Source organism: Mytilus trossulus, chromosome 9 (assembly GCF_036588685.1).
Source record: "Mytilus trossulus isolate FHL-02 chromosome 9, PNRI_Mtr1.1.1.hap1, whole genome shotgun sequence".
NCBI classification, from domain to species: Eukaryota; Metazoa; Mollusca; class Bivalvia; order Mytilida; family Mytilidae; genus Mytilus; species Mytilus trossulus.
Genome location: NC_086381.1, coordinates 68,891,301 through 69,035,479, shown reverse-complemented (window position 1 = coordinate 69,035,479; position 144,179 = coordinate 68,891,301). Strand labels below are relative to the sequence as shown.

The window sequence follows — 144,179 nt, the reverse complement described above, 5'->3', positions numbered from 1 at the left end:
ATATCCCTCTAATAGACTAGCATTTAAATCACAGTTTTCGAAAATGGAAGCTAGGTCACCGTGAAACCTAGAACTAAAAAAATCGAAACAATATATCTTAAATATTTCAAATGCATGTACATAAAATAATATTAATCTCTAAAATTCACCATATTGTTCCTTTGATACTGTATATCCAGTGGCGGATCAAGACATTTTCTAAAGTGGGGAGTAGTAGCGAGAGTGGAGTTTTAGGCACCCCAAAAACGCGTGGCGGCTGTGGCGCACCCAAATATGGTGAAACCCCGCCTCCGGAAGTGACGTCACGGGTGAAAGGTCAATGATTCACGCCTAGGGACGCTGGAAGTCCTAATAAGGCCATGACGCTCGTAACCTATGTCTCATACCATGCCAGCTTACCAAATTTGGTGACGTGCCATGATTCATACCAGGAATGATTAGATCTTCAGGGACGCGAACCCTATGACTAAGGGACCGTGATGAATCACTAAGGATGGGATATATCCTTATTTGGTCATGTCATGTATTCACTTATCAAAATCCATCAAAATGTGTATACAACACTTAGTTTTCTGAGCTTCGCATCATTCACAAGTCAGTCCAGATGGAGAGCGCACGTTGTAACTTAGAGTTAGGAAACAAGAGATTTGTACAAGCTACTGAATGGAACGACGAAATTCGTATAGACGTGAGAGAGTGGGAGCTCAAGGACGAAAAGTTAATCCCAACGAAAAAGGGGATCAGCCTTCCACTGCACAGATGGAAGCTACTAGTGGACAATTTCGAGTTTTTGGACCAGGCCCTAGCGGAGAAGAGGGTGTACCAATCTCATCTGGGGGGCAATGTCTACGCATCCGTGCAGATCAAAAGCGTTTGCTTGGACCTTCGTCAACACTGGATATCCCCCAACAACACGGAAGTCGTCCCCACCAAGAAGGGAATTTGTCTACGGCCCGCAGAATACGAAAAGCTAAAAGACGTGGCGAGCGTGATTGGTGACTTCGTCCCGGAATTATGTTCCATCGTCCCTTGTCCATACAGTTCGGACCATCAAAACCAACTGGGATTTTTAACATGTTCAGAGTGCAATCCAAACCACTTCACAAAATGGTGAATGAAAGTGACAATGATAAGGAGATAGGATAACTATTTGTTTACGTTATATATATAATTATATATTGGTTTTATTAAATATGTCCATTTTGAATTCGATTTGCCCTGTTTCTTTCACGAATTCTCAAGAAGAATTTTTTTTACCGTTTGCATATTTTACAAAGGAGAATATGAATGGAAATTCAAGAAGTATTTTTTCCGATCTCATTCGGCTATAATATATTTTTAATTTAAATAGTCAGAAAAAGTACTTTTCGAATTTTCAATCATGTGTTTGACCTCAGATGACCTGATACACACGAAACCTCGGTGTGACTCATTACAAAAAAACTTTACATCAGCTCTTTATACGGTAAACAGACTTCCGCTATGACACACAGAATACCCTTAGTATGACTCATTGCAAGGAATTTTGCACCAGCTCCTTTCACTCATTTCGTCCATTTTATATTATCAAATGAAAATAAATGTATTATACTATTTTAACAAATGAAAATGCAGGTGACAATACCACAAGAGTACATATAAGCAGTAAATGATCAATATCTTCATTTTCACGATGGAGTTTCAATGCGATGTGTGTAACAAAACCTTTTCAAGACAATCCGACCTAAATAGACATAAATTATCCGTTCATGGATCTAGTTGCTTCTCCTGTGCTAAATGTGATAAAACTTTTAACAGAAAGGATGCTTTCCTACGACACCAGAACACCTGTTCATTAAAATGTAAATATTGCGAAACAAACTTTCAAAATAAAACAGACTTAGTCCTGCATGAACAATGTCAACACCAGGGCAATAATTTCAAATGCGGTGGGGCGGTGGTGGCGGTGGGGCGGCGGCGGTATTGTTCAAAACTTTATAAGAAGGGGAGAACACGGGCTTCATCTAATCATGGACGAGTTTTATTTATTCGTCAATAGCGGAGACTCGCTCGATCTCTTTCCCGAGAAAAGGGGAGGTCAGTTCTCAGTACGTTTACCTCGATCACACTTAACGAATGGAACGTGGGAGTGTGCCCTATTGGAAATGACGTTCGTGTCTACTTTCGAAATACCCACGCGCAGGGTCTACCTATGTTCCGACGTGGTAAGGGAAGAATCGTACGTCAGAGACACGTATCTACCACTACTTCAATCCGTAGCAGTACGACGGGACGAGACGATGGAAGTCGTCTTCGAGAGACCACTCTACCGCACGACGAGGAGAGGCGAGGTGACACTATTGGAAATCACCGTCAGAGACGATAGATTACGAGTGTGCCGATTCAAGGACGATCACGTGTTCTGCTTGCTGCATTTTAGAAAAAAAAGTTATAAGAGGATAGCGGATTCGATATCGAAGTATAAACATGGAATGTCCTACCTGTCATAGACTGTTTTCCAGGAGAGATTTTCATGTTGAGACATTATCGCAATCAGCATGGAAATGGGGATACGCCGCCCGTGCCTGCGGTGGAAGAGCAGCCGCCGCCGCCGCCGCCCGTGCCTGCGGTGGAAGAGCCGCCGCCGCCCGTGCCTGTGGTGGAAGAACAGCCGCCGCCGCCGCCGCCCGGCCCGTTCCTGTTTCGACACCCGTTTACCATGATCGTTTCGGGTCCGACGTCTTGCGGCAAGACGCATTTCGTGGCGAAAGTCCTCCGAGAAGCGGAAGCGATGTGCGAACCGGTGCCGCAGAGAATCGTCTGACTGTACAAGAGGTGGCAACCCCTCTACGACGTCGTACGAGACGGCGTGCACCCGCCGGTGGAGTTTGTGAGAGGCATCCCCGCCGACCTGGAGAGCGACGACTTCTTCGATCCGAGAGTGCGCAACGTGGTGGTCCTGGACGATCTGATGACCCTCGCCAGCAAAGACACCCGCATCAACGATCTCTTCACCGAAGGAAGTCACCATCGAAATCTTTCCGTGATCGCCATCTACCAGAACCTGTATTTTGGAAAGGACCCCACCCAGAGAAGAAACTGTCATTACATGGTCCTCTTTGACAATCCGATCGATCGACAGCCCGTGGCCACCCTGGCACGACAGATGTACCCGGGTCGATCCGAACATTTCCTGCGACAATTCGACGGGGCCACGAGAAGACGACACGGTTATCTCCTCGTCGACGTCAAACCGGAGACCCCCGAGACGGAGAGACTGCGAACGAACGTCCTGACGGGGGCGGGAGAGGAGGAGACAACCCAAAACGGAAGAAACGACCACGAACGATCTGATCGCCTGCGAAGAATGCGGACTGGTCTTTGTACACCGCCGCGGACTGGAGGAGCATGCGTGTCGCAGGTAGGAGGAGGAAAGGGTCTACAAGGAAAGGAGGCTCGACGGCAGCGAGGATACCTCCGAATACGACACGGACGAAGACGCACTTCCCATGAGCGACGCGGAACTAGAAGAAGCATTGGAAGGGTTACCGGTGGACGTACGTTGTGTCGAAGAGTTACCCGCAGACATCTCGCACCGACCGATGACCTATGTCGTCAACACGGATACCTGCGATGGACCGGGGAAGCATTGGGTGACGTTTCACTTTCCATCCACGGGACCGGCAGAATTCTTCGATTCACTCGGACGTTCTCCGGAGTATTACCATCGTCGCTTCAGGAACGTGCTCATCGCCAACGGACCTCAATACAGATTCAGTACGACTCAAGTGCAACCGGGATCATCCGATACGTGCGGACTCTATTGTGTACATTTCGTGAAGATGAGATATAGAAACATTAGCATGGAAGACATTGTGAAAGATTTTCCCCCCAGAGACTTGATGAGTAACGACGACAAACTGCTTGCATTGTACGAATGAATGTAATAAATATATATGAAACTGACATCTGCGTTGGTATTTTTTTTACTATTTGCCCCGAACACGATACGATTAATCGGTGATTGACGTTCACACCATGAAGAGTTGCCTCCCTTTTTTGTACCAGAGTTCTTCGATACGATCACGTGACCTTGCCTCGAACGTTGCATTGTCAATCCAAGAGATATATATATATATATATACAGAGTTGCTTCCTTTGTTTTTTACCAGAGTTAACGTTCCTCGATACGATCACGTGACCTGTTGTCCATATATGGACATGTGTTTTATTTAGATTTTTGAGTGAAAATAAGGTTTTTACCAAATTTGGTCATAATCGTGTATTTTATTTTGATTTTTGAGTGAAAATAAGTTTTTAACCAAATTTGGTCATGATTTCCATATATGGTCATAGGTTGTTTTGTCGATTTCCATATATGATCATGTATTTTATTTTGATTTTTGAGTGAAAATAAGTTTTTTACCAAATTTGGTCATGATTTCCATATATGGTCATAGGTTGTTTTGTCGATTTCCATATATGGTCGTGAATGTTTATTTCGAGTGAAAATACGGTTTTTACCAAATTTGGTCATAATTTCCATATATGGTCATAGGGTATTGTGGTCGTTTTCCATATATGGGATTCATCATATGGTGGTCCAAGAGTCGTAATCCGACATCAGGTGCTTCCGTTTTGATATATAGCCCTTCATACTAGAATTGGCAAAGATCTACGTGCGTTCTACTGTTCATATGACGCCAGCGCCTTAGCGCCTTGCGTTTTTGTGATTGCATAAAACATCATCACGAACAGAAAAAAATACTTCTTGAATTTTCATACGTATATCGTGGTATTGTCATGTAATGAGTCATGTCCTGATCTTGCATTCTGATGATTCATGGTCGCATGGTATGAGTCATAGGTTACGAGCGTCATGGCCTTATTAGGACTTCCAGCGTCCCTAGGCGTGAATCATTGACCTTTCACCCGTGACGTCACTTCCGAAGGCGGGGTTTGACCATATTTGGGTGCGCCACAGCCGCCACGCGTTTTTGGGGTGCCTAAAACTCCACTCTCCATACTACTGTGGGGGCCCTCTGACTGACCTAAGAGGGGGCTCGCTCCAGTTACGATTCAGTGATTCCCTATATAAGCAACCAATTTTTTTCTCAAACATTGAACTTCACAGGAAAAATAATCCCATTGCTGGGAAAAATCATTTAAAAAAGTATCAGTTCAATATGTAAAGCCATTATTATAGCATTTTTTCAACTAAAATAGAATTTTCAGCTAAATGATAGCATCAAAGGCATACACCTTGCTCACAGGCACTTGTCTCAGATTTTTTTTTCCTATATACCTTATTATAACAAGGTATATAGGAAAAAAAATTCTGAAACAAGTGCCTGTGACCTTGCTACTTAAAAGTAGCAAAAAGTGTTTTTTTTTTTTTTAATGTACATGTACTAAATAAAAGATATCATTTAAATCTATTTGTTTTAAGTTTTGAAAAACTACAAAATCCCAATTTGTGACTAAACCTTGCAAATTGAATTTTCTACTAAAAAAAGTGATTTAAAATTCACTTATTTCAGAAAGTCCCCTGCATGACTTAACATGGCAATTTTTGAGCTGCCATTTTATCACACCAAAACAGACAGATAAACAAAAAAATGACAATTGTAGGATACGTTTCTGTAAAATATGATAAAATCATGTGTTTAAATAAATGAATAATACCAAATACGGTAGATACACCAAAATTTAAAGCACATTTACAGGAGGGATATACACAATCATTGCTAAACTATACATTTCATACTCTATGCATTTATAAATAAATAGTGGTTTAAAAAAAGAAATATTGATGTGTATGACAGTACGACTATCATGCTTATTCCAAATTGATGGTAAATTCCATGTCAGCATTGTATTTTGGGAATTCCCAGGTAAATGCCATGTCTAAATACAGCTGCTTCATCTATACTATAGCTGTCTGTAAATATATTCTTCCAATCAAGGCAAACCCAGCTGGGTACGGTGTATAAAAATACACTGAATATCCTCCACCAGTATTTACATGCGTACAAGAAATCCGTTAAAAAGTAAACCCCTCATATCCCCCCTCATTAAATGCACCAAGAATTTCAGGGCTGTAATGTAGGTCATATATACACACCAAAATTGTACAAAAAACTTATGTCATGTTTCTGTATACCAAATTATCATGAAATTGAGCTGTTTCCTTCAACATATAAACAAATATGTAGAAATAATGTACATCGTTTTCATTAGATACCAGATACGACTAAACATGTAAACAACCCCTGAACTACAATGTTATACGGAATCGTCAATAATGTAAACCCCTATAATATACAATGTTGTATGGAATCGTCCACAGCATTCGCGAATACACGGTTTCCGCGTATGGTCGGACCATATGAGTATACGCATATGGTCATGACCATACGCGTATGGTTCAAATACTCACATGGTCCGGAACATATATACTAGTAGAATATTTGTTCTTACTACAAAAGGGTGTGGCTTATGTCCAAGGATTGCAAAATTTCTGAGAATATATCGCGCAGTCATTATTTGGATGCATCATTCGGTAGCCAAGTCTCGGGAGCCAAGTAGACATGTCGTTAAGAAGCACAACTGTGCTAGCTATATGTAGACTGACTGTGTATGTTAAGAATTCTATGTGCAAAAATTTAATAGAGTTACGTTCCTGCTAAACTGAAGTCTGTAGGTTTCAGCTCTGGAGTTCCCAGTGAAGACATATTTGTGTACTGTACAGAGGCGGATTTAGGGGGGGGGGGGGGGCAGGGGACCCGCCCCCCCCCCCTTTTTGGGAAAAAAATTGGTTGCTTATATAGGGAATCACTGAAGCGTGACCAGAGCGGGCCCCCTCTGAGGCCAGTTAGTGGGCCCCTACTTATGAAAATTTCTGGATCCGCCACTGCTGTATGTTTGCAAACACAGTTACATTTAAGATTTACAGCTACTAATAAAAATAAAACAAAAGGTGAAATCTGTAGTACATCTTGACACACACTCGTGTGCTTATACTTATTAAGCTATTTGCTTATAATAATGCCATAAAATATAGTCATTAGACACATGGGAAAAGTCGCACTACTTAAAAATCTACGCTGTTTAAGTAGACAGAGTTGCCTTTCATACATCTCTTGACACTTAATTCAACAATGCCAACTGAAAAAGTTACGATTTAAAGAAATAATGATGCACATCTTTATCAAACAAATAACATAACTAATAAATTTTAGCCATACATTTTCCCCTAAAAGACACAGTTCTAATAAGTTTACATTCATATAACCGACAGGGACTACCAAACAGGTCGTTTATGATAAAAAAAAAAATCATTTCTTCTATTTCTATTAAGTTCTTTGATCTTCTCTGCTGTATTTTCTAACTTTATTATACATGAAATAACACCTTAAGTGCATGTCTGAATATATAATGTAGTGTGCAACAAACAGAATGTGGGATAAACGCCAATGACTGAGACAGCAACCTAGTGTCAAAAAAAAGCAAACGACATGTGCACAGATTATCGCGTGAACAACTCTAAGCAACTCTAGGGTAAGGCCATGACCAAGCATAACAAATAAAATATTCTCATTGGTTTGACGTCATTCAAGAGTTTCTCGAGTTTAACCCTGGCTCGGTGAGGGTTGGAACCAGGGTACGAGGGGTTAACTCGAGTGGTTCATGTGAAATCGTTTTGTTGAAACCCGAGTAAGTAAAGTTAACTCGAAAGTTTCAAGTGAACTCGGCCATCAATAATTCAAACGACATAGAAAGTACTTAAATGCAATGTTTCCTCATATAAATCTGAAAAAGAAGAAAATATCCAAATTGCTTTAATAAAAAAAAAAGGTTTTTTTTAAGAACATATACACAACACTATGCAATTATTGGGGGAAGTATGGACACAACATTAAAGCTTGACACAGCTCTAAATTTGGATTGTGATTAAATAGTTGACACAGCATAGGTTTCTGGCACAGAATGAATGTGGTCTAAGAACTTAAAAAAAATGAAATGGACATTTAACTTTGATGTTCCAATATCCAAAATCTAAGATAAAGCATATCAAAAAACCCCAAGAATTTAATTTTTGATGAAATCAAATAAAATTCAATGTTTGACCATTCAGACCTCAATGAGGATTAACTTAGAGGGGCCCAAATATCAAAAATCTAAAATAAATACGTGGTAAGATTTAGAATATCAAAGAAAAAATATCCATGTATTCAATTTTTGTTGAAATCAAACAAAGTATAATTTGGACCCTAATTTGGACCAACTTCAAAACAGGGACCAAAATCAAAAATCTAAGTACATGTTCAGATTTGGCATATAAAAGAATTCCAAGAATTCAATATTGTTAATATCAAAAAAAAATGGGACTTAATGTAGACTAATTTGAAATCAGTACTAACAAGAATGTGTCCAACGTACACGGATGCCCCACTCGCGTTATCATTTTCCATGTTCAATGGACCGTGAAATTGGGTAAAAAATCTAATTTGACCTAAAAAAAATTAAGAAGGATCATATCATAAGGAACACGTGTACTAAGTTTCATGTTGATTGGACTTCAGCGGGGGACGAACGGACGGTCGAACATACAGAAGGACGCACAGACCAGAAAACATAATGCCCCTCTATCGTAGGTGGGGCATACAAATTAAGAATCCGGATCAAAACACTGTTAGATTCGGCAAATCAAAGAACAATTATTCAATATTTACCCAAACATTTAACAGTTAAATTTATGACCCTTTTGGCCCCTAATTTTTTAATTGTTGGTCAGAGGCGGATTTAGGGGGGGGGGGGCCAGGGGGCCCGGGCCCCCCCTTTTTGGGAAAAAAATTGGTTGCTTATATAGGAAATCACTGAAGCGTGACTGGAGAAGGCCCCCTCTTAGGTCAGTCAGTAGGCCCCCACTTATGAAAATTTCTAGATCCGCCACTGTTGGTACCTTGTGTTAAAAAAATTTATTTCTATTTACATATACTAAAGTTTTTTGTTCAAAAAGTTATCCGCCTTTGGACAACGCTGATGACGATATTATGGAAAGCCACATGGGACCCCCCGACTCCGTGCATGTTTTATATAGTACTTTCACGGCCGTGTAAGATTTATGGAAAGCCATACGGGACCCCCGACTCCGTGCTAGTTTTACAGTGTAATAATACAGTACTTGTACGGCCGTGTAAGATTACCAAATCCCGTGAATGTTTTTGCCGACTCCGCGAAAGTTTTGGACCGACTCCGTGAAAGTTGTTGACCGATTCCGCGAATGTTTTTTACCGACTCCGTGAAAGTTATGAACCGATTCCGTGAAAGTTGTTGACCGACTTCACGTTTTGGAACGACTCCGTGAAAGTTGTTGACCGATTCCGCGAATGTTTAATTCCGACTACCTTAAACTTATGAACCGATTCCGTGAAAGTTCTTGACAGACTCGTGAAAAATGTGAACTGACTTATTGAAATATTTTGTAAATTCCTTTTCGTTATTATGTCTGAATGGATTTTTAACATTCAATTCATTCAAGTACGTAACGATACATGCCAAAATGGAACATTGCAAGAATGCAGCCGGCTCTGGTTATTTTATAAACTACATTAGTTCTTGAAATGATGAAATGATAAAAAAACATTTAAATGAAGTGTACATGAGTGTTTGGATTACAGTCTTCATATACTTGTTTTCTTTAATTTTTTCGACTTTTTTTCTCTCTATCCTTTTCTATTCTTCATGATTTACCATCCCATTATTCGTTTTATTTTCTAGCACTCCACTATTCTCATTTCTTTTGTATCTGGCGCCAATTATTCTCATTTCTATATTATTTGCATATTATTCTCTATTTTGTAAACCGTATCCACACCCTCATACGGATATTATTGATATCCTGTTTTAAATTGTGATATGGGGAAAAAATATAATGCCTCAAAATGCTTGAATGGCTCGTCCTGTTAATATAATTCACGTGTAGATATCAACTTAATGAATTGTGATGTGGGAACAAACTTAAATATCATATGTTCCCTCAGCAATCACATGAATACAAATGACCAATTACATGTTAGATGTTTCCAAGACAACACCTATAATGTCATATGCATGGGACAGTTTCAAGAGTATGAATTTGTCTATCAATAACTACTAAGTTAAACAAAGTAGTATATTTGGCGAGTATAAAGATGTCTATGGAATTTTCTGTTATTAGATTTATGGAAGATGTGGTATGCGTGCCAATGAGACAACTCTCCATAGAAGTCACAATTTATAAAAGTAAACCATTATAGGTCAAGGTACGGTCTTCAACACGAAGCATTGGCTCACACCGAACAGCAAGCTATAAAGGGCCCCAAAAAATTACTAGTGTAAAACCATTCAAACGAGAAAACCAACGGTCTAATCTATATAAAAAAAAACGAGAAACGAGAAACACTTATAAGAACCACATCAACAAACGACAACAACTGAACATCAGATTCCTGACTAAGGACAGGTACAAAAAATTGCAGCGGGATTAAATGTTTTAATGGTACCAAACCTTCTCCCTTATCTGAAACAATAGTGTAACATCACAACATAGAAAGACACACTATAAAATATCAATTGGAATGGCTTAACTCAATCAAAAAACGTAGTAACACAATGAACATACACTGAATGAATAAATTTGATCTATGATACAATGTAAATACAAAGTTAATAAAAATATTAATATTAATAAAGTCAAAAACACTAAACAGACTCAAAGATCAGTAATACAAGATAAAACAAAATAGAGATTTTTGTCATGAAGTCTATTCTCATCTAAAAGGTTGGAGAGTATATATATATCCTTTGTTTGATATGCTCATCAAGGTGAGTGACACAGGCTCTTAAGAGGTTTTTTTTAACGCTATGCCAATATTCGATATTGACAAAAAGAATAACAACAATATTAAGACACTACATAAAAGCATAAAGACATATAAATTAACCTCATGAAGTAGAGGATGTTCTCAAGTGCTCCTGGTGGGTAACAAGATTCTGGTCAACACGTGAAGCGTCTGGTGCTACTTTCCGCTCATTGTCAGGGTTTATTCGCTATCTTTTTTTACTGTACGAGCGATATATGTATACCGCGAACCACAATGTGAACCTTTTTTGGGAGTGAGATCAGGATAAAGTTCGAATATCACGGCCCAAGCCGCGTGTAAATTTCCAACAAATCTATGGCTTCCATGAATTATTTCTTAAATAAAAACGTCGTATCAACTATCGGAAGACCTCTCGACCAATCATATTTCCTAATATGCAAATCATATAAGAATTATTACTGGTCTTTTCCCCCTTCCTAAGACAGTTTTACGCTTGAAGAAAGCAAGCTGGATAACGGCTCCTCACACTCGAATCAAGCTTAAGCAAGTCAAGTTTATAAATACATGTATAAGCCCATACCGCATAGTCATCTATAAAAGGCCCAGAAATGACAAATGTAAAACAATTCAAACGAGAAAACTAACGGCAGGCTAATTAATGTACAAAATAATTTACGAAAATTAAATATGTAACACAGCAACAAATGACAACCACTGAAGAACAGGCTCCCGACTTGGGACAGGCACATATACAGAATGTATATGTTCCATCTTCAGACATAAATTCATTTACTCTGGAACCTTTTTTAACATGTTTTTTTTAAATAATTGAGTTTTTATAAACAAATCTAGCGGAAATTGTCATAACTCATACTTAGGTTATATTTCCTATTTTATAACACTTATGTAGCAATGTTACATAATGTTTTCTTATTTACTAGAACCGATTTGTTAAATTTATTATGCACTTTCTCGTAGCTGAATCTGTGAATCAAGAATAACATAAAATAGTTAATTCTAGCTTTATTAAAATGGAATAATATACATGTACTTCCAAATTTAAATATCAATTATAATATGGGTTTTATTAATGGGCGATATCTTTTTTGCGCCTAAAATGAACTCATTTGCGCCACAACTTATTTACGCCACTTGCTACTTTTGCGCCACTCCAATTTAAAAATTATAGGTATCATTTGCGCCAAAAAAACAACATCTAATTGCGCCAATTTTCATGATGAATTTGTTTATTTTTACTTATATATATCAACTAAATAATTGACTTCTCTCCTCCTTCATCCATGCATAGGACCATCAATTTACCGCCTGGCAGAGTTATTTTAAAGTCATTTTAATACAAAAAATATGCTGATTCATCTTTGTTTGTTGCAACACCAAATATCATCAAGAATTTGTGAAATTCGGATTGATTTTTTGTTGAACTGGATGAAGTTTCCTTCTTTCTCTGTTTTATGTATAGTTGAAAGAAGGAGGTTAATATTTCAAATATTAATTATTGTAGAAGGTTGCTCAGATAACATACCAGTTGCTTTTTCGTTTGCATGCTTTTCTCAAAATCTGTCTTTCTAGTTTCTGAGTATTAGTTTCATGTAAATAATCTAAAAGCCTAGAACAACTCCAATATCTGTGTATCTCCATCTTATTTCTCTTACAAATGCCTGACGAAATTTATGTTCTTCGACAACGATGACAAGTTTTACTCTATCAGACTCGTATTTCTCGAATGATATATTATCAGACATCTTTACATGTGAAAAAATATTCTATTGATACCGAACAATTTATTTCTTGGTGACTTTTCTTAATTTTTATGAGATAGTATTAATGAGTAAAACCATTTACAGGATAAATCAACAGGAACATACTTTTAAAACCTTTGACATTATGTAGTTATATTTTCTAGTAGAAATATGAATATCTATATATGATATTTGTATCCTCAAAAGAAAAAAATGATAGACAGTTCTTTTTGTGAAAACTATAACAATTGCTAAACTTGTCTCCTGATTCTGCTACTAATTGTATGCATGCATTATAAAACAGCAAAAGAAAAAAGATAATCCGCACTATAAAAAAGAACATCTAATATATTGTATTCATGTGGAGCAAGTTATCAAAATTAGGGGCGGTACTGTCAATATAGTAACATAAAAAAATCCGCATATATTCTCGTTTTATACCGTTTACATAAACAAAGACCCCCCCCCCCCCCCCCCCCCAATAAATTTCCCTTCTAAATTATTTTAGATTTTAGATCAAATATTAAAAAACTATAAGAGGTAAGAATAAAATTGTCAAATACATATTAATACAATGACAAGTAGCGAAAAATACAAAATAATTATGCATTATATAATTATAATGGTTTTAATGATTCCATGGAGATCGCTAATGATATGTATGAAATGGACACAGTCGGCAATAAATTGTATTACACGGCCGCGACCATCACTAATTACTAACGTTTTAATCACATTAATTACTATAGAGTCGGCATCAATCTTACACGGCCGCGAATGTGCTATGTAATTAAATAAAGTTATCAAAGTCGGCATCAATCTTACACGGCCGCGAATGTGCTATGTAATTGAAAGAAAGTTATCAAAGTCGGCATCTATCTTGCACGGCCGAGTATGTCAACTGGCATTGCGTTTGGAGTGTTTGTTAAATAAGTCGGGCTATATCATTCGCGGAGTCGGTCAGGAACTTTCACGGAATCGGTCCAAAACTTTCACGGAGTCGGTCCAAAACATTCGCGGAATCGGAAAAAATATTCACGGGTTCGGTAATCTTACACGGCCGTGAAAGTACTATATAACACATGCACGGAGTCGGGGGGTCCCATGTGGCTTTCCATACGATATGATGCCAATAAAAGACAAACAAAAATTCGTATAAAAACAGCTTAATGTTTGTACCTGTCCTAAGTCAGGAATCTGAGGTACAGTAGTCGTTTGTTTATGTAATTTATACATGTATGTGTTTCTTGTTTCTCTGTTTTTTATATAGATAAGACCGGTGGTTTTCCCGCTTGAATGGTTCTACACTAGTAATTTTGGGGCCCTTTATATCTTGTTGTTCGGTGTGAGCCAAGGCTCCGTGTTGGAAGACCGTACATCGACCTAATTGGCGGTTCCAGGGGTTGGAACCCCACTTTTTGTGGCCGATCAATTCATTTGAATGGGGACATATAGTTGGGACCCCCTTTGTCCTGGGTTGGGAATCCCCTTTTTAAAATGGCTAGATTCGCCCTGGTCGTCTATAATGGTTTACTTTTATAATTTTTTATAATGATGGAGAGTTATCTCATTGGCACTCATACCACATCTTCCTATATATACACTGTATGTAAGCCAACTTTCAGCAAAAAATCACTGGGATCAAACCTGTATTATATGCCCTGAAGCTGACGTTTTCATAAACTAAACCATTAAAACTAACTAACGGATAAAAGTCAACAGACCATGACTGAGGTAGCAGAGCTAATTAATCTTCCAGGAAATGAGAAGTTCCAATGGAACTGTTTATCAAATATCATTGACCTAACACTAGTGTTTCCACATAAAATAACCTGATCACAAACTAATGCATTGTTGACAACCCCACAGAAATAGCACCTAGTCACTTCTTCAAGAAAGACAACAAGATGCTCAGGCTTAGCAAGGCGCAGCTTTATACAACCGCAGAGTTCGAACCCTGAACAGTTGGGGCAAGTATGGACACAACATTCAAGCTTGATACAGCTCTGAATTTGGATTGTGATTAAATAGTTGACACAACATAGGTTTTTGACACAGAATGAATGTGGTCTAAGAACTTAAACTTAACCAGATGCTCCACAGAGCGTAACTTGATACGACCACAGAGGTTTCTATTTACTCTAACTAAAGTTATAGTGCGAAAACCAATGTGTCTTCAGACAATCCTGACGCCAACGTCAAACCAATATATTACCGCAACAATTTTTTGGGGTTGTATAAAAAATCAAACATGCTTTTGATTAGTTCACAAAATTAAAGTATTTGAAATATTCCTTAGCAATAAAATCACTGCAAATTCAATCCAACCATTCACTTCTTAAGAAACATATCTCATAATCACTGTAAGCAGTGGCTGATCCAGGAGAGTTCTGGGGGTTGGAACTCTAATTTTCTTTGGAAAATTTGGTCAAACAATGCATTTGAATGGGTACATGTGGTTGGAACCCCCAGCCCCATTCCCCTTTTATTCTTGGTTGGGAACACCCCTTTAAAAATGGCTGGATCTGCCACTGTTAAAGTCATATGAAACGAGTGACTGGTAAAAAATAATGTTTATCCAATTCTTGAACCATGGCATGTATATATCATAAACTTATCTGTGCATGATTTTATCATTTTTTACGCAATTATATCCTATCATTATCATTTTTTTTCTCTCTGTTTGTTATGATTTAACAAATATGGTAGCTCATTAAATGCTGTGTTTTGACTCTGAAGTTTACCGATTGTCACCTTAAAGTAAACAATCAACAAAAAGCATGGATTTGAGCATGTGTTTACATGTACAATCAGATAACAGTTTATTTTAATGACAGATCCATAAGTATTGTGATCACCAGATTTTTACAAGAAGGTTCACGCTTAGGTCACTTTGCATACAGAAAATATGTCAGGGAATTGCTTCCTGGAAGCATGCAATTAAAAAAAAAGTAATCTTCTTCTAAAATTGGACAAATTAAAGAATTTTCTTCAGAAAAAAGTATTTCAGGTCTATAACACCAGTACTCTTGAAGGAGTATTCTTTCTAGTTACAGATTTTTTATTCCAGGGAAACCTTCACCAGAGACTTATTTTTGTTTTGATTGTTTTGTGCATAAGTTTAATAATGAAAACTATCCATTTCGGTATAAAAAAGCATATGCATCATTTTTTTTAATTTGAGGTTTCATATGACTTTAAGAATAAGATATTCAAATGATAAGTAGTATTCTGTCATCATTTATCCTTTAAAAGCATGCTTGCATGTCAAAAGATTTTTTGGCAATCTAGTATGCCTCATGTTCAGCTTGAGACTAAAAAAATTTGTAAGGGTTCCGCGGAACCCAGTGTCTCGCCTACTTTTGCTGTAAATCGCAGGCTCAACAAAATTTGAGGAAAAAAATCAATAAAAATATTCCTCTTGATACTATCTTTTGATTGTAAGAAGCTTCTGTCCATGTTTGGTAAAAATCTAGGATAGTTAATGAATCTAATAAATGTTTTGGAAACTTTAACTGCAGACTGTATGTAATGTTAACTGGAAGAAAAACTAAGTCCATTTAAAAGTAAAATACGGAAAAATGGATTAATTTTTTTACAAAATTTACTTCTGGATACTATCTTATGATCATCAATAAGCTTCTGTCCAAATTTGGTACAAAACCAGGATAGTTAAAGAAAGTTATTAAAATTTTTAAAATTTTAACCACAGAGTGAATGTAATGTTTCCCAGCAGAAAAACTAAGTCCATTTAAAAATAAAATACGGAAAAAATGGATTTATTTTTTTACAAAATTTACTTCTGGATACTATCTTATGATCATAAATAAGCTTCTGCCTAAGTTTGGTACAAACCCAGGATAGTTTGAGAAAGTTATTAAAATTTTAAAAACTTAAACCACAGACTGAATATAATGTTTCCCCGCAGAAAAAACTAAGTCCATTTATAAGTAAAATACGGAAAAAATGGAATTTTATTTTCACAAAATTTACTTCTGGATACTATCTTATAATCATAAACAAGCTTCTGTCCAAGTTTGGTAGAAATCCAGTACAGTTTAAGAAAGTTACTAAAATTTCAAAAACTTTAACCCCAGAGTGAATATTTGTGGACGCCGCCGACGCCGACGGAAAGTAGGATCGCTTAGTCTCGCTTTTTCGACTAAAGTCGAAGGCTCGACAATATAGAATGTAACACCTGTAGCGAGGTTTTAACACAAAAGTTAACGATAATATTTTTGAACAACACTTAACATTATCGTTAAATTATAACGACACGTTAACGACACTTTAAAGACATCGTTAGCCTAACAACACTTTTGAACAACTGGGCCCTGTATACAAAAGATAACCTCTTAAAAAAATAAACAAGTAATACATGTAAAAACAAAATCATTTAATCATGTTAACTGTCAAAGGAAAATAACTTGGAACACTAAAATGTCCTGATTTTAATGTATCCTTAAGGGGGCTCACAGATATAAATCCATTTTTTATAGAATAATCCAATTTCCCTACTTTTTTCTATTAATAAACTTTTTTCCAAACCTAAAAGAAAAAAAAAAGAAAAATATGGTGTCAACTTTCATTTAAGCTCACAATCTCCCTTCAAAAGAAGCATGCATTTTTGTTTAGATATATGTTTTCTGTTGAACTAGTAGGAAGAAAAAGGTAATATACTATAGAAATAAAAAAGAACTAAATTACAGAAACGCTTAAATCATACACTAGTTTACTTAAAGTACAGCTAATATGAAAAAATAAAAAAAAAAATATAGGTCACTGATAAGTTGAAAAGATATTTCAAATTAAATGCCAAAAAAATGCATTTTTTTCACCAAAGGGAGATAAAGTGGAGCTTTTGCAATGATATAAACATTTAAAAGTCATCTGGGTCCATAACGAATTGATTTTTTTGGTTGATCTGTGTGCCATATTATAAAGTAACAACTAATAGTGTTATAAATAAAATTTGTAATGAAAAAAAAATTGTTCAAATATTTGATTTTTGATGCTGATTTGTTTGTACCTGCGAGCCTCCTTAAATAAAAGCATTACACTTGAACAAGATAAAAATTATACATATTATACACATCCTATCAGAAAATAAGGAAATTCAGGCCCATGAAACTAGCCCAAACTTTAATATTTGAGTATTGAAGGTTAGCCAAATGCAATAACTGGAAATCTTCTTTTCTAATTGAGGGTAGATAACTCCATTTTTTTTAGTAACGTTTTGTTTAAACTTCTGACACATGTTTCTGTTACTGATACAATGACTACATAAATTAGTTAATTATTAAGGAATGGATATTTAGGGTGCCACCAAGGATATATTTTCACATTTAAGACCGGATCTAGAATCATAACAGTATCTTCAATGAACTTTCTGTTACCTACTGGAATGCCTTTTATATTAGTATCAAAAACTAACTTTAAACAATGGTATCTCATACCGCTACTTAACTTAAGATAGACATTACTTAAAACAAGTCCCATCACAGAAGGTACAGATAGGAAAGTCTGGCAAGTCACTTCTAAAACATAATAATCATTTTCTTGATTGAAATATAAATCTCTGTAGCCATTTTTTAAGTCAGTTGTTTCTTTAAAATATTTCAGTTTGTTAATTTCATATATTCTTTCTTTTTTGAATTTGAAATTAAAATTATACACATTTTTCACTTTTTCATGCCAAGTAAATAGGCATCTTTGGCCCACAAAAAAATGTGGTTCATCCTCAAAAGGCATTGTCCGTATGATCTTTGCTACAAAAGGAGGATAGATGAAGAACAGGGATCGTATAACTCTCTGTCGTAGTCCATTTATTCTCTCTAGGTTCTCTAGTCTTAAACATTCGGGAAGTTCACTTTTCTCAAAGTAAAATCTGAAATTACAATTTAAAGGGAATATGTACAATAGCATAATTGATATATCATAATTAAGAGTATTAAAACTTGACATATATTGTCTATATAAAAAGGCTCTCAATTTTATCCTAAGTGGATATATATGCGATCTAACATCGATTGATGAAAACATGTGCTGACCTCATCAAAAAACAATTGTAGAGTTTTTACCTGTTTATGGTAGCTTTTATTCTGCAATTATATGTAAACATGGCAAAGGTATTATCTTACATATTTTTCATCTGTTCAGCATTTACATCTGGAGTGTTGAGAACTTGAGATGTAAAATGAACCTCTTTTATCCCTGGTTTATATGCCGTTACTATGTTAGAACCTCACAGGTGGTTTATGTTATATTCTTTTTATTGTGATTTAACTCATTGGCCCCTAAGAGATTTCTGGAAAATCAGGCATTTTCGAAAATTTGCAATAATATGCAAATTATATGCAAATTAGCAGACTCTTGATGCTGTAACTGCTGCTCATCTATTAAACTATGTATTGAAATTTGGGGGTGGATGGCATGGGTGGGGGTGGGGTGGGAGGTGCAAGATTTTCTCGTGGGTTTGAACCCACCCCCACTGAAAAATGGTCATTTTCCCTCTATTTTCCAATTTTAAAACGACCTTGAGAGGTGAACATTAACCAGACTGTGTTTCTGTGTCATTCAAGTATTACCCTATAGTTACAGCAGTCCATGCATGCTAACTGGGAGTATATGGGACTTAAGTGTCTTGCTGGCGAATTATTATCGTCAAGTCAGGTCTGCCTAAATGTCCGTTTTTACAGATTTTTGACAAAACGGTGACCTAGATTTTACAGACTAGATTCCTTTTGGCCATATTATACCTCTTTGTGTTCCTATACCACCTATGCATGCATTTACGATAATAGTGTATACCTACAATGACTACCAGTTAAGTAGTGGCCATCAACAGATGCCCACCCCCACCTGATTTTGGCTACTTTTCACGTTTTTCCGATTTTGAACTCTTAAACGGCTTTCAAAGTGCCATATAATTTTATGAACAGACGTCTGACAAGAGGTAATGGACCATGAACTGCTTGGTTGAAGTCCCTGCTATCATGACAGTTCAAGTTGGGCAATTCAAAAAAGGTATGGAGGGTCATACGTGCCATCAAAGAATGGTTGTCGCCATGACGCCTATATGCGTCATTAGGGGTTAATGGGTTAATAGCCTATTTATTTATTTCTTTTCAATTAAAAGCTCGATATATTACATAGACATATTGTTGAAGATTGTTACATGATGTCTTTGGGCTATAACGTGGTTTTGGGTTGCTGTCTTAGTTATGTATACCCAACATTTATCATACAGACCAGGATATTGTACTAAAGAAGGTCAATACAGAGAAGCTTTTAGGACTTGCCTAATTTATAAAATATTATAATGAATTTAAAAAAATATGCCTTCCTATTGTATAAAATTGAGAAAGGAAATGGGGAATGTGTCAAAGCAACAACAACCCGACCAAAGAGCAGACAGCATTCGAAGGCCACAAATGGGCCCTCAAGTCAGCGAGAAACTCCTGCACCTGTAGGCGTCCTTCAGCTGGCCCCTTAAAAAATATGTATACTAGAACAATGATAATGGAAGTCATACTAAACTCCGAATTATACACAAGAAACTAAAATTAAATGTTTCCAGAACTGTACTGTATGCCCAACAGATCTGTGCAAACGTCAGAATCTGCTCTGGTAGTATTTGACATGACAAAGCTATTATTATGACATTATAAAAATATGCCTACCTATTGTATAAATGTTTCCAGAACTGTACTGTATGTACAACAGCATTTGATGCTCGACAGATCTGTGCAAATGTCAGAATCTGCTCTGGTAGTATTTGACATGACAAAGCTACCCATAAATCTATTGGAAATCTTATTCCTCCTGAGGAACTTTCTCTCTTTCGTCTTTGATATCTTTGTTCTACAAATGAATAAAGAAAATATATTGCATGAGTTCAGTTTGAATTAAAAACCTTGTAATCAATAACACAAATAATGATATTACAAGAATTTCCAAATGACATACATGAAGCTGATTTTAGTTTGTACTTATTGTAACAAGTGTCATTAGGATCAATCAAAATGGTTATTTGTATATAGCAATATGGAATACTAGTAAAAGAAATACCCTTAACATTAAATTAATTGATATCATGACTGAAAAGGCCAGGGATTCTATAACTAACCCTTGTCATGCAGGTGCCGTTATAAAACAGCGGTACCCAGACCACGCTTATTTGGCATCAATGGCACTCCATACATTTGGAGGTCATCGTAATGCCATCGAATTCCCAGTGTTTCCATGTTCACTCATTCTGACATTATTGATTGTCATGTTTCTCACTTTTAATATACATTTTGAGCACAAATACTAACTTAAAAAATTGAAATTGGACAAAATTGTTTATTCCTGCAGTGCTACAGGTAGCAATGATTTCCTCAAAACAAATTTATTAATTGAAGTATTGGTATAAATAAATAGAAATATGGACCAACTCAAGTACACCTTCTAGGTTGCGCATAAATTTAGTTAATCAGCACAAGGTGTTTTGGAACTTAAAGGTTGTTTATGACTTTTTGTAAACAATAGACAATCTATAGCTGATCATAGAAAAACAATTTAGTAAACTATTTTTCAAGTTTTATAACAAAAATCTCTGTATTAAAGTCTGTGGATTTTCAACAAAATTCTTGATTTTTTATTCACCAAATTCCCTTTTTCTATTAAATGTAATGAAACTATAAATATTTATGCTTTGCACTAAGTTTCACTTTAGTATATATGTACAAAATGGCCCATCTGTATTATGTATTATATTTGTTGTTTGGATACTAATGCAGTTTGAAAAGTTCAAAATTCACAGGCCACAGAAGGGATCATAAACCTCAACTTATCAACCCCAATATATTTTTTAGTTATGTCTGTTTTCTTTTTTAAAATCATTTTTCATTACATAGAATAAATGTCCTAATAATCAGAATTTGAATATATTCTATCTACTTCACTGTACCTTGATTCTGGTCAATGTCCTCTGGTATTTCAGATACTGTCTCACCTATTTCTAAATCATCAATGTCTTTGTCAAACCAGCTGACATCCTCCTTCTCAAGTTTAGTTTTGTCTATTGTGGTCATTTGCATATTTCTTACTGTAAAATATATAAACAAAAGATCCAATTCAAAAATATTTTCAAATGAATTTGTAAAATGAAAGCAGTAAAATATCGAAGTACATGTATAACTGGAATAAATAAGTCAGAAAATCAATTACATATAGAAAGTTGGAAATGTGAGCAATAACACCCTGCTAGTTTCAAGTATTCAGTTAAAGGAAGTTGAGGAGAAATGGATGTAAAAATGAATAGCACAATATAATATGATCATTGTCATATGAAGCTGGGTACTGTCTCAAAACACTATTTGAAGTTTCCAAAACAAATGCAACAGAATTTCACAAATGACAATTATGTGGAAGAATTTAAAAGTAAACAGAACCTTTTTTTCAGAGAGGCGAAATACATGTATACTAGAGGGACATTTAAACTCATAAAATGAAAAATAAACTGACAAAACCAGGGCAGAAAAGCAAATGACAAACAGTCTAAATACCCCAATGATGATTGTGGCCAAGTTTGATTTAATGTGGCCCAGTAGTTTCAGAGAAGAAGATTTTTGTAAAAGTTTATGGACAACAGACACCAAGTGTTGAGAAAAGCTCACTTGACCTTTCAGGTCAGGTGAGCTAAAAAGAAAGCATAAATTCATTTGACTTCTACACTCTACACAAACTGGTTGATGGAGTGATGTTTCTTTGCAATTTTACAAAGGAAGTCCGGGTACATTTATACAGCACTTTTAAATACTGCTGTACACTTAACATCAAATTTAGCAGATCCCAACAACTGTCTTTAATTTCTTGGGCGTATATTGAAGCTGCTGTCTAGAACTCTGCCAGATAAACCTTATACTAATCACTATTACAGCTTGTTTTCTCCAATATTGCCGCCAACAGGACTCTACATACACCATAAAGAAGTAGTCTAGTCTGTCTACGGCAAATAATGCATAAATCTAAACAAATTGCAACAGAAATGGTTTCAACAGTTTTATAATACCAAAGCATGACACAATCATATATTAAAAGTCTAGAAAAATCGTACGATCGGAAATCCCCATTTTGGACTAAAAACATTAATTTTAACCAAAAATCGATGAAAATTGTGAAAAAAATTAAAAAATCGGAATTTTAGCACTATGTTAGCCAAACAAATGTCAAAAACGATTTAAGATGACTAAAATAACTACAAAGAACATTTCCCAAGTAAAATTTACAATCCAGAGTTAGAACTTATTGGTAGAATTAACCCTTTTAATGATAAAATAACCAAAAAAATGCCAAAAAAATCGATATATTTGAGATTCATCTATGGCTGTTTTCAAACGTTTTATTTTGAAGGCAGCTTTAAAATAAAAACATTAAACACAATTATTCACAATTATTTGTGAATAGGAAAAAGAAAACAAACAGCAGTTTTAATGAAAATCTAATTATCTATCATCGAAATTAGCCTAAAATTTCCCCTCCCCCAAAATAAAAATGAAATAAATTTCTAAATAAAATGTATTAATGTTAGATTTGTTACAACATTCATTGAATTATTATTATAAATTGCCTAAACTGTTCAATAACTGATTACTTTGTTTTAACTTGGTTACTTTTGTTATCATCAAAAAGTATTAGAATGGTAAATACAGTTTCTGAAAAATTTATCTTTGAAAATATTTGATTTTGTTTTTATTTAACAAAAAAAGCAGACAATTTTGATATAAGTCTTCCTAATGTATGGTTAATTCTAATGCAACAACGTTTGTAACGTTCATTTTGATTGGATAACGTCATTTATTTACATGGCATCAATTGACAATTGAGGCTATGGGACTTACGCGCAAGCGCAGACGGCATATGACAGATTTTAAATACATGTTTTAACGATGTTTTCTGACAGTTTCATTAGAATGGAGATAACAATATTGTATTTTAAGCTCCGACGGCATCAATTGGGGATTTGTTGGTCGCAAATACCCGTTTACTGTCTCCGCTAACGCGTCGCCAGTAAACTTAATTTGCGACCATCAAATCCCCAATTGATGCCGTCGGAGCTTAAAATACAATACAGTTATCTCCTAAATGTCTCTGCAATGTACATGCATATTGATGCATTCACATATTGTCAAGTTCATCGGCTTCTGTAATGTTACTTGTATTGGAACAATTAATTCCCCGACATTCCCCAGCATGTGGGGAACAGTCTATTCCGTGTTTACGACATGAGCATCGTTTTGTGTCACAATTCAATTCGCAATTACATCGGATTATCCTAAGAAGCTTTTCGGGAGCCGGTGGTAGTAATGCTCTAATTGGAAGCAATTTATTGTCCTCAAGATGCCAACCCCAGTCCTTTGGATCTAATTTATCACCTTTCCCAATCCAAACTTGTGTTTGATGATACACTCTCATGCAATGTAGCTTAGCAGCGTCAGATGTTGGTGGGAGAGTGTGCACTTGTACATATATATTTCCAATGCAAACTTTAGAGGCAAATATTCTGTAACGCAGCATATCTAATGTTTCAACATCTTTTAACCCTCCATATATTGCAACAAATATTTGTTCTCCTGCTTTATGAATGCTCTCAACATTGGATCTCTGGCAAAAGACAGCTGCATGATCTTGTAGTTTAATGTTAGTACTTATTTTCTTGAAAACAGTGCCCTTGCCTTGACCAAAAATACGAGATGTTGTGTCGCATCCGCTAAAGGCGTGAATGAATGGCAAAATATTGCAAACAAGTGGTCCAATTTTTCTCCTTGTCTCTGTTATGTCCCAAATCTTTATTTTGTGAGTGTTTTGCTTGGCTTCTGATTTGAAGTAAATCTTGTTTATGGTATCTTTTGAATGATAAAAGAGCAGTATGAGTAAGTCAGTGTCCTCTCCTATGACGGTAGTTGTATGTTGTTTCTACTTCTCTATTGCTGTAAGCACAATCTTAAGATCAGCATCATCTTCTGCATGGATAACTTTAAGTTTTTCTCCAAGGGTATTGATAAAGTGTTGTTTCGGAATTTGAAAGTAATTCGTCTTTTTTTGTTTTGATTGGTGTGTCATTGTTAAAATTGACTTTTGGAGATAGGATTCCTTTAGTACGTCTGAAATGAGTTACGTCTTTTGTAGTTGGAACTAAACTAGATTATTATCAACTGATGCAATGTTGGCTGGAGTTGGATAGATAGACTTTGTGGTATCTACAGATCGGATGTCGCTTTTTATCAGTTTGGCAGCTGCTCTGATCAAAGCTCTCTTTTCGTCATCTGGATTTAAATTGCTTGGTCTCTGGTAATAGTCCTGAAGAATACAAGTCACGGTTTCACGTAGAGTTAACACTTTTTCTACCAGGTATGTCTGTAATAATGATTTCGTCTCCGAAATGTTGCTTCAATCTTTTCTTTAAATACATCTGACTATAAGCATTCCCATCACATATATCGTCCATTTTTTTAACAAGATCTGATATAGAATTCTGTTCGTCGTCATGATGTTTAAGGAAGTCGACTATTTTGTAGAAGCTGTCTTCTTGCAAAGCTGGTCTTCCTCTGTTGTTTTCAGGCTTTGCGTCTGGTGATATGGGAGAACGGAATACAGGAGTGTTTTTGCACGTGCGGAAGTTTACACTAAATGCCTGGTGATAAACAGCATCCGCTGCATGGAGGTCGCTTACGCTCTCCAGTCTTCCGCGAACCTCGGCTGTCCAACCATCATTCCGAAGATCACAAGCATCTTGTATGCGACTCTCAAAATCATCAGTTCGAACCTAAAATACATTTTTTGTCTTTTTTCTTGGAGTCTGTTGCTTCATTTCCTCAGAATAAACAATGATGTTTAAAATCAAAATGAAACTTTGATCGTAATTTTGGAGTATTTGTATTAATTTCTCTCAGAACAAGTTTTTCTTTTTTGTATTTCTTTATGTCATTTGGATTTGTATATGTTTTCCTGTAGAGTTGATAAACAAAATTACCCTCTAATGCGGACAAACAGTCTCCTCTTTCCTGGCTAGCTTTGATGATTCCAAGACAACCTTTTTGTCGCAATTTGATCAGTGTTGTTGGGTGGTCATCTTTTAGGCACACAATACATTTCTCCATAGTATAGATGTAGCTGAAAAGAAATAGTACACAAATTGCATTTTTTTTTCTGTCCATTTTTGTTAATTTGGCGTTCCATACTTTTTTATTTTCGTTAAGGACGAGCCTCACTACGTCCCTTTAAATTATTTTTATTGCTATATTTTGGACTTTATTAGTTTAAATTTAATTGATTTCATGTAAAGGTAGTTGATTTTATTTATTTTCTTTGAAATAAACAAAAATATAGTGATCTTTGTCGTTTGACCTGCGTCAAGAACTTTCGTATGCCTAATTCATCTCTTGACGCATTATCGATTATCTAATTACACGTAAAACATAAGTGTATGTTAAAAAAACACTTACCAGCATACTTTTAAAATAACATAAATTTATGTAAGCGATTCTTTCAGTGATATCAGCTTCTCAGTTGGTTTCTATAAATTCACATATGTAAGAGTCATCTCCCTTTGTCAATATGGCGGACCATTTCTGACATGAATCTGCAGGCACATCACCGATATTTTTATTTTCAATTTTCACCGATTTCCGACCGTACGATTTTGTTAGACTTTTTTAACGGTAATGTGCTATGATAATCTCATATGATATATAACAAATCTTTTCTGTTGCAATTTGTTAAGATTGATTCTGTAGACAGACTAGACTAAAGTATCAGACTTCCTTCAAAAATAAGGTATGATTGCCAATGAGAGAACTCTCCCTAAAAGATGAAGTGACAGAAACATTAATAACTATAGGTCACCATACGGCCTTCAACATTAAGCAAAGCCCATACTGCATAGCTACAATGTATTATAGGCTCCAAGTTGAATGTGGCAAATATAAAACAATTCATACGAGAAAACTAATGGCATGATTTATGTACAAAATAATGAAAAAAAACAAATATGTTACTCAGCAACAAACGACAACCACTGAATTACAGGGACCTGACATGGGCCAGGCACATACAGAATATTGATAGGTTAAACTTTTTTGAAAGCGCCAACTCTCCTATATTTGTATTAACCACAGACAGTGTTTAAATAGTTCACTTAAGAATTAACTATAACCAGATGCTCTGCAGGGCGTAGCTTTATACGACCGCAGAGGTTGAACCCTGAACGGTTGGGGCAAGTATGGACACAACATTCAAGCTGGATTCAGCTCTAAATTTGGATTGTGATTAAATAGTTGACACAGCATAGGTTTCTGACACAGAATGAATGTGTTCTAATGAACTAAAAAATTTTGTTTTCTCTTAGAGCAATTCACTATGCTGTTGAATATCAATCCTCTCAAAAAAATGTTTAAAGAAATTTTCATTTTATTTATGAAATTTCATTTCAAATGAGAAAATTGAACCCAATTTTTTTGATCAATTAAATTTCTAATGGAGTTTGCAACAATAACTACTCATTTAAATACATCATAAGATATTAAGATGTAAAAAAACTGCTTGTTATCACTGAATGGTAAAGATTATTTAATTTATCAGTTGGTAGTAAAAAGTGAATATACATTGTATATAACAAAGATTTGAGTTGATTCTGGACAAAGAAAGATAACTCCAATTAAAAAAAAATATTGCTATTTCACAATATTGTGCAATTAGATATTTCTTGCTTACTATTCTGGACAAAGAAAGATAACTCTAATTAAAAAAAATATTGCTATTTCACAATATTGTGCAATTAGATATTTCTTGCCATTGTGCAATACTGTGCAATTGAAAAGACTTGCTATTGCACAATACTTAATATAATATTAAAGATCCTGATTTGGACCAACTTGAAAACTGGGCCCATAATCAAAAATCTAAGTACATGTTTGGATTCAGCATATCAAAGAACCCCAAGATTTCATTTTTTGTTAAAATCAAACTAAGTTTAATTTTGGACCCTTTGGACTTTAATGTAGACCAATTTGAAAACAGGACCAAAAATGAAGAATCTACATACACAGTTAGATTTGGCATATCAAAGAACCCAATTTATTCAATTTTTAATGAAATCAAACAAAGTTTAATTTTGGACCCCGATTTGAACCAACTTGAAAACTGGGCCAATAATCAAGAATCTAAATACATTTTTAGATTCAGCATATCGAAGAACCCAACCGATTAATTTTTTGACAAAATCAAACTAAGTTTAATTTTGGACCCTTTGGACCTTAATGTAGACCAATTTGAAAATGGGACCAAAAATTAAGAATCTACATACACAGTTAGATTCCGCATATCAAAGAACCCCAATTATTCAATTCTTGATGGAATCAAACAAAGTTTAATTTTGGACCCTTTGGGCCCCTTTTTCCTAAACTGTTAGGACCAAAACTCCCAAAATCAATACCAACCTTCCTTTTATGGTCATAAACCTTGTGTTTAAATTTCATAGATTTCTATTTACCTATACTAAAGTTATGGTGCGAAAACCAAGAAAAATGATTATATGGGTCCCTTTTTGGCCCCTAATTCCTAAACTGTTGGGACCTAAACTCTCCAAATCAATACCAATCTTCCTTTTGTGGTCATAAACATTGTGTTTAAATTTCATTGATTTCTATTAACTTAAACTAAAGTTATTGTGCGAAAACCAAGAATAATGCTTATTTGTGCCCTTTTTTGGCCCCTAATTCCTAAACTGTTGAAACCAAAACTCCCAAAATCAATCCCAACCTTTTTTTTGTGGTCATAAACCTTGTGTCAAAATTTCATAGATTTCTATTAACTTAAACTAAAGTTATAGTGCGAAAACCAAGAAAATGCTTATTAGGGCCCTTTTTGGCCCCTAATTCCTAAAATGTTGGGACCAAAACTCCCAAAATCAATACCAACCTTCCTTTTGTGGTCATTAACCTTGTGTTAAAATTTCATAGATTTCTATTCACTTTTACTAAAGTTAGAGTGCGAAAACTAAAAGTATTCGGACGACGACAACGACGACGCAGACGACGACGCCAACGTGATAGCAATATACGACGAAAATTTTTTCAAAATTTGCGGTCGTATAAAAATGAGTAGAAAAAGGCTTATATCTCATGATCAACAAATGGATTCAGAAATACAAAACTTGACACAGAGTGGACTTATACTTTACCACAACAAAGACAGATCTGAGCAGTTACTAACAGCTAGTTCAAAAAAAAATTAAACAAGTGAGACTGCGAACTACTGCTTACTGATGATACCCCCGCCGCAAGTGGATGATATAAATAGTGTAAAAATATGCAAGTGTTCGGTAAACAGGAAGTTGTCAAGTGATCAATCTGAAAACGCATCACCCAGTATAGCTGACTTAGATAAACCTGAAACCAAATTTCAGAAATCCTTGTATTGTAGTTCCTGAGAAAAATGCAACGAAAAATATTCATGTGATGGACGGATGGACTGACCGAAGGACAGACAGAGGTAAAACAGTATACCCCCCCCCCTTTTTTTAAAGTGGGGGTATAAATATGCACCAAAGTCTATGAAAATTTGTATATGAGGCAAACAGGATTTTTCCCAATATTGCAAAAAATCAGCATCACATTTCTATCTAAAATGACAAAATCAATACTGTTACACTATTATTTCTTAGTTTACTATGTCATGTACAAATGTATGTATATAAATATTATCATTTGTTCATTTTTTCCATCATATATTTTTATAAGATAAGTTGATGAGTTACCTATAATTACAAACTACAACATACTATAAAAACAAATTGAACGCTACCAAAACGCTACCAAAACAATTCCCAATTGTCCCATATTTTAACTTTCAAATTGTCTCCCAAACATATTCCCGACTGTCCCACAAAATTTCTTTACTTTTTTACCTGTAATTTCAAAAAGTGGGACAATCGGGAAGACACCTCAAAAACTGGTGGTGATCTCAGGTATTGGAAGGGCTAATTACAACCTGCTTCACATGTGGCACGTGTCATATGATATTGCTCATGTTAGTACAAACCCAGTAACAAGTCTAGTTCATTTTTGACATTTATTCAAAGTACAACTTATGCAATAGTTATAATTATATGTACCGGTATAAATATAAAATCTGTTGTAAAACTTGCCTTCATTATGTATGGCATTTGCAGCACCTTTTGAAACTTTCAACTTTTGAGATTCTGCATCTGCATAATGTTTCAGTGTTATATCTGAAATATATAAATAATATTATGCAAATAATGTACAGGTACAAAAATGTATATACAAATCAAATGTGACTTAACATTCAAATGAGATTCTCATTCAAAAGACATAAACACACGACAAAGATACACAGAAATATTTTTTTCTTTAACTATATGGAACCTGTGATAAAAGTGAAAAAATTAACTCAACAAATTAAAAGAAGTTTTGGTACATATACAATGTATGTATGAGCATGATGCCATTGATGAGCAGATGATATCTTGTTCTTCATGTTCATGTCTTGAGCAGATGATATCTTACTCATTTCTTGGGCAGATGATATTTTATTCATTTCTTGAACAGATGATATCTTATTCATGTATTTTTGTATTGGTTATGAGCATGATGAGCAGATGATATCTTACTCATTTCTTGGGCAGATGATATCTCATTTATTTCTTGGACAGATGATATCTTATTCATGTATTTTTGTATTGGTTATGAGCATGATGAGCAGATGATATCTTACTCATTTCTTGGGCAGATGATATCTTATTTATTTCTTGGACAGATGATATCTTATTCATGTATTTTTGTATTGGTTATGAGCATGATAAGCAGATGATATCTTATTCATGTCTTGAGCAGATAATATCTTATTCATGTCTTGAGCAGATGATATCTTATTCATCATGTTCATATCATTTTGTATTGGTTATATATACATTATGAGCATGATGAGCAGATAATACTAATATCTTATTCATGTCATTTCAAGTGTTTACAAGCTAGTAGATTATAATCAGAACTAGATTTCAGTAACTCTTGAAGGGTAAAAAAAAAGAAACAATCAAATCAATATTTCACATTTTTTAGAGTTTTTTTATGCTTCCAGCTAATCTGAGAAATTAAACCCTTTTTCAACCAGTGAACCAGTCTGCACCAAAATCTTTTTCTAATTACTTATCCGAAGACCAATATTCTAAAATACTTTTCTGACAGTGTCTTAAACAAAGTGTTACAAAATCTAACTAGACAGAATAAGATTTTACTTTTCTGGGACATATATAAAGACTAGTATAATGGTTAATAGTGCAAACTACCATGACTACTTTTACTGTATGTTCTCATGTTGCACTGTCATGCCACTGTGGCATGTTTAATCATAGATGCATGGTTTTTTATTACTTTTAAAGGCTTTGAACTAGCTGTCAGTAACTGCTAAACTTTCAAATAAGTACTTAGTATGCAAGTACCCTTCAATGTCCACTCTGTTTTTCTATTTCTATTTGTATGATACTATTCATCTGATGAGTTAATATAAAAAGAGGATGTGGTATGATTGCCAATGAGACAACTGTCCACAAAAGACAAAATGTACAGTAACTGAAACTAACAACTATAGATCACCTTATCATGCTTATGGCCTTCAACAATGAGCAAAGCCCTTTTTCAACTGATTTTTACAGTTTGTTCTGATGTCATGTATGTGGGAATTTAAATTTTAGCAAACCAGTTTAACCCTGCACCATTCTTTATGAATCTTCCCTTTAAAGTCGAGAGCATGTTATCCATTGCTCTACAAATGTAACTGTTACTTGATTTTTAAAAATGTAGCTGTTAGTTTTCATTTTTGATTTTTTTCATACATGGTATATATATATTGTCTTGCTGGGGCTTTTTCATACTGTATTTATATGCATGTTACATTTGTACATTTTGTACATACAAAAATCTACATGTACATTTTTACATGTAGCTTCCTGACATGACTGAACTTCATGAGTTATACTTATACAAATGATGCATTGCAAGTAATTTTTATTTACCAATGTACAGATGCATATAATACATGTTTAAAACATAATGTACATTTGTATTTACATTTAATTCTTTAAATCAATGCAATTGTAAGATTTTAATTGTCACAATAAGTCTCAAGAAATGAATAAACTCCCTATTATCATGATTATCCTATAATCTTCAAAATTTTATTTTTACAGCCTAAGATCTGAATATCTAAGATACGTAACTTTACCTCTTAAATACATCTTGTACATTACACTGAAAACAGTAGAATCCGGGTCCGTACGCCCTAATTCACGTTCGCCCTAGTACCTGTTCGCCCTGATACCTGTTCGCCCAGGGTCCATTCGCCCTGATTTTTATTTTTTACTAATTGTTGTCCTGTGGCATAATTTTAAGTATGTGAATAAAATATGTTGAAGTTTGTTGAAAAAATCACCGAATATTGATATTGCCGCAATGAAATTTGAAAAAAATAGACAGGAAAGAAGTTTTGAGTAAATAAAAAGGCAGGATGAGGCACTTGCAAAAAAACAAGTCAGGACGACAATTGAGGTAAAAAAAAAGTCAGGATAAACTAAAAAAAAAAAAGACATGACCAAACAGAGTAAAAAATAAAAAGGCATGACAGAGATTACATAAAAAAAAAAATCATCCTAGCCCCACCCCCCCCCCCCCCCCCACCCCCCACCTAAAATTCAAATGGTAGCTCCATTAGCTGCTTACCGTAATATTAATTATTATTATATTGTACCTTGTTAATGCATGCAGATAAATAATCTGGACACAATGACACAATGATACAGTGTAGGTGTGCAATCAAAAATTGTTCATTACGGCTTTTTAAAAATAGTTCTTACAATCGGTTGCGAAATCACAACAAATCTTGCATAATTTTTGTAGCATTTTCTGGTGATATCGCAATCGACCAAATTGAGATTTACCTGACTGGGAACTTGTGTAGCATTTTTTCATGGACGAATGTTTGAATCTGGGCATATTTCTTCATAATATCAAAAACTTAACAATGTTTGATTCAGCAAAAGCTGAAATTAAAAACAATTATAAACAAAATACAAAATAAAGCAACCGGATGTTCCGGAGAACTTATAAAAAACAAGTTGGTAACGGAATGATTACGAAAAGTTTCGGAAAATGTTGTAATAAGTCTTTCCAATCAGTCCTTCATCTTTTACAACAAATGGAAGTTTTTAACGACCTTGACTGGCTATACAGCCCTTGTACGGTCGGTGAAAAATCTTTCTAATTAACGTTTCCATGTATATAATATAATGGTCCAATCCAAAACCAATGGATTATTTCATATGATTAAAAAATTCTTTTTGATGATAATTTAAGAACAAATGGAGGTAAATGAATATCAGACAAAATGAAGCTTTCGCAAAAGTTGAAGGTAATATGATTGCCAATGAGCCAACTCTCAACAAGAGACCAAAGAACACAGAATCAACAATACCATACGGCCATTCACCAACGAGCAAAGTCGATTAAGAGTTCTGTTCAATAAATGTGTTGATATGTACCGGACTCTTTAAGAATTTAATACTTACTTACATATATTTCCAAATTAGGATTCTGTTATCCCAACTTATTGTATTGTCTACCTTTGTCAGAACTGCGACAAAATTAATATAAATAAAACTCAGATGAGTGACCGGAACCGGCAAAATGGCAAATTTGCTATTTAGCCGTCACTGGCAAAATAGCCTGAAAAAAATGCTATTTTGCCGGCGTGACTAAATAAAACTGGTGTGATAAGTAGAGAATAAAATGGCTAAATAATAATTTGATATCTTTTTATAGACAATTTCAAGCAATAATGAATAAAAATGCAGTACAATAAAAATAAGATATTGAAGATACATTAAAAATGGAAATGGGGAATATATGTGTCAAAGAGACACCAACCCGACCATAGACCAGATAACAACAGAAGGTCACCAATAGGTCTTCAATGCAGCGAGAAACTCCTGCAACCGGAGATGTTCATAAATAAATAATGCATAACTTTATAATATTAATTAAAAGCATGGAAACATAATTGTATCATGATGATGCATTATTAACTATATTTTTTCGAAAATATTTATGAAAATGTTGATTTTCAAATCTGTGTAAAATCTATGGTTTAAATATATCCTGCCATCTGCTAAAAATAGTACTAAAGCTATGCCACACTATTGACAATATTATGTTGTTTGCTACGAATTTCAAATGGACACATGCTTTATCATTTGCAATTGTTACAAAACCAATTATTTGCCTTTGAAATTTGTTTTAGACTAGTGCAAAATAAATGTTGCCACTCCAAACACATTCCACTGGCTTCCTTTGAATCTACAACTTGTGTGCATATGTAGAGAGCCGTGGTGTAGTGGTTAGTGCATCGGACTACTAACACAAAGGTTCCTGGTTCGATTCCCGTTTGGGATGGAAATTTCAGGAACTCAATTGTCGGCTCTCCCTTGACACCATCTGCGAGTATGGTCTTGAGGAAACGATGATAGTCCGTCGGAAAGGGACGATAAATGGCTGACCCGTGTTAAGAGAGAACCACATCTCTTGCACGTTAAAGACACCCTTGTAGATTTCGAAAAAGAGTAGGCTAATGCCGCTACAAGGCAGCACTCGCACCCGCAAAGTGGCCATGATGAAAGGGATTAATAAAAGTTGCAAAACTTGTTTTCCAATCCACTGTAAATAAATATGTTTAAACTAAACATATGTAGATAGGATATTTTTCTTCTCTTTAAACACGCTCTAAATAGCTTCCGATGCGTCTTGTAGACAATACTTTTTATTACAATTGAGTCCAAACAAGAGGCAGTTAAAAGTTCAGGTCTTGTTTCAACTTGTTCCTCGGTCATTAAAATTTTGTTATTAACAGCATTTTTTGCTAAATAGCTTCCAAGAAACGATTCTAATATAAGGAACCCAATTTCTTTGCATCTTTTTATGGAATGGTAAACAATAGCTTGTTCGGGTACGTTGTTTTGGAAGACCAATGACAGTTTTGGTCAAACGTTGTACTTTTTGGCCTTCCACCTTTCTTGATATTTGGTGGCAGTGATAAATAAAATATGTGCAGTTGTAACACCACGCAGTTGTATTTAAAAGCATTGGCATATCTCATTTTCATAGAGATTATTTGGCTCTGCCCCCTTAGTCATGGTCTATTGACTGTGAAAATGTTGCTTAATTTACATGTACAAGTTTGTGATTAGGTCAGTTCGAGGCAAATCATAAGTAGTAGACAATGCTCAATAATATTCAGTAATATCATTAATTCTTATATTTTAACTAATTTGGTTCATTCGGGGATAGAACGTCACATGTTAAACTATATTTTCGAAGGTATAGAGAAAACGGCAGATCGCAAAAAGCATATTGCACAGTGTTATTTTTAGAATACCTAAAAACCGATATACTTAAAGAAGTCATGTAATAAATTTCCTGACATTGTTAAAAGTGTATTTAAAAGATATCTATGATTGAATATTTGAAGAAAAAAATCTTCAAATAGAAAAGAAAAAAAAGTAAATGAAATAACAACTTATATGTTTATTTTGTTTAGAAGGCAATATGATATCTATAACTTCGTCCACGGTGTGTATGGTTGTCCTGCGAGTGAACGTACTGTGCTGGTGATTCGGTCCTGACGGGTGCTGGTGATCAATGAAAAAATGTAAACAAAGACGAAAATGATGTTTTCACTCATAAAAAATGGAAGAAAACAGTTGAGATTTTTCAATTTCGTTTCTTATGGGTTCATATATAAACCATAAAAAAATGACCCTCTAAACTGTTTCAGTAAGCGTAACACAAAAATGCTCATTTTCAGAAAATCTCGAACTGAAAAAATAAAACAAAAATGCTCATAAAGTCCGCCTTCTATACCGCAATCCATACGACAGAACAATTTTGTGAAAAACATTGAAATTTATTAAAATTAAGCATTTTCTCAATTTATTCATGTCCTGATATTGTGCTGGTGGGTCCTGATACTATAATGATGGAAAATTGTATGTTGGAAATGGAAAATAAAATAAAGTAAACTTAGATAAATAAACTAAAAAAATAAATAAAATTGAATTATATTGCATTGCTAAAGCTCAAAGACAATGTAGGTGATGTAAGATTAAGTTATAAATAGTTCCGTCTTTTTGTAAATATTATAGTTAATCTAATTTCTATAGTTCTTTTGATTATAGCTATTAATCTGACGTTGAGAAATAAATTAAATAAGTGTCCGAGATGAAGGACACGACAGCAGAAGGTATAACCTAGACCTGAATATGAGCGAGCTAGTATTCCCCAGATTACCGAGTGAAGATATTGTCCGAAGCCCCATTATCATAGAGACGATAAACCCTTAAAATGCACCAAAGCGAGAAAAGTCCCTAGTGAAAGATGCCAGTCTCAGGATATATAAATGTTATAATCGTTTTGGAGGGAAAGGGGAGACAACCTAACAGAGCAGCGATTCTTCCCCCTTTTCCTGCATTACAATACGGTGCTGGTGATTTTGGATAAGAAGTTGGTCATATTTGAAACAAATGTTACAAAATCAATAAAATTAGCCAGATAATTGTTGCCAACAGGATCTATGACTCCTATTTTAGCTCTTGTGCATCCATTTGGCTGTTTAATATGTGTTTTCAAATGATCTGAACTTGTATTACATAATAACATAAAAGGGCAACATCTTTCGTCCAATATCAGATAACAATATATAGTATCTAAAATAAGTAAAAAAATTCACAATACTATAGATTTCATTTTATGTGTAAATTTGTTCGAAAAAAGTCGAAAAGAAGAGAGTTTTTTAATGTCATGATTATCTGTCGCTTTCTAGATCTATGCCTAGCATTTATTTCAGATGACATGGACTCCTCACCCTGATGACCCTGCTGCCTTTCATAACTTTATCCGTATACATATATTAATAGTTAAACAAAAGGCTGCATTCAACACGTATTTCTGTATTTAAAATGATTCGTTGTAACGAGAATATTTGTGGTGAATGGAAACTGTGAGGGTCACAATCTTAAATTGCTTATAAATGTTGCTGGAACCAGTTTCGTTATCTGATCTGAATTTTCTGAAATGTGCATGGTAGATAGACATTTTGATTTTTTTTTACTCGGTAATGAACCACTGTGTTGATCCCATGCTAAACATAACAAAAATCTCTGTACAAAGGTCTGAATTTTCTACAAAAATAGTGATTTTATTTTTCACTAAATTCTCTTTTCCTACTAAATACAATAATGAACTATAAATAATAATGCTTTGCAAGAAGTTTCCCCTTGATGTATGTACAAAATTGTATCTCTATGATTCATTGTCTGTGCTGTTTTGATACTATTGCAGTTTGCACATTTCGGAATTGACAGGCCACAGGAGGGGGCCATAAACCGTACACGAAAAGATACAATATTGATATAAGTACTCAATTTGCATCTTTGAACCCCCACCCCGGCTTGTTTTTTAAGAGCTTGGGGTGTCTAAAAATGGTCGATTACAGACAGCCGAGTACGCATTTTACTTTCCAGGCGTGTTATTGTTGATTGTTAAAGTCCTGAAAATGGATAGATGGAAACAAAAATGTTTGATATATCTGGCTTTAGATTCATTTTTTTTTAAATATAAATTAAGGCTACATTTTAATATAATAATTCTATGAATTCACAATATCAAAAATTGCATAAAAAAAAATGAATGAAGTGAAATATCTTAGTAAGGAGTTAGGGTCACACATTCATGATTTTTACTGCCGTCCTTGACAGAACCATTCCCGATTTAAATTTATTAAAAGTCTGATCAAGATCCTATGAATCGTGGATGGAAATTCAAACTTTAATTGAAATTTGTAAAAAAAATATTTTTTATCACGACAACAATCAGGAAGCGTCGATATTCAACCGTTTCCAAGCGAATTCATTCCGATAATCCCGTTCTAAATCCGCTTCTAATCCGATTTGTATCTTTCGCCAGGTAAAATTCGACCGAGTCTGTCACGACTGCGTCCCGATTCTACCGAATGTAATCCGTCAGAGATCAGATAGTGACAAGACAGTGAACCGACGCTGACGGAAGTTATCCGTTCGAAAACGGTCGGCATACTCGGGATGATCAGGTACTGTCGGAACGTAATCCTATCAGGGTCCTCTCTACCGTATTGCAAACGGCTTTGTCTGGTCTCAGTCGTATTGTGTTCTGTAATTGTCGGGACTCTGCCGTGGGTATCATTGACGAATTTAGAATTAATAAAGGGACTGTTTCGGAACGGTTTCGGCAAAAACGGTTCGCAATCGACAAGGTCTGAATGCAATCTGTACTCAATCGGCAAAAAAACAGCAATGAGAAATTTCTCCAGATCATTCCAGTTCCACAGTACACCGTCCCGAATACACAGAACATTGTTAGGAATTCGATCTGATACAGCAGAATCTGTCACGACATAGGCACGATTGTAATCCGACAAAAGAAAATCGGCCGAGTTTCCCCGAATGTTACGGACGCACCTAACTGTCGGGATGCTTTGCCGAACTATTCGGACCCTTCCCGACCGGTAGGAATCTGTTACGAACTAAAACGACTGCGCTCAGACAATAATAGGACATTCCAGATAATTGAGAATGCTAATCCGACTTTTTCACTTTTCGTGTCGTATCGCTGTCTGATCTCATCCGGGAGCAATAATCGGCAATGTGTAATGCGGGGTTCACACATTGCCGATTATTGCTCCTCAATTATCTGGAATGTCCTATTATTGTCTGAACGCAGTCGTTTCAGTTCGTAACAGATTCCTACTGGTCGGGAAGGGTCCGAATAGTTCGGCAAAGCACCCCGACAGTTAGGTGCGTCCCGTAACATTCGGGGAAACTCGGCCGATTTTCTTTTGACGGATAACTTCCGTCAGCGTCGGTTCACTGTCTTGTCACTATCTGATCTCTGTCGGATTACATTCGGTAGAATCGGGACGCAGTCGTGACAGACTCGGTCGAATTTTACCTGGCGAAAGATACAAATCGGATTAGAAATGGATTTAGAACGGGATTATCGGGATAAATTCGCTTGGAAACGGTTAAATATCGACGCTTCCTGGACAATATCTGATTGTTGTCGTGATTAAATTTATTTTTTTACAAATTTTAATTAAGGTTTGAATTTCCATCCACGATTCATAGGATCTTGATCAGACTTTTAATAAATTTTAATCGGGAATGGTCCTGTCAAGGACGGCGGTAAAAATCGTGAATGTGTGACTCCAGCTTAAACCCCGCATTACTACAGAGATATTGTGTTTGACACACAAAACTTAAAAGCTTAGTGATATTACCAATACTAAAATAAAAGTGTATTTTAGTTGGGTATTTTTTCCATTTTCTCATTTTCAATTATAATCAAGGCACATTTTATTTTTATTCATGAAAAATATTTATTATTTATATATAGAAAAGAAGGACACATTGTTCACTTCCTCCCCTGTAATTCTTTATCAATTTTTTTTTTATTTGAAATGAAAAAAGCTAAGAAATCTTAATTTTATTAGTGTTCTCTAGGTTATCTCGTCTTCATTCTCTGACACATTCTAGCCTGCCCTTTCATGAAATAGTATTTTTTTCTATCGAACTTTCGAAAAAAAAATATACCTGATAACCGTTTAGACAAAAAAAAATTGTTGGAAAAATCTTACAGCAAGTGATTCTTAATAGCTATAAGATACATTTTTTCTTTTACAATACAACTTTTAAATCTTACGGGAAACTATTCCAAGCTTTCACTGTAACCTCGCTCTAAATTATTCCCATCCCTCCCCCCCCCAAAAAAAAAAACCCAACACCAAACAAACAAACCCGCAATACTATTGTCATTCTTATAGTCAGCACTCAATTGTTCACAAACAAATGTGTTTTAAGCTGCTAAAGACATGATTGAAACGCTCAGAAAGTCCTTTGTTCTATATTTTTGCTCTCCATTTTTATGCAAAACCTTTTACATTTTTATTTTATGGGTTATTGTTGAAGGTCGTACGATGACGTATGGTTGTTAACACATACTTCCTTTGGTTTCTTATGGAAATTTGTCCATTGACAACAAACATACCACATCATCTACTTTATATAAGTATTGTATAAATTACAACGTATTTTGGTGATCTTGAAAAATGATCGTAATCCCGAAAATCGTAAACATATTTTCTTATCTTAAAAGGGGGCAAAAAGGGTTCCATTAACAGCCAATAAATAAGATTACAGTTAGTTTTATTTTTTTTTTAAAATAGGGGTATTTTTTCTTTCATATTAACAGTAAACAGATTCACAACAATGTCAATTTCAAGAAAGCAGACAACAGCTAATAAGTCAATAACAGTACAGCATCAATAATCTTGAATATATGCCACTTTTAACTAAAATATAAAAGCACAGAACCAGGACATAGGAGCACAGAACCAGGACCGTTTTTCTCATCACCAGCACAGCGTCAGGACCATTCCGTTTAACGAACTTGCACGACTTTTGCAATATAATATTGTTGTAATATACTTTGCATGGTACTTATGACACATCAGAGAAAAATTAAGCAACAAAACAGTCGTTTTATTGCCGTTCTCATACAATGTAAACAATCTAATTGAAATGTTGATCTCTGATTACGTTATATACTGCATATGAGTATTTAACGTAATCAGAGATCAACATTTCAATTAGATTGACAATGTAAACAAACCCACCAGCACAGAATCAGGACCCACCAGCACCCGTCAGGACCAAATCACCCGCACAGTACGTTCTCTCGCAGGACAACCATACCCACCGTGTCGTCCTCAGTCAATATACTTCTTTCAGGTAAATATATCCTTGTATCGACCTCATACAAAGGCTATAATTGTTTAGTATAAACATGAGCACACCTTGAGCTGGCTCATGGCTTTGATTATCCTTTATATATCTGTATATATCACTATAAATTGAACAGAAACAGTTTAGGGGACGTTATTCATTTTTGTAAACTAAGAGGACAGATTATTCATTTTCTGCACTATTGAAGCAAGATTTTTCATTTTCAGAGAAGCAACTATATTTATTATATTCGTAAAGATACAAACTTTTAAATGATTTGTTTATTATAAATAATACTTGTATAGTCAAGTCATTATAAACAATTTAAAGTGGATCAATCATCAACCTTCTGCCTCTGCAGAAACACTGGGGTAAAGCTGATGACCGTAACTGCATTCACGGTCATCCCAAGATGTCGGATGAAAAATTAGGTCAGTATTTTTATTGCCTGTTAAGGTGTTTCTACATCATTTTCTTTACAAAGCATACTTTGATACGATGTAAATATATAAAAGATTCACACGGAAGTCACAAATCTCTACCGAGGAACGTGTATAAAACGGGAATTTGGATTTAAAAAATTCGCGAGGATGACCGTAAATCGTAATCGAGATGACCGTAACAGGATTAGCGATTCATAACAAGGCTGACCGTAATTGGTTAAAGGATGACCGTAAATTGTTAAGGATGACCGTAATTTATAAAGAATGACTAAATTTAAAAGGATGACCATCAATTGAAAGAAATATCTATATTTGTATGCATTGTTTTTCATTGAGTTTGTCGCAATAGGGGCTCGGTTAGTTCTTTTTAACTATTTGGCTTGTAGTTGGATGCTACATATGACGAACCATGTATTTGAAGCATGTCTTATTTTTGTCTACCTTTAGGATAATGTTGTCTTTGTTAGACCTTTTTATAACAAATGATGCTCACATAATAAATTACTGTGGAGTCGGGCCACCTTTATTAGACCAAATACGTTTTCACTGTCCTATAATTAGTCTTTTGAACTTTACAAAATGTCGTAAAAAAACTTTTAAGTGGAAAATTTGGCTATGAGATCGAGGAGACTATGACAGATATCGTAACATTTTATCTGAAAAAAATTGGGATTCCGTAATTAACTTAAATAACGTTGAACAATTTACAACCGAAATAACAAAACTATCATAGAAGCTGCTGAAAATTTTATTCCAAATAAAATAATAACTGTTCGCATAAATGAACCTCCATGGCTAACAAATGATGTAAAAAAAAACAAGAAAAAAAATAGAATCCACAGAAAGGCTTAAAAATATAATAACCCATCGGAGTGGTCAAAATTTAAGAAAATACGAAATGAAGTTACTAGTTTAATAAGAAAATCGAAAGATGATTATAAAAACAATTTAATTAAAAATATCACGAACAGTAACCCGTCCAATACTAACTGGTGGAGACGGTTAAACAAATATCCGGATTAAAAACAAACGACGCAAGTGTACCCCCATTAATGGTTAATAACAACTTAACATATAATAAAATCGAAAAGGCAAATGAATTTAATCGATTTTTTTCTTCTCAGTCAAATATTGATGATTCAAGTGCTGTGTTACCTGAAGAACTTCATAATATTAGTGATGACATTAGTCATATAGAACTTACTGTTACTGAAGTTGAAGATATATTGAAAATTGTTAATCCTACAAAAGCTTCTGGCCCAGACCTCATAAGTCCCAAATTGTTAAAAGAAGCATCTTCTGTTTTAAAGTATCCACTATGTAAACTATTTAACTTATCGTTCAGTAAGTCTTCTTTTCCAGATCAATGGAAAAGAGCAAATGTTACCCCAGTTTATAAAAATAGTAAACCGATTGACGTTAAAAACTGTAGACTTATTTCCTTGTTGAGTGTAATATCAAAGTGTATGGAACGATGTGTATATAAACATGTTTACAATCACTTTATGCTCAATAATATTTTAACGAAAAATCAGTCGAGCTTTACACGGGGGGATTCAGTAGTTAATCAATTAATTAACATTTCGAAAGATTTTGGGAAGGCTTTAGATAGCGGTAAAGAAATAAGGGTAGTATTCTGTGATATAAGTATTAAGCGTTTGATCGAGTCTGGCATAAGGGACTGCTATTTAAACTTCAACAAGCGGGCATAATGGGTTCTTTACTGGTTTGGAAATTATCTTACAAATAGAGTCCAGCGGGTGGTTATTAGTGGTTCAAGTTCCGAATGGTTACCTGTAAATGCAGGCGTCCAACAAGGATCCATTCTAGGCCCTCTCCTTTTTTGATATTTATAAACGATATTGTAGAAGACATTCAAGCTCAAATTAAGCTATTCGCAGATGACACTTTCTAATATATTATGGTTGACAATCCAACAGAAACAGCTAAAATTTTAAATGACGATCTAGATAAGATTTATAATTGGTAAAAAAAAAATGGCTTCTTAATTTTAATGCCAAAAAAATTGAAAGTATAATAATTTCAAAAAAAATAAATAGACCCTTTCATTCTCCATTAAATATGAACACCCAATAGCTACAAACAGTAAGTAAACACAAACATCTAGGTGTCTTTTTTTCTAACAACGGATCCTGGAACGACCATATTGAATATATAGTTTCTAAATCTTACAAAAGAATAAATATAATGAGAAAAATGAAAAATGTTCTTCATAGATTTTGACTTGAAAAAATTTCGCCCAATTCTTGAATATGCCTGATTCAGTAGGCAGTGGGCATGATCATAATACAAGACAGAGAAATAATATTTCACAAGTCAACACACGGACCCGTTTATATTCTGAATATTTCATCCCTGCAACAACAAAACTATGGGACACTCTTAACTTAAACATAAGAAAATACGAATCTTTATCATTATTCAAAAAACAAGTTAGTACCCAAAATAGTATGATCCCAGCGTATTATTATATAGGACATCGTTTTGGTCAATTTTTTCATGCACGCTTAAGAATGGATTCAAGCTCAATGAATTCTCACATTTTCCTTCGTTAACTAGTAGACTCTCCAATTTGTCGTTGTGGTGATGTAGAAAAAAATTCTCACTTCCTGTTATCTTGTCCTATATATACTAATTTAAGAAAAGAACTATTGGATTCTGTTTCAGTTCTTCCTGTCCAAGTTAACACAAAAACTTTGCTTTTTGGATCAACGGTACTCTCAGATGAGCAAAATAGTATTTTATTTAGTTTGGTGCAGAAATCTATTATAAAAGTTAACGTTTTAACCCTTGATGTTAATGCTTCATCACTATAGGAACCAAAGCATTTCACATTTTACATTACAATAATTCATGTTTATTTTTTATTTTATTTTTCTCATTAAATTTTTTCATCTTTTTCTTCTTTCACCTTTTTCATATTCATATATTTATTACAGAGCATGCCAGTATTTATATTTATGTATTGTTCAATAAGTGTATTATTTTTGTAAAGGAGACAGATTTGTAAAGGCAAATAGCTTGTTTCTGAATCCTGAATATTATTTCCTTTGTATAATATCGTATCATGATGAATTATCTGAATAAATATTGTTAAAACAAATGTTGTCTTATAAATACGTCTTTCATCAACACGATTAATTATTTGATACAAAAAAGGTAATACAAATACGGATATTTCTTAGAAAGGACGGTTATACTATGAAAGGTACGGTTATCCTTTCGAAATTACGGTCATCATTTTACCAATCACGGTCATCCTTATTATATGTTACGGTCATCTTGGAAATATTTTAAAGGTGATTTACGGTCATCTTGGCGAATTTTTCAAATCCAATTTCCCGTTCTATACACGTTCCTCGGTAGAGATTTGTGACTTCCATGTGAATCTTTTATAAATTTACATCGTACCAATGTATGCTTTGTAAAGAAAATGATGTAGAAACACCTTAACAGACAATAAAAATACTGACCTAATTTTTCGTCCGACATCTTGGGATGACCGTGAATGCAGTTACGGTCATCAGCTTTACCCCAGTGAGAAATGAATCTTTTATATTCCCAACTGCATATACATGTATTGCATACATACATACTCACATAGTATTACAGTTTGGTTGTAACTAGCCTCTTTTAAAAGAATTGATAAACATATTTTGCCGAGTGGAGCGAGGCAATTTTTTTTTGGTTAGATTTTGGAGCCACTGAAGCCCAAAAAGCTATAGAACAAATGATGCAACATTATGCTTTCTTGTTGTTCCAAAGACCCTTTCTTAATCTGAAAATGCAAGATTTGTTTAATAATTTTTTGACAATATTTTGGCCTCAAAGCAAAATATATAAGTTAAGTGTAAGACTTAAGTTGCTATAGGGACAACATCAAAAGACCAATGTGCACTATAAAGCAAAAATGGAATTCACAAAGTTAAGTCTGTGGCTGCATTTTCTAAATGTCTCGTATTTTGAAAACTACACACGAGACTAATGATTTTATTACTTTATTTTGTTTAAATATCAAAGTTGTTTTCATTTTAAGCAACCACATGAAATCCTTGTTATTTTAAATTAGAGCAGCAGACATCCTTAAAATAAAGGTGAGGTAAGGTTTCCTGAGACAATATACCTCAATTTGAATAAATTTTCAGACATTTCAAGTATATTTAAATAATAATTATACTTTTGTCATTAACAAAATTGGAAAGTGTGGAAAAAAGATGAAAGCATGTATAAAGAATCTGGTGCCATCTCATACTTTGGATAAGACCTGCTGAGGCAATTCATTTTGAAACTACCACAGAACAAACCATTTATTTTGGTGATTATCAGGGCCGAGTTATTTATTTTCAAAATCCTACAAGTGAATAATTCGACCTCATTGAATATGTTTTCATGTGCACTTCAGGGGCGGATCCAGCCATTTAAAAAAGGGGGGTTCCAATTACATGTCCCCATTCAAATGCATTGATCGTCCAAAAAAAGGGGGGTTCCAACCCCCGGAACCCCCACCCCCCGCCCCTTGGATCCGCGCCTGCACTTTAATTAAACCCTTTAACTAAGATTGATTACGCATGAGTTGTATGCTTGTTTGATTATTTAAAGGATTTACACGGATGTAAAGTAACTATTTGTTTTATATATGTCATATAACCAGTATGTTCATTTTTCAATCATTCCCGATTGGAAGCGATCATCTTGCAATGAATTCCACTCAAACTGATGCTAGGTGTTATACTAATGCAGTGCAAGTTCGTATTTGCTGTTTAGGCAGCAAACATTTGATTTTCTGGGGGCCTATGGATTTTTTTCTGGACAAACGTATTTTTTTCGACTGTGGCGAAAAACAATCTATTTTTTTCGCGACAAGTCGAAAACAATTTTTTTCTTTCAATTTTAGCATTACATATAGTGGCAGCTGAGGGTGAAACTAACATTTTTCTTTTCTCAGAATCAAAAACAATTTTTTTTTCTCTCCAAAACCTGGAAACAAACTTTTTAACATGTAGTTATATGGCTGTTGTACTTGGTTCATGCCTCATATTTCTTTTTCAAAAAGAGTTTTGTTATAAATTAGGACGTTTGAATTGTTTCATATTTTTTATGTCCGGGCCTTTTAAAGCAAAATACACAGTGTGGGTATTTCCAACTGACGAAGGCTGTATTATAGTTGCAGTTAATGCTTACATCCACTTCATTTGAACTTAATAAGTGGATAGTTGTCTCGTTAATTGGCAATCATTCAACATCCCCTTATTTTCATATTAACTTAAAGAAAACTTTAAAGTAACATTCAGACAAAGAAAAAGAGGTCATTGACAAGATCAGATAAAACATGCCAGACTGACATGTACACCTTACAATCATTCCATACACCAAATAAAGTCGAACTTCTGCTTACAATATCTGGGAAGCAGATCCAATCATGTAACATGTGTAACTTTCACCTTGATCAATGAGGTTGAGGTCAGGTGAACCCTGTCTAAAGAACATATACATAACAATGACCAATATTTCAAATCCAATACTCATCATTGAGAAATTTATAAAAAAAATGTGTAAGGGTTTTGCAGAACCCAGTGTCTTGCTTACTGTTGCTGTTAATCGCAGGCTCAACAAAAATGAATGAAAAAAATAACAAAAACATTCGTTTTTTTATTGTAAGAAGCTTTTGTCCAGGTTTATTAAAATTCCAGGATAGTTTATGAATCAAATTAATGATTTCAAAAATTTAACTGTAGACTATGTTATGTTAACTGGAAGAAAAAGTCCATTTATAAGTAGATTACGGAAAAACAAGAACATTTTTTTAACAAAATTTCCTTCTGAATATTAACAGTTTTTTTTATCATAAACAACCTTTCTTCCAAATTTGGTACAAATCCAGGATAGTTGAGGAAAGTTTTTAAAATCTTAACAAGAGTGCACACACTTAAATGTCTCGCCTACTTTACTAATCATTGATAGTATGTTGATAGTTCTAAATATAAAGATTTATTACAACTATCACACAAACTTAACATAAAGCAAGATAACTGAATATTGACCAAAATACCATGAAAATGAGGTCAAGGTCAGATGAACCATGCCATGGAGGCATGTACAGCTAACAATTATTTTTCCATACAACTTATATTATAGTTGACCTATTGCTTAAAGTTTAAGAAAAACAGACCAAAACACAAAAACTTAACACTGAGAAATGAACCATGAATATGAGGTCAAGGCCAAATAAAACCTGTGTGACAGAAATATAGATCATAAATATATCCATACACCAAATATAGTTGACCTATTGCATATAGTATTAGAAAAAAAGACCAAAACTCAAAACCTCAATTTTGACCAATGAACCATGAAAATGAGGTTAATTAAGGTCAGATGACACCTGCCAGCTAAAAATGTACACCTTACAATCATTTCATACTCAAATATAGTAGACCTATTGCATATACAGTATAAAAAAAACCTGACCAAAACCCAAAAATTAACTATAACCACTGAACCATGAAAATGTGGTCAAGGTCAAGTGAAAACTGTCTGACAGGCATGAGGACCTTGCAAGTACGCACATAGCAAATATAGTTATCCTATATCTTATAATAAGAGAAAATCAACATTACAAAAATTCAGAACTTTTTTTTTCAAGTAGTCACTGAAACATAAAAATGAGGTCAAGGACATTGGACATGTGACTGACAGGAACTTCGTAAAATGAGGCATCCATATACAAAGTATGAATCATCCAGGTCTTTCACCCTCTAAAATATAAATCTTTAAAGAAGTTAGCTAATGTCGCTGAATTACTATCCCTATGTCCAGCTTTCTGCGACAAAAGTTTCAGGCTCGACAAAAACTTTTATAACAGAGTGAAGGTAATGGTAACTGGCAGAAAAACTAAGTCATTTATTAGTAAAATACGTAGAAACAGGATTTTTTTTTTACAAAAATTACTTCTGGATACCATCTTATGATTATAAAAAGGCTTCTGTCCAAGATTGAGAGAAATCCAGTTTAGTTTAAGAAAGTTATTAAAATTAAAAAAAAATATTTGTGGACATCACCTCTGACAATGCTGATGACGGAATGTAGGATTACTGTGTTGCTGAACCATGAAAATGAGATCAAGGACAAAAAACATGTAAGGTTATGGACGGAAACTTTCAAACATATGGCATCTGTCTGTATTAATGGTATGAATCCTTTTTGTGGCAGGTGAGAAAAAAACATTTAATACAAATAAAATTATATCCTAAATAACAAAGAATAACAAGAAAAAAATGCATCACATATTATTTTAATACTGAATGTAATTCAAATGTTAAAATTTTGAGTTAACAAGGACATTCAAAATCACAATATTGCAATATTTAAGACACTGTTACACAGTTTACAGAGATGATAGGTTTTATTTCAAAACATCTAAAATTGAAAGAATTCTACTTCTATTTAAACAATCAAACTTTAAAGCCATTTGAAAAATCAAAATATACCCACTTTTTACACCACCCTTAATGTTTATTATCTAGAGCTCTGTTTACAATTTTGTTTTAATATTATTTTTTATTTTTCTACATTTTTTTTTACAGAGCTCTAGATAATAAAAGTATAGGATGTCTAAGGTTAGAGGTATAAGCAGAGACATTCAAAATAAGAATATTGCAAATTTATTATATTTTAGAGTGTCAATAAATGAAGAATAGGTTCCATCTCTAAATATTTAAAATCTAAAGAACTGAACATCCAATTAAACATTCTCAACTTAAAATTTAAATTTAATAAATACAATAAAAACAAGAATGTGTCAATAGTAAATGGCCAAACAGACCAGAAAACATAATGCCCATAAATGGGGCTGAAAAATAAAAGGTCCAATTTTGGCCTCAAATTCTAGGAACATCTGATGACAAATTTTGAGCACTTTTTAGACATGTCTTGTGCAGTCAATTCAATTAGTTGATGTGAAAGATTTGAGCTGATTTGAGTCATTTAAGATGCCCAAAACTAAGCTTAAATATGAAAAATCGATCAAACATGCCATAATTTGTCACTTTTCAGATGGTTTTTTTTGGTCAAAAATAAAAGTAGCTGCATCTGTGTTCATTCTCAACCTTTATGTTTGTTATGTATAATCATCAAATTCAACATACATTTAAATATTAAGACTGAACACAAATAAAGCCACTTCCATTTGAGACGGAAACCGTCTAAAAATTAGCTCAAATTCTATAATGTGAAGACTTCAGTAATTTTGCATGACTTAATGGTGCAAGTACCTGATACATGTGCATTGTATTGTCAAAAACAGCCCATATTTATGTTACAAGAGTGTTCCAATAAATAGCTGAACGATTACATTTTAACAATTTTGTAAAGCTGCTATATTTTGGGGCCAGTAAAGGGTCTTACTGAGCCTACTCCTTTAAAATATGCCTACCCCATTAATATTGATTATCTAGAACTCTGTTTAAATTTTGTTTTCATGTTATTTTTCACATTGTTTTTTAACAGAGCTGTAGATAATAAAAATATCAAATGTCTAGTAAGACACATCAACACAAGCCATGTGTTGGTTGAAGACAAATTTACCAGTTGAAATATTTGTTCTCTCTCGCATCAACATAACTGTTCTCCCTCTCCCACTCTGACCATTCTACATCTTTCTCTCTCTCCCATTCTTGATCGTATACAATTAAGAAATTTCAGTCATATATTTTAATTGCAAAGAATATTTTGAGACTTTTATGTCTCCAACATGTTGATTGTTTTACTATACTGTTCATATGTCCAAGTTTGTTCTACATTCATCAGTTGAGTCAATTAAAGACATTAAACCTCTCAGTTGGTGATGAAGCAGCTATTATAGACATTAAACCTCTCAGTTGGTGATGAAGCAGCTATTGTAGACATTAAACCTCTCAGTTGGTGATGAAGCAGCTATTATAGACATTAAACCTCTCAGTTGGTGATGAAGCAGCTATTATAGACATCAAACCTCTCAGTTGGTGATGAAGCAGCTATTATAGACATTAAACCTCTCAGTTGGTGATGAAGCAGCTATTATAGACATTAAACCTCTCAGTTGGTGATGAAGCAGCTATTATAGACATTAAACCTCTCAGTTGGTGATGAAGCAGCTATTATATTGATTGTTTGTCTTGTTAATTTCAGTCGTATATTTTAGTTGCCAAGAATATTTCGTATATGTTAATCTGTTGTTTGGTCTATGTTGATCATAAGGCAGCGGGTATGTTGATTGTTTTACTATGATGTTACTATGTAAAACTTTTGTTCTATGTTCATCAGTTGACTATGTTCAACAGTTGACTGTTGATCAGTTGTTCATCGGTTAACTATGTTCATAGGTTGACTATGTTCATCAGTTGTCTATGTTCATCGGTTGAGTCAGCTTTAAATAAGTTGGTAATAAGGCAGCTAGTATGTTGATTTTTTCTCTTGTCAATTTCAGAGTGTTGCTAGTTAGGTCTTCCCTTTACTCTATGACTCTTGAGTTAAGCTTTCTATTTCCTTATTCTATGTTGTCTGTTTTTCTTGTGTATATCTTTCAGATGTTTTCAAGTTCATCAGTTCAATTCTTCCTCTTCACTACAAATAACAATTTAATTAGTTAATTCAATTTGATAATAAAAATGTCAAAAGAACATGGGGACAGCACTTGACTTTTTAACATCAAAGTTTAACAGTAATAAATTAAGAATAGTTCAGTACTATTTTTTTAGACTTAACTACATCACCCCCGTAGAAATATATTCCCAGATTTTAATCCCTAAAGCACACTTACAGTACCAAAGGTAAATTTAAAAGTCTCAAAACAGCCATGCAGAACTGAATACAAAGAGGTAAGGTATACAAGACAAACACTAAAATAACACAAATACATACTTCATCATAACAGTGGCTAGAGTACTTCAGCTGTGAACTGAAATGATTATACTTAGCAACAATGTCAAGGTTGAGCCCTGTTGTTTACTTCAACACTACATGTTCAATAATGTTATACAAAGTTGTCACTGTACTATTATATAATTACATTAGATGTAAGTTTCATTATAATACGTTATTCTGATTGGTTACATGTTATTCCGTAAACAATTGCATCAGACAATAACATTTATCATGCATTATGACACGAGGTCCCACAAAAAAGTGCACCGGTGAATTTAATAAAACTGGATAAAAATCGTGTTTTAGCTAAAAAAAAATGTAATTATAAGTATTGAATACTTCTTTTTGAAACTTTATAGGGTTGTAAAAGCGTTGACTGTGCGTACATTTTTAGAATGAAGGGCTTCCGCGCTTCATACAAAATGTACTTCGGTCAACGCTTTTACCACCCAATAAATTTACAAAAAGAAGCATTCAATTCTTAAGCATATTTTTAGGGGCCAGCTGAAGGACACCTACGGGTGAGGGAATTCTTGCTACATTGAAGACCCATTGGTTGCCTTCGGCTGTCGTCTGCTCTAATGGTCGGGTGGTTGTCGCTTTGACATATTCACCATTTCCTTTCTCAATTTTACATGTAATTAATTTCTTCCACTTCTGATAAAATACATCAACTTGTACTAATGTTAACATTATTGAACATGTAGTGTTGAAGTAAACAACAGGGCTCACCTTGACATTGTTGCTAAGTATAATCATTTCAGTTTATAGCTGAAGTACTCTAGCCACTGTAATGATGAAGAACAACAATAAAAGTAGTTATTTTAATTAACTGGTTATTTTCAAGTGCATCATGTTCATAAATTGACAGAGTGACACAGTTGTCTCATTGCCAATCATGAAAGATATATTTGTTAACTTCATTAAATGGTCTCTGATCGAGAGAAATTGTCTTATCAGCAATCATACCACATCTTCTTATTTTTATAAGAACATTGTTACATCAGATGGACAGATAATTAATTCACTGCCAAAGTTAAATACCAACCTTGTATGAGGTAAGATCCTGCTCTTATGTTTTACTTCCATCAATTTATTTTGCTGGTTTGATACTTGTAGCACAATTTGTCTTACATCTGAAACAGAAAATATTTCTTAGTTTTTGGGATCATTTACATAAATAATTTTATTTCTTTTGCAGTTATTTTCAATAAATAAATGAATGCAAGGCAGATAAATTTGAATGATGTTGATTTTTTTATCCACTTTCATAGATAAAAAGCAATACACCAATCATCAATTGTTTACTTAGCACATCATATAACTTGCTATCTTAATTGCAATACATAGGTAATATTTCAAAATCTGCTGAATACACTTGAAAATTAATTGTTTTGGAATGGCAACAAGAAAAGACAAAAGAAATCTTCAGTAAAAGATAGCAAAAACAATTGTTAAGATGGTTATTGGGAACCAATATTTAATCTGCTTTATTGATTGACACGCTCTAGGATATTCAGAATTTTACAGTATTTTGAAAACAGTTAGAATACCCTTATAATACTTAAAACAATTTGATCTCATTATTTGGTCCAAAACATCTCACATTTACCATAGTAGTACTTTTTTATCAATCCAAACAAATTTGCCAAACAGATTGATACTCAATTACAAGAAATTACTAGGAATTTAAAAAGAGATTTTTTTTCATTTTGAATATTAAAAAGCATATGCAGGCTTCTATTATAGTGCTGTAAAATGGTTTCGATTCCATATTAATTCTGGTGATTGTATACATTAGTAACCACAATCAACCCACCTTATTTCTTAATGTAAACACTTACCATTAATTTATCAGAATATTCTCCACAAGTCTTAAATCTGTAGATATCCAGTATTGTGATGTCCAGCATAAATTTTAAGAATTTCTACTTTCAGGTTGAACATTGAAATCTGGAATAAAAATAATGCATTTTTATGAATGGCAGTCACATACTTGACTTAAAATAATCTTTTGAATTATTTAATATAGAACCAATTGATTTCATTTGGTCCCTTCGATATAGATGTCTCAATTGGCAATCATACCACATCATCTTAATGTCATAGATATGGCATTATTGTTAAATATATTTTTTTTCTTTTTCTATCAATATTACTCATGTTCATTATAAGTTTTTCAATAAATGGTTAGAAGAAGAATTGCATTTTTCATAGAATTCCCTCAGTTTGGAAGTTGGTGCCAACTTTAACTTGCAGTAAGATGTAATTAGCGTTGGTACAGTTCTGACTTTTACGCCTTTTTCAAGTGCTTACTTGTATTTTCTTTTAAAATTTGATAAATTACTTCCCCTTTTTAGCATTCATTTTTTTTAACATGCAAAAACAGTTTAGGCTGATCATGCAGATAACCAACATTCAAATTAGCATGCTGCATTGCAATACATTCTGATGAAATATTAAGCTATTGTTTTTATAGGCATTTTAAATGTTTTCAACTGAGGAAAAGAATTGTCAAAAAGTATTTATTGAAAGTTTTAATATAACTTTTCTTTTTTAATATTATCTTGTCAAGTCATACACATTTCACAATTCTTCACATTCAACAATAAAAAATTACAAAACACTATCAAAAAGATATCACAAGGGAGAAATTTCCCTTACATTAATCTAAATATTCAAAGAAGATCATAAATCTAGAACTAGAATATCCCAATAAATCCATACTAACAGGTTTGGCCATTTAAACTCCAAATTTAAATTGTGTGCAAATAATACACTTTTTACAGACCTAAATTATCAATACCTTGTGGTTTTCTTGAGAAAACAGCAGAATATGTAATGAAGAGCTGGAAATCTTCTGGATACCTCATTGCAACTAAGGATCATCTGTTTGTGCTATAGAACATCTTTCTTCACCATAGAACATTATGTAGGAACAATATATGTCTTCAATATAGACCATTATGTAGAAATGTGTCTTCACTATAAAACAGTACCAATGAACGTGTCTTCACTATTGAACAGTATGTAGAAACATGTCTTTCACTATAGAACAGTATGTAAAGCACATGTCTTCTCTAGAACATAATGTAGGAATGCATCTTCTCAAGAACATAATGTAGGAATGCGTCTTCTCTATAGAACGGTATGTAGAAACATGTTTTCAATGTAGAACATAAATTTTATTATATAAGTTCAATATTTGAGCTTTTAGTATTTCTCAGTATTTTGTCTCTTTAGATATCATTGATATAAACTGTTGTTGGATCTTTCTTGATATAAAAAAGTCTGTTTCTTCATAGAGCAATAATATTCAATTGTCCTCCATTGCCATGACCATTATTGAAGATTGAATATAGACATCTTAAATAAACACAATTCTAAACTTTCACAATTTTCCAAGACTTCACAATAAATATTGTACAAATTATACAGTGCACTATTCATAATAATAAACAAACTTTAAATATGCCTACTTTTTACACCACTCTTTATGTTATTATCTAGAACTCTGTTTACAATTTTATTATTATTTAGTTACTTTATTGTTTTACACATGTTTTTTGTTTGATTTTTTACAGAGCTCTAGATAATAAAATATCAGATGTTTAAGGTTATAGTAAAATTTTAGAAAATTTTTAGGACTATGTTAGCATGTAATATTTGGAGAAGATAAATGTTGTCTCCAAATTACTAAAATTAAAAGAATTGCACTTCCAATAAAACATTCAAACTTTGAAATCCATTTTTGCCATACAAAATATACAACTGGACAAAAATAACAAGTTAATATACTAATGAAAGAAAAGACCTATTCAACACAAAAACATCACCATTCAACACAAAAAAATCACCAAAAACTGAGTTGTTTCCAAAAATATATTGATTAAAAATAGATTTTAAATATGCTCACTTTTTATACCATCCTCAACGTTTATTATCTAGAACTCTGTTTACAATCTTGTTTCATATTATTTTTTTTTCACAATTTTTTTTTTTTTTTTTTTACAGAGCTCCAGATAATTAACCAATCAGATGTTCAAAATTATAGATTTAAACAAAGTTATTTGAATTCAAAATAAAACAAAAAATTAAGACAGTATTAGCTTGTATTAATCAGGGAAGATAGATGTTGTCTCAAAATTACTAAAATGAAAAAAATGTACCTCCAATTCAATATTAGAACTTTCAAATCCATTTTTGGCATAAAAAATAACTTGTTAATATACTAATGAAAGAAAAAAAAACTATTCAGCACAAAAGAATTCACCAAAAACTGAATTGTATTCATAAATATTGTTTAAATTAAAATTTGAAATATGCCCACTTTTTATACCACCCTCAATGTTCATTATCTAGAACTCTGTTTTCTATTTTGTTTTCATATTATTTTTTGCATGGTATTTTCATTTTTATATTATTTTTTTTCATTTTTTTACAGAGCTCTAGATAATAAAAATATCAGATGTTAAAGGTTGGAGGTATAAAAAAGTCATTCTAAATTAGAATATTGCAAAATTTCAATGTTAGTGGATTTTCTCATTGTTGAAGCCAAAACAGTAATCTTTTTTACATTAACACCATTTGGTCTCTGTAGGATAGTTGTCTCACATCTCTTGATATCACAACAAATCAATCTGTAAATTCTATAAAGTGGTCAGATGGTGAAGGGAGGGGAAATTTTGACTGCCAGCCGAGAGGAGGATAATCTTGGCCAGAAAGTTAGCCTTGCCACAAGCCATGTCCTACTGACACCTCAAAAGAGTTGTAGCAAGGGTTCTTTAACATGCAGAGTTGCACTGTCCCTACAGAAAGGACCTATTATTTTTAAACTGCCATTATAATTTTTGTTTGTTTTAAATATGATAACTTTATAAGATTTTAAGGCGGGTGTCATAAAAACTATCAAAATAAACCCACCCTCAATGTTTATTATCTAGAACTCTAGTTTTCTATTTTGTTTTCATATTATTTTTTGCATGGTATTTTCATTTTTTTTTTTTTTTTTTTTCATTTTTTTACAGAGCTCTAGATAATAAAAATATCAGATGTTAAAGGTTGGAGGTATAAAAAAGTCATTCTAAATTAGAATATTGCAAAATTTCAATGTTAGTGGATTTTCTCATTGTTGAAGCCAAAACAGTAATCTTTTTTACATTAACACCATTTGGTCTCTGTAGGATAGTTGTCTCACATCTCTTGATATCACAACAAATCAATCTGTAAGTTCTATGAAGTGGTCAGATGGTGAAGGGAGGGGAAATTTTGACTGCCAGCCGAGAGGAGGATAATCTTGGACAGAAAGTTAGCCTTGCCACAAGCCATGTCCTGCTTACACATCAAAAGAGTTGTAGCAAGGGTTCTTTAACATGCAGAGTTGCACTGTCCCTACAGAAAGGACCTATAATTTTTAAACTGCCATTATAATTTTTGTTTGTTTTAAAAATGATAACTTTATAAGATTTTAAGGCGGGTGTCATAAAAAATATCAAAATAAACCCACCCTCAATGTTTATTATCTAGAACTCTAGTTTTCTATTTTGTTTTCATATTATTTTTTGCATGGTATTTTCATTTTTTATTTTTTTTTTCCATTTTTTTTTTAGAGCTCTAGATAATAAAAATATCAGATGTTAAAGGTTGGAGGTATAAAAAAGTCATTCTAAATTAGAATATTGCAAAATTTCAATGTTAGTGGATTTTCTCATTGTTGAAGCCAAAACAGTAATCTTTTTTACATTAACACCATTTGGTCTCTGTAGGATAGTTGTCTCACATCTCTTGATATCACAACAAATCAATCTGTAAGTTCTATAAAGTGGTCAGATGGTGAAGGGAGGGGAAATTTTGACTGCCAGCCGAGAGGAGGATAATCTTGGACAGAAAGTTAGCCTTGCCACAAGCCATGTCCTGCTAAAACATCAAAAGAGTTGTAGCAAGGGTTCTTTAACATGCAGAGTTGCACTGTCCCTACAGAAAGGACCTATAATTTTTAAACTGCCATTATAATTTTTGTTTGTTTTAAAAATGATAACTTTATAAGATTTTAAGGCGGGTGTCATAAAAAATATCAAAATAAACCCACCCTCAATGTTTATTATCTAGAACTCTAGTTTTCTATTTTGTTTTCATATTATTTTTTGCATGGTATTTTCATTTTTTATTTTTTTTTTCCATTTTTTTTACAGAGCTCTAGATAATAAAAATATCAGATGTTAAAGGTTGGAGGTATAAAAAAGTCATTCTAAATTAGAATATTGCAAAATTTCAATGTTAGTGGATTTTCTCATTGTTGAAGCCAAAACAGTAATCTTTTTTACATTAACACCATTTGGTCTCTGTAGGATAGTTGTCTCACATCTCTTGATATCACAACAAATCAATCTGTAAGTTCTATTAAGTGGTCAGATGGTGAAGGGAGGGGAAATTTTGACTGCCAGCCGAGGAGAATAATCTTGGACAGAAAGTTAGCCTTGCCACAAGCCATATGATGTCCTGCTTACACATCAAAAGAGTTGTAGCAAGGGTTCTTTAACATGCAGAGTTGCACTGTCCCTACAGAAAGGACCTATAATTTTTAAACTGCCATTATAATTTTTGTTTGTTTTAAAAATGATAACTTTATAAGATTTTAAGGCGGGTGTCACAAAAAATATCAAAATAAACCCACCCTCAATGTTTATTATCTAGAACTCTAGTTTTCTATTTTGTTTTCATATTATTTTTTGCATGGTATTTTCATTTTTTATTTTTTTTCCATTTTTTTTTAGAGCTCTAGTTAATAAAAATATCAGATGTCAAAGGTTGGAGGTATAAAAAAGTCATTCTAAATTAGAATATTGCAAAATTTCAATGTTAGTGGATTTTCTCATTGTTGAAGCCAAAACAGTAATCTTTTTTACATTAACACCATTTGGTCTCTGTAGGATAGTTGTCTCACATCTCTTGATATCACAACAAATCAATCTGTAAGTTCTATAAAGTGGTCAGATGGTGAAGGGAGGGGAAATTTTGACTGCCAGCCGAGAGGAGGATAATCTTGGACAGAAAGTTAGCCTTGCCACAAGCCATATGATGTCCTGCTTACACATCAAAAGAGTTGTAGCAAGGGTTCTTTAACATGCAGAGTTGCACTGTCCCTACAGAAAGGACCTATAATTTTTAAACTGCCATTATAATTTTTGTTTGTTTTAAAAATGATAACTTTATAAGATTTTAAGGCGGGTGTCACAAAAAATATCAAAATAAACCCACCCTCAATGTTTATTATCTAGAACTCTAGTTTTCTATTTTGTTTTCATATTATTTTTTGCATGGTATTTTCATTTTTTATTTTTTTTTCCATTTTTTTTTAGAGCTCTAGATAATAAAAATATCAGATGTTAAAGGTTGGAGGTATAAAAAAGTCATTCTAAATTAGAATATTGCAAAATTTCAATGTTAGTGGATTTTCTCATTGTTGAAGCCAAAACAGTAATCTTTTTTACATTAACACCATTTGGTCTCTGTAGGATAGTTGTCTCACATCTCTTGATATCACAACAAATCAATCTGTAAGTTCTATAAAGTGGTCAGATGGTGAAGGGAGGGGACATTTTGACTGCCAGCCGAGAGGAGGATAATCTTGGACAGAAAGTTAGCCTTGCCACAAGCCATGTCCTGCTTACACATCAAAAGAGTTGTAGCAAGGGTTCTTTAACATGCAGAGTTGCACTGTCCCTACAGAAAGGACCTATAATTTTTAAACTGCCATTATAATTTTTGTTTGTTTTAAAAATGATAACTTTATAAGATTTTAAGGCGGGTGTCATAAAAAATATCAAAATAAACCCACCCTCAATGTTTATTATCTAGAACTCTAGTTTTCTATTTTGTTTTCATATTATTTTTTGCATGGTATTTTCATTTTTTATTTTTTTTTTCCATTTTTTTTTAGAGCTCTAGATAATAAAAATATCAGATGTTAAAGGTTGGAGGTATAAAAAAGCCATTCTAAATTAGAATATTGCAAAATTTCAATGTTAGTGGATTTTCTCATTGTTGAAGCCAAAACAGTAATCTTTTTTACATTAACACCATTTGGTCTCTGTAGGATAGTTGTCTCACATCTCTTGATATCACAACAAATCAATCTGTAAGTTCTATAAAGTGGTCAGATGGTGAAGGGAGGGGAAATTTTGACTGCCAGCCGAGAGGAGGATAATCTTGGACAGAAAGTTAGCCTTGCCACAAGCCATATGATGTCCTGCTTACACATCAAAAGAGTTGTAGCAAGGGTTCTTTAACATGCAGAGTTGCACTGTCCCTACAGAAAGGACCGATAATTTTTAAACTGCCATTATAATTTTTGTTTGTTTTAAAAATGATAACTTTATAAGATTTTAAGGCGGGTGTCATAAAAATATCAAAATAAACCCACCCTCAATGTTTATTATCTAGAACTCTAGTTTTCTATTTTGTTTTCATATTATTTTTTGCATGGTATTTTCATTTTTTATTTTTTTTTCCATTTTTTTACAGAGCTCTAGATAATAAAAATATCAGATGTTAAAGGTTGGAGGTATAAAAAAGTCATTCTAAATTAGAATATTGCAAAATTTCAATGTTAGTGGATTTTCTCATTGTTGAAGCCAAAACAGTAATCTTTTTTACATTAACACCATTTGGTCTCTGTAGGATAGTTGTCTCACATCTCTTGATATCACAACAAATCAATCTGTAAGTTCTATAAAGTGGTCAGATGGTGAAGGGAGGGGAAATTTTGACTGCCAGCCGAGAGGAGGATAATCTTGGACAGAAAGTTAGCCTTGCCACAAGCCATATGATGTCCTGCTTACACATCAAAAGAGTTGTAGCAAGGGTTCTTTAACATGCAGATTTGCACTGTCCCTACAGAAAGGACCTATAATTTTTAAACTGCCATTATAATTTTTGTTTGTTTTAAAAATGATAACTTTATAAGATTTTAAGGCGGGTGTCACAAAAAATATCAAAATAAACCCACCCTCAATGTTTATTATCTAGAACTCTAGTTTTCTATTTTGTTTTCATATTATTTTTTGCATGGTATTTTCATTTTTTATTTTTTTTTTCCATTTTTTTACAGAGCTCTAGATAATAAAAATATCAGATGTTAAAGGTTGGAGGTATAAAAAAGTCATTCTAAATTAGAATATTGCAAAATTTCAATGTTAGTGGATTTTCTCATTGTCGAAGCCAAAACAGTAATCTTTTTTACATTAACACCATTTGGTCTCTGTAGGATAGTTGTCTCACATCTCTTGATATCACAACAAATCAATCTGTAAGTTCTATAAAGTGGTCAGATGGTGAAGGGAGGGGAAATTTTGACTGCCAGCCGAGAGGAGGATAATCTTGGACAGAAAGTTAGCCTTGCCACAAGCCATGTCCTACTGACACCTCAAAAGAGTTGTAGCAAGGGTTCTTTAACATGCAGAGTTGCAATGTCCCTACAGAAAGGACCTATACTTTTTTAAACTGCCATTCTAATTTTTGTTTGTTTTAAATATTATAACTTTATAAGATTTTAAGGGGGGTGTCATAAAAACTATCAAAATAAACCCACCCTCAATGTTTATTATCTAGAACTCGGTTTTCTATTTTGTTTTCATATTATTTTTTGCATGGTAATATCATTTTTATAATTTTTTTTATTCATTTTTTTACAGAGCTCTAGATAATAAAAATATCAGATGTTAAAGGTTGGAGGTATAAAAAAGTCATTCTAAATTAGAATATTGCAAAATTTCAATGTTTTGGGTTGAAGCAGAATTTTGCTGATTGTGTTGACAGTCAAACAGAAAAAAACCCAGGGCTTTCACTTGAAACTGAAGTAGTAGGCTAAATTAAAACTAAAGGGGGTCTGTCACATGTGCTTGGCAAAGCCAGGTGCCCATACAGCTTGGTGCTTTATGGCAGAGGTCTGGCATTAATAGGGCAAAATCCTGCATTCTCGCAATCTCCTGACTTCTAATTTCATCTTTCAAATGACCATTTTATATGTATAAAATTCAAGTAAAAAAAAAAAATTTGTGTAAAGGTCAGTTCTTTAATTGCTTTACATTATGCTCAAAATTCATTTGCATATAACTATGTACATTTGTAAACAAATTATTCCCTCTTTTTTCTCGAAAGACTGTTACATGTATTTAAATCATACAATTATTCCTCAAGCATTGACAGAAAATTGAAATATCATCTGCTTTTCTTTTTTGTTTGGTAAACTGTTCAATAAGAATGATACATAAATTAAATGGAAATGTTATTTATTTGTGGACGAGTCAACAATGTTCTTCTTTTGTTTTTGACCTTGATTCTCTGAAAACCACATGGGCTTTGAAAAATGAACTTCAAAAGCTGGTACTGTTTTCCAGATTCTGAACAACATATTATTTGACTTATATATTATTCCATAACATACTATTGTCATCTTATCTGATTGTCTTCACTTTCTTAAAAGTCAAAACCAACCAGTTAATGACCATCAAAACATCTCTTTTGTTATCGTTCAATGATAATCAGAATGACTCTCTCATTATTCTTGAAAAGAAACGATGCATTTCGACTTTAAATAGATGACCAAATAATGACCTGAATTCACATGAACTATTTCTAGCCCAAGATAAACTGAATTTGTATCCTTGTTTTTCATGACAGTGACTTTGCAACAAAATGTATCTCAACTGCCTGATATCATTTAAAAAGATATGTTTTCTTTTTGAATTTATATTTTTGTCAGTGAAGTAGTGAACGGCGGAACACTTTCACTACTGAATTTTTTGTCATGGGATTCCCTGGTCCATATTCATTTGCAGGAGCCCTTTGTCTGACTGGAATTAATTTTACATGTGCTACAACAAAAACGATTTAATATTTGAATATTTTTTTATTTCTATAATTTTGGTTAATCATGAATAAATCATACAAATTAGAAATAAACTAGCACAAGGTCATCGTTTTCTTCAATGACTAAATCCATTGGTGTAGACTTGTACTGATTGATATTTTAGTCCTAGATGCATATTTCTATTAGTTGTTATTGTCTTTGAAATAGTATGACCAGGTTGTTGGTCCCCTCTGTCATGTTAATTAGTTTCTGGGGGAAACTAGCGATAGTTGAGATAAAGTCCAAGTTGTTGGAAAGTTTACATATTTATTTGACATCCATAAATTTCAAATATCAAAACATAACTGAATAACAACATAAAAACAAATATAAAATACAAATTCAAAAGACTGATTGGCATACAGAAAATGAACCAATCAAATATCTTTTTATTAAATAATATTAATTCGCGTTTTGCCGAAAGCGGGGATAAAGGATTAAAAACATGCTTCGCATAAGTTTGTCAAGAATGGCTTTTGGCAGTTATCACAATTAGTGTCAAATTATCTATATTCTTTGTTACAAAACCTTTTATCTTAAAGACGGATATAAATCTTTGATAATTAATCTAAATGAAAGGATTATAGTTAAGTGTAAAATACAAGTAACTTTTGAATAGCGTAAAATACAATGAACTAATAAATTATTAAAACGCATTGACGACTCGGAATAATTGATCAAAAGCAAATATTATAAAAATATACAAATCCTAAATGTGAACTTTGAACGAACAATTGTCGGGTCATATTACCCCGTCGCTTGTTATCTGATACTCCCGTATCAGCATGTGTAAATTGTGAACAAATGATATTTCAAAATGCATACAGGAAAAATGAAAAAGAGCAACATTGTATTTACATTATTTACAAGCGCGCTTTTACGAACATTTGTCGTCTAAAATTTTCTCTCTCAAAATATCTTAAAAGTACATGTAATTAAATATAAGTGTGTCTAAATACCAACACGAATAAATCACGAATCAATATGTATAAAACGAAGTTTGTAATATTTGTCACCACGCAAATAACAAATGAACACTGTGTCTCTTTCTTTCATAAATTCGATACTTGAATCTATATGGGAATATAAAATAAATCAGTAATATATATATATAAACATTGTCATTGTATTAAAAGTCATTGTTTTGTCAAATAAATCTGTTTTCATCAACAACTCTATTTCCATCTGGAATGAACACTAAGAATATCACGCAGATTCTCTTCAATCTGAACTTTGTTACTACATATTTTAAGTTTCAGGAACATTTGTCCGAACTAGTTCTGTAGCATTATGTACACATTTTTGTACTAATACATTGAATACATCTATGTGAATGTAACCATTTATCAAAATGTCGCTTATACCTGATATCTCTTTTCAATAAAAACACAAAGTGTAGATCATTTCGATACTTGAAAAGGCATTGTATGAAATATCGCAATACTGATTTTAAAGCTAAATATATATATTTGCAGTGAATAAAATCAAATCATAAATAGCAAAAGTTAACTTACATACAATGTACAATCCCATGTTTTTCTTGCATCACAATTTGATAGATTTACATAATCAAGTACTTCAGATTTTCATATTTTTTACCTTCAAACGGTATTGTTTATAGTATAACAACATTTAAATTTATATTGGGTTGTCATAGTATTTTTGTCGTAAATTTGAACCTAGAAATGAACCTGGAATGAACACTAGGAATATCACGCAGATTCTCTTCAATCTGAACTTTGTTACTACATATTTTAAGTTTCAGGAACATTAGGATTGCGATATTTCATACAATGCCTTTTCAAGTATCGAAATGATCTACACTTTGTGTTTTTATTGAAAAGAGATATCAGGTATAAGCGACATTTTGATAAATGGTTACATTCACATAGATGTATTCAATGTATTAGTACAAAAATGTGTACATAATGCTACAGAACTAGTTCGGACAAATGTTCCTGAAACTTAAAATATGTAGTAACAAAGTTCAGATTGAAGAGAATCTGCGTGATATTCTTAGTGTTCATTCCAGATGGAAATAGAGTTGTTGATGAAAACAGATTTATTTGACAAAACAATGACGTTTAATACAATGACAATGTTTATATATATATATTACTGATTTATTTTATATTCCCATATAGATTCAAGTATCGAATTTATGGAAGAAAAGTGTCAAATACAAGTAACTTTTGAATAGCGTAAAATACAATGAACTAATAAATTATTAAAACGCATTGACGACTCGGAATAATTGATCAAAAGCAAATATTATAAAAATATACAAATCCTAAATGTGAACTTTGAACGAACAATTGTCGGGTCATATAGCTATCAGCAACTTCTTACAGCTTGTACTCTTAAGGTCTCTGTTACGACATGGCTGTATCGTTTTTGTTGTGAGGATTTATTATTAGTATCCTTCCAATTCTTCTTTATTGTTGAAGATATTCACATTTTTAGATAATATTCCAAAATTTAAAATTTGTCAACTTAAAACACAACTTTAATGGCTTTTTTTTTTATCTTGAACTCGTGTACATTGATACAGCTTTCATATTAAGGGGCAAAATTCTAAAAAAGTAAAAGTGTTGTTAAAATGTTATAAGATAAAACAGTGCAAAAACGAGTCATCTTATTTTATCAGTCAAACAAAAGTCTTCCTAAATCATGGGTTTTACATCCATATACCAAATGTCATGGAAACAATCTTTGTGGTTTTCAAAAAAAAAATGATTAGTAAGAACACTAGTTCTGTCAAATGATATCATAATGTTATGACTAAACCTGTACCTAATTTTTGAAAACCGCTAAAGGCAGTGATGAATTTACAATTACTCAGCCAAGCCTTATCAGAACGGGTACCTTGAATCAAATCCAGTCCTGCGATACATTTGAAAATCAGGACATTTGAAAAGAATTGCCATATCTAGTTTTCCAAATAGAAATCAGCACCATAAAATTTTAGGTTCTGAACTTTTTTTTAGTTGCATATTTTTCAGGTCAGGTGAGCTAAAAACATGTTTAACCCTGTTGCAATTTTGCGCCTGTCCCAAGTCAGCAGCCTCTGGCTTTGTTAGTCTAGTATGATTTTTAATTTCAGTTTCTTATGTATAATTCAGAATTTAGCATGGCATCCATTATCAAGAAACTAGTGTGCAGATTTAGTAAATCAGGTAATTATTGAATTTGGACCAAAAAAAAAGCAAAATATTTGCTTTTGACAAGTAGCCTTTTATTTCACAAGTAATTACTACTTTTTTGGTGATAAATTTAGTTTAAAAAGGAATATTTTTCTAATTATTTGAAATGTCTGTATGTTTGAAGAGTAAAAAAACAAGAAAAACAAATTTATTAACTTTTGATATACCTCACAAAACGACATGCATACAAGTCTTATTTTTAATGAAATGTTCCCTCCTCCCCACCGTCACATAAAAAACCCAACATGTGCATGATTTGATTTGCAGCAGGCCAAGTTTACGAGCATTTTCCATCTACGCCAGGGACTTACAACCTTACGACTTTTCACAGTGCGCCAGAGGGTTGCATCCTGTTCTGCAAATCCTTTTCTGCTAAATTAAGATAAATGTATTGATAAATCCATAATGAAATAGTAAATGTTGAAATTCCCATATACACATGTCGTTTGAAGGCATTTATTTATTTATATTTCAAATAAAAACAGGTATAGAATGAAGCTTTAAATCACAATAACATACAGAATAGAATTGAGAAAGAAAAAAAACATTACATTTTGTAAGCAAAAAGTGTTTCAAGTTGATTTGACTTCAATTTCATCAAAAAACTACCTTGACCAAAAACTTTAACCTGAAATTCACACTTTCAATTTCTATGTTTAATGGACCATGAAATTGGGGCCAAAAGTCTAATTTGGCTTTAAAATTAGAAAGATCATATCATAAGCAACAAATGTACTTAAAGTTTCAAGTTGATTGGACTTCACCTTCATCAGAATCTACCTTGACCAAAAACTTTAATCTGAAGCAGGATGAACGAACAAACTGACGAACAAACAAACGGACAGACAAACAAACAAACGGACAAACGAACAAACTGACGAACAAACTAACGGACGGACAAACAAACAAACGGATGAACGAACAGACAAACAGAGCCACAGACCAGAAAACATAATGCCCCTCTACTAACGTAGGTGAAACAAGTTGTTTAACAGTCTGTGATTGCAGATTATAAATCTTTATCAGTACAGCAAATTCAATTTAACTTTAAAAATGGCACAGTTGCAGTATAAAAAAAGTCTAAAACATGTAATTATTAGTTAATGGAATATTGACTTCAACACAAATTGAGATCAAATTTACTCAAGAACGGAATGTAGTAGCAACTTCACCTTACGATATCGGAGGTATTTAGTCGGATCTTAACACGTACTTGTGATTTGGTTAAAACCAGTTTTGATATAAATATACGAAGAAATGTAGAAATGTTCAGGACTTAATTAAATCCGTATTTCGGTAGGATGGTGCAAGCATACGATTGATTGATTGTTGGTTGCTTAACATCCAGTGGCAAATATTTCATGCATATTCAGGACGAGAACAAGTTAACAATAAATACAATAGGTAGGTTGTTATAATAAAGGATGATGGTCGGGGAAATTTGGACTGCCACTGGAAAATGAGGGTATATTGGATAGAGACAGAAATTTTGCCTTGCAACAGGCCACCTACGGACCCCTCAAAGAGTTGTTGCAAGGGTTCTTAACGTGCAAAGAGCGTGGCAATCTCCTTACACGAGGCATCGGATTTAACGTCCCCCTTCTGACCGGACGTGACTGCTAACTTGATACATCCCGCACAGCCAAACGGACGCCCCACTTCGGCAAGCGTTTTACTGCCGGTCGGGAGAAGACCAAGTGACCATATTTCTAAACCCCAGTCACCCTTGGGGGGACAAGCATACGATTTTTATTGCGTCTTACACTTTGAGAAGCGAATAATCTTTAACTACTTTATTCAAATATTGCGTAAAAACGTTAATTTGAGCTTTGAAAGTCAAGTGGCTCGAGCATTTTTCTGAGGAAGTTTTAAAAAATTGCAAAGAAATATTTTTACAGTGGGTTAGCTTTCATTAGTATTCACTATCTATAGATTAACAACTTTTGGTTATATTTACAATTTAGAATCATCATTGAAGGTGGAGGGTGATTGCACAGTTAATTAACTCTATTGGTGCGCCATTTGTATGCAAGAGTGACATTCCGTTGTATTTTGTGCCAATTCGAAAAAGTTATGCGAGTATTCTCTCCACTTAAAAGGTTCATTTTTTTATAATTAAATTTACGTTTCTGATATAATTTTGAATAATTACAAAATGTATCAATTCAATTTATTTCAGTTTTTGTTATTGGAGTATCAAAAACATTGATGAACGAATATAATTTCATAAATTTGAAACGTTTAAAATGATTACACACCAATATAAAGAACTGTTCAACATTTTTGAAAAAGACTATGAACGAAAATCGTATTATTTATCTTCTCTTGATGAAAGATTGATTGGCAAATGAACCAGCGTTATCTAATGGTAATCACAGAGAGGGACCGGCAAGCGATTTTTAATTGAAGCTTATTCAGCGTTAAAACAATTTTCCACTATAAACGAATGTTACTTTATACATATATAAGGACTTAGGTAGCTAAATCTACAAATTTTATTAGGTATTATGATTTTTATTGCAATAGATTAATATGCTAAATGTAGGTCAACATAACCTTGTGTATCCTGTTTTTATTTTTAAATTCTATCAAATAAAAATTTATCTTTACCAATTTCATTGAAATAACATTTAAATTCAATATTTTAAAATTTCCAAAATATAATCAAGCATAAGGCTAAGTATGCCCCTTTTACATTTTCTGCAGGTACATAGAAATAGTACTGTATATAAGTTAATAAATTATGCATTAACTCATTCCTTGCTGAGTACATTGTATTAAATTACCAGCAACAACACAAATGTGTTCAAAAGGAGCACACTGTTCAAATGAAAATTATATACTATATAGTAGGTACAGTTTGATTAGAATACAGATTCTGTATCCATGCTTTGCTTATAACAGGATATGACAGTCTATTGTGGACATGACGTTAACTTTTAGCCAGTGAAAAAAGTTGTTACATAAAAATTGCATTAGAATTTGCTGCTTAGACTCTCATTATTATGTCACCCTATAGACAATGTCGGGTGACATATTGCTTTTCCTCTGTTTCTTTTTCTGTATTATTATTATTATGTCACCTGATTGACAATATCTGGTGACATATTGCTTTTCCTCTGTTTCTTTTTCCCTACTATTATTATGTCACCCAATCGACAATGTCAGGTGACATATTGCTATTCCTCTGTTTCTTTTTTTGCCTATTATTATTTTTCTTCCACCTAATTTTGTCCGCCCGCTTTCTCGGAACCAAAGGAACCAATCTAAATGATCGTTCACTATAACAAGGAACCCTGACTTTCAAGTTGCAGTGCAACTTTGGAACTAAAAAAAGGCTGTCGTTACCATGGAAACAGAACAAATGTGAAAAAATCCAGTTTTTGGTTTTAATAAATTATTTGGATATGCTTAAACTTAGAATCATTATATCTTGATACAATGTAGGTGCCCACTATATACTGGTTTTTGAGGATTTTGGCAATCATTGGAACTACTATGTTGCCATGATAACTACACCAAATATTTCAAAAAGATCAAAATGCTCCAAATTTAACAAAACTTGACAGTAACGATGAGCAAGATTGGTAGATGTGGAATTTGGCGTTAGAATTTCAAAAATGTCTCCCGTTACCATGGAAACAATGTAAAACAGATCAAAATGGTCCAAAAACCTAAAAGTGGCATTTACCTTCTTAAAATTGATTGAAACTTTCATGGTATGGTCCCTCCCATGTACCAATGTGGTATATGCCATTAAATTTTAGGAATGGTCTCTGTTGCCATAGGAACCATCACAAATGTCAAAAATGTCAAAAAATTCTTAATGCTCCAACATTGATGAAACTTTATATGATTGTAGACAGGCAAGTCTGGATAAGACTTTTGAAGATGGAATTTCCAAAATGGCCACTGTTGCCATGGAAACTGCAAAAATGCAAAATATTTTCAAATTTGCTCCAAATTTAATGAAACTTACTCTTATTGTCAACTGGCATGTAAAGGTGAGGCTTTTGACTTTGGAATTTTCAAAATGGCTGCCGTTGCCATGGAAACAGAAGAAATATGAAACTCTTAACAAAGCTCTTAATGTATTGAAAATTTACAGAAAGATATATCGCAATTCATAGCTATATAGATCTGCATTGACTAAAATTCTTTTGAAATGGCTGCCACTTAGTGGCAATGGGGGAAGGGTGACATCCGCAATTGATTGCAATGGCAATTCTAGTTGATAATTTCAATTGCTTCCATAGAGTTTAAGGAAGTACACCACTAATTAATGGCCCCAGTGCTTTCTATGTTAAATTCCTCAATTTCGAGTGGTCACAGCTCTTTTATCTTTAAGTTCAGATAAAGTGACAATCATTGCATGTCAAAGCAACACAATCTGGTGTCCTGTACTGAAAAAAATCAACATACTTTACATGGCAGATAAGAAAGAACTGGTTCCCGGAACTTGGGAGGTACCAAAACAGGTACTTCTGATCTGACAAAAAGGCAAAATGTTACCCCTCCTTTTAAAATTTCATGCCATTTTTTTATTATTCAAATTTATCTGTCAACAATTGTTCTACAATGATCACCAGTCATGCAGCTTTCATTTGATACCAAAATTAATAAAATATTCTAAATATTTTGATAGTTATGTCCATACGTAGGAACTATTTTGTGTTAAATATGTACTACTTTCTGGTATGTGCTTTCTGGCCGGGCCCGAATTAGTGTTGTTACACCTATAACAGAACCAAACTTGCTATATTGACTTGAGCATTACTTTATTTCATTCTATGATATATTTCAAGCAATAAAAAACACATAGAGCTTTAGTCCAAGTACTATTTCATTAATTTTAAGCTCAAATTTGACTGGTAGTAACATATGGGTTATTCAAAGAAAACTGCATATGTATGTTACCATTGGCCAATATACTTTTTTTATTCTCAATATCATTGTTTTATTTATTAATTTCTATTAGGAAAGCTATGTCTTTACTAACAGTCATACTATTATCAGAGGTTCTTCATTAAATAAAAATATATTAGCCCAAACTTAAAGACATAAATGAGAAATTATCCCCCCTTTTTTCTTGAAATTGGAAAAAGGCTTTTTTTTTGGTATGAACCATAATTATGTGGTAAAACATAGATTAATAAGAGCAATTTATATATCCCTCAGCTAGATAACTTGCTAAACTGGTTCAAAATTGTATGTACAGTGAGATTTTAGAATTCTTATATGAGTATATACCATTTGCCTAGATTGTAAAAGGCTACCATAAGAAAAACAAAAAAACTTAAAAATCATAAGATTACTTTGACCAAGAGCTATTCTGTTCCATATACAAGTCATAAAATACATGTTTTATTGATTTCAATCAGAAAAAAATGCAAAAATAAGAACTTGGAGTCAAATCTTAACTGCATGCATGTTGTATGACCATAAAAGGCTAACATACTTGAGTATGCCAATTTAAGAGCTTAAATTTCCCATTAGCAGGATGGTTGACGTGCTTCAGTCAATAATCATGATAATACATTTTTGATACAAAAACACGCAATTTACACTTTTAATACTTAAATTTAATAAAATTATGATCGCAGCAAACTTAGAATATCCTTCACGTATGCCGAACATATCAGGGTTTTCAACTTACATGTGTTGTGAACAAAAACCTGCACTGGAAAATAACATTGAGTCAGGGGTAATCCATAATATATGTGTAATTCAGGTCTCAGAAAGGGTATATACTGTGACATTCCCGGCTTAGGGCTTATATCCACTTCGCCTTTGGCTCAGGGGATATAAACTCTAAGCCGGGAATGTCACAGTATATACCCTGTCTAAGACCTGAATAACATATTATTACAACTGTCACATAAACTTTACACTAACCAAGAAAACTAAACATTGATCAATGAACCATAAAAATCAGGTCAAGGTCAAATGAACCATGCCAGACAGACATGTACAGCTAACAATTTTTCCATACAACAAATATAGTTGACCTATTGCTTATAAATTAAAGGGGAACTAGCTGTCAAATTCATAGTCACTGATTTTAATCAAATTCTCATATATTTGATTTATTAAAATGATTAACATTTATTCAAACTATTAAAAGTCTCAAATAAACAATGAACAGGACAGTGGCCTGAAAATAAAGAGCATTGGCACTGTCAAACTAGTTTAAACCCCATTTGAAATGTTTGGTACTTGTCATTTTGGGGCCTTTTTTTAGCAGAATCTACAATATGGCCATACAGTAACTTATAGTTGGAATGCATACATATATGTCATTTTTTGTTGTTTCTATGTACGTTCCCTTACCGTTGCACTTCAGTGTTTCTGTTGTTCTGTTGTTTTCCTCTGATAGTTGATGTATTTCCCTTGGTTTTAGTTTGTCACCCAGATTTGTTTATTTTTCTCTCAATCAATTTATGTGGTATACTACTGTTGTCTATTCATTTTGGTCTCTTGTGGAGACATTTTATAAAGGAAACAAGTAGCAAATGCAAAGAGTGGAATAATCAACATGGAGATACAAAAAACATGTATTCAAGTATACCTGGATTATTGCTACATAATAATAGTAGGTTCACAATCAGAAAAAAAGAAGTCTCCTTTGTTGTAATTTTTTATAGTTCCCAACTGACCTCACCAACAACCCCAGGCTAAGGTCAAGATATGAGCCAGTCTTCCTATATCGGATGCTCCTTACAACTAGCTGGGTTTTTATATATATATATACATGTAGGAATTACAGAGGGAATCAATAATGTCAACAAACTTTGAACAGCGGTATACTACTGTTGCCTTTATTTGAATTATCTTTATATAAATGAAAACCAAAAATAAAAAAAATAAAAAAGTAATTTTGAATTTTGAAAAAAGAAATCCCTAAATTGAGGAATGTGAGGTAAAAGTACAAATGCAAGTTCCTCGGTTATCCCCAACAAGCCTCTGAATCAAGTCTAATGTATGTAAAGATGAATGATAGGGTGGATATCTAAAACCAGCAACATACTTCGACCAATGGCAATCATACCACATCTGATGTTTATATGTAATGGGATTTGTATATGAAATATTAGGTCATAGCTCCATTGTTAAAGACCCTGTATCAATCTCTTGACATTTGGTCTTGATGAAAAGTTTGTCTTATAAGCAATCATATCACATCTCCATATTTGCATTGTTGAAATATTAGGTCATTGCTCCATTGTTAAAGACCCTGCATCAATCTCTGTCATTTGGTCGTGATGAAGAGTTTAATAAATGTCTTATTGGCAATCATATCACATCTCCATATTTGTTACGTGTTGAAATATTAGGTCATTGCTCCATTGTCAAAGACCCTGCATCAATCTCTGTCATTTGGTCTTGATGAAGAGTTTAATAAATGTCTTATTGGCAATCATATCACATCTCCATATTTGTTACGTGTTGAAATATAAGGTCATTTCTCCAGTGTTAAAGACCCTGCATCAATCTCTGTCATTTGGTCTTAATGAAGACTGTCTTATTGGCAATCATATCACATCTCCATATTTGTTACAGACCCCAGCTGCATCAATCTGTGACATTTGGTCTTCAGATGAAGAGTTTGTCTTACTGGCAATCATATCATATGTAATTTAAGACCCTGCCTTTGACTCAGGTGGGGCGGGGAGTAAAGGATTATTGAGACTGCTACAAGGGGGAGGGAGGGGGAAACCAAGACTAGAAGAGGAGCATACTGTGAACCAACTTATTTTTCAGACAATTTATTAACGAGACTTCAAGCGAAAAGAAATAAGCCGAATATAAATCACAAATATTTCAAAATAGAATGAAGTAATCCAAAAAATAAGATAGTCACGAAACACATCCATGCAAAATATGTGAAAAAAAACAGCAATATGGGATTCTTTTTCCCCTTTTTTCATTTGTGATTTCTGAGCCTTTTATAGATGACTGTGTGGTATCTGCTTTGCTCATTGTGGAAGGCTGTACAGTGACATGTAGCTGTAAATTTTTGTGTCATTTATTCTCTTGTGGAGAGTTGTTTCATTGGCAATTACAATACATTTTTTTTATTTCTGCTTTGCTCATTGTTGAAAGCCGTACAGTGACCTATAGCTGTTAATTTCTATGTTATTTAGTCTCTTGTGGAGAGTTGTTTCATTGGCAATCATAACACATCTTTTTCTGCTTTGCTCATTGTTGAAGGCCATACAGTGACCTGTAGCTGTCAATTTCTATGTTATTTAGTCTCTTATGGAGAGTTGTTTCATTGGCAATCATAACACATCTTTTTCTGCTTTGCTCATTGTTGAAGGCCGTACAGTGACCTATAGCTGTTAATTTCTATGTTATTTAGTCTCTTGTGGAGAGTTGTTTCATTGGCAATCATAACACATCTTTTTCTGCTTTGCTCATTGTTGAAGGCGGTACAGTGACCTATAGCTGTTAATTTCTATGTTATTTAGTCTCTTGTGGAGAGTTGTTTCATTGGCGATCATAACACATCTTTTTCTGCTTTGCTCATTGTTGAAGGCCATACAGTGACCTATAGCTGTTAGTTTCTGTATCGTTTAGTCTCTTGTGGAGTGTAAAGTCGCATTGGCAATCAAACTACATCTTCTTTTTTCGTATATACACAGGAAAAAATCCTATGTGAAATATGATAGAAAGGGTGATACACAAAAAAAAAAAAACGCTGCGAAAATTGATAGAAATGGCGCAACACGAATAAATTGTCCATAAAATAAGTTGGTTTACAGTAATTAGTTCCTATAGAAATGTCAACTGTGTTACAAAAATATGACATTAAATTGATTTTAAAAAGAAGGTTGCCATTTATCTGTTCCCCAGCAAATTGAAATTTGAATATCATCATAATGGTCAATCGAAATTGAAGAAAAGAAATGAAATAAAAAAATTGTAAACATGAATAGGTCTAAAGAACATTTTTAAAATTTTACATTTCATCTCCCCCCAAAAAAAATCCTTATTTAACTGTCCCATTCTGAATTTTAGGTATTAGGTATTTATCTGAAGTTATAATAATATGTTAGACTAAATTAATGGCATTTTGTCTTTAGAAAGTCATTTACTAACGACAGTCAGTCTCAACCCAATAAATTATATTCTGCACACATACTTAATGAATAAAAAGCAACCATATCCCTCCATCTGGTTAGAACCCCAAACCCTTACTAGAATTGCATACACCAATCTCTCTCTCCCTTGTGCCACTCTATCATGCCACTTAAATACCTAACAACCTATTTAGGAAGTATCATGTTAGTAAACCCCCAGGTTAGTGTTGATACTTCATAGAATGAAAAGATTTATAAATGAAGTACTAGACATGGAGGGACATAAGTATAATTTTTAAAGAAATTAAAAAAAATTATAAACTTAAATGAATGGATGTTACAATTTTCAGTGTAGCTAACTGATTAGTGAAATAACCTTCATTGAGATTGCCAGAGACTAAAACTTTGTTGAGCCAATTGACATGATCATTAAAAAGCCAAAAGAGATATCATTATCTCATACTTAATAAACTGTAAATTTACAGGAAAATAACAATTTAAATTTCTAAAAGCATTGCTGCAGACCTTAATACTGATTCAGAATAAGAAAAGTTAAATAATTAAATAATGAAATAATGTTGAAGAGGGAGAAGTTTGATAAATCTGAAAAAAAGGAAAAAACAGTAAAAAGTTTTATTAAGAAAACTATTAAAAAATTAAAAAAAGAACTAAAATAAAAAAATGTTGACATTGCTATGGGAACCCTGCCCCTTTTAAGGCAGACTTCATACAGGCACTAATCAAGGATAAAAAGAATCAAGCATTATCCCTTAATTTCACATTCCACAATGTAGGTGATCTCTTAAAAGGTAACTAAAAAAAGTTGATCCCAACTAACCCACTGAACCAGAAGAAGGATACAACAGATATGGCGCTGTACTTCATTCTTGCCGTCGCCTAGAAGCCATCAGCAAGGACCAGCTGAGAGCTATAATTTGACAAAAGAGACTTCAATTTCCCCATTGTGAACTTTCCATGTGTAGCAGCAACCCAATTATACCTGTAAATGAATTTCATGTCTCCTTGCTAATTATTCCACTCTTTGCATCTCATGCATGTAGCTATGATTCCTTTAAAAAACAGTTGCTGCTTAAAAAGATAATTCTGAAACAAGGATTGTTAATGATCAAGTTGAAAGAAAGTCATTCTTTACATGATTAATTGTTAACCAAAATTCTAGATGTGAAAAAATATAATCATTTTCAGTCAAACCTGCCTTAAGGTCACCACTCTTATTTAAGAGGTCAACTATCTCTAACAGTCTCTTGGATACCATCTTAAGCATTTGTTCTGTATATTTCAGTGGTCACCTGTACATGTGGTCACCTTTATATTAGTGTATGAAATCATCATTGTACTGTTTTTTCAGTTACCAATTATCTTGATTATAATCATGATGAAAAATATATATGTTCTGTATCAAAATCAAAATGAGAAAAGGAACCAGTTTGAAACAAAAAAAAAACATAGCCCCCCCCGAAAATCAAATGGTTGCTGCCTTAACTACTAGCAGTCTGATGTTATTTATGTATTATTGTCATTTTGTTTATTTTCTTTGGTTACATCTTCTGAAATCAGACTCGGACTTCTCTTGAACTGAATTTTAATGTGCTTATTGTTATGCGTTTACTTTTCTGCATTGGCTAGAGGTATAGGGGGAGGGATCTCACAAACATGTTTAACCCTGCCACATTTTTGCGCCTGTCCCAAGTCAGGAGCCTCTGACCTTTGTTAGTTATTTTAACTTTTAGTTTCTTGTGTACAATTTGGAGTTTAGTATGGCATTCATTATCACTGAACTAGTATATATTTGTTTCGGGGCCAGCTGAAGGATGCCTACGGGTGTGGGAATTTCTCGTTGCATTAAAGACCTGTTGGTGAACTTATGCTGTTGTCTGCTCTATGGTCGGGTTGTTGTCTCTTTGGCACATTCCCCATTTCCATTATCAATTTTATTTTAATAAGGGACTTTTTAGCAGTAAAGTAACTAAGAGAGTCCACTCTTCACAGGATTCTGGATGTTGTTCCAACTGCAATAAGTCATCTGCAGACTTCATTTCTGTGAACATGTATATTTAGATAATAAAGGAAATGGATCATCAGCCCTTAAAACATTATTCTTTTTTAAATGTCTAATTTAACCTAACTCATTATCAATATCTTTTAGTCAAATTTAGAGAAACTCAAACCTCTACATCACAAAACTCTCAGCTGAGAACTGTCTTCTTATTACAACATGTGATCTTCTAGCTACCTCAAAAGTTTCATTTACAGCTGTCCTCTCCATTATTATAAGTTCCCCTCTGTCCCAAAAACATCATCTACAATATGAAAATAATTCAATTATTGAAAACTTTAGATTTGTAAACTATACCGATAATATTAATTATACCTTTCATAATCTACCATGTCAATTATTATAGTTGTATGTAATGCCATAGGTCTTAACCATTTATTGTTAATGAGTTTGTGCCAATAAAAATATTTGTATTTGTATTTGTATAATAGGTGCCATATCCAACTTAGGATAAGCATCTGATTATAAATATCGTATGAAGTAAACATATGTTCATGCCTATCCATGTTAATAATGTCTTAAACACATCTTATAAAAACTCAATTTAAACAGAGTTAAAAGTATATATGTCAAGTTTGAAATTATCTCAACATAATTAAAGATATATATTGAAACTAAAAAATTAAGCTATATGGCATATAGAGCCTTTATACTACCTAAGTCAGTAAGGGAAATAACCCATGAATTGTTTTATTTCCAAGGTACTTTATGCTGGTTTCTAGTACAGTCAGGCCAAGTTAATGCTAAAAGATTTGTTATTAAAATTGAGAATGGAAATGGGGAATGTGTCGAAGAGACAACAACCCGACCAAATCAAAAACAACAGCAGAAGGTCACCAACAGGTCTTCAATGTAGCGAGAAATTCCCCCACCCGGAGGCGTCCTTCAGCTAGCCCCTAAACAAATATATACTAGTCCAGTGATAATGAACACCATACTAATTTCCTAGTTAAACTTACTATATTATGTAATGGTCATAATCAAAACTTGTAAAAGGTACGTGTTCAAATTTGAGCTGTGACATGCCTAATAAGAAAAAAAATAATATGAAAATCAAGAGAAGTGGTATATATGCAGTGTTACTGCCTAGTTGGATAACTTCAGTATTTCAACATTGATCCTTCTTAAACCGACATGCTTTTATGGTCCAAAATTATGCCTATCCTTGCAGAAACAAAAGTGCACATGATGAAACAGTCTCGCCTTCTATTAATTTCAATTGATATTTTGATGATAGTTCTAAATATAAAGCTGTATTACATTGAACTATCACATAAACTTAACATAATCGAAGGAGGTCAAATGTCAGATATAGCCAAACTATACATCTACACCCACAATCATTCCATACACCAAATATGCTTTAAATGTACATGTAGTTGACCTAGTCATTCAAATTGCACATCTAAGAAACAAACTTATAAAGGAAAACTAAGCATTGATCAATGAACCTTGAAAATGAGGTCAAGGTTAGATGAATCATGCTACACAGATATGTATATGAAACCGGGTGGAAATGGGCATCATAAAGACTCAGTTGTAATATGTATGGATTCTTTATTAAAGGTCTTAGTAATCAGTTGTCTCGTATAAAGACCCTACAAAACATAATTTTAAAATACTATAAATACAGGTGCAAATATAGATAACTCTGACAAGTTTCTAAACAAGTACATTGCACTATAAATATAACATTCTAAATAAAATATTATATTCTCTTTCATATCTATAATTCTATCTCAAAGACTCAACATAAACATGCTTCTTACATGTGTTAGTTTATGCATCTCATAAACTTAATTGCAATAAATATTCTGTTACCATGTAAATAATATATTCTACATGAATTCCATAAATAGTAATAAACTAAGCAAAACGGTAAAACATTAAAATATCTATATGCAGCAACTTTGCAACGCAAAGTAAGCAAAATAAGCAAATAACTAACCAAATTATAAAACAACATAATACAACTCTTTGCTTACCTCAAGTGCTAGTTTGAAGGTCACAAGACTTCATATGTGTATTGGCTACATGTACATCAAATATTAACCTGAAGATAAATAAAAATTCATAATTACTGTGTTCCATGTCTTAGTCTATAATGTGTACACATACCAAAAATAATAAAATCTGTTCCCTTAGATTATCTTAAATATAATAAAGGTTTAAAATGAATATTTAACTATTTGATCTATTTCTTATTTATACACAAGAAAACTCTTTCTTTCTATCTAATATAATTTCACTCCAATGCTCTATTATAATCTATTATTTAGTAATTATTGAATATTTTAATCATTTATCAATCTTTAATGATTTAAAGCATGATATGGTTGATTAATTGTATTTCTCTAATTTTTGTGCTATTTTCACATTTCCTGACCGGTGTGAGAAAAGTATTTCTCCTCACTAGTGAAAAATCTGTTCTTGGCAAATGATTAGTCGAAATTTGATTATGACGTCAAAATGTTTTGTTTTCTTCTCAATTTTTCTATTGTGACGTCATGAAAAAAGGCGACCTTGCCTGATGACGTCGTATATAAAGAGCACAATTTTATGAAAATCTTTGAAAAAAAACGATAAAAGGCATTAGAGAAAGAGATTCCGACACTATAACTCGTGTATTACGATATTTCTCCACTCTCGACAGTTAAATTTTATTATTTAAAGGGCTCGGCAAGCCTCGCGCTTTAAATAATAAAATGTAACTGTCTCGAGTGGAGAAATATCGTAATACACTTGTTGCAGTGTAAGAATCTATATTTCTCTAATTCTATGGAAATTTATCCCTTTCTGAACCCATCCTATAAACAAATTTAAACAAGTGTGGTTGCTGGTGATCTCAAAAGATCATTGGATGAGTTTAAGGGTCATGACCTTTTTAGATAACTGGATGAATCAAAATTTGATAACAGGTGTTAATGAAATTGACAACTTCGTGCAATGTGAAAGGCACTCGAAGGGGATTTTCGGTTAGCAAAAATAGAAAATGTCTTTTTAATCATTAGAGAAACAGATTCTTACATAGTTACTCGTGGATTATCGGATTTATCCAATCTCGATAGTTAAATTATCTCGATTGGATAAATCCGATAATCCACTGGTATCAATGTAAGAATCTATATCTATCATTCATATAAAAGGTCATATTCATACTACAGATTCATTTCTCCATTCAATTTAATCAATCTAACCAAATCTTGCATACTCTGTTAAAAACTAGGTGAGAAAAGTATATACAACTGACCTGTAAAGTAGTAATATGGATTCCCAAAAGATTCAGCAATAACTATACAATAATTCATATAAGACCATTTGCAAACTCCACAACTGAAATATATCTGCTCAGTATGACAGTTGAAATAAGAGTGACCAGAACAATAGAATTTTCCCTCCAAAAAGAACATGTGACCAAAATCACTATCCATAAGAAATATATAGCCTTAATTAAGATTCTAAATATAGAAATCAAGGTAACAAAGACAAACAGGTACAATGGTCAGTTTAACAGTAATCAGACTAGACAAATTAAATACCATTCAATTTGTAACTGATAATATATCAATAGTATGACCATCATTTTATTCCAATATAATCTAATCAATACACATGTATATACAAATTTACATTTACAAAAATATGCCAAATTTCACTCTACCACAATTACATACATATGCACATGTACAACACAAACAGTTAGGTTAATGTATTAGAAATCCAGGAATAGGAGATGATAAAACATTTTGGGCTCATTTTTAATTTTATTTTCTAACTGTGGAGTGCTACCTTACGGCACATCAAAAAGGACAGAAATGCACTTTTTAAGGTAAAAAATACCACAAATCTTTAGTCTGTTATGTTCTTGTATTAGTTTTGAGGGTTAAAAATCTGCTAGGAATGCAATTTATGATTATTTTAATGTTTACTCTCCTTGGCAACCAAATTATACACATTTTGACACTTAAACATGTTGCGGTCTTTAATTTGTACTCCATTAGCTTTGCCCTTGTAACCAAAGATTGCGCTTTATATGATATTCTCAGAATGTATCGCTTTATATTTATGTCAGAATGCGAAAAAGTCAAATAAACATTTTAGCAGGATTTTATATTATAATTTGGCATTAATTAAATTTAATGATGCCAGTATGGCAAGAAATTAATACCCTGCTTGAGAGCTTCTAAACCAAGGTTAGGTATGCTATTTACAGCAAAATTGACCTATAAGTACTTTGAAATACCTAAAAATTGTACAATTTGTCCTCCTTTAACGTTATTTTATGATTTTAAATAAGATAAAGGGGAAAATTATAGAAATTTACCCCAAAATTGAGACAAACTTGCAGTTTTTCACTATGATCCATCATTTATTTTTAAATCACTTTTTGTCACATTGCAACATCAACTAGCTGCTAACCTTCATAAAATCTTTGTTACTCACTCAGAACCAATTTTAAAAACTAAGGTACAGTTTTCATCGTAACAGCTAGTAGAACACAGAAAATATAATAAAAATTGAGGCAGGAGGGGAAAAATTTCACCTTAAGGTAGTACTCCAGTTAGGTGTGAAGTTTCGCATTTTGGCCCCTGTGAATTTTTCAAATATGAGAGCTAGTGTGCAATAAAATTCATTTTTGGATAGCTGAGTATTAAAATAGCCTTTATAATGGGTTTTAATGAACATCAAGGTTATGCAATGTATGTAATGTAGGCTGTTTTCTGTATGACAGTCTGTAATTGCATGTCCCTACCATACATTGGTCCGGCAATTATTGCAATGGTTTTTTTTCAACTTTTTATCGCACGAACTTTGTGATTGGATTTTACGAAAAAATGAGGCGAAAGACACCTATTTTTTATTTGATCATTAGGAAGATTTGGGGAAACAGGTTCTGAAAAGGTATCACTCAAAGGTACTGAAATTCTAGTTTGATCCAAATTTTGGGGAGAAAAGTGACATGTTCACCCCCCTTTTTGCAATATTTTATGGGAAATTAATGCAGAATGTTGCCATGGATACACAGAAAAGGAATTAATTTTAACCCTTTTAACTTTTGAAAATCAAATCTATGGAAGATACTGATTACATACATATGCACATGTACAACACAAACAGTTAGGTTAATGTATTAGAAATCCAGGAATAGGAGATGACAAAACATTTTGGGGCTCTTTTTAAATTTTATTTTCTAACTGTGGAGTGCTACCTTAGCTGACTATGCAGTATGGGCTTTGCTCATTGTTGAAGGCTGTATGGTAACCTATAGTTGTTAATGTCTCATTTTGGATTCTTGAGGACAGTTGTCACATTGGCAATCATACCACATCAATGGCGGATCCAGAACTTTTCATAAGGGGGGCCCGCTGACTGACCTAAGAGGGGGCCTGTTCCAGTCATGCTTCAGTGATTCCCTATCTAATCAACTAAAACTTTCCCACAAAAGAGGGGGCCTGGCCCCCAAGAGTCCCCCCCCCCCCTGGATCTGCCTATGCACATCTTTTTATAATTAGCATTTAATTCAAATTTGTTTGATAACAAATTGTTCTCTTCCATAATAAATTACAAATTTCAGATTGCAATTTCAGTCTTTAAACCTTTCAGCTGAATTAACATACATGTATACATATGAACATTCAAAATAAACAATATTGTCAATACATTGGATGTTGCAATGGTAAATGTTCTTTTTTATCTTAAAAAAACAAACTCACTGTAAATATGTAGTTGTCACTAAATCTTTTATCTAGAAGCAATAGAAATAATAACATCCTTCACCATGTGCCTCAGTGTAACAATAAACTTGTCTTGTCTTGTTCTATAAAGGGTGTAAAGATCCAGAGAAGAAAAAGTTCGCACCCATGTATAAATCATGGAATACAATATGGCGCGAAATGGGACAGACCGAAGCTAGATTTGACAATTTTTTTTATTGATTATTATCTTTGATTTTTACCAACTTGAATAATACAAAATACAAAGAGATTTTTATTTTTTATTTCTTAAAAATCATTTTATTTCCTAAATTCGTTAAAAAGACCATTTAAATTTGACCTTGAACTCTTCACACAGCTCACATGGGGGCATGTTTGGTGTCTTCTGCACACTCCAGAATGTATTCTGGTCAAGAGTAAAACAAAGTAATCTGGACCTCTTCTGGAAATACTATAAGGAAGATCAATAAAACAAAAAACCAATTTGCCGTTATGTTGGATGACCTAATTAAGGGAGCTACCATTTGATTTTTATGGGGGGGGGGGGGGGGGGGGGGGGGCTAGGATGAAATTTGAAAAAAAAAAGGCAGGACAGGAGTTTTGAGTTAAAAAAATGAGAAACTTGCAAAAAAAAAGTTAGGACGACAATTTAGGTAAAAAAAAGTCAGGATAAACTAAAAAAAAGAAAGGCAGGACCGAACAGAGTGAAAAATAAAAAAGGCAGGACAGAGATTACAGCTACAAAAAATGCAGGACAAAATTTTTCATCCTAGCCCCCTCCCCCCCCCCCCCCCCCCCCTAATAATCAAATGGTAGCTTCCTACAATTATATTTTTTTTTATGAAATTAAGATACGTCCGGTAGACATGACAGTGATGACTGTAAAAGTGTGCTCTGTTCGTGACATTTTTCATTATTGTGCTTTTCTCTAACTCAATTTTACTAAACAAATCGGACTTAAACCCCCGTGATTATTCGATATTTATGAATATTCTTAAACTTCACAAGAACTCGTCACAATGTTTGTCTGGAAGATGATCACACTGAAGGATTTAGGCAACCCCCCCCCCCCCATTTTTGTGGGTAAATTTGATTGGTTATTTAGGGAACCACTGAAGCATAACTGGTAGTCAATGGGTCCGGGCTCCACTCTTACAAAAATTAAAATTTCTGGATCCGCCACTGATCTTGTATATCATGGGCAAATGTTTTAAGGTAACCAGACCTAAAGTGGATTATTTTTGTAAAGTTTTCAAAAATCGTTTTTCTTTGGTAGTCCTTGAAAAAAATTTAAGGAAGCGTATTAGCAAATAATTCATTAATTCACAAAGGTTTGCATTAAACGCAAACATAGGTAGAAAATATTAAAAAATAAAGTTGTGTGGCCAACTTTAAAAAAAAAAATCTTCCATTTTTTTGTTGTAACGCAAATATTTGCTATAAAATACTACAACATGTTATATTATCTTTCTAATTCTAATTCCAAATTAGAGTTTTGACCACAACTTCACGGTCCACTGAACATAGAAATGTTAGTGCAATTAGGACATCTGTGTACTATGCTTAAGGTTTATGCTCTTATATTATACTAGATTATGGAGTATGTGTCCGAGCGAGAACTTTTCTCTGGTCATTACTTTCAGAATATTCATCAAAAAGTAGCATTTTTTTCTATATTCAGCCCCATTCATCTATTTAGTCAGACGCCAGTCGCTACCTTGATATACCCTATCTTTTGTTTTTGTCGGGTAATTTATGACAAAAAGCGTTTGACGTCTTTAGCCGAACAGTTTTCTAATTTTCACATTATTCAATTTATAATCTCGACGCCAGCCTTTGCTCCTTTCTAATAAAATCCACATACCAAAAAACAAATGTGAAGCTTAGAAATGGTTATAATTATGACGCAACGTCAGATATTCTGTAGCTAATACCACGAAAAAAAGCGTCAAGTAAATATTTGACGGGATTGTTTTTTTGATAGAAATACTGAAATAAATATTTCGAATTATACATGAAAATAAAGATTGAATGATTCATAAATGTTCCCATTATGATAGAGAAAGAATAAAAATTTAATATTCATAGGCTTAGGAAGAAACAGATTATCCGAAAAACGTTTACTCTGAAGCGTTGTCAGTTTGACGCATAATTAAAGAGGTTTTTCTGATAATAAAGCTTTGAAATAAATTTTTCAAACCCAAACAAAGGCTTCGTCTCTGTCAATATTAACGAAGCTCTGCAAACCCACTGAAATAGTCGTGCTTGTAGACAGTTTGTTAACCTACTCAAAACAGAGACGAAGCTGTGTGGCATTCGGTAAGTGCATGAACAGGAGGCAATAGTTCACAAATGGTTGGGGAAAGTCACTTAGTTGATATATGAGAAAAAATATTCCCCCACCCGTTACTCTGCTTATGATCCCGATCTGCGCCCATAGCTCGTTTGTATGTGTCATATGTTTGTAGTAGTGAAGGTACAAAACAATCACATTCGTTCGTATGATTCTTCTCCCGCATTTTCCCATTCCTTAGGGTTAAGTTTCGACAGTCATTAAAAGTGTTGATTTAAATATCTTTGACAATTTCGGGACTTACAAACGTTCTAACTAAGTAAAGGTCACAATCAAGTAGAATCATAGGGGATTTGTCAAAGTTTTAACGAATAAAACTACCAAAGAAATTAAGGAGAGCCTGATTGTGTTCTTTAACAGAAAGAAACTTCTTCCCATCAGGCATTCTTCTCCCTTAAATACTAGTAATCTGATACACTTTGGTGGAAGCTGTGGTCTTTGTTCGTAGTTTCCTTTCAGCAGACTTTATAGAGTTGTTCGTGTGGTAGCGGTCAAAAATATCTGCTACTTTGTGCGCTATAGAAAAGTATTGGAACATATTTTTGTTATTGTCAGCTGCAAGGTCACCGAATGTTTTACTTTTCCTAACATCAATACAATGAACCAATTTCATACCATCTCTGAGGTAAGTTTGAGTGATGGTACCAAAGACGGTCGAGAAATTGCGCAAGCGGTGAGCAAACAATTTTAAATATCTATTACAGCATGCATTCCAGAAGAGATATTTATAAGACATGGAGGATGGGACACCACTTCAAAGGGATAAGTCATGGTTCATTCAGACGGTTTAAAATGGCAATAACATGTTTTTTCCGAAAAGAAAGACGGTTTAGTACCATTAAAACGTTAAATCCCGCTGCAACTATTTGCACCTGTCCTAAGTCAGGAATCTGATGTTCAGTGGTTGTCGTCTGTTCATGTGGTTCATGAGTGTTTCTCGTTTGTATATAGATAAGACCGTTGGTCTTCCCGTTTAAATGGTTTTACACTAGTAATTATTGTGGGCCTTTGTAACTTGCTGTTCGGTGTGAGCCAAGGCTCCGACCTTGACTTATAATGCTTTACTTTTAATCGTTACTTGGATAGAGAGTTGCCTCATTGGCACTCATATCACATCTTCCTATATCTATCTTCATCTCCGGTCATTGCTGTTGGTTTTGTTTCCTCGTGTGAATTTGCATCTTTCCAGCATTTCACGACTAAGGGATTTTAGGAAATGTCTAGTAAGGGTCCATCTAACAAGCGCACTTTTGATTTGTTATGCCTATACATCACCCTCGGACCCCCTCCCCCCCCCCCCCCCCCGAGGCTATTATAACGGTATTTTTGTTGCCATGTCGATCCATATACCGTTGAAACGTCTAGGAGTCTTTCTAATAGCAAAGTCACCATCTATAAAAGGTGCTCAATATTCTCAGAAAGGTGAAGCATATCGAGTATGTAAACTGGCATACACCTTAAGTAATTGTTACGGTAACATTTTAAACGACGATCTCAAACAAGTGACCAGTTACCCTCTATTTATATTTGTTATTCTCATCAGATTTTGTCTAATGCGAAGTTTATTTCTGTCTGGTTACATTTTAATGTTGTGTCGTCATTCTCTTATATCTAATGCGTTTCCTTCGTTTTTGGTTTGTGACCGTATTTGGGTTTTTATCTATCGATTTATGAGTTTTAAACATCAGTATAGTACTGTTGCCTTTATTTTGCTCTAACATTTGACATCAAACTATTTACTGCTTCAAGGAACACATTTCAGTATTCGAATATAAGTGATACAACACAATCAAATGGCTTATATGAATCTACAAGAGGCTGTATATGGGCTTCGAATAGCTCCCTCATATGAGCGTTAGAACAATTCCTGGCTTGAATTGCTGAAATAATGCTTCTGAGATAAATAAATTTGATATTATTGATTATGAAAGGTATGAAATATTATATAAATCTTGATTATTTTACTTTTTGCGTAACAACAGATGATGAAATTGAGTTGAAACGTACTCTAATAAATGTCCAATATTCCTAGTGTCAAACTTTTACAAAAACTCTTTAATAACGGATTAATTTTGCTAAACTTTGTTTAAAATCGTTAAAATTAGGTGTTACAACAAAGTATATATTAACAGAAACCATATCACAGATGTTCTTTTACAATGTGAACCTCAAAACTTTTTAAAGTCGATTTTTCTTTCAAGTAAATAACCTTACTTAAAAACCCATTATACAAAAATTTCACCGTACGATTTTTTGACAACAAGTCAACATGTTATAAGTTTAACACTTGAACTACCAATACTGTGATTTATAGCCATATAGTCCGAATGACGATTAAACTCGTTAAATAAGCGACTTATCCTTACATGGCCACCGTACTACATGTAACAAACTCGAAACATAAAACTCGAACAATTCACGAAACTTTCACGCAACTCTTCGAAATTTTGCATGAACATTCTATGAAGAGATATATTTCAGTATTGGTTAATATGGCTGTCTACATTTAAAATTTGCATACATATTTTCAAAAGAATATGATGTACGTTAATGTCCCATCAGAAATTTATTTTTGAAACTTGAAATATTTCAGTTCAAAAATAAAATTTGGACAGATAATTCATTTAATTGTAAGCACGATCGTGTTGTACGTCTAAGTGTAAGCTCTCAAAATTCAAATTGAAAAATAGATCAAGCTACATATTCAATTCAAAACAATAAATTTGCAATTTCTAGAGGGAATAAGTTAAACTTTCATGTCTTAAAAACTTTTAAGGACAAACACAGAGATTTGATTTCGTGAAGAAGATTATTTTTCGGCTATACCAATAAAAAGTACCTTTAAAGTTGAAGTGGGTACACCAAATAGCATTAAGATAATAGGGTTATCTATAACAAAAAAATACGGATTAATTTAATGAAAATGTATTGCAAGTTTGTCCGTTATCATAATTTGACGTGGCCACAAGCGTAATATGCTAGGGACGGCATGAACTGCATTTGCGTGTTCCTTCCTCCCCTAAATATAAATATCCTGCTTTCAATAAAACTAAATGATGCACACATTACAAAAAACACACCTATAAGACGATCAAAAAGGAAGAAAACTTCAGGATCAAAACTATAAGCTAACGTATGTCACTGCTTGAATATAAAAGAGATTATAAAAATTATATATTTTTAATTATCTGGTTAAATTCAATCAAATATTTGTATGGGTGCGTGGGTTTTGTAGCCTGAAGCTCATTGCCATATTCGGCATGGCCATAGATGGCGCTCGCAGCTCGAATCAGAATCTTGGAATTTCCGTATCAGCTTGAATTAGAATTTTGAAATCCCCGTATCGGGCACTTGTTAAGTTGCTGTCGACTAGAAAACAGGTGTTACACAAATTAGTTAAATTATTTAAAACCCGCCCACCCTGCCTATGAGAATAGTTGCTGCTGTTTTTGTTTTATATTTTCAGGCACTTGTTTGCTGTATTTGATTGGAATACTATGGTTACCAGTATCCAAGCGGACCCTCATAGTATTGAACCAATGCGAGATAATTTCGAATAAACTTGCGTTTCTATGAATTGGACATTTCCGTTATTCAGCACTTTTTTTAACATATTATGTATGGACTATTGTGATTTAAGCATCCAGAATTAATTTTAGTTTTTAGTAGTTAATTAAGATAATTGGAAAGAAAACAAGACATTTTTAAGAAAATAATCATCTTCAACTATCCTTAGCTGCAGAGTCAATTTTGAATGGGGGAGGTCCAGGGAGACTGGTAGTGATTGGAGGATTATTTCACTCGGCCCTTGCTCTGGGACTGACAAGTTCTAAAATTGCAGGTTTGGAAAATGTGGTTAGTGGTAACGGTGGGGTCTACAAATGGGTGACTCTGGGACATCCTCCACCTCATCTTATAGAGGGGAGGCCTACACCTGCCAAAAGGTGGTGCACAAATAACTGGAGCATTGGTAATACGAGTGTTTTCCCCGGTCACTCCCCACAGTAGGTGGTGGTGTAACCGTGTTTAACTACCAGGGGTTTTATGACACTGTGTCAGCATAGGTCAGCTGATAGCCATTGTGTATCGGTAATCGGTAGTCACCCTGTCGCCTCAACAAAATATTAGAGAATACTCTGTAGCGGCAAAGTAGTGCCACAAAGTTAAAATGTTTATTCTAGTTATGAAAATGTAAATACAAGTTGTTGTAATAAAATGTATGTTTAATTCAAAGGATTGGTTTTTTTTAGTTGTAAACGAAATACAGAGGATTGAACCTCTACACAAATGAATATATTAATATACAGAAAGTTAATTTTGATATTTGTGAATTACAATAAACAACAGACAAAGAGAGACAACTCTAGATTATTTTTTAACATAGTTTAGAAAATACGTCAACAATTCTTGATCGTTTCATTGTTATTCGTTCAGTATTGATATAGGGTCTTCGTATATTAGAATTGTAATTAATCATGCTCGGGTTGGATATATAATGCAGCAATATTCCTCCAAAACACATAATTATTAGCAGTAAAATTGAATATCATATGCTAATTATAAAATCATACTGGATTGGATTCTCACGGCATTTATATACTTGTGTGTTATCATGACTTTGCATTCACCCAAAAAGGAAAGCAAGAAGAATTAGATATACGTATGTCGTCCAAGGGTAAATTTGGTAAAATGTAATATATACTCGTTGTCAATGGTGAAGGACAGATTGGAACATACTAGAAATATTGATTTAAACAAATGTACGCGTCGACCATTCGTATTATATACGCCTGGGTTATAAGTTACAGAAGTTACGGTGTGAGACGAAGAGTATTTTAAGAAGGACAGTCCGCATTCCCGATTATGTATAAATTTTGTTGATGTTTTTCACAATTGAAAAGCATATCTGTTCGTAATTTGTCGATTCCATTCCAATTAGATCCTTTAATTTCCTGTCAATTTTTTAAAACATCTTTTTTCAAATATCTGAAGTATTCATATAAATTGTGAGATTTAAAATATTTTGATGAGATCATTAATTCCTAAATAGGTAATTAACGATCACTTTGGATGGACTAAAATATATAATTGCAATTGTCAATGATCCTTTTGAAATATTTAAGGCTGCCGATCCTAATTTGAAATAGTACAATTTTTAAATTAGTTCATACACTCGTGTTTAGAAGGCTATTTTTATTTATAAATACTTCAATTAAAATAATTCAGTATTTTATCGTTACTAAAGTAATCAAAAGCCATAATTCACTTAGTTCAATCAATTCTAACAGTGACTTTATGGTGGTATATATACAATAGCTAGTTCCCTATATTAACGGGCAAGATGGAGTTATCGGGGCGTATGACATTTGCGCCGATTTTGAAATTTTTCATTCTTTCATTTGCGCCGATTTCATTTTTTCATTTGCGCCGATTTTATATTTTTTCCTAATTGGATTTACAGGTTAGTTACAGGTAAGTTCATACTTTTACATTAGCTGAGCACAGAGTATACAGACAAATCAAGTGACATTGCAATTGGCAAATGGCTATCCCAATGTTTCGGGTTACCCTAAATGAAATCGATGACTGCTTCACGTTTGACATTGTCTGACACTCCGCTCCTTATGGTTACAAATGTCATACATTCTTAAACAACATACAAGTACACATTCCATAACAGTCAACCAATATGTGATGGCGTCCATAAAATTAACAAAAGTATGAATTCAACTTCACCATTTGGAACTCTTGGTTTAATAGCTTACTTGTGAGAAAATGCGAGCCCCCACAAGAACGTATGCCAGACAAAGAAAAGATGACCTTCGTTATTGACAATAACGCCAAAATAAAGAAAAGACGAAATCATAAGAAAGGAATATATGAGATGTGTTGCCTATACATACTCGGCAAGAACAGATTTATGATTTGAATGTATTCCGTTTTTATGGATTTGAATGCTGTACATATATTTTTAATTCGTCATTTAAGTATAAACAAAGTGCTTTTAAGCAGGAGACAACAGTTATATACATGTTATGATTGACAATTCATAACATATACAACTGGCTAACAGAGGAGGTCTTTAATGATAAATGAAAATAACATTACTGGGATGGAGATTTGTCCCATTGGCACTCATACCACATCTTCTTTTATCATTTCACCTGTATTTACCTGTTATTTACCTGTATACAAATCTGCGCAAATGAAAAAAAAATCTGCGCAAATGAAAAAAAATCGGCGCAAATGAAAGAAAAAATCGGCGCAAATGCAAAACGCCGAGTTATCGTTCCCGGATTCATATTCCCGAAATAATGACTTGTAGTACAAAATGCAAACACACACAAGAAAGACCCGTTATATCACAAAGACATAATTTAGCTAAGTAAGCAGTCATAGGTTCAATGCTGAAAAGTAAGCTTTTAATGACCCAAAAATTACTTGTGTATAACAAAGCCAAACAAAAAAAACCCGGCCTAATTAAATATATAAAAGGACAAGAAATCTATCCCATGAAATAAAAATATGTTGTATAGGAGCCTGTATTTCAGTGGTTGTCGTTTGTTAATGTGTTACATATTTGTTTTTCGTTCATTTTTTTTTTATATAATTAATGCCGTGAGTTTTCTCGTTTGGATTGTTTTTGATTGTCATATCGGGGATTTTATAGCTGACTATGCGGTATGGGCTTTGCTCATTGTTGAAGGCCGTACGGTGGTCTATAAATGTTAATTTCTGTGTCATGTTAGTCTCTAGTGGACAGCTGTCTCATTGGCAATCATACCACATCTTCTTTTTTTTTTTATTATAGATCCAACGCTGCAATTTTCACAAATATTTTCAACCTTGTCGCACATACATATGAATAAAATCATTACAGCTTATTTCCTAATGGATGTAGAGCAAAACTTTGGTTAGCTTGCTTGCTTTGTTTGTATATTGTACAAAATATAAAATATACAAGTTAAACTATGCCTTTATATATATTGTTTAAAGATGTCAATCTTATTTTCAAAGCTTGTATAAACAACTATACAAACAAAGCAAGCAAGCCAACCAAAGTTTTACTTTGCATGAATAAGAAATCAGCTGTATTTTAATAAGTTTGGTAATTCAAACCCTTTTTTCTTCCCATAGAAACAACTCTTCGTTAATCTGAGCATGGAAGTAATTCTTTATATCACGAACTATAAATGAGGATACACAAAATGAAAACCTAAGCGAAATTGTGAATCCCGCATTGCACGAAAAAATGTGTTGTATTTCAGTAAATAACACGTGTTCTTGGTTGATTGTAAACACGTAGTAGTCCATCATGCATTGTGACTCATGTAGTGGATTGGTCAAAAACCTAAGTAAAAATAAATTGCGTCACAAGTAAATAAACAATTACATGTGCGAGAACATAAGTATGCTAATTTATGCATTTCCATATAAGGTAGTGGTCCCGACCTGTTAAATCGTTCAGGTGTGTAGTGACGTGTATATGAAATTGTGCAGTAACGTATATTAGAAATGTCGTCAGTCTCAGTCAATCGTCATAATGAGTATGATGAAACAGAAAATGGAATGAATGAATGAATAAATATAACGAATTTTACTTTTACACCTTTTATGAACAAACGCGCATAACACAGCTTTAGCACGCGTCATTTTTTCGGTTGTTCATTTAAAGATAGTATATTTTGTTTCCGGGATTCCAGATATATGTTCTTTGGTTCGTATCTAGAACGAAAAATATGAAGAATCATATCTTTATTTAGAGAAGGATCATATTGCACTTATTTTAAAAGAAGCTATGTCAGATCTTGAGAAACGTATGACAATATAGGATGTAAAGTTGTTTTCGCTACGATAACAACAATGAGTTTTCCGAAATGTAATACTCATAGGAAATTAATTGGAAAAACTGTTCGCCAGAAATATGAGTCTGATTACGAGAGAATGCAGGAGAGTTTAAATTCAATTTTATATGCAGTGAATACAATTTAGAATTGAAATGGGGAATGTGCCAATTAAAGAGACAACAACCCGACCATAGAGCAGACAACAGCAAAAGGTCACCAATAGGTCTTCAATCCAACGCACCCAGAGGTGTCCTTCAGCTGGCCCCTTAATAAATATATATACTAGTTTAGTGATAATGAACGCCATACTAAACTCCTTCTCGTGTAGAAGTATAGATAGGGTCCCAACCAAGAATGGCCAGTTGAAGGACTCCTCCGGGTGCGGGGATTTCTCGCTGCATTTCAATTCTCAATTTTATTCTGTCATGTGCAACAAAATCTTTACAGCCCACGGTAGTAGCAACACTAGATGTTTACAGGGATTCCGCAAAATGCCACACTTCCAGTCCACGAAGGTAGAAAATTCTCTGTTTGCATGGCCGACGGCTTTTGGTATACATATGTAGGTTGTTATAGTTAATATTTGTACGCCGGACGGCAATTAAAATAACACCAAGGAAAGGTCACCGTGCTTTTTAATAATTTTAGCGCAAACTGATATAGCTCCAAATTTTTAACCATGAACATGCACCAATGGATACTGGTCCAGATAAGGGCGTAATGGGCGTACGCCCCCCCCCCCCCCTTTAACAAAAAAACAAAAAAAAAAACAAAAAAAAAACAAACAGTCAATAACATCAACCTTAACAGATGTAAGGGCATGCTCGACTTTATTTCCAAACATCATGAAAGTTCTTTTCTTACTTGCTTTGACGAGCGTCACGTCAAGCTCCACCGAAAGAGCTAACTCATCCCTTAAGTTGATCAAGAATGATTTGAGAAGCACCATGACTGAGGAGGATCGCCTAAATGCTCTGCTTCTTTTATATGTTCACAGAGACATTAAACTTGATTTTGATAAATTATTGACGATTACGCCATGAGAAATCCACGTAAAATGGTTCTAATGAATCCACTCTAGTAATTGAAAATGAGAGTCCGTCAGTATTTTTCTGTGTTCATTTTAGGTTTGGCGTCAAGGTACATGTATACTAGAAATATGTATATTTCCACATTAAAGCAATACTCAGAACGAAAGAACTTTATTCTTCAGTGTTTATTTGTCTTGTACCATGTGTGTCGTTCAACGAAACCAGAACTTAATCAAAAATAGAGGGATTACTTCATAATTTGATGCTAAATTGTTGAAATTCAGGAGCTTCTGAGCTTCCCCATGGACCCTCAACCGTAATCACGCCTCTCGTTCATAAAATCCTGGCCTAAGAATTGAAATGTTAAGTTACTCCTTATACCCTTGAGTTTGGAATTTCTCGTTATTGGTCTACTGCTGTTAAGATCCATCCAATCATTTTAATATACCATAGACAATTAATGGAGAGAACTCGGCATAAAAAATGTCACACCCTGACACTTTAACTATAAAATATACATGCTCTAAGTCAGAAACCGTTACATTTGTGCAATTCTCTTTTATTTCATTTTTTTAAGCCCCAAAAAGGTCCAAAAATGTTTTCGCCTCGCTTCGGTCGGCGAAATATTTTATTCTACGCCCCCTTTCAAATATCCTGGACACGCCCCTGTGTGTGTGTTAATAAGAAAGCCACGCGGAATCGATATCGGAGATGTTTTAGACAAATGCATCGGTCCTGCTGGACGTTTATTGCTTTATTTCTCCCTGTCATTGAAATATCCCTTTTGTGGAATATTTGTTCAACTATTGAGGGTAAATACAGCCAACGAGCAATTAGATCCTTGGAAACCCTCCTTAAATATCGCTCCAAATTGTTTGTCATTGGTTGTAAGAAAGACCTGGCATATAGTCTGCTGGATATGGAAGTTTTTTTTACAATAAGGGTAAGTAATTCATAACATTTAATCAAGCTGAACTTTACATGTCGAGAGTATAAAAACAAGAAAGTCATACTTGAGTTAGAATACCGTGCTTAGAAATCGTATTACGTCCTTTCAAATAACCCAGTACTTAAACATCTTTGCCAAAAATCTATCAAGCGAAAAACATTCGACATTGTTCTTAAAATTCATGTTTAAACAACTAAAGAGCCTTTGTGGTCACCTCGGTCTATGTTCTGTTGAGCCTGTATTGCCTCATGTATCTACATTTCTGCATCAAATTGTTACATTGATTAAAAGTTGCAATTACAATTTTACAAAACTTGGCTTAGCCAACAAGAACAAATTTATCTTTGCTGTTCATTAAATTAGAGAAACTCATACTATTTTTAACTTTACTAATATCTGCAGGCAAACATTTCATCCTTTCAGCATTAAAGCCGGAAAGTACAATCATATCTGTAATGAAATACATTTCCTAACACATTTCTGTAACATAAATCACATATTCTTTCTGATCTATCAATTTTTTTTTAATTTATGAAATGCACATTTATACCCCTGGGGATTGAAAGCATATACAAACAATACAATACAATATACACAATAGAAAAATTAACATATTAAACATCATATTATATAAAGTGGTAAAACAATAATATTTATGCAGGCGTTGTGTCCACTCCCCTCAGTGCAAATGACTTTTTTAGTGAACGGAACAGTAAGCTGCATAATATCAAATGAAGATAGATTTAATTGTAATCTATCTGTTTCAGACAAATTAAAGTATTCTGGACATATATTATTTATATCTTTTTCAAGCTGATTACTTAAAGATTTATTAATTTTACATTTTAAGAAAAAGTGGGTTTCATCTTCAACCGCATTTATATTACAATGTTTACGTATTCTAATTTCTCTTGGAATTCTTTGATATCTACCCCTCCCTTTTTCCAAGAAATGGTCACTTACTCGCATTTTACATAATAATTTTCTATTTCAAAACTATTTTTAGAAATGTATTTGTCTATTTCATATTTTGTTTTTATTTTACTGTACATGCTATATATAAATCTACCACATTCAATAAGTAATTAACCTATGACTACTGCACCTATATTTAATACACAGATCCAGACTTAACTAATCGATCAGATCGGTAATCGAACACTAATCGATCATATTTGATCAGTAATCAATTGATGACTTGAAGTCATCGATCAGTAATCGATCAAACTCTCTAGGGAGTTTGATCGATTAGTGATCGATTAGATGACTGATCGATTTAAGAACGATTACTGATGGATTAGTGATTGATTAATGACAGATTAGTGATTGTATTATAATTGAGAAAACAATGCTTTTCCAGAAATAAGCCACCTCCTTATGGAAGACATCAGTTGTGAAATAAAAATTCCGTGGAAATATTTTCACCATTGCCAAAATTTTCTGGAATTCCAGGATTTACTCAGTAATACATGTTTATATAAAATGCAGTCGTAACCAAGAGAAGCGTATATAAAAGCTTAGTCCTAACATATTCCTGATTAAAACTACATTTTTGTAGGTTTACCCATGTATATTAGTCCTAATAACTATGACGCCTTGAAAGGCTATTGTATTTTTTTTCTTTTACGCCTTTCATTGACGGAAGGCGTCAAAGCAAAATTTAAAATAGCCATCCAAGATGTCATTATTATCGATATAAAGACCCTATTTTTTATATGTGTGCATGTAACAAATTTGGTTGTAGAGGGGTCTAAATACAGCACAAACCACATTTTCCAAAAGACCGAAAGAGTGAAAAAAAATAAAAATTTAACAACAACATTTGACTTGAATATAGTAGTATATATATACTTCCATGGTTCGATAAATATTTGATGCCTTTTAAGTAAATGACCTTTGTTAACACATCAAAATAAATTTTGACATATAATATCAGCTTCAGACACTTGTGATGTTATTATCTGGTATTAAGAGGATGAAAATTGCAACCAAGTTAATATTATATTAAAATCTGTATTTTTCTTATATAAGGATTAATCAACACAAATAAATTGTGGAATTTGATATATATCCTTAACTTTATGATGAAATTTAGGGTTTGTCCTATAACATTATTAACTAATGCCAGATTTTAGGTCACAACTAAATAGCCAGAACATTTACCAATTTTACAACAGGTAATTGATACATCATTTATTCAAACACACTTGTTAGTCTTCACAGCAGGATATTGTCTAATTATCACAATATTGTAGAAAACTGACCTGAAATGACCAGCTGTGGACTATGACTCTACCATGGATTGCAAAATACTGATAAAATAAATAGATTGTTATCAGAGTCAGTGGAAAACTGTCTATTGACTTTTGAATTTACATACAGAAGATCCCCCCTTTTTTCTGAAATTTTAAAATAGTCTTAATACAAGACAATAGTGGAGTATTTGTGATTAGTGTTTTATTTTCACATGAAAGCTTATATTACTAAAGATTAGTAAAATGAATATGAATAAGAAATTAAAGATGTTTTTAAAAAGAACTGAGTATGTGCCTGCTGAGTGTGCCTGTCACAAGTCAGGAGCCTGTAATTGATTGTCGTTTGTTTTTGTGTTACATATTTGTTTTTAAATTTATAAATAAGGCCGTTATATCTACCTATGATTTGTAGTTGCATAGTGCAACTACAAATCATTGTTCTGGACAAATCATTGATACGTGTAGCAATGTTTAGAGTTTTTTTCTGAAAATGTGTTGATTAAAGGGAAACTTTCAGCAGAGACCACCCTTCTTTTTGTCATTTTTTTGTATCACTGTTTTGATTTATTGATTCTTTTCATAATTTTGTAAAATCAGTTAATTTGAATTAAGATTTTTTTGTTTTTTTTGATTTTCTAACTATTTCAACCTATAGTTCAATAAATGTTAGATTAAGTGTTTCCTGGTAGAATTTTGTCTTATAAGAATATCAGTTTACATGTGAGGTTTACATGGTGATGGTCATTAATTAGTTCTGCACAGTGAAATATTTTGAAGGAATTGTGACCTTCATACTATTTTATAGGTCATTTCATTTATTCACCAATGTTCTATTTCTTTTGAATCCTATGGATAGGTTTTAATGGGATATAATAGACAATGTAGCACCTATTGAATATTCTGTTTTAATAAGATAATAATAATATGTCAATCATCTGTTGATGCCAGTGTCCAGCTGTTAATCCCTGACCACAAGAGAAATATTGTAGTCTTATCTCATTGTTTTGCATCGAAAATAATTTATATAACAGGGAAGTGAACAGAGAAAAAGAAAAAAATCTAAAGGGAAAAAAATCTACCAAAAATAAAAATAAAATTTTATGGAAAAGAGTTGGAAAGTATTAAAAACCTCTGACTGCCTGTGTAAATTTGTTCCCTTGGTTTTTGAATACAGTTTTATGCATTTTAACTAATTTTCAGTTTAAGTGTAATTTTTCAGTTCCATTAAATAAAAAAAAATCTGAGGAAAAGTGTATTTTCAAAAAGAGGTGATCTTTTTATGAACATAGTTTTTTATGCACACTTCTCTTAATGTTCTAGCTTATTTCAGAAATAGTTTATTTCTTTTTTTTAAATTTAAATGAAAATTATTCTTTATATATAATGATGATAAACATTGATTATATGCAGCTGGTCAATCATGTTATTCTCTTATCTTAGACTGTCTGGAAAGAGGCGGAGCTTTGTCTATATTTAATTACTACATTGTAGATGTTGGTCAAATCTGTGACGTCAAACTCCCGCCAAATAGATATAGGAAGATGTGGTGTGAGTGCCAATGAGACAACTCTCCATCCAAATAACAATTTAAAAATTAAACCATTATAGGTTAAAGTACGGCCTTCAACACGGAGTCTTGGCTCACACCGAACAACAAGCTATAAAGGGCCCCAAAATTACTAGTGTAAAACCATTCAAACGGGAAAACCAACGGTCTAATCTATATAAAAAAACGAGAAACGAGAAACACGTATATATTACATAAACAAACGACAACTACTGTACATCAGATTCCTGACTTAGGACAGGTGCAAACATTTGCAGCGGGATTAAACGTTTTAATGGGCCCAAACCTTCTCCCTTTTTCTGAAACAATAGCATAACATCACAACATATAAAAACATACGATAAAATATCAATTAGCAGACTTAACTCAATCAAAAAACGTATGATTACACAAAGAACGAATAAATTTGATCTGCGATATCTGAATACAAATGCACAGTTAATTAAATATTAGAGACACAATGCCAAGTTAGTGTTGGACAGTTCACATATAATGCAAAATTTACAGCATTAGAGCATCAAAGACACAAAGTGTGTGGTTCTATTGATATAGTAATGGTATCAGAACACTCCTTGGGTGTTCCCAGTGGAATTCGTGTATTTATATGTTTTAGAGAAATTAATCTTTAAAGACTGTTGATTGGAGTCAGAAAATTCTGACTGTAGTGCTACCTTAATATAGGATTTAAAGTTCAAAATGGGTTGGTTTGGGTTTTTATGAAAATGTTGGAATTTTTCTGTATTTTTTTTAAAGCATTTCATATCTTAAACACCAGTATTTTGATGTGTTCGTCTTTGCATGGGGATTTCAAGGTCTAGAAATTTTATGGAATGATTATTGCATTCCTGAGTAAACTTTGGCAGGAAGTGTTGATGAATAAATTGAGTGGTAGGGATGGGCTGGTCACCATGGTCACTATTTCAAGCACTATTACATATTTCATGATAAAATCTTGAAATTTAGATGGAGGTTCAGTTTTCAACTTGCCTGTTTATTTCACAAATGTCAGAAACTAATTAGATGACATCTTGGATGGCAATTTTTAAATTTTGCCTTGACACCTTCCGTCAATGAAAGGCGTAAAAGAAAAAAATTCAATAGCCTTTCAAAACGTCATAGTTATTGTACTAATAGACACGGGTAAACCTTCAAAAATGTAGTTTTTAATCAGGAATATGTTAGGGCTAACCTATCAGATACCCTTCTCTTGGTTACGACTGCATATTGTATACACATGTTTTACTGACTAAATCTTGGATTTTTTTTGCATATTTAGACAGAGACATAAATTCAAAACTAAAAAAAATTAAAACTGATGTCTTCTATAAGTATTGATTCAATCCTTTACACTCAAATTTCCAAACGATATTGGCAAAATCATGAAAAAAAATTCCAGTATCTTCTTATCAGTGAAATGATTTTAAATTCTAGAATTCCAAGTAATTTTGGCAATGGTGAAATTATTTCCATGGAACTTTTATTTCACAACTGATGTCTTTCATAAGTCTTATTTCTGGAATAGCATTGTTTTCTCAATGATAATAAAATCACTAATCTGTCATTAATCAATCACTAATCCATCAGTAATCGGTCTTAAATCGATCAGTAATCTAATCGATCACTAATCGATCAAACTCCCGAGAGAGTTTGATCGATTACTGATCGATGACTTCAAGTCATCAATCGATTACTGATCAAATATGATCGATTAGTGTTCGATTACCGATCTGATCGATTAGTTAAGTCTGGACAGATTCGACTGCACTCAGAATAAAACAACTAGTTGAAGTTCCATCGGAACGAAATAACAAGTTGAAAAGTTCCGCCGGAACAAACATAGTGGCTGTTTTAAAGTGACCTATAGTTGTCAATGTCTGTGTCATTTTGGTCTCTTGTGGAGAGTTGGGATCTCATTTGCAATCATACCACATCTTCTTTTTTATATTAAGTTTAGGGTCAGTGTCTTTAGCCATGGTTATCAATTTTATACTTTTCCGAGATTTCAGAAAATAACATATATGTCGCTTTTTACTTGAATTTTTCAAATTGGAAGGTAAATGTTTGATTTTTTGCTTACTAATTTTGATCAATTTTATGATCCTCAATCTTGTATTCATTTAAAATATGCACTCTTTGACATGTCAGGGTGCGTGTTCTAGTCTAAACAAACTATGTATTTAACGATATACTAATTTCAACATGCATTTCATATTCATGATTTTGTAGAGCTCGAACTTTCATGTTTATCGTTTATATATATACACCTCACCTTGCATAGGTGCCCGTTTATTTTAACGTGTGACGTCATAATCAATATTTACAAATGACGTCATATACGTTGCGTTTTGAACAATGGCGGATGTATTTGACACAGATTCATCAGAAGACGTCATTCCATCTAAAAAGACAGATTCTTTGGTAGGATATGTTATTCAGCATGCTCTCATGGATTCTGACGAAGAGGTACCAGAAGCGGGAGATGAATTTTGGAAACCCGTGTCTCAGACACGCTATCAAGAAGTAGTTTGTGCAACGGAAGCAATATACGGAAACCTGAATCTGAACAGACACAATGTCTCAAATGTGAGTTGCAGCAGTAGCCAAAGAATATCCGATACTGAAGATTCCTCAAATTTAGATAAAAGTTCCTTGAGAAAAGCAGTGAGTGACGAAAGTATTGCTTTCAAAAGACACGAAATCATGAAGAAAGAAATTCCTGATGAACTTTTTCCAAATTTTCAAAGCGAGAAAAGCAGTCCAGAAATTAAGCGCGAGCGTGATCGACGCCACGCACTTGATGAAAGCGCGGAATTTGAATCATCATCATCTGAAGAAGAAATTGATCCAGAGGAGGACAAATTTGACTTTTTCCGTGAATTTGAATTGAAGGTTGATGTTCTGGAATATTGTGACATGGCTGTGGAAGAGTCATTCGAAATGCTCAAACTACATATCTTAGATATGGTTGACATGTCAAAAGAAAAAGAAATCGACGGAGAACAAGTCACTAACGAAAACGCAAAATGTCTCCAGCCTGATGAAACAAAAGTAGAAAGATTGGAAAATGTAGATGATGCACAGCCCTGCCAATCAGATGAAAAAAATCCAACACAAGAAATAGAAAATACTCAGATTGAAGAAGTTGGCAGCAAAGATGAAAAATGTCCTACTGCTGAAAAAGAACCTAAGAAAATGCAAGAAAAAGCTTTGATTGTTACTGAAATATTACAAGTTTTACATGACAGATTTGAGAAATTTATCTGTGAAGTTAGTGGTAGGTGAACAATTGACTTTACTGACTGACTATGTCTGTATGTTGTGCACGAATCGTTTTGATAATAAAAAAAAAAGATTATGTCGGGAAGCTGCGGAACCATAGCCGAGTCTTGTTAATCCTTATGACAATTTTTACATGATCCGCCAATTAGTCAAGCAAAATTTAATATGTATCTTGAGAACCTCTCAGTAATGTCGGGGACACAGAAACGCTTTATTTCAACAGCAAAGACATGTGTTAAAAGCGGCAGCATTGCCAGTAAAACAAACAGCTGGTCAGAATTACAATAATCTGCATAAAACATGACAAAAATGAATAGTAAAGAGGTTAACTCTATAAAATATTAAATTAAAAGAATCCATGTGTCCTTTATGGTAGAACACGAAATGTTTATTAACCTTAACGGTCAGAGCTGGAAATAGCATACTATCGTCTATATATAGGGCTTGTGGTTAATGTGAAGACTTTTTTTATGCCCCACCTACGATAGTAGAGGGGTATTATGTTTTCTGGTCTGTGCGTCCGTCCGTTCGTTCGTCCGTCTGTCCCGCTTCAGGTTGAAGTTTTTGGTCAAGGTAGTTTTTGATAAAGTAGAAGTTCAATAAACTTGAAACTTAGTATACATGTTCCCTTTGATAAGGTCATTCTAATTCTAATGCCAAATTAGAGAATTTATTCCAATTTCACGATCCACTAAACCTAGAAAATGATAGTGCGAGTGGGGCATCCGTATACTGTGGACACATTCTTGTTTTATATATATAAAAAGAAGATGTGGTATCACTATGATTGCCAATGAGACAACTCTCCATTAGAGACTAAAATAACACAGAGTCAGAAATTAACAACTATAGGTCACATATATGTATGGAAAGTAGTACTTAAAACATATTAGTAATTTGAACTTTTTGGCGAGCCAATGATAAAAGCAGACTAACCGTAGGGAGATACTTTATAATGCTCGTGCTTAAAATCTCAGCTGGTAAAACAATTTGATTTTTTGTTCTATTCATTAAGTTTTTATTTTTATTTATCTATGTTACATGTACTACATAACTCCTAATTTTATACTTTATTTTGTGTTTTTTTAATAGAAATTGTACATCTTGGTGCTTTATCTGTCAGACATGCGCAAAGGGTGGATCAATGGGGAGCAGAGGTGCAAAAGACTTACCAGAAAATTTATGCAGATCATCAAAAAATGAAGGTACTTAAAAAAAGAGCATAGACATATAATCATGTAAAGTCACAATGACATGTTTTGAAACAAATATGTTGATATATGCAGTATACTATTATGACTTTAGTCTGAATTATATTATTTGGATAAACTTTTTTTTTCATGGTTTTTGTTCAAATAATATCTTTATTGCGAAATTAAACCCATAAGGGTCAAACAATACAATTATACACAACACGATGCAATATAATGTAAAACAACACAATATATAGAATAATAGAACATATTTAAAAAAGAGTTCAATTATAAATCTATGATAACAACACAATCATAAGCTTGCCTGACATGGGTCCGACTTCCTCAGCAGTGGCGGATCCAGAAATTTTCATAAGTCCACATAAGGCCCACTGCCTGCCTAAGAGGGGACCCGATCTCTTCACGCTTCAGTGATTCCCTATATAATCATCCAATTTATTTTCTTAAAAAGGGGGGGGGGGGGCAAATCCGCCTCTGCTCAGTCATAAAGACTGCTAAATGAAGACTCTAATTTGACAAACAAGTTCAGGGATGGGGTTTAGAATATACTTGAGTTTATTTATTACATCAAGATGTTTAAATCATAGTATATAGTCTTTTAGATATTAAGCAAAAAGATTAGAATGCAAAGATACGTTAATGTTACAATGCAAAGACAATGAAAATCGTCATCTAGAACTCCACATTATGATCGTTTGTGCTCTTGGAATTTTTCTGTACTAGGGAATGGTTACTTAGTCTAAAAAAATTGAAAGTAACTTCCTATGTATAAAATTCTTAAAATTTTAATATTCCATCCACAGTCTGGCAATTATTTTTTAATTTCCCATTAAGACAAAGTTTGGATGAGGACTTCATTTTTAAAAGTTTATTCAAAGTAGTTTTTTTCATATTACTCTTACACACACTTTTACATTTTACATTTTAACACGTTTTTTTTATTGTTTAAAATGTACATTGATATTAGAGTAATTTATTGCGTTTATTTTCATATAGATATTTTAAAACTTAATCTGCAAATGAGTACAAAGAATAAATTCCTGCAGAATGTAAATTTCTGTTTGTTTTATAGAGATTATTTAACCAGGGGGTTAATTTCATTACAGTTTACTTTATTTTATAAAATACATGAGTGTTTCAACTTTGAGTTTTTATATAAGAGTCCAAAGAAAATCTACCTAATTCTGACCAAGCACCTATGTTAGTGGCTGTCTTTTTCAGTCCTAATACTACCTGGGAACAATATATCTAATATATATGTTCCTGATACTACTTAACAAAATTTAGAATGAACCTTCTCAAAAGGATATTTTTCTGCTTAAGCAAGAGTATCACAAAAAGTATTATTAACAACAGCTTTATCAGATGCCCTATTCTAAAAGCTGACTGAAAATTATCCATAAACCAAATTTCAGAGCTGTATGTAAAAATAGATCTTATAAGAGTATCAAATAATTTACATGACAAATAAGTTGAAAAAAAAAAATTTGACCTATATTGTGAACACTTTCCTTATCAACAATTAATATGTAGCAAATTACGTGACAAATATGTTTTTTTTTTTTTATCCAACATATTATATACAACAGTACAGTTATCAAACAGTAAGTTCATATATAATATGAATGTAATATAATACAAGCTATCAGAAAATGTGACAAATATGTTAATTGTGTTTATATCATAAGAAAATGAAAACACTGATGTTGCCCATTGTTGGTATGTTATTAGACTAACTTAGTTTCCAGAGGCGGATTTAGGGGGGGGGGGGGGGCAGGGGGCCCGGACCCCCCCTTTTTTGGAAAAAAATTTGGTTGCTTATATAGGGGATCACTGAAGCGTGACTGGACATTGTCAAGAATCAGTCCGGTCGACATTGCGCATGCGTGAATGCAGATACCCTACATGGATACAATCGTTATATAGAAGTTGTATGGAAAATAATCTTCAACAGGCGATATTCGATTTTCTTCTCAGTTCTTTTCTTCACTGTTGAGATCACCATAATCCTTAATGTGTCTTCTTTTTAATGATATAAATTATTTTAAAATAATGTTTAAACTTAATGCAACAAATTTAGATTTTTCATAAAGGGATGTCAAATGGCTTACATTTGCCGTTATTCTTGCAGAAAATGTCCTTTTTAGGGAAAAGTGGTCAGTTTTGAAAAAATAAATAAAATACTTTTACTGATGACATACCTTACCTGTTGAGACCAAGAGAAAGATGAAAAGTTATAGTTTAATGTGGTGTAGTTTATTTTTAAATTGGTTATTGTCTACTTGCACCAAATTTGATTTAAAAGTAGGCGATTTTAAGTTTTTATTCTATCAATTTCTATTTGACAACAGGATACATTGTTTGTGTAAACAGATAGCAGCCTGTTACACAATCTTATTTATACAGTCACGCTGAGACATAATAATTCATGTGATATAGTGTAAACGACGTTTTGTAATAACTATGTTTAGGGCTGAAGGAATTACTGACAAAACACTAAATAATATGAAATTCACGTTTTTATGATTGAATTTAATTATAATCAAAGTTTTTGTTTGTGTCTGTTTTCACGTGCTTATAACCGATATTAAATAAAGTATGAGGATGCAACCGTAATTTAAAACGCATTGTATTAAAAAGATGCACGTTCAGCTGAGTGTTTTATCAATACACAATCACTTTTTTTTATTTAGAATAAGCGATCATTGTCTCTTCATAGAAACTGGACGATATACCAAAATACCACGAAATGAGAGAAAATGTAAAATATGTAATATCTTAGACGATGAATTTCATTTTTTCTTCAACTGTAAAATAAATAAAAATATAAGAGAAATCTTTCTAAAATATTATATACAAAAATATGTACATTTTAATACACTTAATTTTACTGATAAACTCGTGATAATACTTAATCCATCAACACCAAATGATGTAAAAGCAGTTGTTTCTTTTATTAAAGAGTCATTAGAACTGAGGAAAGGAGAACAGTAACTGTTTTTATCATATATCTTATAATATTGTCGAGTTTTCATTATGTTTCATTATGTTTGTTTGTCAATGTATTTGCCACAACCAAAATTGATTTTTGTATGTTTTGCAAATAAAGATTAATTAATGAGATTAAATGGCTTCTATTCATATTTGGTAATAAAAAAAAAGAAGTTCAGCAGTAGCTGTATGATTGCATATTGTCAATGAGACACCCCCCCCCCCCCCCCCCCCCCCCCCACACTGACTATATTTGCATTTTAATTGGTCATTTTGGCTCTTTTTCGTAACAATACTTGTATAACCTTTTTAATGCTATTTTTATCACGATTTCAATACACAATCTTTAAGGAAAACAATTCTATTTCGTCGCGATTTAACAGTGCATAAAACAGCATATAGAATACACCACTGTATTCGACAACTTGATACGGCAAGTTAAAATCAGATAATAGATCTTTCATCAAAACTAAGTTTCTGTTTTTAATTTCCTAAAACTAAATATACGAATAATGTGTGCCCACAATACTTTCAAGACACATTTTACCATGATGATATAAAATAAAGAAACTTGTTGATGACTTAAATAATCGAAACTAACATATATCTCTAAATACAACAGTATTCTTGTATAAATTGAAAATAAACTGCTGTTTATAAAATTGCTTTGTCATTTTATTTCAACACGGAGCTTATAATTAGTTTCACACCGAACAGCAAGCTATAAAGATTTAAAGATAAATTATCCACCAGTACACATCCAAAAAAAACATTAAAAAAAACCAAAGAGATGTAGTATGATTGCCAATAAGACAACTATCCTCCAAAGTTCAAATGAAGTGGACGTATTCAATTATAGGCAACCGTACGGCTTTTAACAATGATAACACATACCATATAATCGGCTATAAAAGGCCCCAACATAAAAAAATAAAATTATTCAATTGAGAAGACTAACGGCCTCATTCATAACAAAACAATTTACGAAAAAAATTATAACAGACATTAACCAACAACACTTTATTTTACTCGAGGAATTGTGTTGTTATCCGCACTCAAAGTATACTCTTAAATTTAATAATTATGAACTGTCAATAAATGTTTGAAATGAAATAAAATGAAGGACATTTCGAATTCCTGAGGTACCAGTTATAGATATAGGAAGATGTGGTATGAGTGCCAATGAGACAACTCTCCATCCAAGTCACAATTTGTTTAAGTAAACCATTATAGGTCAAGGTACGGTGTTCAACACGGAGCTTAGTCTCACACCGAACAAGCAAGCTATAAAGGGCCACAACAAAAATAGTAGTGTAAAACCAACGGTTTAATGTTTATAAAAAAAAATAGAATCACTTGTGAATCACATAAACAAACGACAACTACTGGACATCAGATTATATGAATATAAAAAGAATCGTAAGACAACAGCCTTTCAGCCAATTACATGTGAAATAGTTGTACTAAAATTTCAATTACATTTCAGTCAGTTTGATGCTCAATTCATTTTAAAAAATAACATCTATTTTTATTTATATGCATCTTACATTTACCAATTGAGACCAAACATCGTGAGACGTTTCAACTAGGCCTTATAATCTTCTTTAGAAGTCCCGGGTTTCAACATAGATCGAAGATCTCTCCGGCCTTCAATCAATTTAACAAACTGCAACAAAATACAGAAAACATGATTCGAAATTATCTTATAGATAACATCTGGTATTGGTTTTCACTGAAATTATCTTTACAAAACAGCGGGTGTTCGACCCCTCAATTGTGCGTCTTATCGCACATGTCAAATTATCAAGTAACCCCATGTGGAGCGAGGATGGGTTATCGTCCTTGTCGATACAATTAATTGTTATCAAATTGAGTTATCTCCCTTAAACCGGACAGATTCTTGGCAATGGCGGGCCCCTCTTAGGTCAGTCAGTGGGCCCCCACTTATGAAAATTCCTGGATCCGCCACTGGTTTCAAATAGATAGTGTTTACACTTTGATAAATCTTGTAAAAGCTAATACGATTATTAATTAATAATAACAATGCAATAAAAGCAGAGATAAATAAAAATACTGAAAAATTTAAGAATGTTACTTTTAAATACGACTTCAAAATATATTGAAAAAAATCGCATTTTATGACATCAAACAACAATTTACATGGAATTTCCGAAAAATCTTACTTTAATTATAAGAAGTTATTTTAAGCATGGTATTTATTTATGATAGGCGTACTTAGAGGAGAGGGAAACTGATTGGATCGAAACACGTGAGCAGTATCAAGCAGAAATAGTACGACAAGGACAACAAATTACCAACATACTACAAAGATTGCACATAAATAATGGTAAGTAACAAAGATTGCACATAAATAATGGTAAGTAACAAAGATTGTACATATATAATGGTAAGTAACAAAGAATGTACATATATAATGGTAAGTAACAAAGATTGTACATATATAATGGTAAGTAACAAAGATTGCACATAAATAATGGTAAGTAACAAAGATTGTACATATATAATGGTAAGTAACAAAGATTGTACATATATAATGGTAAGTAACAAAGATTGGATATATATAATGGTAAGTAACAAAGATTGGACATATATAATGGTAAGTAACAAAGATTGCACATACATAATGGTAAGTAACAAATATTGTACATATATAATGGTAAGTAACAAACATTGCACATATATAATGGTAAGTAACAAAGATTGCACATATATAATGGTAGGTAACAAAGATTGCACATATAAAATGGTAAGTAACAAAGATTGTACATATCTATAATGGTAAGTAACAAAGATTGCACATGTATAATGGTAAGTAACAAAGATTGCACATAAATAATGGTAAGTAACAAAGATTGTACATATCTATAATGTTAAGTAACAAAGATTGCACATATAAAATGGTAAGTAACAAACATTGCACATATATAATGGTAAGTAACAAAGATTGCACATAAATAAAGGTAAGTAACAAAGATTGTACATATCTATAATGGTAAGTAACAAAGATTGTACATATATAATGGCAAGTAACAAACATTGCACATATATATGGTAAGTAACAAAGATTGCACATGTATAATGGTAAGTAACAAACATTGCATATATATAATGGTAAGTAACAAAGATTGCACATGTATAATGGTAAGTAACAAAGATTGCACATAAATAATGGTAAGTAACAAAGATTGTACATATCTATAATGTTAAGTAACAAAGATTGCACATATAAAATGGTAAGTAACAAACATTGCACATATATAATGGTAAGTAACAAAGATTGCACATGTAGAATGGTAAGTAACAAAGATTGCACATAAATAAAGGTAAGTAACAAAGATTGTACATATCTATAATGGTAAGTAACAAAGATTGTACATATATAATGGCAAGTAACAAACATTGCAAATATATATGGTAAGTAACAAAGATTGCACATGTATAATGGTAAGTAACAAACATTGCATATATATAATGGTAAGTAACAAAGATTGCACATGTATAATGGTAAGTAACAAAGATTGCACATAAATAATGGTAAGTAACAAAGATTGCACATAAATAATGGTAAGTAACAAAGATTGTACATATCTATTATGGTAAGTAACAAAGATTGCACATATATAATGGTAAGTAACAAAGATTGTACATATATAATGGTAAGTAACAAACATTGCACATATATAATGGTAAGTAACAAAGATTGTACATATATAATGGTAAGTAACAAACATTGCACATTTATAATGGTAAGTAACAAAGATTGCACATATAAAATGGAAAATGCACATATAATAGTAAGTAACAAAGATTGCACATATATAATGGTAAGTAACAAAGATTGTACAAATATAATGGTAAGTAACAAACATTGCACATATATAATGGTAAGTAACAAAGATTGCACATAATATAATGGTAAGTAACAAACATTGCATATATAATGGTAAGTAACAAACATTGCACATATAATGGTAAGTTGCAAACATTGCACATATAATGGTAAGTAACAAACATTGCACATATTTAATGGTAAGTAACAAACAATGCACATATATAATGGTAAATAACAAAGATTGCCCCGTCACAGTCTGTATGTATGACGCCTGTACCAAGTTGGGAGCCTATAATTTAGTGATTGTTGTTTGTTGACGTGTTACCCATTTGTTGACAATCATACCAAAGCTACTTTTTTTATATCGCACATATATAATGGAAAGTAACAAAAATCACAAAAAAAAATCACATATATCAATAATAGTAAGTAACAAACATTGCACAGGATCCACATAAAAAATATAGGGAAGAACAAACAATATTTGCGAAAGCAAATTTACAGATCTAACATTGTTGGGTTGATGTTTTTATGTTCTTCCCTCGCCGGGATTCGAACCCATGCTAATGAGATATGGGCTCCACAATAATAAAGCTTTCGGTGGTCGTGGCTTGCCTTCCTCGTCAGTTTTAATCTAGCGTCGTACTACAGTACATGGAGATGCTATTGTTACAGATCTGCTCAATTATCTATAGTAAAGGATCCTATAAATTAATGCAAGATACAGTCACAGAAAATAATTATATTTTACAAGTTTTTTGGCAGTTTGGCAATTAACAATTTTACACAAATGAGTTTTAACTTTTTCTCAATATACTATTTATGGGATTGGAAGCTTGCTATTTTTTTTACAATTTTCTCGGACAGTGCATTTTAACAAGCAGATCCTGTTTTTTTTTATCCATGTTCAAATATTTCAGATTTCAAATGTAACAACAAAAGACGGCTTTCTCTTTTATATATGAGCTAATATTACCATATTCCTGCAGTTGTTTGGTCCAACATACATTATCAGTAAAAGAGAAACTAAAATTTATATATTTTGATGTCTAGAATTAAACTTTTTTTATCCAGAACGTCAAACAGATAGAAGATGTGGTATGAGTGCCAATGAGACATCTCTCCATCCAAGTCACAATTTGTGAAAGTAAACCATTATAGATATTTTACCACGCTGACCGTTCCGTTAATGTTCAAATGGTGATTACTGACCTAAAGATTTTTTTCTGGTTTAAATTCCTATGTTATATAAACTTCACATTGGCTCATTAAGTTCCCGTTTCAAACATATCTTTGAATATATTTAAAGACATACCAGAAACTCCTAGAAGACACAATGACAAACACAAAACAGCTGATGTCGTTAACAGTGTTCTGATGAAAAGACGGTGTCAAGAAGAACAAGCCATGTCACTAGACTTTGCTAGGCAGGCTAAGGTAAGTCGAAGAACAAGCCATGTCACTAGATTTTGCTAGGCAGGCTAAGGTAAGGTGAAGAACCAGCCATGTCACTAGATTTTGCTAGGCAGGCTAAGGTAAGTAAGGTGGTTCAACCACATTAAAGAGGGATATACTATATTACCAGACTTGATTCGATAGGAAGCACAAACTATAATGAGGCACCAGGAAAAAGAAGCTACTATTTACTGAGAGCAGAAAAAAAAAAGTATGCCAAAAAAGAAAAACCTGATTTTCCTCTTTACCCCCATGAAAATTCTGAAAAATGCAATTTTGGAATTTTTTTTATTCTATTTAGCGAGTACAAAGCAATACATAACATTCTGGCATAACACATTTAAAAAAAATTACCTAAATATAAAAGCCATTCATACAGAATTGTGAGAGCAGCATTTTGAGTTCACAAGCAAGAAGCTCAATTTTTTGAAAATTTTAGTTTCTGTTGGCTTGTAGAGAAGAATTTTAGAATTTTACAAGCCATGGTCGCAGGACTTGTAGTTAAGCGTGAAGACTGTGAGAGACGATTATTTACACATTAGAATCAAACCAGTCATTTATAATTTGTTGAATTAATGCTTATAAAAGAATTATGCTCGGAAGATAATGCATTTACATTACAAGCTTATCTTGTACATGCATACATGTGTTGGTTTCCATATTTACAGCTAATAAAATCTGTCTATGCTGTTATTTAAATAAAATCGTGTGTAGTCATTGGATTCAAGTTGAAAATTACCTTCTATTTGTAACTTTCAATATTATATGGTTCTCTATTGATAGATTTCAGAGTTAAAATTACTGATAATACAACAGCAAGGCTACATTCAGAGATTGCAACTTAAGAACGCTGAACTAAACAGCATCATCAGAGACGTCCTGCATGCTAAACCTTACGTAAGTTAATATTTATATAGTGTATCACGTCCTGCATGCTAAACCTTACGTAAGATAATATAGTGTATCAAGTCCTGCATGTTAAACCTTACGTAAGATAATATAGTGTATCAAGTCCTGCATGCTAAACCTTACGTAAGATAATATAGTGTATCACGTCCTGCATGCTAAACCTTACGTAAGTTAATATTTATATAGTGTATCACGTCCTGCATGCTAAACCTTACGTAAGATAATATAGTGTATCACGTCCTGCATGTTAAACCTTACGTAAGATAATATAGTGTATCACGTCCTGCATGCTAAACCTTACGTAAGATAATATAGTGTATCACGTCCTGCATGTTAAACCTTACGTAAGATAATATAGTGTATCACATCCTGCATGCTAAACCTTACGTAAGATAATATAGTGTATCACGTCCTGCATGCTAAACCTTACGTAAGATAATATAGTGTATCACGTCCTGCATGTTAAACCTTACGTAAGATAATACCGTATAGTGTATCAAGACCTGCATGTTAAACCTTACCTAAGATAATATAGTGTATCAAGACCTGCATGTTAAACCTTACGTAAGATAATATAGTGTATCACGTCCTGCATGTTAAACCTTACGTAAGATAATATAGTGTATCAAGTCCTGCATGTTAAACCTTACGTAAGATAATATAGTGTATCAAGTCCTGCATGTTAAACCTTACGTAAGATAATATAGTGTATCACGTCCTGCATGTTAAACCTTACGTAAAATAATATAGTGTATCACGTCCTGCATGTTAAACCTTACGTAAGATAATATAGTGTATCAAGTCCTGCATGTTAAACCTTATGTAAGATAATATAGTGTATCACGTCCTGCATGCTAAACCTTATGTAAGATAATATAGTGTATCACGTCCTGCATGTTAAACCTTATGTAAGATAATATAGTGTATCACGTCCTGCATGTTAAACCTTACGTAAGATAATATAGTGTATCAAATCTTTTGGTGGACAAATAAGAAAATATCAGAATATTGGTCTTCATTCAAAGATTTCGGTGCAGAATGCCTGATGGTATCTACTTTAACCGAAATTTAACACTTCTATATTGAAGTCACCAATTTTTAACTTTCTACTGAAGCCCTTCAGATAACTAGAGCTAACATATTTTTTAAATTATAATTTTATATTCTTGCAAAAAGTACTTTCAGGATGAAACTATCAAACTTTTGATTCGAGATTCTTGCAAAACTGCACTTCACATTTTTTGTTTATGTTAAACAGTTTCAGTCAAAAAGGCTATCAAAAAAATATAAACGTTTAACGGAACAGAACCAAATTAGCTATAGACATGAAAAAATGTGGTAAAATTGCAAATGAGACAACTCGCCACAAGAGACCAAATGAAGCAGACATTAACAAATATGGCCTTCAACCATGAACAAAGCCCATACCGTGTATTCGGCTATAAAAGGCCCCGAAATGACAATGTAAAAAAATTCACACTAGAAAACTATAACGGCCTTTGTAGATCATTGAGATAGTAAAAAATACATTTCTTTTGACCTAAAGGCAACATAGTTAGTTGGCACACTTATATTTTGATTTCAGTCTGAAGAAGCAACTGAAACAGATAATAACAATGGTGAAGAAGTTGAACGTCTCCAGAACGTGTCTGCTGTTTTATCATGTGACATGGCTGGTTATCTGCCAAATAAATCTGTAGACTCCGACATTGTCAGCAGGCAGGTCTTCAATATTGGTATGTTTGGACAAAATTTATACAAAACCTTTTGACTTATGTTGTAGATTAACGTTTTTTTCAGTGCATAGAACCGTTTAACGAATGTAAAATTTAATTTACTAGTAGTAGCCCGACTTGTACAATTCAGATGCCATTCTTCTCTTTCCATTACAAGCGTGTAAAATGAATGAAATTCTCTCTGCTGTCTTGGAGTTGATAAATCGTTTTTTATTAGTTATGTAGTACCGGTCAAAACTACAGCCATATTAGGAAAAAAGTGAGTTCTCACTTAAAAAAATCCTATCATTTCAACTAAAATCGATATTTTAAAATTATTTTTCAAAAAAATTTACGAAGTAAATCTAAGAGGGTTTTTTTTATAAAATAGATATGAATAATTTTCAAAGACAAATAAATAAAAAAAAATGCCAAAATCTATCAAAGTTGTGTAGCTGTCACATAGAGTTAAAAAAAAAAAAAGAATGAAAGACTTCGGTTTTTTTTAATTTGTTGTGTTTCTTTAATGAAAACATAAAGACACAAATGAACCATTATAATTCATTTTATTTTTAGGTAGTACAAAAGGTTGTTATGGACAGAAAAGTGTACCACCCACTGTATATCCCGTATTTGATCCTCATAAATTGTCCTACATTTGTCTTGATGCCCTATCGACACAGAATAACGTAAATATGGCAGGATATGAAGATGGAGACAAAAGCAACGTCAAAGAGTTATATATCGAAAAAGGCAAGGACGAGAAAGAAAATACAACACATTTTACTGAAGACAGTGAACTACAAACCGATAAGAACAAAGTTAACGACAACATGTACTATGATTGCAGTACGACAAATGCTGGACAGGTTGCAGATCAAGAAACGACAATACCGTGTCCGACAATAGTTTCAGCTTAATGCATAAACGTATAGTAGATTTTGCCACCTTTATCTTCACTCCGTCCGTATTGTGGTATTTGGCTGCATATTCCAAACTTTGTTTATCATGCCATTTAAACCCGATAGATGATAAAGAAGTTCAAGAATATATCTTGATTGATGCTTCCATTGTTCGCATTTACACATACTCATATAACATAGCATGATGTTATCACTTGAGCATCTTCGTGTACTTTATTTTATTCAGCTTGACTATATAAACTAAATGAACACAGCTGTCGAACATTTTCTTTTATCAGAAAATGAGTATTATAAAACTGTATTCTTTACTCGGAAACTCAAGCTATCATTCATGAGAGTTTGTTAACTGCCATCTGTGATTTTGAATAATCTGTGATATGTACTTTGTTACCGGAAACGGTTTTTAAATTATTGTATATTTGTGAATTATAATTCATAATAAAATTACAATGCCAGAATTTCTATTCTTAGACATAATAAAAGAGACATTACATAAACATAACTGAAAATAAGTATAGTCATTCTAAAGTAATATTGAGTAGATTTTCACATGGCTTAGAGAATAAAAAGCTTGTTTTTGTACATGCTATGAAACTTATATTGAATTTCCATCAGTTCATTATCTCATTCTGGAGTTTGAGACACATGCTCTTTATTAAACAAATCTACTCCCCTAACTGATTGACTTATTCTAAAGGTAGGTCAGGGAAAGTTAAATCACAGTTCTTTTATGAGGACGATCAACTACTAGTACAACAATTGTCTAGACTATGTCGTCGTGTTACTGAAATCACTTTGAAAGTAATTCCCGCAAACATTCGCAAACTCGTTGGATCTTAACTAATGTTTTTTGCCGTTCCCGTTTTTAAGTGTTCCTATCGGTCTTTGAGAACTATAAAACTTGGGGAATTTGTTTAAATCGTTCTAGGTCTTGAAATTCACGAAAAGTGTTAAAAGCCTGGGACATTCTGTGATCTTTAAGTTTGGCACATGCATGTTTTAAAAATTATAGTTCTAGTCGTTAGAACATTAAAGAACACTAAGTCACTGACCACAAGTCTTTGTAGCGTTTTCTAAGAAAGACAATTTAATTTGTCTGTAACTGTCCTTAACATTCAAGAGTGTGCCACGGTCTAAAGTAAGTTATCTGGCTGTAAGTGTTTCTATAGCAGAATTTTCCTGAACTGAAACCTTGAAGATTGAGATTTATATTTACATCTGATATCGTCTTTCAAGAAGAATGTCGGAATATTTAAATATAGTCCTATATAATATTGAGATTGGAGATCAAGAATGTGTCCAGGAGAACAACTCCACAAAGAGCGGAAAACAGAAGTCCACCAATTGGTTTTCAATATAGCGAGAAAATCCGACACCAGGAGGATGGCTTCATCTGGCCCCTAAACAAAAATATGATCTAGTTCAGTGATAACGGATATCATACTTAACTCCAAAATATATACAAAAGAGACTAAATTTGAAATCATGCAAGACTAACAAAACCAGAGGCTCATGACTTGGAACAGGCGGGGTTAAACATGGTTTTTTTTTATATCTCAACCCCCCCTCCTAATACCTCTAGCCAATGTAGAACAAAACATACACATAGCAATACGCACAATAAAACTCAGTTTAAACGAAGAAGCCCAAGTCCGATGTCAGAATAAGTTACAAAAGAAACTAAGTATAATATGACAATGATACATACATTAACAAAGAACTACTAGCAGTTACTGACATGCTTACATGTCTTCATCATAAGAATATCAAGCACACTCCCTCTCGTTAGGGGTTTAGTGTCATTCCATCATAAAATATACGAGAGAAACAAAACCGTATCATGTTAAAACTTGTTTTAGAATATATGTGTTTATTTCCGATGCAAAGACCCTTTACTGAATTGATATTAATGCCACAATATGCCATTTTCAGGTGTAATGACCTGACAACAGTTTCGTAACTATATCCATTCTTAAGTCTTTTCAAGGGTTTTGTTAGCTTTTGAGATGAAGGCCGACGTTTTTGTGCTTTGTAAAGAATTTTACCATAAAAGATTGGATGTGAAATAGTATCTGCAATTAGTGGTGCACAGTTAGTCCCCATTGGAATTTCTAATTTTTATAGTACTACAATATTAAATATATTTCTATAATATTTAATATAGTTCTATGATATGAAATATATTTCTAAAAAGAATTAATATAGTAACTGTTTTACAATATTAATAGAATTTGTAAGCAAAGCATGCATGGTATTCATCCATGACAAATCAGTACAGGTACAGAAATAAAGCATTTGATCGCTGCTCTTCATTTCAGTCGCAGTGAGGCCTTCAACACGGAACAACAAACTTCTCACCTCACAGAAAGTTTGAAACCATTTTTGTACCTGCTTGCCATACTTAAAACTTCCGCCGAAATAAATAAGTTTAATTGTTAATATGTCCCTTGTAGTAAAAAAGAAAGGACGACGAGCTGGAATTCGACAAGTATAAAGATCTGGAGATAATCATGGTGATTCCTTTACACAGATGAAGCTTTTAGTCAAACCTAATCAACTAATTTTATGACAACAACCTTAGGCTTCAAATTATGCTGTAGGCTGGAGACCATGACATCGCTTGTTCTTTAAAGAATCCTTTTACTATATTTTAAAATAACAATCAAAGAAAAATTTAAAATAGCTTCACGACCATTTTAAAATATGTTGTGCACAGTTCATCTGGAGCTCTGAAACAAATAGAAAAGAAGACTTTTAACGCAGCAAACTGATTTGATTTAGATTTTTCTTCACTGATTACATCTTTAACTAGTAAACCCGAATTGAATGATAGTAGATATGTTACAGTGAATTTGTATAATCAGTGATTCTTGTAGAATCCCTGAAATTTTCAGGGATTATGAAGAATCACTGGCCAGTTTAGTAGGGATTTTATATAATAACTAAAATTTTCAGGGATTATGTATAATCACTAGAAATACCGACAGAGATTATACATAATAACTGAAATGAAGAAATAGTTTTATTTATGCTATGAAATCATACTGAAACAGCATTACACTATATAAAAATAAATTGTAGAATGCTAAGAACAAAATATCAAAATGATATTTTTTTCTTTTTCAAATTTTTAGCACCATATATCAAAATGTTAAACACAATATATTAAAATAATATGCTTCACATCTGTTTTTACCACATTGACAATATACAGCTTTTAGAAAACATTTTCCTTCATATATCAAATCAGATTTTATGACCCGCCTGAGAATAGAGCGTTCAGCAAAAACATATGTAAAACTAGAAGCTCACCTTGGTGACAGGTCTATGTGAATATTAAACAAAGGACGCAGATGGATTCATGACAAAATTGTGTTTTGGCGATGGTGATGTGTTTGTACATCTTAATTTACTGAACATTCTAGCTGCTTACAATTATCTCTATCTATAATTAACTTGGCCCAGTAGGTTCAGAGGAGAAGATTTTTTGTAAAAGATTTTTATAAATTACAAAAAAATGGTTAAAACTTGAATATAAAGGGCAATAACTCCTAAAGGGGTCAACTGACCATTTCCGTCGGTCATGTTGACTTATTTGTAAATCTTACTTTGCTGAACATTATTGCTGTTTATAATTCATCTCAATCTATAATAATTTTCAAGATAAGAAACAAAAACAGCAAAATTTCCTTAAAATTACCAATTCAGGGGCAGCAACCCAACAACAGGTTGTCCGATTCATCTGAAATTTGCAGGGCAGATAGATCTTGACCTGATGAACAATTTGATCCTGTCAGATTTGCTCTAAATGCTTTGGTTTTTGAGTTATAAGCCAAAAACTGCATTTTACCCCTATGTTTTATTTTGAGCCGTGGCAGCCATCTTGGTTGGTTGACCGGGTCATCGGACACATTTTTTAAACTAAATACCCCAATGATGATTGTGGCCAAGTTTGGTTAAATTTGGCCCTGTAGTTTCAGAGGAGAAGATTTTTGTAAAAGATTACTAAAATTTACGAAAATGGTTAAAAATTGACTATAAAGGCCGTTAGTTTTTTCGTTTGAATTGTTTTACATTGTCTTGTCGGGGCCTTTTATAGCTGACTATGCGGTATGGGCTTTGCTCATTGTTGAAGGCCATACGGTGACCTATAGTTGTTAATTTATGTGTCATTTTGGTCTTATGTGGATAGCTGTCTCATTGGCAATCATACCACATCTTCTTTTTTTTTTATATATTAAACAGTGAGTTAATGACAAATAGTTATTATTTGCATTCCAATCTAAAGATAAACGTTCTTTAGTATTTTTTATGCGTGTACAAATAACCGAAGCATATTTTATATCATGGAGCGCGATAGCATTTACAAGGCTTTCAACGTTGTAGTTTTTCCCACTTGAAACGTATTTTATTTAAAGACGATTGATATATGAATTTACCATTGTGCACGTAGTTACAGATTAAATCGTCGCCTTCGTCCTTGCTGCATTTTCTGCATGAAAAACTGTTGTACACCAACTTAAATTAGAATAAGAAAATTACAAGTGCATAATTGACAATACTGACACAAACAGGATAAACGAATATTGTTCCGACATAATCCCTTACTATTTATATTCACAGTGGCGGTTCCAGAACTTTTTTAAAAGGGGAGGTGGCGCTAACTGACCTAATAGGGCTCCATTCACGCTTCAGTGATTCCCCATATAATCAACAACTAGCTTTGATGAAACGCTAATGTCATAATGTCCAATACATATTTAAAGGGGAAACAAATTACAAAAGATAGACGTTACGCGCGATGTTCGTACCGTTCACGTTTTTTGTATGTTTTGTGGTTAAAACTGAGCTACAGGTGCAGAAAAAACGTATTTTGTATTAAACCTCTGATACTATTGTGCTTGATATAAATGTCTTTGTTCAATTATCTCCATTAAAACAATATAAAACGCATTTGGTCGAGTTGTTATGCATTTGATTATGGATTTTGGAATAATAATGGACTGTCCCGGGTAACATTTGACGACAAAAACTGAAGTATAAGACTTCTTTTCGACTTTTTTTTTGCATATTTTCATCATTTTTTTTTGTTTGCCGCGAATTGCCATGAAATGGCAACCCATTATGATATATTTGTTTGACGGCTTATTGCGTCTTATTCTGTTACGCCAGGCAAATCTGCAAGGTTTCATTGTGTCCCATCTTCATTTTCGAAACTGCTCTAACGAAAACAGTTAAAAAATGCGAATAAATGATGTCATCAGGTGAGAAAATGATATAGCTAGTATAATGTTGTTTTTCTGTAATTAATAAATTTCAAACGCAAAATCGGTCAAACACAAAAACAAAAAAGATTCAAAATTTTAAAATTTGGTGAATAAAATGTCACACGTTCATTTTTTGCAAAAACGTTGCGTACAGGCGTAATTAAAGTTAACTATGTTAAGTTTTGCACTTGATTATCGACAATCAAAGTCTTATATAGACATGTTATTTTTCTAATCTTTTCAAAATATCTTTTTTGGTCTCCATAGCATTCGAACTGTCCGAGAAAAATATGTTTGAAAATTGGTGAAAAAGATGTCACACGCATTAAATTTCTGACGGCGGCAACCTGACGTCGTTTCGAATAGCCAAAATAACAAAAAACGCACTACAATAGAAAGCGTTGATTTCATTTTTTTACACAGTGGAATTTTCAGCTCAGTAGCCATTACATGATCATCTTCGCTAGCGATCCAATTCTCTCCTCCACAGGAAAGAAGTGGATCGTAAACCTTAGCTAGCGAAGATGCTTTATGATTTAAAACACCCGTTTTTAATTTTCCGTTTATAATTTTTGAAATTATACAAAAACTAAGGTTTCAGCTCGCCCTAAGATGGACTTGGCTACATTGTATGTAGGTCTTTCGGGGGAAATAGTAATTTTAAATGTATACGTAGGTCTTTCGGGGAAACTACAAATTGTAAATGTATATTAAAAAGGTGAATTTGCAAGACATCAGTTAGAAGTTCATGATATACATAACATTATCTTTATGTATTTCACTGACAATTTTAAAAATATAATGGTTGACTCATGTTTGTTTAACATACAATGGCAATTATTTCATGCATAAAGAGGACGAAACAAATATAGATTCCGACCAAGAAACGTGGTTAGAGATTAAAAAGATATAAAAATACCCCAAAAGTGTGTCTTATATCATATATTTAAGTACCAAAAGAACAGTTACCATGATCTGTATAAAACAGACAAACATAAAACAATTGTAACGATAATAACACACTGACTGCAAATTCAATCAACACAAATATCACTTTAAAATCTGCAGGTGTATTCGGATGCTGCGGATGTTAAGTAGTTTTTACACTTTTAGTTGTTGCATGCCCATTATAACACATGTATATATTTTTTTAAAGAATTTTGAACTTGAGTACATACCTTGCTGGTGTATTGTTTGTGGACTGAAATCATTTGCACCTTGAAAGAAGAGCACACACAATCGATTATAGTCGACATGAACTTGTGACACATAATGCAGATTCACAATTTTTTATTTGTGTGAAACCAACCAGTTACTCACATTTCTTTTATAACACAAAAAAAGTCAATTGTATATATTGCATTCATGTTTCACCAGAATATGCTGTAATTTAATACTATTTTTGCTTGTATCAATTAATATTACTATGCAAGGGCCAACAGAATGGAAGAAAAATTGTGAACCCCATTCTCCATATTAAATTGATCTGCCTCTGTTAATTTATCGAGTTAATCATCCCGTATTCCATTACTGCAACTTTAAGGATTAGATTTATTAGGCCATAATAAATAATAGGTTTGTTTGCCCAAACGCTACCTACCCAGTTTTTTTTTGTAATCAAATGGGCAAATAGATTACTAAACATCTGATACTTCAATTTCTTTTTTTTTCAAAATGCCTACCTACCTACCCACTGTCTCAACCTTTGGGTAGGGTTTGGGCAAACCAAAATATTTTAAAGTGTGACCTTATGCATTTACTGAGGTTTCACATGTATCTAACAACTTACTGCTCCCACTGCCGCCACCGCTTCCACCAAATGTATTACTCAATCCTCCTTTTGCCATCTTTGCATTGAGACCAAGATTTGATCCACTCATGAAATTTCCAAACATTCCATTCATTGTCTGCGTTAGTTTACCAGTTGCAGAGCTTCCTACACCTAAACTTGCTGATCCTGAACCGGAACCAGATGTAGACCCAGTTTGAGACCCTGAGTTTTGACCTCCAAGATTAAGGTTTACACCACCAGTTTGGCCGCCTGAACCACTTGTCAAACTTCCGGTAACACTTCCAAGGGATCCAATATTAGCCTGCCCATGTACCCCACCAGAAACCTGACCATTTGTCACGTTTACATTGACACCGACGCTTCCTAAATAACCTAGATGTGCATTACTTTGTGCCCCGCCACTTAATTGTCCATTTGCAATGTTGACATTACCACCCATGCTTGCGTTTCCAAGATTTGCAGTTCCTTGAACACCGCCTGACACTTGTCCATTGTTATCTACTTTCATATTGCCACCGACGCTTCCTAAATGACCGATATTTGCATGACCTTGAACCCCACCACTAACATGTCCATTTGCCATGTTGACATTGCCGCTCAAACTTGCATTTCCAAGATTTGCAGTTCCATGAACACTGCCTGACACCTGTCCATTTTTGTCTACATTGATATTACCACCAACACTTCCAATAGAACCCAGTTGAGCCTGTCCATTCCCACCACCGCTTACTTTGCCGTTTTGATCGACATCCACATGCCCATTTACGCTACCTAACTTGCCCAAACTGGCCTGTCCATTCACACCTGTAGATACTTTGCCATTTTGGTCAACATCAACATGAGCTCCCACACTGCCAAGTGGACCTAAATTTGCATTTGCATCAACTCCAGTGCTGACCTTACCACTTTTATCTACATCAACATGAACTCCAGCGTGAGCTAGAGGACCAAGTTCTAACCCAACTTCACCACCGCCACTGACTTTACCGTTTTTATCTACGTTAACGTGACCTCCAACTTCGCCAACACCTAAGAAATTGACAGAAGCTTCTCCACCGCCACTGACTTTACCACTATTGTCAACATTCACGGCACCACCTAGACTACCAACAGCAGGAACGTCAACTTTTCCACCAGCGGTGACGCCACCCTTCCCAGCTGAGACATTAAACCCACCGAGGGGAGTGTCCACTTTGGCCTTGACACCATCCTTGTTGATACCTACACTACCGAGTGCTGTGTTGACATTTAGGCCATTTTTTCCTATCCCTGTACCACCGGCTAATGTGTCAACATTTAGGCCATCCTTCCCTACACTAACACCACCGACCGCAGTATCCACTTTTATTCCACCTTTTCCAATATCAATGTCTATCAAATGGGGTATGAAAAATCTTTTGTCTAAAATGTAAACAATCGAAAAATTGTTCTTTTTGTATTTTCAATAATTATAAATTATTTCAAGCATTTAATAGTTTTTAAGGATGCTTGTTTGCCCATATTAGAAGTTTTGCTTTGAATTTTTCTATACATCCATCCTAATAATGGTCATATTTCAATGTTTGCATGTATGAGTGTGAATACAGAATACAGAATGAAACGCTTATACTAGTACTAAAGAAAATGGAGAAAAAAAACTAGAGAATAGAAAAAAAATATATTAACGCTAAAATATAATTAACACGGAATAATGTGCAAATCATGAAAAGAATACAGAAAATTACATTTATTTTTTTGATACAGAAATAAAAATCACCTATTATGACCGTACTTCATTCAAAATTTGTGGTATTTCTTCGATCGTCTTTGTTTAAATTACACACAACTTTTTTCCCGAAATGAATGTTTCTTGACTGAATGTCTATTTAAGAATTGAATGCTCTTTTTTGTAAATTTATTGGGGTATCTTGTTTATTTGAGTCTTTGTGTTGATATATAATTTGTGAATATATAATAAATTAAAAACATAACTTTCGACTGCTTTATATGCTTTTAGATCTATTTTTCAATGAAAAAAAGCATTGTCATAGCTTTTTATCAAGTATGTAGTTCGTACTTGTAGTCCGAGATTACAGCCGTTGGACGTCAGAGTAATCTCGGACTACCACGGCCCCAGCTTGTCTGGCATAACAGCCGTTGGACGTCAGAGTAATCTCGGACTACCACGGCCCCAGCTTGTCTGGCATAACAGCCGTTGGACGTCAGAGTAATCTCGGACTATGTACTTGCAGATTTTAAAACTATACAAACGGCCGGCGTAAATGGTCAAAAAGATGTAGTTTAATTTATCCAGCGATTAAAATTTTCTTCTTTATTTCTAAGTTCAACTGTTTAACTGAAGAAAAGAATTGTGCCGAGGAACTTTTTAGTAATTCATCAATCGTTTTAACGACATTAACGACATTTCATGCTTCAAAACAATTTGTTTGCTATTATCTATAAATGAGCCAATAATTGTACATGTTAGTTTCGAACTACTTTACATGTACAATTTCACGCCAAAAAGAATTCTAACCATTAAGGGCATACCTTTTGTTGGACGAATTGTACGTACAGCACCAACACAGCTACCACCTGCCTTGACCTTTGAACTTGACAATGGAATTGCAATGATCTTTTAAAAAGTGAAAAAGTTATTTGAAAAAATTCGGAATGTTCTGCTTACTTTGAAATTGATTTAAGAAAATGCTTTTTTGCAGTACCATCTGTATATAAGATATTACCTAAACATTGAAGATAAACAAAATAATATCTATAACGAATGACGACATGTTTGTTCTTACTAGTATGTTATCTCGTTGACAATTTTCTTTAATAGACTGGGACGATTTAAAGCTACATATTAGACGTATAATGTACACGTAATGTGTAGTCATTGTTCTGTTGTTGGAAACTATATTTGACACCTAGATGATGTTGTGGGTTTTGTGTCTTTCGGTTGCTGCCTTATTGAAGTATCCTAGTACTTGCAGCTCTTTTAACTTGTTTGGTGCAAAGGATTAATCAAGCCATGCCTAATGATATACATGTATGTTTTTGTCATGATACGTAAGGTAAATATTGACCCAATGACACCGAAATTAACAACTATAGGTCACCATACGGCCTTCAACATTCAGCAAAGCCCATACCAGATAGTAAGCTGCTAGAATCTCATATAAAATTTACTGACCCCATATATAGCGTATTAGGTCACTAGCACACTATGTAACTAACATTATCTTACCTCCTATACATTTTCTAGGAATATGATTGGTTAATAGCGTCCGCGTGGAGACCGTGTATATTTTATATTAGGTTAGTAGGGAGGCGGGGCTTATATTTCATACACGGTTGGTAGCGATGTTACGTCCCTTTATATTCCAAATTAGGTTAGATGAGAGGCGGGGCTTATTTCATACACGGTTAGTAGTAGTTGTTACATGTACGTCCCTTAACACAAAATAAAGTATACAAGATGTGTTACAAGGCTACTATCAGACTAGTTGTATGTTACAAGTGAAAAAATACCATGTACACAAGGCGAGTCTATACTTTTTTGTTCACTTTGTCAAAGTCAACTTGTTCAGAAGAAGTTAACAAGTACACTTTCTGAAAGTCGGAATGTTTAGAAAATAACTAAACAAGTACACACAATCAAGTTAACAAGGTTGGATATAATGCAACATTACCACTTGTAACATAAATTGGATTTTTTTGTTTGATGTTTTTATGAAATAATTTGCTTAAAAAGTGTGGTGATGGAAAACCATGGTATATTATATGCAAATTAATGTTGTACCATACTTTGCTAATTAAATATGCAACCGCAACTAGAATTCAAAGGAAAAAAGGCGGAGCTTCAGCCATGGTATAACATATTCATGTTCATGTTATTCCATGGCTGAAGCTCCACCCTTTTTTAAAATGTATCCGCCTCTCAAATATTTAGGAAAGTGTTAAACGTACTAAAAGGTCAAGTTCTTCTGACATTTGTTTACATTTCATAACAAAAAGCAATACAATTATGTGTACCAAATCTTAAGAAACTTTTTTCAAACCATATAGGATTGTACGGAAGCCGATAAGGGCCATTCAAAAAAAATATTTTATGTCGTTAATTCGACATAGCTTGTCGTAATTTCGACATAACATGTCGTTATTACGACATCGCTATGTCGTAATTTCGACATAACATGTCGTTTTAACGACATCGCTATGTCGTAATTTCGACATATCATGTCGTAATAACGACATCACTATGTCGTTTTAACGACAAAGAACTTTACAATATAAATAAATATCTTTAACCAATGAATTCAATTAGCAACAGCTATGCAATTAACAAATATATATTTATTAAGCTTCATGTAATTTATTTAGCAATAAAATGCATTACATATGAAATTTGGAGTTTTACCAAGGGGGCTAATAATTAAAAAATAACACTGTCTGCCACACAGCATTTCGGGGACTCTCCCTCTAGTATCTTTCCTCCCTCTTTTATAGCTGACTATGCGGGGGCTTTTCTAATTATTGGGGGCATTATGATAACGTATAGTTGTTAATTTCTGTGTCATTTAGTCTCTTGGCAATCATCATACATATTCTTTTATATATAGCGATGTCGTTATTACGACATAGTCATGTCGTTATTACGACATGATATGTCGAAATTACGACATAGTGATGTCGTTTTAACGACATGATATGTCGAAATTACGACATAGTGATGTCGTTTTAACGACATGTTATGTCGAAATTACGACATAGCGATGTCGTAAGAACGACATGTTATGTCGAAATTACGACATGCTTTGTCGTAATTACGACATAAAATATTTTTTTTGAATGGCCCTTATCGGCTTCCGTAGGATTGTTACGAATTCCCCTAATTTTGGAAACAATTACTAAATGTTTCTTCTAAATTAAGTTGTGAAAAAAATGAAATGTCAAACTATCATTTCCTTTGCGAAGATCCAATTAAATTTCGATTTAAAAAAGGGGGTATCTATAGAAAAAGGAATAAATATCGGCTACAAATATCTGTGAAAAAACATGATTTTTTGCGATCAATTAGGAGAACGTACACTATCTACACTCCCTGGATCCGCTACTGTTAAATACAGTGTTTTATCATTAAAATTGTGTTTTAATAATTAATCTAATAATCGAATTAATAAAATGACGGAATAGAGCAGTTTGTACGAAAACTAGAAATGTATAAATATGCATTTTTCAATGAGATGAAAATTCTGTAAAATATGATTAATTTGTATGATACTTGAAAACAAAACAAAAAACAATTCTTACCGTCATTAGAATAATTATTTAATTCTTGTCCGACACTGGAATTCGATATTTTTGTTTACCTCAGTCTGATGACATTATGAAATTACTTGCGCAAACAACCATACACGGGGCGCAAAACTAAATAAAAATCGTGAAAATCTGACATGTTCTTTCCACAGGCGCTTGGGTCTATGATACCGATTTTTTTTTTTTTTTATTAAAATATTCAATTTTCTATTTTATAATACATATCTATCAATTCTGTGCATGTATCACCTAGTTTCGAGTGATTTAAACGATTTAAAGAAAATTGAATATTTTAATAAAAAAAAAAAAAAAAAAAAAAAATCTGTATCATAGACCCAAGCGCCTGTGGTTCTTTCCTTTTTTGCAAATTCAGGGGTTCTATTACACGAAATACACAGAAGATCAGACACGAGGCGCAAAAGTGACTTGCGCGAGCTTCCATTTCATTGGATAAAACTGTAACGTGATCAATTTCCAATATTGGTTGAAGGTCTTGAAGCTGTCAATCATTTTATCTATATGACAAATTTTATATACCATGTGTCTTACTCATTAACATATTTAAACAAACTCATCCTTCGGATTCGTTTGTTTAAATATGTTAACTCGTAAAAACCATGGTATATATAGTACTTATTTATGTCAACAAGTTGAGCTGAGAACTCACCGGTTCAACTCGTGACTATTATAAGCTTCCATACCAAAGAGACAACAGTCCGAGCTGAAAACAAACTATTAGTGTTTATATCTAACACCGCCCTAAAGGACCCTAAAGGACGTTCATTATTCATTTTTCATTATTCAAAATTTAATTAAGAATAATGTTCACTATTCAACGTTTATTAATGAAATGTGAATAATGAAATAGTCCATATTTTAGTATTCAAGTTGAAAAGTAAATAATGAAATAGAAAAAAATATATTTTGACTGTGACACTATATCCCGTATTTCTGAATTCGTCAATTTTTGATTTTTCTTCGTAAGTTTCGGAGAATAAACTAGGTGAGTTCCCGAACCATTTCAACAGAAATTCCAATCTGCGGCGCAGAGTTCATATCCGTTCCATACATACTCCACAATACTGCGTCGGTTGTCAGTTTGTTTTCGATCTATGAGTTTGACTGTTCCTGTGGTATATTTCGCCCATCTTTTATGCCCTTGGGGTTGAAGACATATTTAAACAATGCAATCCAAATATACACACAATGCAAAAAATACAATATTTTAAACATCATATATATAGAGTAGTAAAACTAATAATATTTATCAATATGCAGGTGTTATGTCTCCTTCCCTCTGTGCAAATTACTTTTTACTGAACGGAACAGTTGGCTAAATAATATCAAATAAAGATTGAAATAATTGTAATCATATGTTTCAGACAATTTCAAGAATTCTGGACATACATTAATTATGTGCTTTTTCAGGCTGATTACGTAGAGATTTATCAATTTAACATTTTAAGAAAAAAAGTGGGTTTCATCTTCAACCCTCAATTTTTATTACAATGTTTACATATTTTATTTCTCTTTAAATTCTTTTATTTCTACTCCTCTTTATTTCCAAGAAACGGTGATTTAATTGCATTTAGCAATATCCTTTAACTTTACTTTCCGCCATATAGATGATGTTCTCTCACTTAATAATTCTTAATTCGGTGACTATGTTGAACGCATCTATCCCATCTAACTAGAGGATACAACTAACTGATACAGTTAAGTCGGTCTCATATTTTGACTTACATCTAAAAATTGAAAAAGGGTCTCGGTTGAAAACAAAAAAATACGTTAAAAGAGATAATTTCAGCTTCCCAATTATGAACTTTCCATTTCTAAGTAGTAACATTCCAGCCGCGCCTGCATACGAAGTATATATATATCTCCCAATTGATACGATATTCCGTATATTCATGATTTCCTTGATAGAGGGTTGCTGCTCATAAAGAAGCTATAAAACGAAGAATTCCAAATGGTGAAATTGAAATCATCCCTTTGTAAAATTTTACGAGCTGGTTGACCGTTATGGTCATGAACGTGACCTACCGAATTATACTATTTACCGGGTTTGTAATAACATGTGCAGCACGACGGGTGCTACATGTGGAGCAGGATCTGCTTACCCTTCCGGAGCACCTGAGATCACTCCCAGTTTTTGGTGGTGTTCGTGTTGCTCAGTCTTTAGTTTTCAATTTCTTTCTTTTTTAATATGATATAACGTGTCGTTTTTGTCATAATGCTCACTAGAGGGGTAACGGAGGATCTAAGGATCTAAATGCAAAATGCCAATAAAATACTCGTGGAAATTACAATATTGAATAAATCATTATGAATATTTTTAATAACTGCTGCGATTTTTCAGCTCTTAATTTCAGATATACCTTATACGTCATTCTCCCGGGAGGGGGTGTACTGGCTATCCTTTCTGGTATAACTGTGTCGACAGCACTTGCCAAATCATATCCTGTTCTAACCAGAAAACATTGAGAAACATACCCTGTTCTAAACAGAAATATTGAAAAACATCCGAATACACGCTTAGAAAATGTATCCAGTTCTAGACTATAAAAAGAGATGCTGTTCTAGACCCGGGTTCTAGACAGTATCTTACACAGTTGAATAAGTAATCATGTTCTAGACACATACTTTGTTTTAAAAAAGACCAGCAAAGCATTAAAAAGCAACCCGTTCTAACCAGCAGGAAATGAAAACTGGATCCAGTTCTAACCATGCAGCAGGACATAAAAAAGCGACCCTGTTCTGCGGCACACTCATACCACTAAAAATATTGGAAGTACACCCCCGCCCCGGCGTCATTTGAAAGCTTATCAACAGAGAAACAAAAGGTAGATAGTCGATATGTTCTGCAATGCCTATATATTAGAGGAGTTTCGGAGGACCACCTGTCAGCTCCAAATCACACTTTCATACCCTGACCAATTGAAAGCTTACATGAAAAAATAAAATAAAATGGTTATAATCAACAAGTGTCGAAATGCCCATTAGCGTGGTTATGGGGTTAAATGCCAAATACGCATGAACTTAAAGAAGTATATAGGATCTCATTGGCTAACCCACTTATTTGGAAGTTGATATAAATGTGTTTGTGTGACAGTGGAATATGTGGTTTCATCATAACATATCTTGTGTTTTCTTTCAAATCTAATCATACAAATAGTGCATATAATGCAACCATAAAAAGTGTTGATGTTGCAAACATTAACATATATATTTATGAGTGACATAAACATCGGTGTATTAAAGATAAATGACGCAGGACGATATAGGAATTTCAATATTTCTTTTTGTGAAAAAAAATTTGGTTGATAATCAACCACTTTTAAAGCTAAAACAACTTTTAAATCCTAAATCTGAGCTTTTGACAGAAATTGGTGACTTTATAAAGCAATCATTAGAATTGCGAAAATGAGGTCCATGTCCATCAAAGGCTACATTAATTACCCTTTATAACTATGTTTTTTTTTATGTTTATATTTGTAATTCTTCACTGTCTGTATTAAATGTTGTATTTGTGTTTGCTTGACCCATATGGGTGTATTTTTGCAAATAAAATTATTATATATAGGGAATCACTGAAGCATGACTTGAACGGGCCCCGTCTTTGCCAGTCAGTGGGTCCAAACTTTATATGGAAATTTCTGGATCCGCCAGTGAAGGTAGGTTCTATAGGCATATCTATTTCATTTCTAATCTATATGATCTGTGATTTTTGTATTCAGTGCACAAAGAGATTTAGTATTACACCTTCCCTGTTTTGCACACGCACACGGCAAATGTTATCTTAACTTTGTTTGATTTTCTTTATCTAAATGCTGACCCCATGTGTTTCTGTTCTCATGAAGTCATATACAAAAGCTTTAATGAAAGTCCGTGGCTTACTAAGCTTATTGTAGGTGCAACAATTTAAAGAAAAATTATAGTGTCTTTTACAAAACCGGCTTGAAATGGTTTGGCATCACGACTTAAAGTTCAGTAACTCATGTCTGTTCCTGTATTTGTCGCCATTACTAGTATGTCAAAATATTTATGAAGTTCAGGAGTTGTAAACTAGAGGCTCTAAAGAGCCTGTGTCGTTCACCTTGGTCTATGTGCATATTAAACAAAGGACACAGATGGATTCATGAAAAAATAATGTTTTGATGCTGATGACGTTTTGTAGATATTACATTACTGAACACTTGCTGTTAACAATATATCTTTATATAATGCACTTTATCCAGTAGTTAGAGAGAAAAACATGTTGTAAAATTTTACCAACATAAAATTGTTAAAATTGACTAAAAAGGGTAATAACTCCTTTAAAGGGGTCAACTGAACGTTTTGCTCATGTTGGCTCATTTGAAGATCTTACTTTGCTGAACATTAATGCTGCTCACAGCTTATCTCTATCTATAATCATATTCAAGAAAATAACCAAAAACGACAAAATGTCATTAAAATTACCAATTCAAGGGCGGCAACCCATTTACCGGTTTTCAAATTTATCTGCAAATTTCAGGGCAGATGGATCTTGACTTGATTAACCATATCACCCCATGTCAGATTTGCCCTAAATGCTTAGGTTTCAGAGTTATAAGCCAAAATCTACATTTTACCCCTATGTTCTATGTTTAGCCATGGTGGCCATTTTGGTTGGCTGACCGGGTCATCGGACACATTTTTGGGACAGGCGGTTGTGTTAACATACTAGTATGACGAGGTTCTCAACATAGGACAGGCGTTTGAGTTAACATATGACGAGATTCTCGACTTAGAACAGGCATTTGGGTTAACATATGACGAGTTTCTCGACTTAGGACAGGCCTTCGGGTTAACATATGACAAGATTCTCGGCTTAGGACAGGCCTTTGGGTAAACATATGACGAGATTCTCGACTTAGGACAGGCGTTTGTGTTAACATATGACGAGGTTCTCGACTTAGGACAGGCGTTTGTGTTTACATATGACGAGGTTCTCGACTTAGGACAGGCCTTTGGGTAAACATATGACGAGATTCTCGACTTAGGACAGGCCTTGGGTAAACATATGACGAGATTCTCGACTTAGGACAGGCGTTTGTGTTAACATATGACGAGGTTCTCGACTTAGGACAGGCCTTTGGGTAAACATATGACGAGATTCTCGACTTAGGACAGGCGTTTGTGTTTACATATGACGAGGTTCTCGACTTAGGACAGGCGTTTGTGTTTACATATGACGAGGTTCTCGACTTAGGACAGCCTTTGGGTAAACATATGACGAGATTCTCGACTTAGGACAGGCCTTTGGGTAAACATATGACGAGATTCTCGACTTAGGACAGGCGTTTGTGTTAACATATGACGAGGTTCTCGACTTAGGACAGGCCTTTGGGTAAACATATGACGAGATTCTCGACTTAGGACAGGCGTTTGTGTTTACATATGACGAGGTTCTCGACTTAGGACAGGCGTTTGTGTTAACATATGACGAGGTTCTCGACTTAGGACAGGCGTTTGTGTTTACATATGACGAGGTTCTCGACTTAGGACAGGCGTTTGTGTTAACATATGACGAGATTCTCGACTTAGGACAGGCGTTTGTGTTTACATATGACGAGGTTCTCGACTTAGGACAGGCGTTTGTGTTTACATATGACGAGGTTCTCGACTTAGGACAGGCGTTTGTGTTTACATATGACGAGGTTCTCGACTTAGGACAGGCCTTTGGGTAAACATATGACGAGATTCTCGACTTAGGACAGGCGTTTGTGTTAACATATGACGAGGTTCTCGACTTAGGACAGGCGTTTGTGTTTACATATGACGAGGTTCTCGACTTAGGACAGGCGTTTGTGTTAACATATGACGAGATTCTCGACTTAGGACAGGCGTTTGTGTTTACATATGACGAGGTTCTCGACTTAGGACAGGCGTTTGTGTTAACATATGACGAGGTTCCCGATTTGGATTTGGAAAGGGCGCACGAACATGCACATGTGTATGAACGTGCGACGAGGTGTTCGACTATACACAGGAGTCATAGAGACATTATGATTATGTATTGTGGGCGACACACAATTAGTAGAGAAAGTTTCTGATTAAACTTTCAGACAATTTCATTCTTAATACAACAGACAATGTGCTTTGATTTGCATTCTTAAAGATTTTTTTATATGTGTTAATTTTTAATCGAAAATTGTGAGAAAAACTATGCAAAAAGAGAAATAAAAAAAATACTGAACTTCGAGTAAAATCCAATCGAAAAGTTTCTGATCACATGGCAAAATCAATTGACAAAAAAAAATATCAAACGAATGGGCAACAACCGCATATTCCAGACTTGGTAAAGACATTTTCAAATGTAGAAAATGGTGGATTGAACCTGGTTTTACAGCGCTAAACCTCTCACTTGTACGACAGTCGTCAAATTTAGTAATATTGATAATGATGCGTGGACAAAACAAACAGACACAATCGGTAAAAAGGTAAAAAATAATATTATTATTATACTTCACGTTAAAATGCCATATTTAGATTGGCTAATACGAGGGTGTCATTTTACTCTATCACACAGCTGAGAGGGTGACAATTTTTTTGAATGTTACCCTCTCGTCTCAACCAATCAAAAATCGACAATTTAAAGGACAATGGATTGAATTTACATCCAGTAGTTGAATACAATGCTTAAGTTTGACGTTTTGGATCAAATTTTATTATTTAACTGTCAAAATAAAAAAAAACAACATCTTGTTGTTTATTTCTAATACTCGTAACGTTGTTATGTACGTGACGTCAAAGAAAATCCTTTTGAAATAAAATTTATCTGTAAAAGACAAAAATGGTAGAACGTTCAGTATAATAAATTAAATAACACATAGCTGAGAGGGTGATAGAGCAGATTGGTACCCCTTGAAAAAGCATTGTCAACCTTGGCTTCGCCGCGGTTGACAATGTTTTCTCGGGGTACCAATCTGCTCTATCACCCTCTCAGCTATGTGTTATTTATATAATGTTTATCGGTTTACTGATAATACAGGTTTAATAAAATTTATAATTCCGTATTCTTTATCGAGTCCCCCCTTTAATCTTTACAATGGACCTTTGACGTTCTACACAATCAACAAGATGTGTGTGTAGAAGCCATAAATGTCCCTTTGGCAGCAAGAGGGTTAAGGCGAGGGAAATTTATTCTCAAGACTGGTATTTTTCGAAAATACCCCTCAAGAACATGATATATCTGTTTAATTACACCGAATGATTATGTTCAAAAACGCATTGATGATCGTGACGTTAGAAGCGTCAAGTCGGATAGAGTATTTTTTTGGCAAATACCACGCCAGAGAGGGTAAAACAGGCATATCCTTTTGGCAAATACCCCGGCGGCGTTAAAAATGAACGATATTCTATGGCAAGTCGTTTTGCTATTTATTCTTACTTCAAGATATCTCATAAACTTTATAAGATATCTTATATAGTTTATAAGATATCTTATATAGTTTATAAGATATCTTATATAGTTTATAAGATATCTCATAAAGTTTAAAAGATATTTCATATAATTTATCAGATATCTTATATAATTTTATTTTTATAAGAAATCTCATATGTCATATAAGAAATCTCCTAAAGTTTATAAGATATCTCATTAAGTTTATAAGATATCTTATCTATTCTATTAAACGAGAAGACCTCATTTTTGGTGTCGCTTCTCTTCCTTCCACAATAAATCAATCAGCATGCCTCTGTGTCCTATAGGTAACATGCATAGTCGCATTTGTCATCTATTCTTATGATTATTCAGATTGAGTTATTTTGGGAGAAAAACGACAAAACAGGAGTCCGGATATGATTCCGTCATCAGACTGACTTTTAGTCATAGATAAGACTTCTTGTTTGAAACATGCACAAATACAACTAATCGTATGATAGATAACAAAAATGGAAAATAGATAAGCCAATCAGAGCGTTCTCTATATCACGGTGTTTAGATCGCAAGAACCACAACTGTTATACCTCCTTAGAGAGGACAATTATTTTTCGCGTTTACCTACATGTAAACAACGAGTACTCTAATATATAGAGACTCTCTGTATTCTGTCTACTGTTTTTTTTTTATAATGTTTACTATTTCAGGGGTCATACCAGTTGCATTTATATTAAAAAAAGTAAAACATGTGACACAAGTACAACCAATCGTAGAGCGTTCTCCATATCGTTGTGTTTAGATCGCAAAAATACTTCCTTAGAGAGGACAAATATTTTTCGCGTCTATCTACATGTAAACTACGAATATATTACTTTAAAATATAGAGACTCTCTTTATTCTGTCAGGGAATTTCTATGTTAGTATAGAAAGTCCCTGATTCTGTTTACTGTTTTCTTTGAAATGTTGACTATTTAAGGGGTCATACCACTTGCATATATATTAAAATAAATAAAACATGCTCAACTTCATCTTAAACTACCTCGACCAAAAACTAAGGACGAGACGGAAGAACGGACGACCGAACGAACAAAACGAACGCACGGATCCACATACTAGAAAACATAATGCCCATAATTGGGGCATAACAATTTATTGTTAAAAGGGAAAATAGTGATTTGGTAAAAATGAAAGTAAGGTAGAGATTAGAGGGAGGCAGGACCTTTTTCGGGGAGTCGGGATCGGGTGTTTTTTAGCTCGGGATTTGGGGATTGATCATTACGAGATCCGGGAATATATTTTTTTGATTTCGGGATATTAATTTCTTTAAATTCTGCATCTCGGGATTTCATGGTTTTAAGGCTGGGATTTCGTGATCAGGACCCCTCCGATCGACAACCCCTCAAATAAGCCTTAGTTGGTATTAGTTATTTATACATCATGATTCAAATCCTACCATTGGCATGTTAATAAGGCTTTCCAAAAAAAATTACTGATGGATTGCAGAGACATATATACACACATGTGTATATATGTCTCTGTGGATTGTAATAGAAGTATATTTTTAAGACTAATAAGGGTATATATATATAAGCAGATACATTTATTTCATGTTTGAAACGGTTCAAATTTTTAATTTGATTTGACTTTTACCAAAAGAAGCATTGTTGCAAAGGAGAAGAATTGTGGTCGTAGGCCAGAAACACGAATATAATTGAATTTAACAGAAATAAAACAAATATCGGACTTTGGAAAAAAGGAGATACCTTTTATGTAATTCTCCATACATAATATCTTTTACAAAAAATCATCCTACAACAGTTCACAAGCTGTATATGCCCGCGATTTCGCGGGTGTGTTCTAGTATAGTTTATAAGATGTTTTATATAGTTTATAAGATATCTTATATAGTTTATAAGATATCTTATATAGTTTATAAGATTTCTTATTTAGTTTATAAGATATCTTATATAGTTTATAAGATATCTTATAACCTTTATAAGATATCTCCTAAAGTTTATATGATATCTTATAAAGTATATGAGATATCGTATAACCAACTTTTATATAAGATATCTTATATAATGTATAGTTTATAAGATATCTTATATAGTTTATGAGCTGTCTTATAAAGACAATTATAAAAGATATCTGATAAACTATATAAGATATCTTATAAACTTTAGGAGATATCTAATAAACTTTAGGAAATATCTTATAAACTATAGGAGATATCTTATAAACAAAATAAGATATCTCCTATAATATATAAGATATCTCATATAATTTTATTATTCTGAGATATCTTAGATATTATATGAGATATCGTATATATTATATAAGATATATCTTATATACTTTATAAGATATCTTCTAAAGTTTATAAGATATCTTCTAAAGTTTATAAGATATCTTATAAAGTATATGAGATATCTTATTAACAATTTTTATATAAGATATCTTATATAGTTTATAAGATATCTTATATAGTTTATAAGATATCTTATATAGGTTATGAGAAATCTTTAAAGACAATTATATATAATAGGAGATATCTTGAAATTCGAATAAATAGTAAAACGGCTTGCCATAATATTCATTTGATAACAGTGAATTGGTGGAAAATACTCTGGCTATCAACCAATCAAAACCCAGGATTCTTACATAAGGTGTACTTATTTTTAATATCTATATTATCAGTCCTTGTTTAGGACAAAGTCACATGTATGATAACAATGACGTTAGTTCGTTTTTCAGTTACGGTCTATTGTAACTTTTAAGTGCTAATAGTATGTCTGTAAAATGTGTCAACTTTATTATTATGTTATCTTAATTTCTTAATTGGTAACCTGTTTACATTGTCTTTTTTTATATTTCAGTCGGAATCAGCCTTTTGAACTGACACCATCCGTTCATAAAAGTGAAAATAAAAATCCATACTGAAAGTGAAAGTCGTTTGGAGTCGCTCTTCCAGTCTGTGAGTTAGTTCTGCCAGTTGGGTTATATTCATTAGACAGGGGACCAGTCTTCGAAATGTTCTCATTAAGAATGGTTTATTCACATCTCTATAATCATTGATAATTTCACGTTGATGATATTTTAATGACGTGAAGTTTCGCATTCTTTTCATTCAAACCGCCACTGCATCCTAATAAGACATAGCCGCGATGATCGATGGCAAGACATCTTGGTGTGCGATTGATATCCAGTTTCCCCAAACTTTGTTTTTCTAAACATCGGCCTGAAGTATTAAGAATGTGTAACGTGAGGCTAGCAGCATCACATAAAATAACTCGATTCGTTTCTGTGACTACTACGTCACTAGGAGTAAAGGTTCCTTGGTCAGACGATACGGGATCTTTATAAATGAATTTAACTGCGGCATTATCGTCCCCGCTTAAAATAATTAGTCTTCCATTACCATTTCTTCGTTTGTCTATCACGTAAATATTTCTTGACTTGTCTGAAGTTACTTTGGTTGGTGTAGAGTCGTCCTCGAAAAGTAGTTTTTTGTTGTTGTCTACTCTGTAGGTTTTTGTGTGTTCTCCGTTCAGGTTCATCACAATTATCTTTTTTTCCCCTGTGAAAACATTATCTTCCGTGGCACCAACGATAACTTTGCCATCTCTAGTTATATGCAGAGCAGCGGTTGTTTTTAATGGCGCAACGCTGTACTTAGTTTTAACGATTTTTTTGTCAGCAGAAAATGTGCGGAGAACAGACTGTCCGGTCGATAATAAAAGGTCTCCGGACGGCATAACTGCCATACTATCAAGATTAACAACAAAATCGTTTATTTTCTCTAATGTTCCATTGAGAATTTTCACATGGTTGAGTTTTCCTTCGAAAACATCTGTTTGTTTTGCATTCATAAGTATAGAACCATCTAAACATTCAATATTATCGATGGACGAAAGTTTCGATTCATAACTTTCCAATACATTGAACGAGATACTGGTAGGAATATTCTGTTCTTCAACATTTTTAAGAATACCATAAAGTGGTTCTATACCGCACTGTGTTACTTTTCCTGGACTAAATTCTGGTAAGGAATCAAATGTCGGCTGGAGGTCTATCCCTACGTCAAAACTCATGTGCGTCCTCGCAGCTTCGAACACGGCGCTTTTATTTTTAGAATCGACAATATTTGTGATACTGTTGTTCCTTGTTTCCAATTCGATTCCGTGTTTTTTTATCTTTTTCTCTTCGTCTTCAATGTCATTTTTTATTGCCTCCCATTTTCTACTAAGTTCGTGTAACAGCTTGTTTGTGTGTGCGTCAATTGCATCTTTTAAAGTCTTGCCTTGTCTTTGAATATTCTGCACTTCCGTTTCAAGTTTTGAATAACCACTTTGCTTTATTGACCCTAATGTATTTTGATGTCTAAACAAGTCGACAATGATCTCTTGGTATTTAGAACTTCGAGCTTTCAATTTGTAAAGAGAAAATGTGCAACCGGAATCTATATCAATTATGTGATGGTCCCTATGGGGTTGCGAAACGCACATTGTGCAGACGACATATTCGCACTGCTTACAAAAACCACATGCGCGCTGACGATGGAGTTCACAGTTAACAATACTATCATACCTTTGGTCAGTTGAACCGGTTATCTCTATATCCACAATTGTGTGCTGGTTATTCAAGTTTAATTCGTTCACTCGGTGTAGCATACAACAATTCATACACATAAACAAATTACATGTCAGACATCTACCCTTGATAGGACTTTGTTCCGCACATCCTTGACACGAAATTGCAAATTCTTGAAACGAGCCAGCCATTGTAACGTCTACTTCTAATAATTCCTTAACCTTTTAGAAATAAAAATAATTCTTTTCCAGTTTATCTTCACTGCTAACGCCAATTTACATGACCTGTTTTCTAGTAATTCAACACTTTAAGAAAATGTATATTTGGAAAACCTACCGGTAGTTGATAGGAAATTTGTATGTACATGTATATATATATATACATTTACCTGTGCCTCGTCCAACTTATGATCGGTTTAATAAAATTATTACATTTAAAAGTAAATAAATTTCAATTTCAAAATGTTGGAGAAACGTGACTAAACCAAATATTTATTGAAATTTATTTACTTTTAAATGGGTTTAGTCACGTTTCTCCAAGATATCAAGATACAGTCCTTAAGAGGACCCCATAATCCCTAATGTTATTTTAGTCTAATTACTAAATGTTGGAGAAACGTGACCACACCATTTCGACATATCATGTCGTTATATCGACATCACTATGTCGTAATTTCGACATATCATGTCGTAATAACGACATATCATGTCGTAATAACGACATCACTATGTCGTTTTAACGACTTGCTATGTCGTAATAACGACATCGCTATATTTAAAAGAATATGTATTATGATTGGCAAGAGACTAAATGACAAAGAATTAACAATTATACGTCATCATAATGTCCCCGATAATTATTAAAGCCCCCGCATGGTCAGCTATAAAAGAGGGAAGATAGCTACCAGAGGGAGAGTCCCAGAAATGGTGTATGGCAGACAGTGTTATTATTCAATTATTAGCTCCCTTGGTAAACTCCAAATTTCATATTTAATGTATTCTATTGTTAAACAATTTACATGAAGCTTAATAAGTATATATTTGTTAATTGCATAGCTTTTGCTATTTGAATTCATTGGTTAAAGATATTTATTTATATTGTAAAGTTTAATATTTGCATCGTCGCAAATTCTTTGGTTACCTTCTGAGATACCTTCAGTAAGAAACTTATATATGTTATAGATACCATTTTCGGTTAACATGGCCCATAGTGCCAGGGCTGTATAGTCAGACAAAGTCGTTTAGATTAACAAGTTACCGGTCGTAGAATAGCTATGCAGTCACACATGTTGAAAGAATGAAATGTGAAATTATTAGAGGACTGAAAATGTACAACCAAGTCAAGCCAAGCTTTCCATCTCCCTTTAAATAAGCGCAAACTACATGGCTTCTAGGTATAAGGGTATATTGAAGTATTGATAGCTCTAATTCTACTTTCAAACATTGGGCACGCGCGATGTTCCTACAATCCCTAGGATTTAAAACAGAATCTTCGAAATTTCATCCGCAAAACAAAATAAAAATGTTAAAAAACACGAACCAATATTAAAACAAATTCAATATATGTTTTGAATTATGTTTTTACAGCTCTTGATCATCTCCCAAGTAATATCTAGTATATTTGAGGATTAAAAAAAGAAAGCTATGTGAAAAATACGGATGTCCCCATCCAACGTTACATTTATGAAAAACTGTTTTAACTCTTATGTAAAGTGATCCTTTTTCTTATTCTCTGATCTTATTCTGATTCTGATTCTTGACAGGAACAACGACATGTGTCGGTTCTTTGTGGCGTTAAAGCCGTTATTTTACCAAATTTCATTTGACTCGACTGCATATTATAGTAGAAAAGGAATAAAAATAGTAAGACAATAATAATATCTAACAAAAGTACAAATATTTGCCTCATGTGAGTTCAAATATTGCTGATTCAATACAATCTTCTCTACACAGTCGTTTTTCAAACGGTAGCCATTTTGTCCAAGTTGATATTTCATTTTTCAAAGCAGTTAAGGCGTATTTTTTTTTTATAATTGATCAAAACAAAAGTTAGATATACGAAGAGTAAAAAATGCAAAGATTCTTTCCTTATTAACTACATATTTGGGTCTTGAAGGAATAAAATGCTTCCATACATTACAAAACGGTAGCCAAATTTTCCAAATGTCTGAAAACGTCTAAAATCATAAAGACGCTAATTTCCGACGTTAAAAGTGCTAAAGTTTCATTTAAATGTTTATATTAATTGTATAGCTTTTAACGATTTATTTAAAAGAATTTGGAAATGGGGGGAAAATCACATTTTGTAAAATAAGTTGAAATTTATGTTAGGTTAGGTGCAATCACCAATATCAAAACACTTAATACCAGTTCACGGAATGTTTAACTTCGCGATTTGTCCTGCTAGTAATTCCTATACTAGCGAAGCCGGAACTTTTCGTCAATATAAACGTGTGCATGCAATGGAGGTAATTGAAAGACGAATCCCAAACAGCAACGAACACCGTTTCATCGAATTAAAAAAAAAACCGGGATTATATTTTTGTTTGCCGTTTTCGCCTACGACCCAGGAGTAGATTACTATATTTTAAAATGTATATATCTGAAGATGACTTGGGAAATAATTCTCAAGCCAAGGTTCAAGTAATTGAAGGGGTGTATTTCGACAACTTATGTGTCAGGGAAAATACAATTCCATTCAAATTTAACCAAGGGTAAAAATGTTCGATTTACTTGCAGAGTGTCAGATATATTTGTATTGGGGATGAATTAAGATATAGAAATTTTACAATGACAGATGATATGCAACTTGAAAGTTAAACATCCTATGATGAAAAAAAAATGAAAACCGTATACATGTACTTCCGTCCCATCTTTCCTTCCTACATTACTTGCGACAGTACTGCATTTTTAGTTGAAATAACTTAAAGGGTAAACATGTTGTTACTTTTGTTTATGTCACAAGTATAATGTTACTTATATGACAAATAAAGATTATATCCTTATATCAATTTCCACATCTCGAGGTCATTTTTTATAAAATGACATCACAAAACGAACAGAACCAGAATGAACCAACAACCGAATAAAACTTGCATATTTAATCGAAGTCAATGGGATGTCTAGCCGACAAGTTAGGCTCGCATATTCATATAGTATTATCTACCTAATCTGTCTGTATAGCCATTTGACATACGTTAATTTATTAACCACAATTGTGTTTTATAAAATATATAAGTTTCTCACTGAAGGTATTCAAAGAAAGTATCCAAAGATTTTGCGACGATGCAAATATTAAACTTTACAATATAAATAAATATCTTTAACCAATGAATTCAAATAGCAAAAGCTATGCAATTAACAAATATATACTTATTAAGCCTCATGTAAATTATTTCACAATAAAATGCATTAAATATGAAATTTGGAGTTTTACCAAGGAAGCTTATAATTGAATAATAACACTGTCTGCAACACAGTATTTCGGGGACTCTCCCTCTGGTATCTTTCCTCCCTCTTTTATAGCTGACTATGCGGGGGCTTTTCTAATTATTGGGGGCATTATGATGACGTATAGTTGTTAATATCTGTGTCATTTAGTCTCTTAACAATCATAATACATATTCTTTTATATATAGCGATGTCGTTATTACGACATAGCGATGTCGTTATAACGACATAGTGATGTCGTTGTTAACTTACGACATGATATGTCGAAATTACGACATAGCGATGTCGTTATAACGACATGTTATGTCGAAATTACGACATAGCGATGTCGTAATAACGACATGTTATGTCGAAATTACGACATGCTATGTCGTAATTACGACATAATTTTTTTTTGTTGAATGGCCCTTATCGGCTTCCGTATAATTCAACCCCAATACAAATATATCTGACACTCTGCAAGTAAATCGAACATTTTTACCCTTGGTTTAATTTGAATAGAATTGTATTTTCCCTGGCACATAAGTTGTTGAAATACAACCCTTCAATTACTTGAACCTTGGCTTGAGAAATATTTACCAAGTCACCTATAGTGTTTAACTTCTGATATACATTTTAAAATATAGTAATCTACTACTGAATCGTCCGCGAAAACGGCTAATATAATCCGGGGTTTTTATTTATTCGATGAAACGGTTTTCGTCGCTGTTTGGGATTTGTCTTTCAATTACCTACATTTCATGCACAAGTTAATATTGACGAAAAGTTCCGGCTTCGCTAGTACAGGAATAACTTTCATCACGACAGTTATAACATGAATAGCAGGACAAATCGCAAAATAAAACATTCCGTGAACTGGTATTAAGTCTTTTAATATTGGTGATTGCACCTTACTGAAGTGACGACTTTAAATGATCTATTTCGGAGTAATTCCGCAACATAAATTTCAATTCGCATTTTACATTTAGAGGACTGTCTTGGTGTCTCTGTCTTTACAAAAGTTGGACGAAGTTCATGTAATGAGATCCCCCCCCCCCCCCCTCATTTCATCATTCTTTTAAATAAATCGTTAAAAGCTATTAACGATTAATAAAAATTGCAAAATTTAACCTGTGTCGAACCTATATCCCCGGCGGAGTCTATAGCAACATGCACTATTCTTTTATTTCGGCAGCAATCATGAACCTCTTTTTCCAAATTTCATAACACGATTTGTTTTAATTATCATGAACATTTAATTGAAACTTTAGCACATGTAACGTCGGAAATTAGCGTCTTTCGGATTTTAGACGTTTTCAGACGTTTGGACAAATTGGCTACCGTTTTGTAATGTGTGGAAGCATTTTATTCCTTTAAGACCCAAATATGTTGAATTAAACAAGGTCAGATAAACTGTTTCAATACTTAAGATAAAGCAAGGTCAGATAAGACCCTTATTGAGAAGGCGTGTTTAGTCAATGCGTGTTATCACGTTTTTCTTTGGATACCGAAAAATGTATTGGTTTTAACCGTCTTTTAAATAATCTTATCGATTTTTAAAGTCTAAACATTTTGTATATGATATGAAATTATAATTTGAAAATAGGTATGCTTTTGATTTGGATCAGAGACGATGCAATATTGTTTTTACTTTGCAAGCAACATTTACAAAAAAATGTAAAAAGGCAAATCTATACACATATAGCTATTGCACAAAAATTATCATAAGTGTCAACTCTTATATGCTAATATAAATTCATCAGAATCGATATACACGTATATCAATATTTTTAAATAAAAATTAAAAGCATCGCTGTATATGAAACTAAGTCTAATATGTTTATAGATGCTTGACACATTCAAAGTAAATATATACCATTTTATATAGATTAGCACGTTGGTTTTCCCGTTTGAATGGTTTTACGCTAGTAATTTTGGGGCCCTTTATAGCTTGTTGTTCGGTGTGAGTCAAGGCTCCGTGTTGAAGGCCGTACATTGACCTATAATGGTTTACTTTTATAAATTGTTATTTGGATGGAGAGTTGTCTCATTGGCACTCATACCACATCTTCCTATATCTATTAATAAGGAAAGAATCTTGGCATTTTTTACTCTTCGTGTATCTAACTTTTGTTTTGATCAATTATAAAAAATACGCGTTAACTTGTTAACT

The 144,179-nt window shown here is 33.2% G+C and overlaps 4 protein-coding genes and 2 long non-coding RNA genes across 8 annotated transcripts; 1 reads left to right on the top strand and 5 right to left on the bottom strand.

The window, feature by feature from the left end:
* Positions 1-16,988: 16,988 nt before the first annotated feature.
* On the bottom strand, positions 16,989-21,705 carry LOC134683310 (transmembrane protein 183-like). The gene is made up of 3 exons (XM_063542512.1): positions 21,561-21,705; positions 20,290-20,470; positions 16,989-18,494 (listed from the first exon to the last, which is right to left on the bottom strand). The coding sequence occupies exons 1-3, from the start codon at positions 21,688-21,690 to the stop codon at positions 17,900-17,902; spliced, it is 906 nt and encodes a 301-aa protein (XP_063398582.1). The 5' UTR covers positions 21,691-21,705; the 3' UTR covers positions 16,989-17,899.
* Positions 21,706-49,775: 28,070 nt separating this feature from the next.
* On the bottom strand, positions 49,776-63,084 carry LOC134683308 (uncharacterized). The gene is made up of 4 exons (XR_010100991.1): positions 53,706-63,084; positions 52,744-52,852; positions 51,948-52,035; positions 49,776-50,599 (listed from the first exon to the last, which is right to left on the bottom strand). It is a non-coding gene; the product is annotated as an uncharacterized LOC134683308 (long non-coding RNA).
* Positions 63,085-74,643: 11,559 nt separating this feature from the next.
* Positions 74,644-82,076, bottom strand: LOC134683307 (uncharacterized). 2 transcript variants are annotated; one of them, XR_010100989.1, is made up of 3 exons: positions 79,422-81,812; positions 78,157-78,224; positions 74,644-76,415 (listed from the first exon to the last, which is right to left on the bottom strand). It is a non-coding gene; the product is annotated as an uncharacterized LOC134683307 (long non-coding RNA). The 2 variants fall into 2 exon arrangements; XR_010100990.1 differs by lacking the exon at positions 79,422-81,812 and adding an exon at positions 81,886-82,076 and having other exon boundaries at positions 74,645-76,415.
* An 18,338-nt stretch (positions 82,077-100,414) lies between these two features.
* On the top strand, positions 100,415-114,684 carry LOC134683306 (uncharacterized). 2 transcript variants are annotated; one of them, XM_063542510.1, is made up of 7 exons: positions 100,415-101,161; positions 102,259-102,371; positions 107,601-107,718; positions 110,534-110,661; positions 111,463-111,576; positions 113,174-113,324; positions 113,880-114,684. In XM_063542510.1, the coding sequence occupies exons 1-7, from the start codon at positions 100,588-100,590 to the stop codon at positions 114,221-114,223; spliced, it is 1,542 nt and encodes a 513-aa protein (XP_063398580.1). In that variant the 5' UTR covers positions 100,415-100,587; the 3' UTR covers positions 114,224-114,684. The 2 variants fall into 2 exon arrangements, with proteins under 2 accessions (XP_063398580.1, XP_063398581.1); XM_063542511.1 differs by having other exon boundaries at positions 113,174-113,328; positions 113,884-114,684.
* A 3,981-nt stretch (positions 114,685-118,665) lies between these two features.
* Positions 118,666-128,973, bottom strand: LOC134684906 (uncharacterized PE-PGRS family protein PE_PGRS54-like). The gene is made up of 5 exons (XM_063544223.1): positions 128,962-128,973; positions 123,815-123,899; positions 121,283-122,686; positions 120,672-120,710; positions 118,666-118,744 (listed from the first exon to the last, which is right to left on the bottom strand). Exons 1-5 carry the CDS (start codon positions 128,971-128,973, stop codon positions 118,680-118,682), a joined length of 1,605 nt encoding a protein of 534 aa, XP_063400293.1. The 3' UTR covers positions 118,666-118,679.
* An 8,095-nt stretch (positions 128,974-137,068) lies between these two features.
* On the bottom strand, positions 137,069-138,493 carry LOC134684905 (uncharacterized). Its single transcript, XM_063544222.1, has one exon. It carries the CDS (start codon positions 138,491-138,493, stop codon positions 137,069-137,071), a length of 1,425 nt encoding a protein of 474 aa, XP_063400292.1.
* Between the last annotated feature and the right edge of the window lie 5,686 nt (positions 138,494-144,179).

What these genes read in the sequence shown, in the direction of transcription:
- LOC134684906 (XM_063544223.1), bottom strand. An exon ending in TACAATTCGTCCAACAAAAG is followed by an intron (nt 122,687 to 123,814) that starts GTATGCCCTTAA and finishes TTTACATTTTAG; the next exon opens with ACAAAAGATTTTTCATACCC. An exon ending in CGGTGGCGGCAGTGGGAGCA is followed by an intron (nt 120,711 to 121,282) that starts GTAAGTTGTTAG and finishes TCTTCTTTCAAG; the next exon opens with GTGCAAATGATTTCAGTCCA.
- LOC134683310 (XM_063542512.1), bottom strand. Translation starts at nt 21,690, where the DNA reads ATGCAAATGACCACAATAGACAAAACTAAACTTGAGAAGGAGGATGTC. An exon ending in GGACATTGACCAGAATCAAG is followed by an intron (nt 20,471 to 21,560) that starts GTACAGTGAAGT and finishes ATTCATTTGTAG; the next exon opens with AACAAAGATATCAAAGACGA. An exon ending in TGGAAACATTTATACAATAG is followed by an intron (nt 18,495 to 20,289) that starts GTAGGCATATTT and finishes TTGTAATTTCAG; the next exon opens with ATTTTACTTTGAGAAAAGTG.
- LOC134684905 (XM_063544222.1), bottom strand. Translation starts at nt 138,493, where the DNA reads ATGTGCGTTTCGCAACCCCATAGGGACCATCACATAATTGATATAGAT.
- LOC134683306 (XM_063542510.1), top strand. Translation starts at nt 100,588, where the DNA reads ATGAAGAAAGAAATTCCTGATGAACTTTTTCCAAATTTTCAAAGCGAG. An exon ending in AAGATTGCACATAAATAATG is followed by an intron (nt 107,719 to 110,533) that starts GTAAGTAACAAA and finishes ATATATTTAAAG; the next exon opens with ACATACCAGAAACTCCTAGA. An exon ending in ACTTTGCTAGGCAGGCTAAG is followed by an intron (nt 110,662 to 111,462) that starts GTAAGTCGAAGA and finishes CTCTATTGATAG; the next exon opens with ATTTCAGAGTTAAAATTACT.